Genomic DNA, 123,423 nt, shown 5'->3' with positions numbered 1-123,423 from the left:
AATGTAACCTTCAGGGGCAAACCGTCTCGCCGCTATCTGTGATAGCACTGCTTAACTGAACATCAATTGGCGACAATGCAATAAGCACATTATTGAGCAGGTGGTGGTAAAACATGTTGACTGTGAAAAACAGGAAACATGTACCAAGATGGCTGAGCATGAGACTTGCCATGCCAAAACGCTGTGACATCCAGTGTTTTATATCTGTAGCTGCAGTGTCCATCAACTATCCACTAGGTTACATTCGTGAATACTTGGTTCCCTGCCATTGAGCATCGTCTGGACCATGCAGCAGCACTCTGGTCTGGGGAATTAGAGTGAAATTATTGTGAAATGTGTCCCACAAGGCTGGCATGGGGCTCACAAATGAATAATTCAGCACCCTTTTTTCAAACTTAAATAAAACAAGAATCAGAAGTGTTTGCAGTAATTATTGTTTTATTATTCAGTCTTGTGTCTATAAATCAAACTGTAAAGCACACAGAAAATATAAAAAAATATTGGATTGCACATAGAGCACATGAGCAACAACTTTTAACTGTAGAAAACACACACACTTCAGAAAGTAATTCTCATATTGCCATGCTTAAAGCTAAAACGCTAGACAAATTCATCCAAATCCAATGACTTGGCCCATTGAGATTCAACACTTAGCACACCTAAGTGGCTCAGATGGGCATCACTCATGGTTGTCCTTAAATGATTCTTAATAAGTGCTAGCACTGAAAAACGTCTTTCACAAGAAGCACTGCTTACAGGTGTTAGTTACTACTGCAATCTTTCCCAGCCGGAAAAGATCATGGAACACATCTTTAACAGATTCTAGAAAAATAACAAAGTCTGTGAGGGTAGTCATTTTTCCCATCTTGTGCTTTCTCTCCAGCACTCTCTGAATCTGATAGACCTCATTGGCCAAATCTTCAAGATTTGAATCAAAAATCTTGGCAAAAGCAGTGTGTCTTTCTCTAAAAAGGAAGCACTTTTTGGGCTAAGTGCTTGGATTCCCTCCATAATATAACAATTGGATTCAGAAAAATGTCTCTGCAATCGTCTCACCAATCATTGAATCAAGCACTGGGTAGTACACGTTTCTTAAAGCTGTCCTTGTCATCTTTTCGTACTCTTCGCTCACCTGACAGTGCCATTCATAATATGGCATTCGTCTTTGGTAGCCTTTCCTCAGTTTATTCCAAACTAAGGTCACATTTTACAGCTAATATTCATAGATCTTCAAAACAAACCTCACTTCCGTATTGCTGTAAAATGAGAAGCAGTGATTTCACAAGTGACTGCTGCTACTTGATCCAGTGAAGGAGACTGCAACATGTCTGACAGAAATTTGAACTGTCCAAACACCATATGGAAAGTCACCAAAACACCAATGAATCCAACATCAGGTTGTGCAAATATATCACGAGCATATGTTGCAGGTACCAGGACGCCCCTGGACCAACAGATATATGTATATTTTCCTGTAAACAGGTTACAACAGTTAGAGAAATGGAGACAGCGAAATGCACACTGTTGTTTTCGCCGAATCTCCGGGAATTGTTTATTCACATTGGTTATGAAAAATTCACAATTTTTCAATAAACTTTCAAATACAAGAACCATTTTGTAATCATCACTTATCTGTAACAATATTCCAAAAATCCGCTTTTGGTCTTTACTTGTTTTATATAAAGATGCTAAAAGCATCACAAGGACTCATAAAATGCATTAAATGCACCATGGTGTTAAAACATTTATTTTTTTGTATATGAAATACTTAGATGGGGGTAGCCAGTACGCGAAACATTGCCCAAAGTCGCAAACACGTGACGGAACAGCGGCAGCATATGGAAGACGCCATGTTACCGAGCCCACAGTAAACACAGCTACCCCAACTCTTTCCTTTCTACAAGCTAAATTGACATATGAACTCGACACTAAAATACACACAAACGTTCCCAAATGTGACATAAGGATCAAGTGATTTCCCTGATTGCTGTGTGACAGACTACCCACCAGTAAACAGGTTACAACAGTTAGAGAAATGGAGACAGTGAAATGCACACTGTTGTTTTCGCCGAATCTCCGGGAATTAGAGACCAGCTGCGCATGCGTATACAGCCTCTCACACACCATCAGGATTAGACAGGTAAACATTACTGCCCCCTGGTGCACAAAACATATACTGCTCTTATAGAGAACACAAGAGAAATTTACTGAGACTGGGTCTCAAAAGAAGAACAAAAAAAAAATAGATACACTTTCAAAATACTGAAACCGAATAAAACAATCACACTAATGTGATGACGCTTTAGTGGGCATCACACATAGGTTGCCCGATCACCATGCTTTTCCTGCCCAATCTCTTGAAGAACAAGGTACACAGCAGGAAGTTTGTCAAGCACATTAGGGCAAACTGAGTACCTGCAAGCCCACCGGGTGTCACTTAATGAAGGCGTCTCACGAGGCTGGCCACCATACATCTCCCTTTGAACATCCTGCCATTTTGTGTGCACATAAGATCCTGACAAGAAATTGTGCAGTTTTTGCACGAATGAAAAAAAATCAACCTGCTCAGTCACTTTTTTCACACTATCCACAATCACAACATTTAAGCTGTTAGCCTTACAATGTACATAAAATGCATATTTTGTCACCTCCTTTTTGCTGGTGTATTTCGCATTGCCATGTGCCTTCAGGCGCTTTTCAATCAGTGGGTTGTGTTTTGCAATTCCATTGAGGATGGCTAGGAAGTTGCCTTGATTGACTGAGCCTACAGACTGCCTGTGTCCACGCCGAGAGACATTTTGAACAGCGGTTAGGAGCAGTACCTCAGCAATGGATTTGATATACATCCAGTTCTCACTATTTTTTTTCCTTTCTTTGTTCATTGATGTGTTCATTGATGTTTTCTTTTCAACTTTGTTTTTCTAGTTTGTGCTGTGTCCATGCAAACATAGCACTTCTATGACTCAGATTTACAGTGATCTTTAAAAGCACCATCTGTGGACTGTGGTCTGGGCAGTTCTTGCTGGTTGAAGCAGTCGTGTTCTTCATTACTGGCTTTCATTCGGTGAATCTGCACCATCTGATAGAACTAACAAAGAAATGTCACAAAATAAGTGAGACATTTTCTATTCAAAATGCCATATCACCATACCAATAAATAAAACAAATAAGAACGTTACATCCATACATGGAATCATTACCTACAGAGTTACTATACTATTTCAGCTAAAGTTGAACAACAAACTCAAAGATATAGGCCACTTAATATTTCTACACAGTACAGCTGTAGGCATTTGGCTACTGAAACAAGTTAGAACTTAGGTAGACCCTTAAACTGCATTTATCCTCTATGCAATGTCAATGAACACCATTTCCAGGACAATAAATTGTATTCAGGGCTATAAATTAACTATTTTCATCACTAGCCAAGTTTGACTGGTAGTTTGACTTGCCCGTTGATTGGCAGAACAGGGGCACTTCAGGGGCCAATCAGATTACAGGCGAAGTCTCGGCCCCAGTGGCCCCGTCCCTAGATCCACGTATGGCTGTGCGAGGGATGTCAAAAGATGGAAAAGGGGTAGTGTTCAGTTACTGTATAAGCAGGGCTGGTACTATACATTTTGGTGCCCCAGTGAGACTTTTGGGTGCCCCCCCCCCCCCGCCCCCCCCAACAAACATCACTCAGACATCACAGCGAATTAAAGAACACAAGAATGTTTTATTTATTTATTTTTTAATTTTCTGGCTCACAAATAAAATGACAAAACAATCTTCAGACAAGATTGCATTGGGTGTCTCATTCACATTTATAAAGGTCATATAGTGCCGTTTTAACAAAATGACGACCAAAGTCAGCCAGTCCTTGTGGCAGTGAATGTGTTTGTATGCATAGAAAAGGTGCTATTCAATACTCCTTGACAAAGAGTATGGAATACGGAACAAATCGCGTCCCGTATCAATTCAACACGGGACGGCAAAGAGTTAACTGCCAAATAAAGGACGATGCCGTATTTTATAGTATGGGTGGCAACCCAAGGTGTAGCCACATCATCACTGACATAATGGTGCAGCGTGCTACTAATGCTACTAATTTTGAGACTCAAGGCAAGTTGGACAAGCATGATGACGAGGGTTTGGGTTTTGGAACTCTGCAATGCAGGTGAATAGTAGTAACCTAGTTTTTGGTAATAAAACTACAAAGCCCAAACGTGAGGGTTGAGCATTCATCTCAAATTGTATGCATCCAGCAATAGCTCATAACACTGCATTATCTAGCTAGCTTTGCCTTTATCTTTATTGCTTAGCGTCATTAGTAACGCTAATGTTAGCGCCAATCAGCCTAAAATAACACAGAAACACAAAACAGCGGTTTGGTGATATAGTTTACCTCTTAATTGGGCTTTCCTTTCTTGCTCCTCCTCTTAATTGGGCTTTCCTTTCTTGCTCCTCTTTTCTCCGTTTTCTGCCCTGCGCACACGAGGACTTGGTGCCTTTTCATTTTTATAGGGGGCACCTGAGTGCCCACTTTTTAATTATTTTTTTTTTTAAATTTTATTTATTTATTTATTTTTGTGAGGGCGCCTTAAGCACACATGGCGCCCCAGGCAGGAAACTGCGTTACCTCTAGGACAAATATATGTACTGCTTATATATATATATATATATATATATATATATATATATATATATATATATATATATATATATATATATATATATATATATATATATATATATATATATATATATATATATATATATATATATATATATATATATATATATATATGTATGGCCACCATACATATCAGAAAATAAGACAATTTGTTTTCTTTTTAAGCAAGATATTTCTTTTTCTTTGTCAGCTAGACTAACCATGCCTATGGAAGTTGCATGTCACCTCAATTACAACGTGAACATTTTTCTCAGCCTGTTAACTGAAACAGTGTGTTTAGTCTTCACTTTGGTTTGTCAAATTATATAAAAATTGCTGTGTAGTTCAATTACAGAATTATTTTAAGATGTTGCGTGCATGCCTCTAAGGCAAGTAGCAACACCAGTTCTCAATCATGACGCTTTCACTCTCATTTTCACATTGACATATGTTCACATTATTTATTTAAAAGATGTTAGACTTCGATTAAAAATAACACAATATAAAGAACATTGTTCATAGGTTGGTTTGCAATGCAGTTATGAAAGACTGATCAAGTGTCCGATTGAGCAAGAGACTGATGCAGTACCAACACAGTGCCAACAGAGTATTAACCCCTGGGGGGAAACATTGACCCAACTCAGGCTTTTAGATGTTTTTGACGTGTGATATCAAAGGAAAAGCATACCCCCCCCCCCAAAAAAAAAAAAAAACAAAACAAAAAACAGGAGGCTAAAATATTGCATAGATTGTCAAAACGTCGATTTTTATATGCTGTTCCTTCCAAATGCTTTTAAAAAGGAGGTTGAGAGGTACACCCGGCAAAGGTTAAATTTAGCTCATGTCGGGCTCAATTACTGCTAATTTTCGACATATTGAAAACCCCATGTTTTATCATGCATTTCCCTTGATTTTTGCATTAATCCTTTCAACGGCAACTTCCAAACAGAAAACAATAGAAAATTTTGTGTTGGGACTCCAAAACGCCGGGATCTAGCGAACAATTAATGGCTTTTGCAAACCTTTCAGTGACTTCATTGACTTTGCCATTTCATTGGCTTAGCCAGACTCCCATAATGCAAAGTGTTAGAATAATTCTATTGTTATCCCACATTTGTTTTATACAATAAGTACTATGGTATATTTGTCTTGATGAATGTTTCCTCTTACTGTTGTATGTGAAGAAGAAAAAAATGACACATCTCCAGCAGTTGTAAAAAAAGACACAGGCGTTGCAACACGACCAAAAGGGAAAAACAGCGCTCTTGATGTTCGTGGGAAAGTAGATAGCAGCTTGGACTTGTAAACACCATTCCCCACTATCACAAACTGATTGACTGCCTTGTTGTCAGATCTCTCCCCCTACTCTTTAGGGCAGCAATGACTTTTGTAACAAGGTCCTACCCAAATGAATGAATGAGGAGCGGACTAGATGTGCAGTTAGACTGGAAGGATATATGAGAAGGTCAGGTTCCTGTCTGCTCTCCTCGTGAGAAAGAGAATCTAGTTGTCTTCCTTCTTGTTTGTTGATGAAATGTTCTTGGTTGCCTGAACCAAAGTTCTTACTATGCATTGTGGAACTTCTAGTTGACAATATACTTTGACCCAAGAACTAAATGTTTCAGGAAAGTTTTATTTCATGCAGGCAAAACATTTTATCTACATAATCCCGCCTGAGAAATCTGGAGTTATGGATAGCTGTTAAGAAATTCTTTAAAACGAAACAGCCTTGGAATATGTATATGTATGTAAATACATATATGTATTGATAATGCTGATACCACTGAACATTTTGAGGGGCTGAAAGTAAAAATTAATTTATATTTGATGATATTATGATTTCAATGTCAGCCCAAGTTGGGTGGTAATAAGGCCAAGTTAGTGACAAATCCCTGGACTCCCAGGGGTTAATATAGCTTGGCCAATGTGTTGATACACTTCAGGAGGTCTCATTTATCCATGACAAGAGGTGTGCAGCTACGTAGCTGTCTGGAGGTACTAGTGATTACAAAAACAAGTCACCAGGGAAAACACTCCAACATGTGCATTAGCAGAAACTCAATTTGACATAAGTACCACTCATGGAAGCTAGAATCATTTGGTACCTTCACATAGATCATTCGGAACGTTACACTCTGGAAGAAATTGCTGAACAGCTGCAAGTGTGCAATAATGAATGAGTACACTCCAAAAACAGGCCTGCTCGGCCTGAAAACAATTTGTGCACAGGAAAAAAAACATGAAAAACAAAATAAATTGAGCCAGTGCATTGACCAAAACATGTTTTTGTTTTTTCTCCTTTAAAGACGTATTCCTAATAATGATGCTTACAACAGTGAGACCTCAACTTGCACCTTACCTGCAATAAAATTTTAGGACCAACATTTCAAAACACAAAAACCTTTGGACATTAAACTGACAACATAGCATGCGCCAGCAGAAATAAAGGTACCCCAAAATACAGAAAAAGGTGTCAAGGGGACTCAGTACAATTTAAACAGGCCAGCCTTTTCTTAGCAAATAACCACCGCAGGGTGTGTGACAACAAATCTGCTTACTTAATAGGACCCTGCTAGTATCAACCAGAGTTAGTAAATAATGTTCAGTGGTACTTCTACTTACGAAATTAATTTGTTCTGGTAAGAGTAATTTCGTGAGGTAATCTTTCATAAGTAGAGACACTTTTTACATGTAAAAAAACGAATCTGTTCCAAGCCCCCGAAAATGCTCCAAAACCCTTTAAATGAACATGCTTAAACTACAGAAAAGGCACGAAAAAACAAATACAGAACAAATACAAATACATATTAGATGCATAATTGAACATATGGGTGCATAATTTTCAAAATACGTAATGTAAACGCCCCTAAACCCTTTAAATTAACCATATTAATTGGATCAGTTGACAATAGGAATGCTGTTCACTTTTTTGCCTTGAAATGGAGGATGATGAGTCATGGGTGTAAAGAGAGAGACACCTTTTTAGGATGTTTAATTTGTAGCTTTTTATTTTACATTTCCAGCGATCCATGTATCATTTACAAGTCCATAGGAGGAATAATATCTATTTTTTGGAATATTTTGACCATGTACATTTTTTTGGGAGGGGTCATGCAAAGCTCTTCTTTTGTGATGTAATTCCTAAAGTGTTAACAACACTAACGTCAGATGTAGCAGCCAAAAGTGGTATGTTACCCATTTGTTTTTATGTGAATATGTGCAAAGTTAGCCGTAGCTATGTCCATTTTATGTTTGTTAGTTCTACGGTGTAAATTGTTGGTGGGAAGCATGGATGAAACAAGTAAAGATAAAAAGTGGAATACCACAGGAAACATCATTGCAAAAAATTATTGTCTTGTTTGTGGGCAAGCGGGCATATTAATAAATGATAAATGATAAAAATGCATCCTAAACTGTAACAAACACGGAAGACATCATGTCTACCAGTCTATCAGTCATGTTGGCGGGAGCGCTGGATTCTCGTCTCTCATATTATATGCCGACAATATCACCTTTTTGCATCTTGAATTTTCTCTCCTTACCAGAGACAATATTTTTCCATTGAAGCGTTTCGTAAACTGCATTTTTCATAACAAGAGGCGTTTGTAAGTAGAAGTACCACTGAAGTCTAATTTGAATGCCCGTTGACAATTATTGTGCATTTAGTGACATCTATTTGTAATATTTGACAAAAAGGTGCACTAAGTAAATAAAGCTTAGGACTGCAAACATTCACTGTTATGCTACACATGATCTGGCTAGTTTTATTCTTGTTAAGTTATCAAAACATTGTGTTTTTTCTATTAACGTGATACATCACACTTGATATTTGTGTGAGTTGAAATGTCTTCATTCAAGCAAATAATTAGATTTAAAAAATAGGTGTAAGGTCAATCTGCAACTTTTGCTGTCTTTGGATATGCCCTTTTTTTAACAATTTAAGTGTAGTTAACTACTCCTTGTACATCAGTGATGTAAAATGCTACTTCAAATATTGCCTCCACAGTTAACTTACAGCTCATTGGTCCAGTGATGGAGGGAGTCTCATGCTGGAATGGACTAGGTTTTTTTTTTTTTTTTTCCATTGATTATTCTTGATACATCAAAAAGTAAATATATTTTAAAATGGAAATCTGCCAGCATGGAACGGATTGTGTTCTACATTGTTTTTTTCCACTATAAGATTTTAATATTATGTGATGTACAATGGACATTCGTTTAGGAAAAAAAGTGAATTAAAAAAAAAAAAACAAAGCCACTCACACACCAAAAAACTAAACAGATCAGTCAAATGAATTTGAAAAATCTCGACCCAAACTAACTAACTAACTAACTAACTAACTAACTAACTAACTAACTAACTAACTAACTAACTAACTAACTAACTAACTAACTAACTAACTAACTAACAATTGACACATGATCAAAATCCACATGACTACTGTGTATAAGTTTGATCTTAAAACAAGTCTAGCTATACAGGCTCTGAAGACATTTTTAACTAAAATAATGAAGATATTTGGGTTTTTTTTGTTTTTTTATGTTGAACCATCCACTCTGGCCTACAACATAAAACAAGAAAGTTGTGTGCTGGCAGCAGTACAGGAAGAAAAGAGAAAATATTAACCAGAGTTACTAGTAGTGTAGTGTTGCCAGGCTTCTATACAAGTTGGTACTATTGAAACATGGCTCTCCTATTTATTATTACAGTCTTCCTTTTAAGCGTTGAACACAAAGTCAGACAACAAGTCTACAGTTATTGCTGCAAATAACTATAGACAGACTACCTAGATTCTTCCTTATTTCAATTTCCTTTTTAAAATGATTCCTCATCTTATTTCACTCCTCTTTCACTTCTTCAGTCATTTTTGTGATAAAATCACCAGTATTGTTTATGAATGCATTATTTCAGGTCGATTCCCTGATTTGGGAACTGAGATGTCTTCTTTGCCTGGAACACACATACCATACTTTGGTCAACATTGTGACATATTTGAACAAAAATACAGTAATCCCTTGTTTTCCGTGGTTAATGGGGAGTGGAACCCCTCCGCGATAAGTGAAAAAACATGTCACCCCCTCACACCTTCCTGACGGAATTTTCCTGCATGTGAATGTGGTTACCTGAATTTTTTTTTAAAAGTGAAAAGTATTTATACTTTATATATTTAAGAAAAATATTATTGCAATATACATATTTATTTAAATCTATTATTATTAAACCTTATACTATAACTGTAGGGTTATTCCTTCTCATCCTTTTGGCTGTAGTTTCACGGAGAGCCGCGGTTACATAATAGTAGCATTCGGAAGTCTATTAGAGTGAAGCCTGTAGCTGACCAAACATGTTATAATCATTTAAGAGTTAAGTAAATATGTGTACTGCAGGAGTTAACCATGTTAACCACGTGTTAACTTGTCTGCCTGGCATACAGAAAAACTTCACAGTGCATCTCTCCACAATATAGCTTTTTTTTATGGAAAAAAAAAATGCAGCGATGCACTGAGAACATGATAGGGGAGGCACGAAATAGCGAGGGATTACTGTAATAATTTGTGTGCAGCATTTGAAAAAAACAAACAAAAAAAAAAAAACATAAATACTGTAACTCACCTTGAGTGAGGGCCGGGGAGGTCTTACTGGTCTAAGTGGCTGCACTGGCTCTGGTACAGTGTTAACATGTCTGTTGTAGATAGGTTCTAGATCATCAGCTACATCAGGGCAGCCAATGTATCCACCAGCCCTGAACACAGAACCAAGATCACCCTCTAGCACGTTGTGACTAGCGGGATCAGTAGACATCCTGCACGTCTGACTGGTGGACATGATGCTGCAGCCCATGAGAGTATCTCCAACATTAGGTTCTAATCCTAGCAGGTCATCTGATGCCGCATCACTGTCTGAGCTGTTATTCGTGGAACTGATATTCAAGTCCGGTTTGAGGATGCACTGCTTGTTAGTTCCAGTGTCAATATTGTCTTTTTCCAGGTCCAGCACTTCTTGGTTTTTATGGCCATCCAAATCGAGCAATTTCTCACATTTCTTGTTATCGGAATTCTGTATTCCCTGCTTTTCACAGCCAACTAAAGCTAGCACTTCCTGATTTTCAACTACTTCTTGATTGTCGTAGCTGACTAAATCCAACACTTCCTTATTCTCCGTACCGAAAAAATCAAGTTGTTCCAGATTTCCACGGCTACAAAATTCCAGCACTTCTTGGGTATCATTTTTACGCTGTTCAACTTCTTTGTCACTTACAAAGTAATACTGTTCAACCACTTCTTGGTTTTCAGGACTACAGAAATTCAGGAATTCTTGATTTTCATTGCTCACTAATTTAACATTTTCACTGTTGACCAGAGCTAATAATTCCACCCCTTCTTGGTTTCTGGATTTAAACACATCGATCAGTTCTGGTTGAGTATTGCTACAAGGATCAAGCACTTCTTGGTTTTCAGGGGGAAGAGGTTCTAGTACTTCTTGATTGCTATAGTTAAAAGGTTCTTCCTTGTCCTTACTGTCAAATATACTAAGGGCCATGTTTTCAATATCATCACAACAAGGTTCTGGCACCTCCTGATTCTCTTTTTCAAGGCTAAGCTTAAAGCCATAGGGATCAGAGTCCTGTACCATCTGGGAAGTAGGGATTTCATACTCATAGGAATAAAAGCTCAGTGGGTCTAGTTGAGAAGAGGCGTGTTCTTGGTCAAAAGCTAGATCTTGATCACTTGATACTGGGCTCAGCTCAGCTTCATCAGGGTCTAAGAGGGTGAGACTAGAATGCTCTGGACTGAGCTTGAAGCCGTATGGATCATAGGAAGACTGACTTGTTAGTTCACAGGCAAAGTTCAGGTCGGTCTGTTGTGACAGGGGTTCAATGTAGTGTTCAGGACAGTCTGCAGAGTTTTGAGGAGTTGAGGGATTTTCTGGTTCCTCTTTACTATTGCAATCTGTTATGTCTCCAGGATCCCCGTCAAGAGAGTGTGTGTTGTCTTTCCCGCCTATTCTTTCCAGAACCAAAAATGATTGATCAGCAAGCTCAGGAAAAGTATTCGCTGAAAGGAAATAAAGTGTTCAATCAGTGTTACATTTATAACATAATCAGTGGCAAAACGTGCAAGCACTTCATTCGAAAATGTCCTAATGAGGAACTTTTACCATCGTGACAGCACACATGTGATGAAACTAATTTTGGCATCCAAGGCCCAGATTTTGCAAAACATTAAGCAATTAAGCCTTCTAAGGCTTTTATTCTGAAGTTGGTATGGCATCGATATATTACTTCATAAGCTTTTATTTGACGTTAGCCTTTGCATTTGCCGCAAGATACTTTGTTTTCAGCTTCCTTGCCATGTCTAGACATCACACACGCAAAATAAACTGTTATTGGAGGCAGAAATATATCCTCTGTCATTTAGTTTTTGTTTGACACGGAGGAATGTATCCTCGACTCCACATAGCTAAAGCACATAGTAAATGAAGTACACTAAATGTCATCATAAAGTGGTACTTCTAATTACGAAATTAATTCGTTCCGGAAGAAATTCTGTGACGTGAATCTTTCACAAGTAGAGACACTTTTTGCATGTAAATAGCCTAATTCGGTCCAATCCCCCCAAAATGCTCATAAAATGCATGAACATAACTCCTGAACCGTTAGCAACTTAATTCCAATGGATTTTGAAAGCAGAGAAGTGGAGCTTTGTGTCGATACCACATACATTATGGTAGCTGGCATGTTTTCAAGTGTTGGGGAAGAGGTTCATTGTAGTGGTGAGAGAAGTTAGATCAGACATGGGCAAACTACAGCCTGTGGGCCGAATCTGGCCCATTGGTCATTTTAATCCGAATTAAGGTTTGGTTTGAATTATTCCATTTCCATTTCATTTTCCTTTGGACTTGCGATGACTGACTAGCAACACTAGGTGTCACAGTAGGCGCAATGACATGATTTTGCAGAGCCTCGAGGAAGAATGAGAGACAGCAAGGGAGAGATTGAATGAGCCATTTTTAATTATTGTTCTTCTACTGGTCAGATTAGAACCCATCTGCATCAAATTAAAAAAAAAAGTTGACAGTGAGTGGTGGGTGTTTAAGAAAGAATGGACGCTTAAATATTTGTTTTAGTGTAGTCCGGTCCAAGGCTGTATGTCTTATTTGCCAAGAAACCGTGGCGGTTTTAAAAGAATATAATGGCAGCCATCACTTGTCCACCAAGGCGTTTAATTATGCCAATAACTATTCAACACAAGCAGGTACGGCTACTGTTGACAGGTTGGTAGCTAGCGTCTAGGCTTAGCAAAACACCTTTATTCAAGCAAACACGAAGACTGCCATTCAAACGAACAAAAGCCAGCAAGCCTTTCCCCAAAGAGGAGTTTCTTAAAAAGTGCAAGGTAGAGACCTCAAGTATTTTATCTCCTGAGAGCAAGAACAACATTGAAAAAAATAACTTATCATGCAGCTCAGTGACTTGCTGTACTGAAGTTATTGACCAACACCCAACTAGTAAGCTATACAATAAAGCGGCATCATTTTCATGATATTCTTTGGCACTGGACAAAAGCGATGACTGATATCAAGAACAATGCTCGTTTCGAGATAATGGACAACTTTTTGGATATAAAATCCCCGGAAGGAAAAACATGGGGAGAGGACTTATGTAACAGTGTATCAATGGTGATGCAAAGGCAAAAGTTACCTTGGAGTACGCTCGTCAATGTTATCACAGATGGATCACTAAATCTGACAGGAAAAACGTCGAGATGCTCAAGAGGTAATGCTCTTACACTGCATAATTCACTAGGAAGCAGTGTGTAAAACTGTGTTGCAGGCTGACCACGTTACAAAACGTGTTAACTTTAATTGAGTGAGAGGACTTTGCCATCACCAGTTTATTCTTTTTCTCAAAGAAACTAAAACTGATCACACGAAGTTCCTGTACCATTCTAATCCCCCTGTTAAGTTTAGGAAAAGTATGTCAACATGTCTGGGAGCTCAAACAGGAGATTATTTCATTTTTGAAGCTTTTTTTACAGAGCTGAATGACAAAGATTGGCTTTGAGTGTTATGAGTGCTGAACACCTCAGATGTGTTCTTAAAATGCCTAGACTTCGATGCACTGGCTAAAAAGGATGATCAACAACACCGGGGGTGGCCAAGTTCAGTCCTCAAGAGCCACAATCCAGTCTGTTTTCAATGTATCTCTTCAACCAGCACACCTGACTCAAATTACCGTAAATTCCGGACTATAAGCCGCTACTTTTTTTTCCCAAACTGTCAACCCTGCGGCTTATTCGGTAATGCGGCCAATTTATGTAATTTTTCTAACGGCCGCCAGGGGCGCTCGAGTAGAAAAGGTAAGATTGAGACCGGTGGAATGTATGCGTCGAGGAAGACTGCAACTTCCTGTCTTGTGCATAAATTAAATTAGCGTGAACATACCCTCATCATGGAAAATGCAAAAAGAAAGGCATATGACGCAGGACAAACTCCATTCCAGCTGTGATTCCTGGGGGCACGACGAAGTATTTGCAGCCGCTTGACATTAGTGTGAATCGTGCATTTAAAGTGGCGCTCCGTGTTGAATGGGAGAATTGGATGACTAGCGGCGAGAAATCTTTCACTAAAACTGGCCGTATGCGAAAGGCAACTTTTTCACAAGTCTCCCAGTGGATCCTGACAGCGTGGGGCAGCGTCAAAAAATTCACCATCACCAACCGGTTCCGGTCTGCTGCGTGACGGTGAGGAGGGCACAGTGACAGCGAGAGAGAGGCTGAGGGAGTGTGTGACGACGTCTATATGACACTGTTTCATTCCGACACTGAGGAAGATGACTTCGATGGCTTCAGTTCAAAGGAGGAAGATGAAGACGGCTTACCGTGATTTTTACCAGTATGTTCTTTTACCAGACCTGTTTTACCAGACCTGTTATACTGTGTTGGTAGCGTGTTGCTACCAAGTTGCTAGCGTGTTGCTACCATGTTGCTACCATTTACTGCCCTGTCACAGGCACCATTTGGGAAGAAAGTTATATTATTATTATTATTATTAAGTTATGTTATTAAAACTTTGAAAACTCTCTCTGTGTACCGTCTTTCTCTGTAAATATGTTTACATGTTTTAATGTGGGCACATGCGGCTTATATACAGGTGCGGCTTGTGTATGTACAAAATTGGTTTTCCTCTAAAATGTAGTGGGTTGCGGCTTCTAATTAGGTGCGCTCTATAGTCCGGAAATTACGGTAGCGTCATTATCAGGATTCTGCAAAGCATGCTGATGAGCCAATCATTTGAATCAGGTGTGTTAGTTGAAGGGACACAATGAAAACAGGCTGTACTGTGGCTCTTGAGGACTGGACTTAGCCAACCCTGAACAACACTGTTCTCAATCAAAAGTATACGTTATTACATTAATACTTTAACTGTGTTTATGTTTGCTATGTACTGTTAACAAAAGCATTTTTTTTCAATATATGAATTGTATCTTGTTGCTGTCCTACCCCGGCTGTCAAATTTTAAAAGTCAATGTGGCTCCTGAGCCAAAAGGTTTGCCCATCCCTCGGCTAGATGCATTTAAAATGTGTTTTAAAATATGCATTTTATGAAGGAATGGGGAAAAAATGATAATAGAAAAAGTCCATTAATTTCATGCAATTTAAGGAAAAATGCTATTTGAGATATACACTGTACAGGGGATCAAAAATATATTTTATTATGATTATGTATTCAGCTATTTCTTGCTTTTTATGAATACATTTAAAGTTGGCCCCCACTTTTGCTATGAATTGAGACCACACTGACACGCATAGCCAAAATCTACATATAATTGTTTTTAAGTTACATAGCATGATTTTTAGCTGTTCGGCCTGCCTGAGAATAAATTTCCGTCCATACTGCCCTTGAGCTAAGATGACTTTGACACCCCTAGCTCTAACACATGAAATGCTAATAAAATCCAATTATGCTTGTGGTTTTAATGTGTCAGGGTGAAAAGATTTTAAGAGTTTTAATAAATACTTTTGCAAATAATTGATAAAAATGTACCTTTCTCCGCTTTAGCCGTTGTCTCATCGGTAAATTCTCCAACTAGTGATCCAAGACTGTGCTCTTCAATGTCAGAGGGTGGGGAGACAGCCCTGAGGTCCAGTTCATACCCATTGGGATCCGATTCTATAGAATTCTGACCCTGGGAATGCCAGCCTCTTCTGGGTTCAGGGTCGAGCTCATCAGGCGAACTCTGGATTGGCTTAAATCCATGGTTATCATCTGCCACCGGGATAGTTTCGAGATCTTCTTGACTATAGCTGATCTCAATGTCACTGTCTTCATCTGGAAATTCAGACTCAAAACACTGTGTCCCTGTTGAAGCTTTGTTTTCACCACAGGAGAGGCTTGTGTCTGCCTCATCACAAATAATTACGGCTCCTTCCCCACAACTAAGGTTTGCATCTGGAAACAAAATGTCTGCTGCAAAGGGGTCACTGCCTTTGAAAGGATCTGATGTAAATCCATCTGAAAAATAGATCATTTCAGAATCAAAACATCATTTGAAGCAAACAACAAAATCTCTCTTTCTATAGAGGATATTGATCAGGTTATTTTTTTTCAATCGTGTGAATAAATAATTTTATTAAAGGTGTGTTTTTGCCATCATCACTGATGGAAGAATTTATAAATACAGTGGGCCCCCGGTTTATGAACCCCCTGTTTTACGTATTTTTCATCTTACGACGTGGACCGCGGCGTTTTTTTGTCCCCCACTTACGCACAAACCTTTCGTCTTATGAACCATCCAACATGCCGGTCAGTGTGTCCGCACTTTTTTTTCGCTTTTTGCTGCATCAACAAAAACAACTTTTCTCGCATGTCACGGAAATGCCAATATGCTTTTGGTCGATTAAGGTCACAGTCACGGTCTCAGTCACGGAGATGCCGATATGCTATTGTTTGATTAAGGTCACAGTCATGGTCTCAGTCACGGAGATGCGGATATGCTGTTGGCCGGCGTCACGTCAATCACAGAAATGCCGATATGCTACTGGCCGAACGCCCTCATCTAGCTTGATGGCACAAGCTGGTCGGTGTGTTGTGAAGGCTTTGCAAACTTTATCTGTTAGACATGGCTTCTAAAATTGCAAGTGGCGGTGAAGGAAGAGGTAAGAGAATGATGACAATAGAAACGAAGCAGGAGATAATAAAAAAATACGAAGGAGGCGCACGCATAGTTAACCTTGCTAGTGAGTATGGCCGTAACCGCTCGACAATCAGTACAATTGTCAAGAACAAGGAAGCTATTAAAGCAAGCAAGTCTTCTAAGGGCATGACTTTCCTTGCCAAGGGACAGGCCTCGGTCAACAAAAAAATGGAGAGGCTTCTTCTGTTACAGATTAAAGAGGAGGAAATCGCCGGTGATATGTTCTCGTTTCAGAAAAGTTTTAAGAAAAACGAAAAATAAATTCTGCTCGTTGGTCTCTGCTCCCCTCCGCCTCCAGCCACCACCAGCTCAAGTCACGTCCCCCAAAGGTAAATGTCATTTTTCCTTTGTATATTTATGTTATTTAATTTAACTGTACAGTAGATTATGTTACTAATTTTTAATATGTGTATAAAGTCGTGATGTTTTTACCTAAGGTTTTTGCATGCGTTGCACGCATTCACTAATTAACATAGGTTTGGATTGCCCGTCATACAGCGAATTCGAGTTACGAGTCTAGCCGCTGAACGGATTAAGTAACACACACACACATAAACAGACACTCACGCATAAACACTCACATAACCAATTCCTTAGAAGGAATTATTGGGGAACTTATAACCGCCTTCTTTGTAATATTTGTAATAAAACAAAGAGGAGAGCCCGAAATCTCTAGAAGGCATTAGTGCTCCCTCCCTCTTTTGCAAAAGATGGATTTTTACTCAGAATCTTGCCTTTTCTTTAGTTTCTCATTATTCTCATTATTGATAACTCTCACAGTCACGTCCAGGATATAAATCTGAGTGTTTCTTCTCATGATACAAACTGAGATGGTTGACTTGTGCATGAATCTAAAATTCAAACAAACTAAAGTTGCTTAATTGTCTTTTTGATCTTATTTCATCTGACTCTATGCTTAGAGAAGCAACGTGGAAAGGGAATATTTTGTTAGTTATCCAAGTATTTGGTTACTTATACAGATTTAAAAAAAAAAAAAAAATTCTATTGACAAAGTCCATTTATTCTGACCTGATGAGTCTGTTTTCGGAAATAGTTCTTCATCAAATAAATCATCTGTGAATAGAACAGAAACATTAAACACACTAAGAAATATAAAATGTGACAATTGATGAAAGTGGAGTTGAACCAATGCAAAACACTATTAACTTTCTTTTGTAGCTGTTATATTGTGAAGTAACTGCATTTGGGGTTCAAAACCAATGTAGAAAATGGATATGCACCATGTATGCTTGATGCAGTCTACTAATTTAAAAACATAAAACATGGTAAAAATGTAACATCTCAGCTGAATAATTAAACTGCAAAATGATGAATGCAACATTTTTTGTGAAACATACGGCCTATGTGACAATGCGTAAAAGGGTCAGCTTGATAGAAGTCCAGTTTGTTGAGAATAGACTGTTCCTTTACTCCTCCTTGTTCCTCACTTAAGTCACCCTCTTCTGGATCATCTTCAAGGTTAGACCTATCCATCTACAGAACAAATGAGAGCGTTCCATCTTCGTAACATTGTGATTCACATTTAATGACCACATTTTCATGACACACACTTAAAAGTCTTAATTTCTACCAAAATGGATAGGGCACCTTATGAGTGCAGTAAATTTCAAATCTGTCAATGTTGTTGTGTGACTTTGGTTGTGCAGCATGTGCAGTGCTCCATTTTGTCTGCGTCCACGATGCATATTTTTGCAATGGGACACATACTTTGAAATTAATGTGCGTCCTTCAGGCGCAAGGTTTTTTTTTTTTTTTTTCGTGGGAAGTTGTGAAACACTTAGTTCATACAAGGCAATTTTAACCAGCAGTGGGAGCAACCTCTCGATGTGACTTATACTCTTCGGCTGCCTTCACTAATCACGTTAACTTCCTGGTTTGTCAGCATGAGTTACTATTGTAAGTTACCGCAGTTATTTATGCTACTTTCATGCAGCATTTATGATACTGAGCTAAAGTGTGGGTCAAGAAGGCAAACCAATTGAACTTCCCCCCAGTCCAAACATACAAAGTTGGCTGTCTGGGAGATTTTTGGCTTTCGAAAACGAGACTCTAATTAACATGAAATTACAGAATCCACAGTGTGCTATTTATTAATAGACATAATAGTTGAAAATTGATAGGAAATAAACTACTATCACTCGATGGCAATTAATTTCAAATCAGTCATCTTTCAAAATATTATTGTTCCTTTATACAATAAACAAAATTGTTCATATAATCTACAAACATTGTTTGTTACAAAAAGATTTTGTATTTATACATTTTAGAACAGTCATTTCAATACAAAGATATTTTTGTTCTAGTTTATCATAACCTCAGATTCTGATATTGTCCCATGCCTTCTCACAAACATACAAAATTATTCAACAAACTGTTTATATAATTATAAAAATTGTTATTTACCAAAAGATTTTGTATTTATACATTTTAGAACTGTGATTTCAATACAGAGATATTTTTGTTAAAGGTTAACATAACCTCAAATTCTGATATCGTCCCATGCCTACTCACAAACATTCATAATAATTATATAAGCAAAAAATACATTATAATTATTATATATGCTCAGAGATGAACAAACTAGCACACGTTGAATGCTTTGCACAAACAATTTAGAAGATCACTTGAAAAAGTCTATTTTCATCTTGTTTGTAATAAATGTAAAAGTTATCAAATTTATAACTAACTTCAAAGAGTAGCGGTTGTCCACATATTATATTTAGGGGAAAAGGTGTCTTTCTTACGAATCAAAATGTTTTTTAAAAAAAGACACTTTCTCTTTTTATTCTTTCTTGCAAAGCACACTGAAGTCGTGTGATGATTCTTTGCTCATCAATAGATTGAAGCAGAAATCTTTTTGCTTGAATTGCATCCTTTTGAATTGAAAATTGAGACTGAATTGAATTGAAGACTCCAAAATCGAAATCAAATAGTGAGAGAAAGATTCCCACTCCCAATTTTGTCCTTTTTAATGCGCAAATTTTGGTACTCCATACATTTCTGTGGGGACCCATAGTTTTTTAGTATTGCGGGTCCCAGGGACCCAACACTTTGCTGAGGTAAAGCACTGCATATGGTTTACCATGCGTGTGCCTGATAATACGGTATAGTTTGAGTTAAATACAGAAATAGCACCCATAACTGAGAATGCGAGTTTTACAGTGTGTCTTACAGTGTTTAACAGTGTGCCTTATGGTTATGAACATACAGTTTTGGTATTAACGTCAATAAATATCATGGCATTGTAACATGTATGTATTTTGAAAGAATAATGGAATGCAATTCTGTTGACTTACCTTTGGTGAGCTGCTACTACTGTCATCTACATCTTCTCTGGTATCTGCTAAATTATTGCAGAAGGGTGCGCTGTTGGCTACCTGGTCATACAACATACACGCATAATTTATATCAAGTGTTGTAAAAAAAAAGACTATTTGGCTGCCTTATAAAATTCTTTTTTTTTTTCAGTTTTCCCGATTAAAATCATCAAATAAATCTAAATACAATGATCCCTCACTACTTAACGCCTTTCCTATCGCACCCTCAGTGCATCAATTTTTTTTTTTCATTTCATTTTGGAATTGCAGTAATAAGTAATACATAATGCATTATAGTTTTGAAGTTACACAGCACTGGCCGTAGCAAGGGAATACCGACAAACCCACAACACACCAGACAAAGGGAGATTACGAGAATCCCCATTGATGGTTCTCCTGCAAACCAAAGGGCACAACCCGCATAGAGAGAGGAAGAGCGCGGATGCCAGTTGGGCCTAGATACTAGTCAAAGAAAACAACCTCACTGACTTCCGCTACCGAGCATTTTCTACTCCAATGCCATCTCCATTATCCACAAAGTGGATGAATTGGAGCTACAGATGACAACCACCAGCTTTGTCTAAAACTGCAGTGTCATTCTCATCACAGAGACGTGGATACACCTGCTGAATTCTAATGCATATCTACCAAGAGAGGTGACAGTTGTTATACTGTCCATCATACCAGCAGACTCTAACTTTAGCATGGCACTTAGCTTCCCATTTGCTATCCTGAAGAAGCAGTCGCTCGCCCACCCCAGTGGAAATCTTTATTGTTGCTGGTGGCTTCAATCAAAGTCTGCGTTCCCTAGATGTGTCCAGTATGTGAAAGGTGTCATCAAGCAGGAGAAAATACAAAATCATATTTAGGGGCGTGCTTAGGGGCGTGCTTCATATCATAATCTGAATGTTCATTTTCTATGAAATCAATATTATATCCATCCATCCATTATAGCATTATAGCCGCTTATCCAGTCATGTTCATGTTGACTGGAGCCGTGTCAATGGGAAAAGCGTTGTTGCTTGGTGCTTACTGCTTGGCCTTTGCCGATCCTTGACCTGAAAACGGTGCATTAAGGGCCTGTGTACGCGAGTGGCAGAGGCTGGAGCTTCTGCCACAAAGGCGTGAATTCTCCTGGCCAGTGAACCATTTTTGCTTTACCCTTCCCAGAGCCTGCCTGCCGTATCTCCATTTGGTTTCCCCAACAGGTGACTGATGTGTGGCCCCCGACCAGGAATGATGGCGAAGGACTCTTTGTTGGAACCTTGTGGACTGTCGACTGCATGGCGTGCGTTTTTAGTTTGGACTTTTAATCATTTAAGTAGGACATTTGCATGTGTTTTATGAGTGACTTTTAGTTTTAAGGTTGGTCAAACGGCAACCAACCATAAACTGTTTTAGGTGGACTCAGCTGTGATTTTTCAAGCACTGCTCTCCCTAGCGATTTATAAGGACCAAGGGGTGGTGAGAAGGGTAGGGTTTTGGAGCTTTGGTGCCACCCCACCCCCCATCTGACAGGTACTTTGGATTATTTTTTGTTCCCATTGATCCTGCCTCAGTTTTCATTTAACCTTCTTTGTTTGAGCCACATTCCTATCAGCTCTCTGCACTTTTGGGTCTCCTGCTTTCCAAACCTCCTCACACCATGCCCAGACGTAACACTGACAAGGGTTGCAGGCTTCCTGGTGCCTATCCTGGCTGACTTCGGGCACTAAAACTGGTTGCAGGCCAATTTAGTACGTCCAATACATCTGCCATGCATGTTTATTAAGTGTAGGAGGAAGTCAGAGTGCCCGGAGAGAACCCACGCAGGCTCATGGAGAACATCAAACACTTTGCCTTGTAGCTTGGCGTGATGTCAACTTGCATGTTCAACTCAAATCCAAAGGGTCAGAACCACGAATGCAAAGAATCAGATCCACAAATCCAAAGGAGAGATTCGCGAATCCAAAGGAAAGATTCATGCAAAGACGTGAAGTTGTGTCTCGTAAGAGTCGTACTCTTATGAATACTCATATGAATTGTTAAAACACGCATACGTCGCTTTGACAGCAATCTTACCCCATAGTATTGCATCATAATTGGAATAACAATAATTTCAGAAAAGAATTTCAGAGTGACTTTTATGAGCTGATGAAACAACATTGATTTTTTATGAAGCATTTCTGAAAACAACTTGGCACATGAAAATTTTACAACGATATAATGTATTTCCATAAAGCACTCTATAAACTCTCTATTAATTACTATTTACCATGATTAGGTCAGCATATGCAGGCAGTGATTGGCTTCTTCCCCATGGTCTCAATGGAAGTGGCTCATCCTCAGTTGTGTCGGCAGGAGATGTTGAGCCATCAAGCTGAAACTCTGGAGTGACTGGACCACCTGACACAGAACAAAGAGTGTGCTCCTCCTGCATGGATGACACCAGTGACAGCTTTTTGTGTTGTGTTGTTACTGTATAATCAAGAAAAAACAACCTGAAACAATCACAAGATCAAAAACTACAGGTTACCTTTTGCTGCAATACATCAATGTAAAATATTGTAAAATTCAGAACAAACCAGTCGACTTTGCTCACTGGTGTATTAGTTAGCCCTCACACACACACACACAAATACTGTAGGGGTGGAATGGCCTGTGGAAAGCATTGAAACTTTGGTTCGACTGTTTCTGTATGGGTTCGCAGATAGCTCATTGGTCCATAGGCAAGCACAACTCTTTGGTTGCGTTCAGATAGCAGGCATATTTGATTCCAATCGATTTCTCCCAAAGTCAGATTTTTAGGAATGGCTGTCCACACTGGACTGTCCTGTCCAAATCTGTACTGTGCCTGTTCCAGCTGGGCCACGTTATTTCCCCATCTGATGGGTTGGTACAGCAACAATGTCAACGTATAGGCGCCATCCATAAAATGTAGTACTTGACGTCATACAATTACAATTACAGCGGCAAAAACGAGGGCCGCGATCAAAAAATTTACTCCGATGCCCATGCACCACTGCTGAGAGTGGGTATGTTCGGAAACACTGCCCCCCAAAATTTAATTGTTTGTTCAATCAGCACCATGAACTGCCGGAGCAGCTAGGGTAGCACAGATTCTGTGCGTAAATATTCTTCCTCTGCCCTGCAACCTGAGCTGACGCATGCCTGTTTTATTTTGTTTTTTGTCAAATAAATTAGAGAAAGTTTCCTCACCCTCTGTCAAGTCAAGTTTATTTGTATAGCCCTAATTTATCACAGTCTCAAAGGGTTTCACAGGGAAAAATAAACCATATAGAACATCACCAATACACAACGGTATCCCCTGAACAAAGTGCCCAGAAGAGGAAGGAAAAACCCAAAAATTCCATTTGGGGAAAGTGAGAAACCTTCAGAAGGGACACCTTCCAGGCTCAATAGGTTGCACTAGATGTCAAGTGCTAAAAATAACACACTGGCCATATTAAGCAGTAAGTGTCCAGTGCAAAGATGCCTTGACGGCAGGCGATAGGGTAAGAGCCTCCTCACTGTCTGGCCTTGTGAGTCCATCCTACCAAAACCCGCATCGGTCAACCAGCGCAGGTCCGCATGACAGCATTCAATTTGTCTCTCACTAGCTAGCCCCCTCTCCAAACCAGGAGAAAGGGGGAGGAAGGAGAAGAAGGAAGCTGCAGTCAGACAGACTCTTTAACTAAATGCTTGAGTGTAGAAATGTGTTTTCAGTCAGGATTTAAAGCTTTACTGAGGTTTCTGCGCGAACTTCCTTTGACAGGGCAATCCAGAGCACTGGTGGGCGAATGGAAAAAGCCCAGGATCCAGCGGACTTCTTTTTGGCCAGTGGGGTCATTAATAAACCAGTGTTTTGTGACAAAAGTTGGACAGAACATGCGAGACGAAATAGGAAGGAACTAAGCCGTGTATAATTTTTCAAGTGATTGACAACACCTGAAAGTCACATCCCAGGTTTACTAGAAACCAATGCAGGTTGACTAGTATCGAGGTAATATTCTCTGTAATGTGCTCTCGTAGGACTCATTGAGCTTCATGCTTTGAAGGAGCTGTTGTATGTATGTATTAGCTCTGGTACTGTGAGCGGTCATTAAACACACCTTGAATGCACTATTGAATAAAAGTACTTGCTTTCTTTTGCTTCATGATCGGAAAAAAACATACACATCAGCATGTTCTTCATTTCTTTAATGAAAACATGCGCAGTACTGTTACACTGCTTCCACTCATCAATTGCATCATGTAGAGCACAGGTGTCAAAGTCAAGGCCCGGGGGCCAAATTCGGCCCGCCACCTCACTTTTTGTGGCCCTTGAAATAGGAGTGACTTCAGGTTTCTGACTAAAATACCAAAATTGCGAGTTGTCTTAAACTATTAAAAATTTGGGGGGAGAAAAACTAACATTTTCTTATTCTCCAAATCTCTTTTGAACAGTTTTTGCCGTCTTCTGATATCAAATCTTGGTAAATGTGTGATCAACACACTTAAAATGTATTTGAATTCACAGTCTTTCCGGCCCTCTGACAGAAACTATCACTACAATGCGAACCAAAATAAAAATTTGTCTGACACCACTGATGTAGAGTGATGTCACAGACAATTAAATCTTATCTGAGGGTTTGAAGCTGCTCAAACTGTAACATACAAGACATATCCTATTATGTCTTATGCCATGGACTCAAAGTCGACCACATTATTTGTCGTCCTGCTCCAAAAAAAACTGATATCTGGACTCTCTCCAGGATAGGACATTTCCACAGACTACCCGCGTCCTCCCTCCTCTTACCAAGTGCCCTTGGAGTGATCAACAGACTGCACCTTCTCCAGCTGGGACACTATGCTTGGTATATCAGCTGAAAAACACTCTTACACAAACACATCAATCCTCAAAATTTGACACCTCTGTTGTTCCTGAATTCAACCCGCGTGACGTGACTGCCGCTTGTGGGATTCTGGTAGCACTAATGTTAGACAAGTGGCGTTAATGTTGGCCAGCGCAACTATGCGTGTCAACTAACATCATTCTTCTTCTGTGCTCTTTTTTGTACTATTTCATTGCTTGTTTATGCGCTATCAATTCTGAAAACATTTGCTGCACCAGAAATTTAAAGAGACAGGCGCCTGGCACAAGACACCTTTTTTGAGTGCCAGATTTGACAGCAGGACCAGTGTGAGTCTGTTTCTCTCCAATGCAAAATCTCTGTTCCAGTCATCTTACAATGAAGAGGTTACGGCTTTGCACCAATAATATTGGAGGGTATTGTATACTGTACAGACGTTAAAGTCACACAAAAAACAAGTTAATTTGTGGTTGGCACCGAAGTATATGACTTAAAAAAGTTAACTCATGGAGGCCAGTGAAGGAATTAAGTATTTCTATGTAATTTTAGCAATTGTATGTTTTGAAAGCAGCTATAGTTGTATTTAAAAAAAATCAGGTTCTGCTCCTTTTATTGACATATTTTATATTTATTCAAATGAAACTCAACTCTCCCATCCCCATTTCCTTCCCTGGGACATTACAAAGACAAAAATGCTTGAGGATCCTGGTTTAGATAATCAGAATAAATCGATATTGTAAATTGTTCATACATCCAAAGTGTATTTTCTCTCATACCTGCAGAATTTCCTCATATGACTGCCTAATAGAATCCTGGAGAGGATAGTTCCTCTCTCCAGCCTCCTCCATCTTCTTTTTGGCCAGCTTGACCTCCTCTTTGAGCTTCCTCAATCTCCATCTGGCTCTGGCAAGCTCTCGCTCATACTCCTCAACCTGACTCTCCCGCTTAACCTCTTCAGCCTGCAGAGACAGGATCTAAAAAATACAAGAGATGTTTACACATTAAAACGCTGTTGTACATTTTGTTTCACTTCCACCTCCTTAATAGGGAAATTGGTGACAGTGTAAATGGGGATATTATCAATTGTAGAGAAAAGAAAGACCCAAAGATTGAAACAGTAACAGAAAGAGTTGAAGGAACAATATTAGCAGAGATCAGCAAAATCCTAACAATTATGGGTTCAATCCTGCCTTTATGGCAGAGAAATTCAGAGCTACAAACTGAAATTCATTTTCAGAAGAATTTGTGTGTGTGTGTGTGTTTGCGTGTGTGTTTGTGTGCTTATATATTGTGAAATGATTTGAGACATGTCTGAGGGGACCGTAGTGATGGAATGAATGTGCCTATTTGAAATATAGCAATTGCGTTAAAGAAACCAATCTGAATTGGTTTGGGATGATTTTTATGTTAGAATAATTGTATATAGATTATCCTATATTTGTCTCTGCAACATGTATATTGTAGACATGGATATTTTCTGTTGACGTCCCCCACTATCAGAAACTGATTGTTACCTTGCTGCCATAATGTCTTCTCTAAGCTTTCAGAACAGCCAGACGTTTTATAACTAGGGCCAACAATGAATAAAAGAGGGGCGGACAAAAAGTGTAAACAGACCGGAACGCAATCTGAGACAGTGCAAGTCCCTGTCCGCTTCCCTCGCGAGAAAAAGTTTTTGTCTTCCTTCTGGTTTGTTGTTTATTAATTGTTCGTGGTTGAAACAGACATTCTACACAATAGTAGCTCTGCTCTTTACCATCAGAGTTCACCAGAATTGGTTGCTTTATATGAGCAATAAATACAGTAGTTCTCAAACTCAATGTTAAAAGCAATAGCTTGCTATTTTGGAAAACATATCACATAATGCTGCCACAATATATACTCAGTAATTGCTTTACATGTATTTTATGTCTACTGCCCGCAGCCAGCTGAGATAGGCGCCAGCAAGCCTGCGACCACTGTGGGAATATACGGCTCTAGGAAATGGGTGGATGGTATTTTACACCAACTGTAACATTTGTGGCCTATGTTCATAATTTTGTCACACTTACTCCTTCACTACCTGACCTATTCACGGAGGTGAAGATTGATCACTTACCCCTTTCCTTATTTAAAAAGAAGATGTATGCTTAAAGAGGCTTTGTTACCTTTTTATCGATTAACTAGGAATTTTTGTCCTGGATCTCACACATGAGTATGTAAGATGATTTTCTATTGATCTGTTATTTCTGAAACACTACTACTCATTTTTTACTGGTATTTTAACTACTCAGCTATGTTAGCCTACTATCAAAATGACTAAGTGTACTATAATAATGAGCCTCCAGAGGATACTGCAACGAAATGAAACGCCATCCTCAGACCTGAGCAACAAAACACAATAATATCCCAATGTGTCATTCTAAATATATACTGACAAAATCCAGATATCACTTTAGAAAAACAATGTTACTAAATATGTGCCTATGACAAAATTGTTTTCTTTCCAGTGATGTCTGTTTCCAGACATCAATACACAGCTTCTCTATATCGAATGATGTTTTTGTGATTTGACAACTTCTCATTATAAAGCGAGTATGTAGATCAGTGTTTTTCAACCTTTTTTGAGCCAAGGCACACTTTTTCCTTTGGAAGTATCGAGGCACACCACAAGTCAGTGATTGCCAGTGATAAGCAAGTCTGATGTCTGTCATTCCCGCCAATCACCATCACCAGAAACGTATACATTATTTGTTTCTAACTTAACACATTGAATTGAAAAGAAAATATATGCACTTTGTAAATAAATCAAGTATAACTCTACAGCACAACAATATATATATATATATATATATATATATATATATATATATATATATATATATATATATATATATATATATATATATATATATATATATATATATATATATATATATATATATATATATATATACACAAGCATCACTCCCAAATATTAATCCATCCAATATTGATCATTTAATTGTACATTGAGGATTCTGTCATTTCATATTGACGAGGGTTTATTTTCATAAATTAATAAAAATTAGCAACACGAGATACCCAAGCTGGACCACAGTGGAGTGAAAGCTATCTTACCTTTTTGTGCAAAGTGCTTTCTTTCTGCGCTCTTTGAAACCTCTACATGTCAACCAACATTTAAGATGTTCCACACTTTAAACGTTTGTCCTGAAGTTTGAACCTGATGCATTATTAATGAGCAAATGCGAAGTAATTTACTGATCAACCCGATAAATTATGGAGAACCAAAAGTGCCGATACGTTCCTCCACTTTACGTTGTATAAAATCTTTCTCTACAGGCCCAGCGAGGTCTAAAGTATCTATAGCTAACTCGTTTGAAAGCTCACCAAGGTTCTCCGTCATCGTAGCCGCTACTTCACGCCAACGCATTGGATTGGAAGAGATTTGAGCAAAAACAGGCTTTGGCACCGCCTATTAACTTTGAGAAGCAAGGTTGACAGATAAATTAAATTCATGAAACATCGCGTCGACTGGTGGCGTTTCATCAATTTTATCTGTCAACCTTGCTCGTCAAAGTTTAATGGGGGGGATCCTAACATCTGATTGGTTACCTAGCTTTGTCTTGACTTGAAGAGCAGAGTGACCAATCAGGTGTTAGGGCTTGCCCATCAAACATTGACGACAGGGTTAAACAGCTAAAATAAATTTATGAAACTCCACAAAACTTTGTCATTCATTAAAAGTGTAATTAATTAATTAAATGTTTTATTAAGGATTTAAAGTGTCATTAACTCTATCGGTGGCAAGGGTTATCGGAAAAGGCAACCAGCTGATCACATCTTTCACAGCTATCAAGAAAAATACTCCCATCAAATTCCATCACACTTAATTACGACAATGCTCAATAAGTGTAAAAGTAAGAGAAGCGGTAGCCACCTGTCATCACTCTATTCATAATAGAAAAAAATAGTTACTGGCAGACAAGTATTTTATATGACAATAATTCTTGTCGCTGGCAAGGAAAACGATAATAAAATAAATGTTCCATCACTTAATTAAAACGTCATTAATTATATGTTTCATTAATTAATTAAAAGTGTCATTAATTAAAAATTTTATTGATGGATTCAACGTGTCATTAATTAGTGTTTCATTAATGAATTAAAAGTATCATCAATTAAATCAATGTTTCATGAATTAATAGAACTTTCAAATAATTCGAGAAACATTTCATTAAATACATGTTAATTTAAATATTGAAACATTTAATTAATCACTGACAATTTTATTTGATTATTGAATGGTGGATGTATTTATTGAATCACTTTCGGTCTGCCATAATGAATTAGTACAGTACATGAATGAATTTAAATTTACCTGTTGACTCTCTTCATAACAGAGCTGCCTGGTAGCTTTTATTTGCTGAATAAGCTTCTCTTTGTGTTTCTCTAATTTGACCAGTGTCTCCTCAAGCTCCTTGCGGTCTGATTGCTGCTCCTGCAGCTCCAGATTCTCTACTGCTACGGCATTCTGAAGCTCCTACAAATGCAAAAACACAAGCACATTTACTCATTTTGAGCATATACCTATGACATCACATGAAATGATAAAATGGTGATGTAAAGGTAATCCAAAACAAAAATAAAATGCCAGCATTTATATTGAATGTCAAGGAGTGAGTGAGCATTTGAGATGATGCAATGATATGTTGTTGGACATTTAAACACAAAGATTTACATGTGGTAAAACATTCAGTACAAATTATATATTTGTAATACAATAGCAAGTTGTTGCCAATCATGGACACCACCATGTACTAAAAATATAGATTCATCATTGTCACGCAAGGTAGACTGAAGTTATGGCAGGCGTTTTGGAACAATGTAACAATACAAGAAGGTTACACCACTTGAAAGGTTTGGTTTTACACATGACTTGTTATACTGTATATTTTTAACAGTCGAGAAAACAATCAATGCAGCATATCCCAGCTATATTAAAATCGCAAACTACTAAAAGGCCATGTGTCAATACCAAATAATACAGCACTCTTTATCTCAGTTACACATTAGGCAATACATAAGACTTCATACATAATCATTCATTTACAAATATAAAAAAAAAAAACTGGACTAAGAACCAGTGGTAAAGTGAGCTTTTATAACTAAATTAATATACAACTAATAAACACCTTATAAATATGAATTAACCAACAGGCATTGGTTTTAATGTAATGTTCTGAACAACAAAAATAGTTTGCATTTAAACTCTATTCCACGCTTAACAGCTTGATTTACTGATTCTATCGAGGCCTACAACTATGGCGCTCAGTTTGATTTTCTCCGCTCAAATTTTTTTTCGCGCGCTCGTAATTGTGGCACAAATATAACGCCATATACAAACACGTCATTATTAATGGTGCGTAACACAAGAGCATTCTGGGAAATGAAGTGATTGCAGAATTGAGCATGGAACACATACGCAAACTATTTTGGTCTACATTATTGCGTATCCTATGTATATATGATCGATGACTATGGTGAAACATGCAACAAAACTGGGAGGACATGCACCGTAAAAAATGAAATGGTAATTAACGTGCAAAAACACGCACACACACACACCAGCGCAAGGTGCTGCGGTCTTCTTACTCTGATCTCGGATGACTTGCTGAGGACCCTCTCATCCGTTTCCACGACGTCAGTTTCCCTGGGAGGCGACCAGCAGAGAAGACAAGAGTGTTTTAGGAGCGAGGACAGGGAACATTCATTCTTCCAATTTGCCTTTCCTCCATCATGCCTTCCTTCCCATGAGCTGTCTAATTTATCCTGCTGCAATGCTGGCTCCTCCATTGCTCGCCGTTGCGCCACTGTAGAGGGGGCGGAGCTACATCTGCGAACGTGACAGAATGTATACGACTGTGTCCGTCGTCATCCAAGCAACGAGCCACACTGCACCATTGTGGCACGGGAGGAAAGTGACTCAGACTAAGCATTGGTAAAGTGGGCGTGTCGGTTTCAAAGGAAACTTAGTGATTGAAATTCATTACAATCCTTCTCTTTTCGCACACCAATTGGCTCTCCTCCTGAAGCCCTCGCCCACCTCCATTATTTGCTCTTGCAGTTTTCTGTATCAGGCAATGAGCCATTCATAAAAATGCCACAGAACACAGTTCTCTCTGCCAGCCGACCAAAAATAACAAAATCTTTTTCATTTTCTCATGAAAAGATTCAAGAGTTTTATTGTCGTATGCATAGTAACACTACACAATCAAATTCTTATTCTGTTCCCTGCCCTGGGCAGACATCATTGCTGCACTGTGCAGGAAACGTAATAATTTCGCAAAAAATAAATAATAATGTAAAATATGATGATTTGCATTACCAGGTTGTTAAGAAGTGAAAAGGAACAGGACTGACTGGTCAAGCCAAACTAAAGTGAAGCCTGTAGCTGACCAAACATGAAAACAAACAGAATTTACACTAGAAATTCCCAAAGCTTTCTTTCTTCCTCGCCCGGACTCTCAGCTGCGCTTGTGCATCATCTACAGTCAGAGACTGAGGGACTGATGGTGTACTGTTCTCAACTGACTGGCCAAGCAATTTGTCAATCAGCTCATGGGCACTTCCCCAGCACATGTGATTCGGTCCTGGCGCGACCAATGAGGGCAAGAGTTGTAATCCACTCCCGCACAGGAGTTATAATCCACTCCTCATTGATTGATGGCCATGCCGGGGGACAATCACTTGTCTTGTAAGAGTGTCATGTCTTGTAGGAGTGCCAGTGAGATGGGTTTTTCTTTCTTCAAAAGGCCATCACTTCACAGCAACCCATGATGCACTCCTACACTCACACAAACTCACTCAAATAAAGGCACTTAAAACTAAACCACTGCTCTTCTACATCTGTCTTTATATAGGGGTGTTTTGGCAAAAACTACACGACTTCAGGCTCTGTGCGCTTGAGCTGAAAAGAGAATTATATGTGGGTGAGGGGGTGGGGTGCGGGTACCTAGAAAGGAGCGACGACACAGATTGAGGCTGGCCCTTTAAGAGCAATTGAAATACAGTGTGGGATTGAGCAGGAGAAGGCGGAGGAGTAGCGTTAGCGCTCTGTGCTACGGTCAGACCTTAGTGAGCAGCACTTTCTGCGCCCAAGCACGCTCTGCTTTGTTTTGAAAAAGAAAAAGAAAGTTTGTATCCAAAAAGAGACTGTTTAACCTCCATACTGCAGTTCGGAGATCACTGGGAAAAAAGGTAGGAAGGGTTTTACGAAACACATTTCAGACACTTTATTTATGTAAGTACAATGTCCATGGTACTGGGATTTCACGTTTCCTGGGGCTTTTCCGTTCCCATTCAACGCGACAAACAAGAGAACACTCAGTATAAACAGTATACTGTATATACTGAATATATGGCAGCTCATTGGAATAGTGGTCAGCACGTCCGCCTCACCGTTCAATTTCAGATGGCTCTGGCCCTCTTTCTTGGAGTATGCATGTTCTACCCGAGCCTGTGTGGGTTCTCTCCGGGTCTCTGGGAAGAATCTCTCTGGATTCCTCCCACACTCCAACAACCTCGATGTCAGGTATGTTGGACTCTTGAAATTGTTCTTAGTTGTGATTGGATGCATGACTGGTTGTTCATCCCTGTGTGTCCTGGATTGGCTGGCAACCAGGTCAGGGTGAACATGCTAACCAGTCTTCCCATTTGTAAAACAGCTTGTAATGTATTGAAAACAGGAACAGGAAATACATTGTGAATGAAGCAGAAAAAGGCATTAGTCTTCAGTTGGTGGGGCTTTTCGTGATCAGCTGTGTTATTGCATCAATTGTCTACAGTGGCTGACGGGGGTGAATGCACTGCTGCCAGTATATGTAAGATCGACCAGTAAGATCGCTGACAAAAAGTCGTATGCGTGTTTAACAATTCGTATGAGTGCGATTCTAAATTGTGTTGGGTTTACAAATCAAGACGTGTGAGTGCCAGGTATTATCAATACAACTCTTGTTTGCACAACTATGACCCCATTTCATGTCTTTGCATGAATTCTTTGGATTCATGGATATGATCCTTTGCATTTGTGGATCTGAGACTTTGGATTTGAGTTCATGTGCAAATTGAGATGATGTCACACCAAGCTACCAGGCAAAAGGCAAGCTTTTACCAGGCAAGCTATCAGTCTGTGAGGTCCTCGTGCCGTGCATGCGCCTAAAGCAGAAAAAATGGCTGAATTGAACGTCAACTGAACGCCAAACAAGAACTTTCAACTGCTCATCAAGCTTCAATCTTAAGGATCATGTATGCACATTTTTAGTAATTCACGGATTCCCCCCTTCATTCCCAATGGGAGATTTAACATTTCACATTTTGAGCTTTCCCATTTCACATTCATGAAATCTAACGCTTTCATTTCACCTCATGGATCATTTCCACCATTCAAATATTTCATAAATATTAATATTTTCCCATAATTCCTTATTCTTTACCTATAATAATTCATGTCTCATTCCCAATGGCATATTTAAGATTTCACACTTGAAGCTTCCCCATTTTACTTATACATTATTCAATTCATTCCTTTCACATTTTCATCACTTCTAATATTCACACATTCCTATGTTTCAAAACTATTTTAATATTACGACAAATAATTCCTCATTCGTTCCCACTGTTCTCACCGCTCTCACCAAAACTTTGTAACCTTCTTTCTTCACCATTACTCATTCGATTTACACAATTCCAGCTTTTATCAATTCCCCCTATTCCCGCCATTCCATGAATTCCTATTTCCTCTTCAAAATTTTCCCACAATACCACATTTTTCAGTTTTTCCATTGTATCTTCTACATTATTTGGCCTATTCAAACCGTTCCATCTTTGTAATATTCAGAATACTTCACAACTTCAAGCCATTCAAACATTCAACATCATTCCACTATTCAACGCCTCTCCCTTCAGTGTTTTCGCCTTCACACGCAATTTCTTCAGGAATTGCACATTTTCTAGTCTTATTTATTGTTTAGTTATTTATTGTGGTCAATTGGCAGTTTATTTCTTGAAAAACATTGTGACCGAACAATTTATAATGTATATTAATGATATCACAACTATATATGGATTTGGAGTCACAGGTCATAAGCCTGTCAGTCCAGTTTCTCAAAAAAATTTATGAATAAGTTGGACATTTGACATTAAATTGGACAAAGACGTTGCAAACTAGAAAATGAGGCAAACAACTAATTCCTGAAGAAATTGCGTGTGAAGGCGTAAACCCTGAAGGAAGAGGCGTTGAATGGTGGAATGACATTGAATGTTTGAATGGGTTGTATCTGTGGAGAAATGTGAATAGTTTAAAATTGGATCCGTTTTAATAGGCCAAATAATATAGAAGATACAGGGGAAAAACTAAAAAAAAAAGTGGAAATTGTGTGGGTATTCAAATTGCAAAAACATAAATTAATAGATTAAGGCAGTGGGGATAACATATAAAGTTGAAACACTGTGAATAGGCCAAATAATGTAGAAGACACAAGGGAAAAACTGAAAAAAGTGGATATTTTATGTGTATTCAAATTGCAAAAACATGAATTAAAAGGTAAAAGGAAGTGTAAGGCAGTGGAAAGAACAATCTTTAACATATAAGGTTTGAAAGGTTTGAATAGGCCAAATAATATAAACTGGGTAAAAACTGAAAAAAGTGGAAATTGTGAGGGTATTTGAATGGCAAGAACATCAATTAATAGGTGAAAGGGAGTGTATGCCAGTGGTAAGGAGAATCATTAACATATAATGTTGGAACCATTTGAATAGACTAAAAAATGTAGTATTTAATATGCAATTATGGGAAAATATTCATATGTATGAATGATTATTATTAATATTGAAATGACGGGGAAAATCCCTAAGAAGAAATTAATGAGTTAAATGTGAATGTGAAGCAGGAAGCCTGAAAATGTGAAATGTTAAATCTCTATTGGATATGAATATTGGAATACTGAAGTTAAAAAAAAATATATAAGTATGGGAAAACATATGTATGAATTATTACAATTATCCATAAGGAGAAACTTTGAATGAGTTCAATGTCAATATAAAATGGCGGTCAAAATGTGAAATTTAAATCCCCAATTTTATATGATTATTGGAATATTGATGTAAAAAATATGGAATTATGGGAAAATATCAATATGTATGAATTATTGAAATTATAGGAATGATCCATAAGGCAATATAAATGACTTAAATGTTGTCAATATGAAATCTGAAATGTTAAATCTCCCATTGGAAATGAATTGTAAATTATTAAAAGGGTGAAATATATGGAATTATGGGAAAATATTGGAAATGATGAATTACTGGAATAATGGGAATGATCCCTAAAGTGAGATAAATGATAAAAATATTGAAAATATGACGTGTGATAGCTGTACATATTAAATCTAAAATCACCCAATGTTAAGTCGGTGGGATTTTTGGGGTGGAAAACAGGAAATTGGGGGAAAATGATAAATAATTGGAATGAGAAAAATGGAAGCAGTCGTCGCACGATTAATTGGAATAATATGAAATTGGAACGGTGTGAATCAGATGAACTGGGAATGAGTTGAAATGCGTCAAAAACCGGCGGAATAAAAAACATAACATATGTGTAAAGACTTTCACCTTCACACAACTATCAGCTGTTGATATACGGAGTAAAACCCCTGACAAAAAGACGTAGGTGTGCATGAATAATGACTGCGCGGATGACTCGCAGATACACATTGGCTGACTTTGCCTGGTAGCTAGGTGTGACGTCATCTTCATTTGCATAACCAGATCCACAAATGCAAAGGATCAGAACCATGAATCCAAAGGAGAGATTCATGCAAATATGTGGTGTCTCATATATTCATAGTTGTAAAAAGAGAGTTGTACTCATACAAATTGTTGAACACGCGTATGTCTTTTTGACAGCGATTTTACTCCATACTGGCAGAGCTATGAACGTGAACTGAACGCCAAACAACAAGCAAACAAACAGAAAAAAAACTGCATCCAAAAATGCAAAAAGATTAGAAAATTACAGCAAAAAAATATGCAATCACAAAATTGAAATGAAAAAAACTTACAACAAAAGTGCACAAAAAACTGCAGAAATTAAAACAGCTGTAAACAAAAAAAAAAGCAAACACAATAAAAGAAAAATTTTGTAAAATAGGAAAAGATACATTCACACAAATGATGTGGACGCGAAGTTCTAAAAAAAACAAAAAAAAACAAATGCGACAAAATAATGGAACAGAGATAAAAATAGCTGCAACAACATAATATGCTGATAGTTGATGCGCTTCAATAGAAGTTATGCTTCTATCTCACTAGCCTACCTAGGTATTTTGATGAGGCTAATATATAGATAATTATTGCATGTGCTGTTGTCATTATAAGGCTTGTTTAAGGCTTTTGCTTTTTATTGGTGGCTCCAGGCAGATTTTTTTTTTTTCTCAATATGGTTCTTTCACCATTTTGGGTTGCCAACCCCTTCGGGTTGGACTAAAACGCATTGGCCTGCAAGTCGCACTACAGGATTTCAAAGTACTAATTGTTGATATGATATGGTGACGATATAGTATAAAATGTTATGAGAGACAGACAGAAAAAGAGAAAGAGGTGAGAGATGGCATGGACTTCAACGTGTAGGTTAAAAAAAAAAACAACAACTCAGACTGACATATTCTGAGGAATGGCTCGGTTGTGGTATGTTGGGAAATTTACAACAGAAGAATGCAAGTCATTTAAAACTAATTTACGCTTTCATTCCTTGGTCAGTACATCTATTTCTGTTCATTTTTTAACATCTATACCAGCATGAGCGTTAAATCTTTGAAATTATTGACACCTTGTGACAGAAACAGCGCATAGTACAAAATGACGAGGGTAGAAAAGTATAGTGGTACTATATCACAAGGTGAAATTACTGACATATTTGAGAATTGAAGTAAAGACTTTCAGAAAGCGTTGAAGGGGAAAATCAAACCAAAACCATTCCTCATACTGTCTCTCTGTCTTTCCTAATAACTGCTACTAATACATATGCACTTCTTTGGCGTCACTGGCTGGTCAATGGCTTTCGGCCCCGCCTCCCACTGACGTCCTCCACTCTGCGGCGTCAGTTTGCAGTATATTTTGCAACTGTTATCATTGGAGTTAGTATTTATGTTTTTGCATTTGCGTTTTATTAAGTTGCGTCAATGTTTTTTTATGTGATTATATCAATTTTATTAATTTACTTTTAATGTGCCTGCTCTCTCTCTTTTTTTAATCTTAAATGGGATTTTTTTTGAACCTGTGTTGTTGTAGGTTTGCTTCTAGTTTTTTGTTTTTGTTTATTTGCAGTTATTGCTTTGTTTTTGCCTCATTCCTGTGTTTGTTACATTTTGCCGGTTGCAGCGCGTTCCAGCCACCGTAATTGGCCCAAATGGTTGCTCTCAGTCATAAATCATAATTGGTAATCAAGATTGTCTTTGTATAGAGGTTTGTAAATCAGATCAAGGATTGTATTCTCACGAATGGGTCAAGCAAAAATATGAAACAGACGTTTCAGTACCCTTCATCCTTTGGGTTTCGAGCTCTCGATGTTCTCAGGCAGTCCAGAATAAAACGCATCATTACTGCAGAGCTCGCACTTTCATCCTCCGAACCGCATCCGTCAACGATCCTACGAGGCAGCTTGTAATACCAGCGCGACAGTAAAGATGTTCACTGTCTGGTCTGCTTTCGCTGCCAGCTAAAAAGCCTACCGAATGAAGGCGAACAAAATGTCAAAATCTTCGGACACAACGATGACACAATACAGTGAGAGTCGAAGCGAAAGGACAGCTGAAGAAAAGGCGTACGCATCCTTTCTGAACCTTCAAAATAAAACATATTAGTACAAGTCAACGACGAACATTTCGATCATTTTAACGCACATTTCTGCAGCCAACCCTTGATCTTAGCGTAATTAGAAGTTACTAAAACTCTGTAACATAACTCGTACAACACGGATATTTGAACAATGTTGTTTCACATATTTGATTAAAAAAATCATCACACTATTTAAATATTTGTATAGGTAAATATTTTAGCATTTTTCTCGGAAAAGACACCAATTCTAACTGAAAACAGATATTTACTAATGTTGCAGTGTCATCATCCATCTGGGGAAAGTTTTGTGTCAAAAGAAATATCACTATGAATGCCAACGTCATTTTTTATTTATTACATTGGTCACAATATTATCCATTACATGTACAGGCCAACTCTTTCTGTTGGCCATTAAAACATGAAAATCAGACTTTCTTTTTGAAACCTGAGAAAGACAAAAGAGATTTATAGATGTAGTGAAAGAGGACATGTAGTCATTGTAGAAATTAAACAATATATAATAAAACATGGTACAGCCCACCACACACAGACACAATAATTTAAAGGTGTATTATATTTTATTTTGTTTTTAATAATTTACTGAAGTTGAATGTAAATTGAAATTAGTGGTTATAAATGCTCGTTGTTTATTATCTTCTACACATTTGCATTAACAGAACCCAACAAAATTTGCTGATGCTAAGTGTTTAGCAATGGTAAATGGACTTTCACTTACAGTATATAGCGCTTTTCTACCTTAGGTACTCAAAGCGCTCTACACTAACTCATCATTTACCTACTGATGACGCAGCATCAGGAGCAACTGGGGGTTCAGTGTACACTTAGACATGGTCTTGATGGGCGGGGGATCGAACCCACGGCCTTTCGGCTGGGAGACGACTACTCTACCACCGAGCCATGTCGCCCCGCAATCACAATTCACATTAATATACCCGTGATTATCTTTAAAAGCCAAACACTAACTACCATTACAAAGTTATATGTACTGTACATTACACATGTAAAGGTATCTTTAACCACTGGAGGAAAATTTTGACCCAGCTCTGTCTTGTAGATGTTTTTGATGAGATATCAAAGGAAAAGCATACTAAAAACTAGAAGAAAAAACAAATGCATAGATTGTCAAAAGATTTCAACTTTTAATATGCTGTTCCTTCCCTTCTAAATGCTTGCAAATGTGAGGTCGAGAGGTACACCAAGCAGATGTCAAGTTTAGCCCATGTCGCTCTCATTTACCGCCATTCATAGTTGGAAATATTTTCAATTTTGAAAATACTGAAAGCCCAATGTTTCATCGTGGATTTCCCGTTTTTTTCATGAATCCTTTTAATGGCAGCAAACAGAGTGCAATAGAAATGTTTGTGTTGAGAACCCCAAACCACTGGTTGCTAGCAGACAACTTATGACATTTGCAAACTTAATTGAGTGGCTAAGCTGGACTCCCATAATGCAAAGTTCTTTCTATTCATTGTCGGACTCGTATTTGACAAAAGGCTTTGTTAAATTATTACATGACATTCTAATTCTAGAAAAAATATATACAGTAAAACAATGTAATACATCATAAAGACAGAAATACTCACAGCTCTTAATTCATAGTTTTCTACAGAATGTCAAGTTTCATGCACGATTCATGTATATAAACAACATGGTCTTTTTCAACCTCTCTCTAAAGAAGGGCATGATTCACATTTTTCAGATCTATTCCATATAATTCCTTAAATTTACACCTTTGAGAAACAAACACTTGCAGAATGGAGACCCTGCCCACCACATTTAGCTCTTCTAGGCAAACTCTTTTTCTAATGTATTCTCTAGTATTTACCTACAACTATACAACATACTGTATAATTCACACATAATGACCTAAACCCATAAATTATCTTTGAAAGTATACAGTACATCACAAACATAAATGCACACACAACAAGTATAGACGCAGTAGACAAAGACAGACAGATAGCTAGCTAGCTAGATAGATATATGGCGGGGTTTTTTTTTTTTTGCATATTTATCACTCACAAAGCTTTTATTTCATCCATTCATCCCTCACAAGGGTCGTGGGCACCTATCCCAGCTGGCTTTGGGCAGTAGGTGGGGGACATCCTGAACTGGTTGCTAGCCAATTGCAGGGCATTTGAGACGAACAGCCATTTATGCCCTCATTCACACCTAAGAACAATTTAGTATGTCCAATTCGCCTGCCATGCATGTTTTTAGAGTGGAGGAAGCCGGAGTGCCCGGAGAGAACCCACGCGAGCTTGGGGGAGAACATGCAAACTCCACACAGGAAGGCCGGAGCATGGCGGATTTGAACTCGGGTCCCTTTTAATTGTGAGGCAGATGTGCTATTCCCTGCGCCACCAAGCCACCGATTTTGATTCACGAAACCAATATTATCAGAGACCTCCCAGCGATATAGAAAATGTAGCTCCTAACTGATTATTATTTAAGTGAGTGTATGTGTGAGTGTGTTTTCAACAGTGCCATATTAGGATATTTAATATTAGGTTTTCTAACATACACAGCCCATTTAAAGTCACACCACAGGATCTCAAATGGATTTAAATCCAGACTTTTATTTAGTCACTCCAAAAACCTGATTTAGTTCTTTCTGAGACAGTCTGAGATGCACTTGCTGTTTTGTTTATGTTGTTATTTACAGTAGGTTGTTGTCCTGCTGCATGATCCAAGAGCACTTGAGGCTGAGGGCACAATCTGATGGATGGATATTTCAGTAAATAGCAGAATTCAATTTTCCAAAGATCGCAACAAGTTGTCTAGGTCCTGAGGAAGCAACCCCAGACCATTGCACTGCCTCCACTACGCTATTTGGTATAATGTTCTTTTCATCAAATGCTGTGGGCCATTTTTATTCCTGATTTAACAGCTTTTGACTTATTCATCCACAGAATGTTTCCCATCAAAGTGCTTTTTGGGAATGGGAGACGAGAATTATATTCTTTTGTGACAACAGTGGGTCTGGCTGAGGCCAGAGAGGCCTGTAGGCCTTTGCATGTTTTTCTAGGTTCTTCTGTGACCTCCTGGAAGAGTTGTTGTCACACTCTTTGTGTAATCTCTGTTGGCAGACCGTCTCGATTGGCTCTTCTGGGAAGGTTTGCGAATGTTCCCAGTTTTCTGCATTTATGGATGATGGCTCTAACAGTGGCTGCATAGATTTGGAGACGACATAGTAACCGTTTCCAGACTGAAACTTTTTTACTGATAATTTTTCTGTAATTTCTTATGATTGTGGCAGGATACATTTGTTCTTGGGATTTTAAAACCAAAATCACTTTGTCTAATAGTCTATTTAAGTGATTTTCTTGATTCAAGAAAGGTGGTGGTATTCAGGTCTGGGTGTGAATGGAACTTTCCCAAAATTGTGGTTAGTTACAGATGTTTTAAGATTTAACAAGGTTGGAGGAGAGGATTAGTTTGGCACAAAAGGTGAGAGTTGTATTTTTTACGCCCATGTTAAATCAAATCATCGTGCATTTTGTATATCATTGGGTTGTCTGTGATAAATTGGTTTGATGAAAATAAACATTTGCTTGTGATTCATATGCAAAAAAACTGAATTCAGGAAGGGGACAAATATTTACTGTATTCACAGCACTGAATGACTCGAATGAGTTATTTCATTATTTTCATAGAATTAGTGATTTCATTCATTGGTCTTATTTTTGTTTTATTTTTCAAACTCCTGAGGCAAACAAGAAAAAAAACCTTACAACTGCAACATTAGCAATTGTTCAATCCAAGTACAGTACATCCTCGCTGACAACATTTGTGCTCCAATGAGGCTCCTCTATTCATATGAATAGCAGATGCTTCTGAGTAAATTAATGTCCAGTGCTTTTTTTTTTTTACTTTTTCAGGCTACTGAAGCATGGTTCACTGTGGGCTGTTCGAGTCTGACTGACTGATGGAGCAAAGATGAGGAGTCAGTGCTTGATGCTGAGTTGATTGGTCCTTTGTGGCGTCACCATCCTGTCAACACAAGATCATTTCCGTAAATGGCCTCAACAATACTAGTCAATTCACTAAGTTTTATATGCACTCTAAATACATTTCTACTGTACAGGTAGTCTTGACCAGGGGTTACCAAATTTTAATACTCAGTGCCATTTCTCTCACACAGAAAAAAAAAAAAAACAACCCTCTAATTCAGGAGTCCCCAATCTTTTGATCACAATGAACTGGTCAACGTTTGACATTTTTTTTGAGGACTGTTTTAATTTAGTTTAATAGTTGACAAAATAGTGCTTGAAGCCCTAACTGCGTGAAATCATTATTTCAAGTAGGACTCCTGGTATTGTCTGTTAAAAGCTTTCTTTTTATTTAAAGTTGTAGGCTCGTCATCTCTCTCTTTGTGACGTAGTGCCATTGACAGTCTGTCACATCTTGCCTGGCGTTTGCCTGTTGGCGGAAGGTGGCAGACACAGGTGCCTGATGGGCCACGCTACGCTAGACTGCTTGTCCTAGATGCACCAGCATGCACGTGGTGCATTCGGAAGCATGGACATTCAACTTTGATGCCGGACTGTCTACCTACCATCAGCTTGGGTGTCAGGTGCATACTCCACACCCCGCGACACTTCGACTGCACATGTTTACACCCCAGAGCGCTTACCTGCGTGCTGTCCCTGGGAGTGGGGCTTGGCACTGCAAAATGGAGACATTCCGGGTTGTGCCTGAAGTTGCGCTGAGTAGCTCGCTCTTGGGGGTCACATGATCAAAGACTAATCCTAACCACCGTCACAATATCTGCACACTTTCTTGAATTCATTTGTTTTGTTTTAGTGAAGCTAATTACAGTAAATCTCACAAAGGTTTGTACATAGTAAATATGATTATATATGTCAAGTTACATTTAATATGCTATTATAATAAACTCTAAAGACTGTTAGACGATCACTTAAATGGCTTGCTTAGAAGGAAGAGCTAAGAGGTAATTGAAGGGGTTATGGGATTCATTTGTCAGGGAGGAGTACAAAGCCAGTTGGCATGGTAGAATGCTGGCTTGCTAGAACAAGTGAAATGTTAAGATTTTTTATCTCCTTTTAAATGTTTTTTCGATTCCTGAAAATAAACATTTTTGCATTTGTTTATCACTTTGTTTTCCACTGTTCCACTTTTTTCCACTGTCTTCTTGGGTTGTAGGAACATTAAATACCAATTCACTGCAATCTGCTTAACTGCGCCATCATTTTACTCCTTACTTCTAACAACTCTGTAACACTTTTGACTGAGCCTTTCCTCCTTCTCAAAGACACCTGTTTCTTATCAATTAAACTTATCTGTGAATGAAATTTTGGCACTCAAGTGACTGAAACATATCCAAGAGAATCTGTTCAGTTTTCAAAATAAAAGGTTTTTCAAAAAATAAAATAGTTTTCAAACCTGGATAATTTAAGAAACAGAATTAGTTCATTATTTTGGGTACATTCCATCTGGTACCAATTGATCCATGGACCGGTACCAGGCTGCAAACCAGAGGTTAGGTACCTCTGCCCGAATTGCACCAATATAAGTGTAAGTAGTGGACTTTGATTTTTACTTTGTCATTGTGCTGTGCACATGCACATGGTTTGTTGGGTTCAACACCTGTGCTTAATTGCCAATGGACAGGCACTCTAACAAGCGCCAATCAAGTCTGGCATGCTGGCAAAATGGGCCTATCGCAAACAGGGTTGGAACTACACTTGGGAAGAGGTGAGGTTGGTGCATGCTGCCTGGACTGGACGTGTGCCCTGAAGAAAAGCTACAGTGAGAGCTAGTGGTGGACACATCTGGAGGTGCAAGTGGGCAGGCCTCTGTTGATGCCTGGCCTGGCAGCAATGCTTGGAACGCCTTTTTACGCGAGTGGCAGAGGCTGGAGCTTCTGCCACAAAGCCGTGAGGTTCCCTGGCCAGTGAACTATTTTTGTCCCACCCTTTCCAGTGGGCTGCCTGTTTTTTTCTCCTCTTGCCCCTTGACAGGTGACCCTCGTGTGTGGCCTCCGATCCGGAATGGTGGCAGAGGACTCGCTGGAACCTCGTCGACCGCCGACTGCATGCAGTGTGTTTTTAGCTTGGACTTTTAATCTTTTCAGAGACATTTGCATGTGTTTTTATGTGTGACTTTTAGTTTTTAAGGTTGGATCTAATGGCGACCAACCAATCAACTGTTTTAAGTGAACTCTTTCATGTGCTGTTGTTCGAGCACTGCTCTCTCTCGTGAATAACAAGGACCAAGAGGGTGGTTGTGAGGGAAAGTTTGGCAGCTTTGCTGCCACCCCACCCAACTTTGTGATGTTAGACACACTTTTTTTACCCCAAAAAATTGAAGGCCAAAAGTATGGGTGCATCCTATAAATGTTAACCTGAAGGAAGATTATATCTGTCAGCTACATAAGCCAAGTTTTAACATACAAATGAGTTGATTTAAATACAGATCTACATTTTTATATCATATGTGTTCTTACATACAGTAATTATGGTAATGTGATGAGCTAGAGGGCCTCGGCCCCCAAGTTGTGTTCATACCCAGCGACAATGGGCGAGGTTTATTCAAATTGGACTGATGATGTGAAGCAGGGGGGATAAACGCACTCTCTTTCAGTTTAAAAAGTAGTTTGTAGTACTAACTCCAAACGTTAATGAAAAATAAGCAGGATGATGAACTACAGATGCTGGCACACAGTCCACAAGAATGAAGCCTAATTGCCTTGTTATCTATATGCAACTCTGTTAGCTTGACCCTAATAAATTGACATCGCTATAAACTGTGAAATCTATCGACAAAGCTATGAGTAAACACTTTTGTACTTCCAGTGGGTTTTTTGTGACAGGAAGCCTGCTAAAAGCACAGGGTCAAAAGGACCATTAGCACTGACAACAATCAACGGGTGTGGGCCCACTGGAAGTTGGTGCTTGGTCCATGGGTTCTTTTAGGGGCTTGCATTGTGGAGAGCTTGCCGAAGGATATTGAATTCTCGCCGCAGGTGGGCGTCGGTGAGCTCTTCCGTGTTCCCTGAGATGTGCTTTGAGGTGCAGAACTTTTAGGAGACTGCATGCCACGTACTGGGTGCCAAATGTGGTAGCTTGACAGGACATAAATCTGGTTCCATTGGACCTGGGCCCGCCGAAGTTGGTGCTTTATCCATGTGTCCATTTTGGGGCTTTGCTTTGTGGAGTGCATGCCGGGTGCAACGGAGCACTCAGCTTTTTGTCGACAAAAAAAAAAAAAAAAACAAAGCGTCCGATGGACATATGCTGATTTGAATGTACGTGTCCCTGTCAAAATGTATGCGCCTAGGACGCCGGAAACTAGGCAAACGAAAGCACGAGGGTTGGACTGCCCTTTGTCACAGATTTAGTTCATTACTTTTATGGACAGAATTTCTCAGCACAGTCAAAACATTGAGGGGTTCCGGTTTAGTAACCTTAGTTTTGATTCTCTGCCTTTTGCGGCTAATGTGATACAGTTGGCTTCATCTTAAGATGTGATCTCCAACGCTCATTTGAGCGATCACACAGCTGAGTATGAAGCGGTTGAGAATCTTGGTCAGCCGGGAGGGCTCAGAGTTTAGCCGCTACTCCTTCACGTAGGGAGGAGTCAGTTAAGCATTGTGCATCAGCGTAGGATGCCTCCTGGGCACCTGGTGAGGTGTTTCGTGCATGTGCCTCTGAGAGGAAGCCCCAGGAAAGACCCAGGACACGCTGAAGAGACTATGTCTTTCAGTTTGCCTGGGATTGCCTCGGGATATCCTGAAGGAGGAGGACGAAGTGGTTGGGCAGAAGGAATTATGGGCTTCTCTGCTGAAGCAGCTGCCTCCGTGAACCGAACCCGGATACGCAGTAGAAAATGTATGTATGGATAGACATATTGTCCATCATCATAATGATTATGCATTAATACCTGCGATGCCATCATTTGCGTCCTGACTTGAGGAGCTGGTTGAGCAGTGCTTGGGGCAGCAAGGGGTGACAGTAGGGAGCAAGAATAAGACGGAAACGCAAATAGATTTCCTTGAGTTTGAAAATGTGTAGTAAAGGTCGACTGAATGGAGTTGGAGGGAGTTGGTGAAGAGGCAGTGATATTCTGTTGTATGCAGGGAGAAGTAAATGAATAAGTCTGAATGTGTGAATCAAGAAGCGGAAGGTGATTGGCTAATTGTGGGATAGAGGAATCACATGTTACAATTTGAGATTTTGAAAATTGTTGCTGTAGTTCCTCAGTGGATAGATGTGGTTTAAAAGTAGCTGATGAGGTTTTTGTGATTGTCTTGGGGAGGGACTCAGTAGTAGGGGATTGAATGAGAGAAGAAACACTAGGTGTTAGTGATGTATCGTAGGAAGGAGGGAATGTTGACATCTGTCGCTGAAGCAGTTGCATTATAACCCCAATGTCTGCTGACATGCGTAATTCCAACCTAGAAAACATACATCAAAATTAATTCAATGATTTGGAGATAAAATACCACATACCTGGGACTCTCTGATTGTTTCAATACGCAGTTTTTGTTTTTGTTTTTTGTTTTTTTCTCAAATCAAGCTTCAGTGCAAATATAACTGTGGACAATAGCATCTGCCATAAAAACAGAAAACTATTTCATAGCACCAAAACATTAAACTTACACTGTGAAACATTTGGCAACATCTAGTGGTGAACTCAAACAGGGGTTTTCAAACTTTTTGGAGTCCGGGACCCCTTTTAGAAAGCAAATTGTCCAAGGACCCCCATTGCAAATGTTTACGGAAACAAACAAACAAAAAATCATTCAAGCAAAGCCAAAAACCCATTTTTATTCAGCAACACTCAATTTGACAGCAAGTATATTTGTTACTTTTCAGCTACACTGAAGTTTAGAAAATAAAAATTGCAAACTGAAGTCCTTAAAACTAACCGGGTCAATTTCCCCTAAAAAGGTTGCTGCCGATTTTTACATAACATAACAGCATTATGAAATGAAAGTTTCTTTTGTGTGTTAACAGTTGAAAAAGGTTGGTCATATTGACATTGAGTTATTATGCTATTGAGAGCTTAGAGTTATTATTTGATTTATTATTATTACTTTGAGTATTACTATAATGTGATTGAAAAAGTTTTAAAATATGTCATTAATAGGGGGTGCGCCTTATAGTCCAGTCCGCCTTATAGTCAAGTCCAATACGGTAGTCAAAAAGGGTCAAAGTCAAAAAGGGTAAAATCTGTTCTCACTTCTTTCTGGTTTTGGCTTCAGTAGCTCTTTCTTTCCTGTCTCAAGAGTCTCTTTCTCTGCTGCCCAGTCTTTTCTGTACCCCCAATCAGCCAGGCCTGCTTTTATCCCATTTCTTAAGTGTTGAGGCTGCGATGCATGCTGGGCAATGGAGTCCTCGGCATGTTGGCCATTTTGGGGTGTGGCGTTCGCTTATAGAAGGGGAACTAGCAGCCCTCCTCTACACGTCCCCTCGTGATGCCGCAATTCATATATATTGTGCCGCAGGCGGGAACATTGGATTAATTTTATATATATATATATATATATATATATATATATATATAGATATAGATAGATAGATAGATAGATAGATAGATAGATAGATAGATAGATAGATAGATATAGATATATAGATATATAGATAGATATATCTATAGATATATAGATACAATAGCTTCTATCTAGGTCAGGGCTCTGCAACCAGTGGCTCCAGAGCTGTATGTGGCTCTTTCATCCTTATATCGCGGCTCTCCGTGGTTTGGGAAAATAAAAAAATGCTTGGTTCAGATCAACAATGTGGATGGCGTAAAAAGCGACTCATTTGAATTGCAGGAAATTACTTAGCATACAAAAGGTACAACAAAACGAAATAAAACTTGAAATCGTATGATTCCCAATTGATTAAAACGCAACATGATATTCACTGCTCGTTGATGAGGAGTAGGTAACGGATGTTATTGCGTTTCTCAGGAACGCATACCTGTCAGGAGGCTAGAATTACTATGGATGACTTGAACACTGCAGAAACCCGAAAATACACCAAACATAACTCAGGTGCCCTTGTGCAACAATGTACACAAATTGCGTGGATTAAATCAGTCATGTAACTGAATTACAAATGATATTCTTTTCACTACAAAACTTTTGGATGCCAATGAGTATTATTATCAATGCAAAACATTTTCATATGTTAACATTTGCCAAAAGGAACTACCTAGCACAATTGAAAATGCTAACAAGCTAAACACATACAATGTAACACTATATAACACGCTCAAGATAAAAGCTAACATTAGCTAGCATGTTATCTATAATCACAGGTTGGACCAATAAAAAACTAATTTTGGCCATATTAGCATAAATGACAACATTCCAACAAAAAAAACATCACGCACAGACACTTGTTGGCCAGATCACACAAAGAGAAGGAACAACGCGTGCATGCCAACAGGTCCACCAATTGCTCCCACAAAATACATTATCAACAGTGGCCAGAGGCAGCGCTATAAAACAAATGCTAAGCCAAAGGAGGCCCAAATCGGTTACTGTTCAGAGACAATCTAAATAATTTCCACAACACCCAAATTATTTCTGACGCCCTGCATTCAGACCATGGACCTCTGGGGGTCCGAGGACCCGACTTTGAGAACCACTGAACTAAAGAACAGAGAGATTTTGAAGTGCACACACACACAATGGTGTCACAGGGAGACTACACCTCATAAGCCTTCTACTACTAAACTAAGTTCACATTGTTCTTCTACTTGGGGAATCTGTCAAAGACATATGGTGGCGAAACATGCCAGCTTCCTGTTGACGCAGCACTACCTATGTAATATAGATGCTCCCCTTCATACGAACAAGTTACGTTTTAGCTGATTTTGTTCATTGTCGAAAAAAAGGGCATCAATCTAAAAAAAAAAAAAAAACACTGTGTGATTTACATTGAGAACTTCTCCTGCAGGAAAAGATTGTCACTATACCATGCTGGAAAGAACTTATGAATAAAAGTGCAGCAAGGCTGTTCACGTCAGCCTTGGTCTCTCACAACATTTCCTACCTAATTATAATGGAGTGCACTCTCCCCATTATGGAGTCAAAAAGACATACGCGTAGTTAACAACTGACTAAAAATTGTGTTGAGTTTGAATTGGTTTCTTATGAATGTTGAGTTTACGAATTGAAAACTTGTAGTGCTAGGTGTTTTGAACTCAACTCTCGTTTGCACGACTATGACATCTTCACGACTTCATGTTATTGCATGAGTCTGTCCTTTGGATTTATGCATCTGTGCCACCCTTGCGGACCCATTTCTAATTTATATTAATGACTTTCAAACAATATGTGGATTTTTTCTTTTTTTTTTACAATCAACATTCCTGTATTGACAATGAAATAAAGTGATGACAGAATGCATTAAAGGGACAGATTTAGACCAATTTTCATTAAAAAGGAATAAATGAAATTACTAAAATTTAAAAAACTTGCAAATAAATGTGTTCTTAACGACCAACGGTATGTTTAAAATATAATAGTAGGTCTAGTTATCATTAAATTATCTTACATGAGGGGGTGGAATCTCTCCGGAGGCTGCAATGTATGTTACAGCTACGGACAATGGTAAATGCAACGCCTCCTGCTGTCCTTAATAAAAAAAAAAAGGTAGTCAAAATCTTCTTACTGAGTTTAAACTTGTCTGGCAGAATCATTGTGCTACATGTGCTGCATGAGGAATTAAAAAGACGAATACTCAAGAACAGATTGAATGTCTGAACCTACAGTACAGTAAATAGAACTGTACTAATATTTAAGCTTTTTCTCGGTCCAATACTCTTCAATGTATTAATTTTGATGTTTGTATGTGTCACTTTTGAAAAACCTGGTCGAGAATCTTGGAGCTTACCTGGTAAGTTGCTGCTGCAATGTCTCCAATTTCTTTTCTAATCCTTTCTTTTGTACCTGAACGATGGGAGGGAGAGGAAAAATAGGTGTGCTGGAATAATTGAAGCGTGAAGAGGACGGCTCTGATGCCTGTAAAGAATGACGCTGAGGAGGGGGTGAAGGAAGGCTGCGAATGCAAGGAACCTCCTCATATTTTTGCTCCTCTTGATCTTCTGATCCCCAGAATGTAAACATTTTGGACACTCCTGAAAAAGCATAATAGATATAGTTATGCATACAACATTGGAGAACTTCAGTAACAGCAAAGATAAGACCATGCATCTTCCAAGCCTCTTATCCTCACAACGGTCGTGGTAGTTAGCCTATACCAGCAGTTTTTGGGCAGTAAGCAGGGTACACCTTGAACCTTAAGACCCCGAGGTACTTAAACTCTTCTACTCGGGGCAGGATTACATCCCTGACCCAGACAGTGCATGCCCCAATTTTCCAACTGAGCAACAATATTTCAGATTTGGAGGGGCTGACCTTCATTCCAACTGCTTCACACTCGGCTCTGAACTGCTCCAGTGAGAGTTGGAGATCACAGGCTAAAGAAGCCAACAGCACCTCATTATCTGTAAAAGCTGAGATGCAATGATGGGACCAGCAAACAGGACCCACATCAACGCCTTGGCCACACCTAAATTTTCTGTACGTAGGTAATGAACAGAATCTGTGATAAAGGTCAATCTTGGGCACCTTACCCTCACAAATTGCCAGCTCTAATACAGGTGGTGAAGGAAACAAACAGCCCGTATCAGGGGGGTTGGTACCTTCTACTCCCGAAGCACCCTCTAGATAGTACTGTACATGGACGACTGCCTACTCCAATTATACAAAGTACATATAGACTGGTTGGACAAACTCCCATGCATCCCATACCGAGGGTGTAAAGCTTGTCCACTGTTCCATGGCTGGGACGAAAACAAACTCTCTTTTTGAATTCAATGTTTGACTTCCCGACAGACCATCCTCTCCAGCATGCCTGAATAGACTTTACCCTAAAGCCCCAATCTCTTTATACTTAGTATGCACCCTCTAGTCCCCTTCTTAAAAAGGGAGATCACCACTGCAGTCTGGCAATCCAGGGGTACTATCCTCATTGTCCATGCTATACTGTAGAAGGCATGTCAACTAAGACAGCCCCCAACATCTAAAGCAGGGGTGGGCAAACGTTTTGGTTCAGGGGCCCCATTGACTTTTAAAATTTGACAGCCGGACCGGGACAGCAACAAGATACAATACATTTTAAAATACTGCATTTATTAACAGTACCTACATATCAAACATAGATAAAGTATTAAGGTAATAACATATACTTTTGATTGAGAAAAGTTTTGTTGATCACGCATTCAAGCCAGTGCATCAAAGTCTAGAGATAATCCTGTTGTAGCAATTCTCAGAACAGACCTGAGGTGTTCATCATTCATAACACTCAAAGCTAACTTGTGTCATTCAAATCTGGAAAATTGTCAGTATTTTCAAGTAGCTCCAAAAGTGAAATAATCTCCTGTTTGACCTCCTAAACATGTGGACATACTTTTCTTTAACATTACCAGTGGGCATTAGAATGGTATGGTAACGTTGTGTGACCAGTGTTAGTTTCTTTGAGAAAAAGATAAACTGGTGATAGTGAAGTCCCCTCGCTTGATTAAAGTAAACAGGTTTCACAATGTGGTCACCCTGCAAGACAATTTTACAAAGTGATTCCGAGTGAATTATGCAGTGTAGCAACATTACCTCTAAGAGCTTCCCAACATTTTTCCTGTCAGATTTAGTGATCCATCTGTGGTAATGTTGACAAGCGTACTCCAAGGTAACTTTTGCCTTTGCATGACCATTGATACACTGTTACATAAGTCCTCTCCTCTCTGCCTCTGAATGACCATTGATATGCTGTTAAAAAAAGTCCTCTCCCCATGTTTTTCCTTTCTGGAATTCCATTTTCAAAACGTCTTCCATTATCTCGAAATGATCAGTGTTCTTTATATGTCATTGCTTTTGTCAGTGCCAAAGAATATAATGAAAATTATGCCGCTTTATTGTTTAGCTTGCTATTTAAGTGTTTTTCAACTACTCCAATAAAGCAAGTCAGTGACCTGCATGATGCCCCCCCAAATTTGTTCTTGCTCTCAGCACATATAATACTTGGAAGTCTCTACCTCGCACTCTTTAAGGAACACCACTTCCGGTAAAGGCTTGCTGCCTTTTGCTAGTTTGAATGGCAGTAAATAACTTGTCTTGTTGGCTTCTTGGATAGTAGTTGCTGGAATAAAGGTGTTTTGCTAAGCCTGCATGCTAAGCCAATGTTGGAATGTCTGTCAAAACAAGTCAAAATGAAATGAATGGAATCATTCAAACCAAACCTTAATTCTGTGCCATCATTGGTGGGCCGGACTATAAAACCAACGGTCCTCGGGCTGTAGTTTGCCCATCCTTGATCTAGTGCTTTTGGGAACTCCAGATGGTTCTCATCCATGCCAGGGTCTCTGTCGCTGTAGAGATTTTAACAGAAATAGTAGAGCCCACCTCCAAGTTTCCAAACTCTGCTTCCTCAGAGGAATACATGCCGGTCAAATAAATGAGGTCTTTGTAGTATTCTATTCACTGGCTCACGCCGTCCAAATTTAGGTCAGCAGTGCCACATCACCACCATACCCAGTGGTAATAGTGCACTGATTCACCCTCCTGAGGCGGTGAATGGTGGACCAGAGTTTCCAATAAGCCATCCAGAAATCATTTCCATGGCCTCACTGAACTCCATCCACACACGGGTTTTGGCCCTGACTGTCAGTCACATTCCGTTTCACCAGCCAGAACCCGCCAGCTACCTCTGAAGTTCCAAAGTCCGTAAAGACCTGATACAACTACTTTTTTCAGCTTGGTGGTATCTCTTACTGCTGGTATCCACCAATGGGTATGAAAACAGTCACCACGGCAGGACCACCTGCCAGGTCAGACTGGCATCCCTCCTCTACCATTTGAGTCTTTACTGAAACGGTGTTTGGCGCAAAAGCACAAATAACACTCTGGACCTGACTCCAGCCTCTTACCTGAAGGTGGAGGAAGGCTACCCTCTTGTCAATCGGTGTGAACTCCAATGTACAGCCGAGGGGCAATTAGTATGCACACACCTGCTCTGGACCTCTCACAAATCCAGAGGGGAAGAGTGTTTAACCCTTCTCAAGAGGACTAGTACATGACCCAAGCTGTGTATGGAGGCAAGTACGACTAGGTGACATTCCATGTCCAAAGAACGAGTTACAGCTGGGGATCGGATGGTCAATGTTCCCACCTTTTGCCCACTGCACAGCTCGCACAGAACTCGACCTCTATGGCCCCTCCCACAGGTGGGGAATCTATAGGGAATGGGAGCACCCATGTTACTTGTACTTTAAACATTATACATGCCTCTTGAAGAATTATGGGTCTTCTTTCTCATGTCACTTTCAGGACACCTGGTTGTTGTGGCAGCAGTGTCAACCATTGAGATGTGACTTGAGTTGGCTAACTCAGAATCATCCTCAATTTCACCGGGGAACACTTGACTGTATCTGCAGTGAAATGAATGACAGGACATATACCATGACTGCAAAATTTGAAAACACCAAGAAGTCAGTGTAGCATGTGCTCCACTCTAGAAGGTATGTACCTTCTGGAGTAGGAGATATGCAATACTGGAAATAACACATGAAATACTGGCTGAGCACGTTGAAGTGTGCTATGCTGAGTTTCAAGTGTTGAGTTGTTCATAAAATTAATGATTATTTAAAGAACCTCTAAATGAATGCCTTATCAAGGTCAGGATGTGAATTTCTATCAACTGCTAAAATGCGCTTTGTCTTGTGACTCGGCTCTTTCAAAAAGACAACAGGCAGAAATTGTGACATATATTGCATTACCATATGTGAAATTACAGTAGCTGAGAAAGAATACAAGTCAGAGACTAGAATGAGGTCTGAAATAATGTCACATGCAAAAGTATTTCAAAAAGAAAAAAAAAAGAATTGCTGAGTGGTCTTGCGCATTGGAAAAATTTAATAAATGGTTCACATCTTACAGTGTATGTTTATGATCGTCTTTGTTGTAGCCAGGTTCATAGTAATCCCAATTACTGTGCCTTCGAATGCATGTGTAGGCTGCTTGAGGTCTCCTGGAGTCACCTATCAGTAGGTCACAAGTAGATTATGTGAATTTGCCATGGAAACTAATGAAAGAAAATGAATGAAAAGAAAATTATATTTCAGTTTCTGTTTTGATTAGATACAGTGTACAAAAAAAACAAAATAGAACCCTTTATTAGAACAGCTACCATACCTCAGTTTTTTAAGAGAAAACAATGGAAATTAATTACAATGACAGTTGAAACAAATATACACTAGGGCAGGGGTGCGTTCTACCACTCCACTGCTTAACTACTTCAGTAGCCCCCATGAAAACGAACTGAAAAAACAAATCCCCCAAAAATGAACGTCAATCAAGAAAAAAAAAACGTCAGCCAATGCTTGATTGTTGTTTGAACAGTTTGAACTTCATTTCCAAACAACACCGTGTAACATGGCTGATTTCATAACAGCACCGTAAGCACCGTGTTGATGACACAACTTCCGCACTCTAAGAACCAAAGATTATCAAAATGGTTGAGTCTTGTCGTGACTATGCTTCCACAAGAACTTCAAAATAAAGGTGTATGCAGTGTCATATGTAACTTGTACCATAAGTCCAATTCATTTTTCAGTATTAGCTGACTTCCTCAAAACGTTTGGCTTTGGCTACAATATAGTGGCTTAACAGGCAGGCTAAAAAAAAGAACAAATAAGAAAAAAAAAAAAGGAAAAAAAAATCGATGAAGACCTGAATGAGTCGAACAGAGCCTCTGTTTTTTCCATTGGACTTGGGCCTCACAGTCTGATTCTTCTCCACTTAATAGTCCAGCAGGTTCATTATTTACCTACACATAAAGAAGGACTGTAAAAAGACTTTATATTTGATTGCCCAAACTGGGATGTATTAAACAGCTGATAATACAGTGTACTATGCCTTTTGTTTATGCTATAGTTACAGAAAACAATTTTCCGTTGTATACTTGTTCAAATTTTACAAAAAAAAGTGATGTATTGGTTTTCAAATGACAAACATACGTCTCTGAGGTTGAAGGTGATCTCTAAATTGGACCAGAAATATTCACAAAATTCTGGATACATGTCCAAAACCTACAAACACAATACATTGTGTTAGCTCTGTGTTGTCGACTGCATTATATATATATATATATATATATATATATATATATATATATATATATATATATATATATATATATATATATATATATATATATATATATATATATATATATATATTAAATTCCAAGAGAGAGAAAGAAAACCTCTCCATTCACTTTAGATTGTTCTATTTCATAGGTGTTTGTAAAATAAAAAAGCAGAAATATCTGTAAATGTGGGAACACATCAAACCTCGAGCATATCATCTCTATGTATTTTGTGAAGATCACAGTAGGTGAGAGCCCTGACATCTGCACTGGATTTCCCTGGTAGAGCACAAAGATTGATTGGCTCCCCAAATATATCATTCTTTCCTGAAAAAGGTAGAGAGAAAGTTCATAAGTTAGTGAACCCTCACATACTTGGAGCTTGGCATCCTTGGATTTAGAGAGTAAGGGATTTTGCCAATTGGCCTAGGCCCTATCAACTTGCGACTAGCAGGGTATCCGCTCATTAAATGAATGAATTATGTTGTTGCTATCATATTACACTGCAAAGTGAAAACTACAGACTAGGCTTGTACACTCCAAAAATACATAATGTGTCAGCTAAACAATCACTCACCTAGTATGGCAACCACCACATCACCTCTCAGGATCTCTATAGATCCCCTTGAGATGAAGTACAGAGCTGATATCAAATCTCCAGCATGAACAAGGGTATCACCAGGTGGAGCGTGTGTGGTCTTAAATCTCATGGCCAATGCCCTCAGACAGCCCTGAGTAGAGCCTAACACCCCAAACCACACAATGACATTATGTTCAGCAGCATTTTAAAAGTTTAGAGATAACAATGTGAAATAAACATGGGTTTATTTTTGTGTTACAATGTGCCAAAACATAATACAGTGGGCCCTCGGTTTACGAGATTAACTCGTTACGCGGTTGGGATCGTAATGCGAATTTGTCGTATGGCGGGCAATCCAAACTTATGTTAATTTGCTAATGCATGTAAAACCCCAGGTAAAAACATCAAAATGGTATATACATATTAAAAATTGGTATCAAAATAGTATAGTAAGTGCTACTTATATGTAATATACGTGTATTCAATTAAACATCATAAATAAACTATATTAAAATAATTTATTTAGCTTCATGTGACAAGCTTCTTATGGCCATATTCCCTAGTGAGGGTAGCCTAGCCTGCTTAGCCTTTTCTGTATTTCTTGATTATCTCCAGCTATGTTTCCATATAAATCATCTTCTTACTTTTCTCTTTAACATCACTAGCAATCTTGGGACCCATGGCTAACCCATTCAATGCACAATAAATAGTTATTTTAAGTACTCAAGACGAGATCCAGTCCGTAGCATGCCACCCTTTTGACCGTGATGCCGACCAATAGCAGACCAGTATCTTAGGGAGTCTTGATGCAGACCAATAGTAGACCAGCATCTGAGTGAGCGTTGCAGCGCAGGCAGTATGACAGGGCCAGAAAATAAGAGCAATTACTTATAAATGCCTGAAGATGGAGACAAAACAACACAAATACAGCCAACCCCTAGGGCCATGACAGTTGTTTGTGTTGTAAAGTGGGAAAAAAAAAAGAAAAAAACAGTAAAGAGGGGACGAAAAAACGTCGCAGGGCACATCGTAAGCTGAAAAAAAACAGAAGGCAGGGACATCGTAGACCGGGGCTCCACTGTAATTCAAAAGAAAGAGAAACACCTTTGAATGCTTTGCAATTCTGCAACAGAGATCTGTTCAGGTGGAGACAAATATCTGCCTGAAGACACTCTGGGAACCCCTTTAGAACCTGGAGGACACAGGCAAATAAAAAAAAAAAAGTTTTACTGCCTTGTAGGTTGCTGTGTTTATTGTGTTTATTATAGTGTTTATTATTTCTCCATAAGAGAATTGCAAAATCACTTGGTTCAACTTAAGGGTTATACATAAACACACACACACACATATATACTGTAAATATATATATATATATATATATACATATATATATATATATATATATATATATATATATATATATATATATATATATATATACAGTATATATATACAGTGGTACCTCAGTACTCGACCATAATCCGTTCTGAGGTGGTGGTCGAGCACCGATTTGTTCGAACACCGAAACCAATTTTCCCTTAAGAAATAATGGAAAGTATGTGTGCACAAGTAAATGTGCACAAGCAGTACATGATAAAGATAAATAAAGCATTATAAACCATTTTGTATAATTTACTTACGTTTTGGAGAGTGGTTGATGGCATAAAGGAATGGATGTGGAGAGATCGGGAGGGGGGGTTACTCCTTGGAAGGGGAATCCCCTTCCATGTTTACGCTAGGTAACTGCGACGCGAGGTTGGACACTCGTACACCACTTTCATATTTTGCTATAATTTCCTTCTTCAATTCAATAGTGGTCCTCACTGTTTTCCTCTTTGCCTTCACCTTATCACTGTCTTTCTTTGGAGCCATTATTAAGGGCTACAGCAACACAAAAAAGTTTAAATCCGGGAAGAAATACTCGAACAAACTGCGTACGTCTGACTCCGCTGGCGGTCTGAATTGAACTGGCGCTTACCCGCTGGCCGAGAAGGGCCGAGGAGCGTGTTCGGGTCGGCTCGGCTAGTCGAGAACCGAAAATCTGTTCGAGGTCCGATGCATTTTCTACTTGAATTTTTTGGTCGAGCACAGATTTGGTCGAGTATAGAGACGGTCGAGTACCGAGGTACCACTGTATATATATATATATATATATATATATATATATATATATATATATATATATATATATATACACACATACATACATACAGTACATTCCTCAAACTAGAACAGATCACCGGCGATTTCCTTCTCTTTAATCCATAATAGAAGAAGCCTCTCCATTTTGGTGTTGACCGATGTCCGTCCCCTGGCAAGGAAAGTCTTGCCATTAGAAGATTGCTGAGCGGTTACGGCCATACTCACTAGCAAGGTTAAATATGCGTGTGCCTCCTTCGTATTTTTTTTTATTATCTCCTGCTTCATTTCATATAAATGTATATATATATATATATATATATATATATATATATATATATATATATATATATATATATATATATATATATATATACACATTTTATGGCTCGGTGGTAGAGTAGTCATTTCCCAGCTGAGAGGCTGTAGGTAGGTTTGAACCCCCGACTATTGAAACCATGTCGACGTGTCCTTGAGGGAGACACTGATCCCCAAATTGCTCCTGATGCTGCATCATCAGTAGGTAAATGACTAGTTAGTGTAAAGCGCTTTGAGTACCCAAGGTAGAAAAGCGCCATATAAGTGAAAATCCATTTACCATTTATTTATACACAAACACACACACACAGACACACACACAGTACTCACCGCTGTCATATCTATTCCATTTGTATAGGACCACGCATGTTGGAAGTATTCCTCTAGCCTCTGTCTCAAAGGGTTGGGAATTTGGTGGAACCGGATGAACTCTCGAACTCGCATCATCTGAGCATGGTAACGTGCTGTACCTGAGTACAGCCTTTGAATAATGGCTGACACGTTGCCAAATATACTAGCGTACATCAGAGCTGTTGAGGAGAAAACACACACAGCTTCTTCTTAAACAAGTTGGTGGAAATCAAGACCAAATGCATATTGCAATATGCATATAGCACATTTTAAAATGTGTGGAAATTTTGAAAAGCAATTTAAAGTAATGTGATATGCAACAGATCTAGGAAATTTAGTGGGACTCACCGCCAATAAGCATAACAGATATTGAGAAGATCTTTTCAGAGTTGGTGTTTGGGGACACATTGCCAAAACCTACACTGGTCAGACTACTAAAAGTGAAATATAGAGCTGTGACGTATTTATCCCGTATGGAAGGACCAGATCCCATGAGGGAGTCATTGTATGGTCTTCCCAGCTGGTCTGCCAGAGTGTCCAACCAGCCAATCCCAGCAGAGGTCGACCGCTCCACATTTCCTATCGCATACCTGTGATTAAATGGCACTTAATAAAATAAACACAAATACATTTGATTTAAAAAAAATGCAGAATGAAAACAGAATGAGCTACCAAATGCAGGCGAGCCAGTGTGCAATGAGTGCAAAAGTGCACATGAGAAGGAAGAGAACTGCTGCACCGTACTCTGAGTAACGATCCAACTTCCTGGCTACCCGGACCAAACGCAGTAACCGAGCTGTCTTCAGTAAGCCAATTAGGGTAGTTGTCTGTCAGAAACAGGAGAAAGCGGCTGCTAAAATAGTCATTACAATTTTAAACAGATCCTATTCCATAGTTGCAAAATTGATGTGTGTCTATGAGAACTTGTCACTGTCACAGCTTACTTCTGATCCCATCTTTATTTTAGACATTTTTAATCCCCGACACCAATTCTTCCCTATCCATATCCTTTTCTTACCCTCCCTCCACCCTACCTCTCCCTCTCCCCTAACCACCTCCTCTCCTGAGCGGTAGATAAGGAGGTCAAAGGGAATAGCTGCAACCATGTCGATGAGGAACCAGCCCTTGAAGTAGTGCACTGCTATTCGTGCAGATTGGCTCACCACCTGAAAACATGAAGGATTTATTTTAATTCACTTTGGATGAAAACCAAGTATAACATAGTATATGTTGTTCAATGTTTGCTATGTTAAACAAGTTTGCTTCACGACATAATCAACGAATCATTAATTTATGTATTGAATACTGGCAAGATAAACAGAATACGTGAGTTTGTGTGTGTTTATATAAATGATAAGCTCAAAAGGAATTTTGTCTTAAATTTGAGGCCAAAGAATCATTATCACCCAAATTAATCTGTTGAGATTTCAAATTACAATTCCCACCTCCTGAATTATTGTTCTTACGTCCAGGTGAAAGCAGCAGACATTGAGTTCAACTGGATGATACTCTGAGACGCCTGCATTGTTGGGGCTGCTTATTAAAGCTGTGGCCATTAGGGGGTCGTGCCTCTGCCGATCCCAGAATACAGGCTTTAAAGGAACCTGTCATGTTTAAGGAGTCCTATCAGGCCTTTGCGGCCGGTGGTATGCCAGAGGCAGAAAACTGATACCGACTGACAAGTGGAGTGCATCTTCGGCGGTCACTGAGACAAAAACTCGGGTCTGGGAGGAGTTCGGTGAGGCCATGGAAAGGGTACTAGGTGGCTTTGAGAAAATTCTGGTACGCCAGCCGGCATCTCAGAAGGGGGAAGCAGTGCATATATAACACCGTGTACAGTGGAGATAGGGCACTGTGCCCTCTACTCGGGATGTTGTGAACCGGTGGGCAGAATAATTCGAAGACCTCCTCAATTCCACTGTATCAGTCTTCCTCCAAGAAAGCAGAGTCTTGAAATTCTGAGGTGGTTCCTCCTATCTCTGGGGCTGAAGGTGGTCAAAAAAACTCTTGGTGGCAAGCTCCCGGGGGTGAATGAGATCAGCTCGGTGTTCCGAAAGGCTCTGGATGTTGTAGGGTTGTCTTGGTTGTCACTCCTTTACAACATTGCATGGGCATCTCTGACAGCTCTTGATTATCAGTGAATCTACATTACTGCCCTCACCTATGGTCACGAGGTGTGCGTCGTGACCCAAAATATGAGATCCCGAAACAAGCGATTGAAACAAGTTTCCTCCGCAGGATGTATGAACTCTTCCTTAGAGATAGGGTGAGAAGCTTGGTCATCTCGGCAAGAGGTTTACAACACTCTGGTGCAGCGCTGCTCTTTCCTGCTCTTCCTTCGTGTCTACCTAACAGCGTTTCTGAGTTTTATGAGGGAGACCGACAAGACACGCGATTGGCTCCCGGCGCGACCATCGACCAATGAGGGCAGGAGTTGGGGCAAAAGTAGATTACAACTTCTGCTCTCATTCAGTGATGGTGGCGCTAAACTCACAGATGCTGGTAGGTAGCCGTGAAGGAAGAACAGTGCTGCACCGGAGCATTGTAAATCTCTTACCTAAATTTCTTTTGTAATAAATTGGTATTCCAAGTGTAAACTCTGATTGTTATCATGTTTGGTCAGCCACGGGCTTCACTCTAATTAGACTTACGGGCACCGCTAATACAACTGTGCTCTCCGTGAGACGACAGCCAAAGGGATGGGAAGGGATAACAGTGCAGTTATTGTAAGTTTAATAATTTAGGATTTAGGTAAATATGTGTACTGCTGTAGGTCGACATCCTAGGCATGCTTGTTGCAATTGCATTTATAGTGAACTGATCTGTCTGGCACTTCACAGCGCGTCTCTGCAAAAAAGCTTTTTTTTTTTTAACCGCCCGCAAAAAATCTGCGATGCACTGAGGGTGCGATAGTGGAGGCGCGATGTAGCGAGGGATCACTGTCTCAGGAAGCGTGCCTTATTTTACCGAATGATTTCTCATTCGAAGCAACAGAGGGGCAAGTTTATCATTTTGAATCTTATATAACTTTATACCAAGTCCATCAGGACGACAAGCTTTCCAATTAGAAAGTGTACAGATGGCAGCTTTAAGCTCTTCTAATGTAAAGAGACGCATCCAGCTGTTGTTTAGCAATTTCACTTAGAATTGGCATACACAATTTATCAAACATCTATAGATTTATAAAGCGTTTGAATCTCATATGGTATATAGTCACAAGTGGAGTTTTTATCATTTTATCCTTGGTTAGCTTTTCTGTGCTTTTTGTTAAACTATCCAGTAGTTCATGTGCAGTGAAATATGAATCATAGTCAATGGCTTGATTAAGAACATTTAAATCACAACAAGATCATGCATACGATTGAAGAGACTTTTGAATTTATAGAGGGTCACATCTTTGTCTGCCATCCATCGAACAATTTTCTTAAGTGCTATCATGGCCTTGTCTCATTTTTGATGCCTTTATCTTTCATATGACACCTACCCTCTCTTCTTGCACCAAAAGGCTTTTTTGAAATTTGTGTTTCTAGAGGGTTTATGCAGTCCATTCTTTTTGTGAAGCTGAGTATAAGCATTGCAATACATGTAACATCTGTCATCATGTTCTCATATCGAAACCACTGATTTAACTTTGTCAATTTTCGTATTAAAGTCCGCTTTTTTACTTTGACCTGTGAGATCAAAACAGACATCGCGGAAAGAGTTGTCTAAGATTTTCCTAAGCAGTCAAGTGTTGCTGAATAAAAGAGTAAATGGACAATGATTCATATTTTGATGCAAAAAAAAAATTACGCCTGATGGACGACCATTGGTTCATAAGTACGCGTACCAGTCAAAAATTATGCTTCACAGGCACAGGCAAATGAGAGTAATGATCACCGCAAATCCTCCATTATAAAACCTGGTATAGGTTTGTATTGCAACAATCAATGAGACAGGTGTTGATAAACCTAGCCCAGCTGAATGAATTGTCCAAATTATTGTAAAACTAGCAAAATTGTTACATTGTTATTTCCTTTTGGAATTGAATACTGCATGACTGGATTGGGTAGAGAACACTGTAGAAGGTTTTCATTAAAGCAATGGAGAGAAATGTATTGTATTTACATTCCACATCTAATGGGAGAAAACATTTTTGAAAGACATGTTGAGTGTTGTAAAATAATTTGTTTTGAACTAAGTGCTTGAATATTTTTTATTTCAATGAAATCATAATACAACTTAAATATTTTGTGACTAAGCCTGTTAACCTGGAAATTCATTTTATTAGATGGGTTTTCAATAATTTCAGTTCTCAAAGATTGCATCCAATGTTTGAGATCATATGACAATATTAAAGAGCGGTGGAGAGATGACTGGCAAAAACATTGACAATCAAAATTCTTATTACAATGGGATATAATTTTATGTTACTAATTTCCACAGGAGTAGCAATAGGCATGTTTGTATCTTCAACTGTTGCTTTCCTTTGTTTGTATCTTATGCATGCTATTATGTTCCATTCCTTGCTTTAGGTTTTTTTATGAGTTACCCTTAAGGTCTGGATGGCTAGATTAGGCCGTTTAAGCACATATACTGCATGATTAGATTGGTGACTTGAGCTAGGCGATAATGTTACTGCAGGAAAAGGAAGATCAGGTTCAAAAAGTAAAACCTCTGCCACAGTTTGGCTTTAGCCACATGTGCTTTCACTTAACAGGTAAGTTGTCGAGCTCATTTGACTGCAAGGCGATTAGAAGCACCTGTGGCTAAAACCAAACGGTGGTAGGGTTTTTACTTTCTGGACCTGGATTTCCCATCCGTGTGTTATTGTGACCGTTCCTTGCTCTGCATCTTCCTATTAATATCATCTAGTTGGAACCAGTTAAGCCCCATAAAATCACACATAGTAATATGGATAAGCCAGCGTGGGTGAGCGACAGGGGGCGACATGGCTTTGTGGTAGAGTGGTCGTCTCCCAGCCGAAAGGCCGTGGATTCGAGCCCCCGACCGCCAAGACCATGTCTAAGTGTACTTGAGCAAGTACACAGTAAGTAAATGACTAGTTAGTGTAAAGCGCTTTGAGTACCTTAGGTAGAAAAGCGCTATATAGGTGAAAGTCCATTTATCGTAAGAGTAGGAACCATTTTGTGGAGGACCTTATTCCGGATTCATCAGAATAAGGCTTCACAGCTATGCACGCCATCTTTCTGGCATACGGTAAAAATAAATTGTTCAATAGATATCCTGTAATCTTCTGGTAATTACTAATAGCATAGTGAGGATTTCAGATAAAAGAACCTACCAAAGGTGATTGAGAAACCTTAAATTTTGACTTGGGAAATTAGTTCCATTTAATGGCTTGTCTGTAATTTCAATGCTCAATGGTTGAATGAAATATTTGAGATCATATGACAAAATGGTGAATTCCTACCAGTATAATTACTCACCTCATCGTTGCAGTTAACATAGGTGGTCCTGAAGTTGATTATGATATCAACAATGAACATGATATCTACAATAAGATCCACAACATTGAGCGGAGAGCAAGAGTAACCACATGATTGCATGGCTGCTTCCTCTTGGTCGCTAGGGTGACAGAGAAACATAATTTAAACAGAAATATTATATTTTATTCATTAATTAAAATAATTACATGGTACCTTCAGAAAAATGACTCTGCTTTGGTCAAAATATTATAACACCTCGATGATGAAGAATTTCAGTCTATCTATGTTTAATAACATGTTGAAATCAAAAGTTTGTGAGGGGATGTTTCCCCGTAATGAGTTGCTGCTTACTCCACACAATGTACTTCATCTATAAAATGCAGGTAGGTCTAATCTACTCAACGTTTGACTTTCTGTCCATCAAATTAACCATTGGAATTTGAGATTGAAGAATAACACTTTGAAAATCATAGTTAATACCTCACTTAAGCTATTATTTGAAGTAGTAAAATTATATCCCTTCATCAAATTATTAATTTAAATAACCGTTTTAGCCAAGAGTGGAAAAATGGTTCATATTGTTGAGTCCCAGCAAGAAGGACTTTTCAATCCAGTTCGCACTAAATTCATGATCTGTTCACTTCTCCGTCTTATTAGTGCATTTGTGGTTCTGGCATCAAGCGTTTCCGGCGACAAGTGGTTCAGGCGACAAGTCGTTCTTTTGCTGCGTTCAGATGGAACGCGACAACCCGTGTAGTTTACGCTTGAGGGGAAGCGTTTTGTCGCGAGGTCAAGATGAAGTTCACTTTTGTCACTCGACATTGTCGTGCTAGGGGAGGGGCTTTGCTGACGCAACAATCCAACAATCCTGTTTTGCAAAAAACAGCTATGGAGGATGACGTTGTTGATACCTTTGCGCTGTACTGGCTTTGGTAGAAACGTGCCAAACGCTGTCGTGTGTGGATTCATAAAACCATCCAGATGTGGGAACAACTAGGTGAATACATCGTCTCGTCCTTGAATTGCGTCTGGATGACTACCGTTTCCAGCGCTATATGAGGTTGACTGTTGCCCAATTCGACGACCTGTTGGCTCACATTTGCTCAAGTGTCACTCGCACGGACATCAATTTCAGGCATTCCATTTGCGCTGCGGAACGCCGGTCCATTTGTCTCTGGTGAGTGGCAAGTTGTTTTTTGTGGAGTCGGACCAATCCTGTTTACAGCACTAGTTAAAGTATCTAAACTATGTTGAAACGCATATACGCCATGATGCTATGATGAACAAACAAAAGTCAATGAAACGGGCTAAATAGTTTATCTAACAATGACGTCATGGTGATAAAATAATTAAGTCAACGAACGGTGATAGTTGTCAACTTCAATGTAAGTGGTACATTTACTGTTTTATGTATTGCAGATACCTTGCCACAGGTGACACCTACATGACCATTGCCAACAGTTTCCGTGTAGGGGTTTCTACTGTGTTCATGATTGTTCCTGATGTGGCAACAGCAATTTGGGACTGCCTTGTTGGTGAATTCATGGCTGTTCCCACTACAGAGGAGTGGAGTTCCATTGCAGAAAGATTTGAGGACCGATAGAATTTTCCTCTTTGCTGTGGAGCACTGGATGGGAAACATGTTGTCATCAAAGCCCCTGCCCCTGCCAGGCTTTCCAGTTCTATAATTACATAGGAACCTACTCATTGGTTCTTTTGGTTGTTGTAGATGCTGACAAATGCTTCCAAGTGATTGATGTTGGGGGTTATGGAAGAACCAGCGATGGCGGGATATTGGCCAACTCAGCCTTTGGTCAGGCACTGCGCACTGGAACTCTGCACCTGCCTGAGGGCCGACTATTACCAGGAGCTGTCCAAACTTGGAGTCCAGCCACATGTTTTTGTTGCAGATGAGGCATTTCCACTCCAGCGACATTTAATGAGGCCGTTCCCAGGGCGCATCCTCCCAACACCACGCCGGGTGTTCAATTACCATCTCTCCAGAGCTCGTCTGGTGGTAGAGAATGCCTTTGGCATCCTTTCCGCACAGTGGAGGATGTACAGGCATGCCATGGTGGTGTGTGTAGAAGTTGCAGAGAAGTGTGTAAAGACTACATGTCTTCTGCACAACTTTTTGTGGAAAACTGCCCAGGCATCTGCAGGAGGCATCCAGGCTGAGGAGGAAGAATCACTGCCATCTCTTGGAAGAGGAGCTTCGAACAACCCATCAAAAGAAGCTATGAGGGTTATGGAGGTCTCCACCTCTTTCTTCTCAGCAGAGGGAATGGTCCCATGGCAAGATTCCACCCACATATATCAAGAAGCAATATTTCAGCAATACTATGCACCAGATTTATCTTTGTATATAAACATATGCATACAATTAAATGTTATGTATATAAAACATATAAAAATGCTCAAATTCCATGAGGGAACCCTCACAATGGATTAATAAAGTACTGTATATTAGAATAGAATAAAAAAAATATTGTCTGTGCATGTATGACACCATATTGTTTGTATTAATATTTTCCCCATAAGATTATAGGTTTGAATACGATTACATTGTGAGGTACAATGCATTTAGCAAGTAAATAATAATGATAAATGCTGAAATTAATGACTCCCCTGAGCTTAGAACATGACTAGAATATCAATTGAGGCATAAAGTAAGGCGCACACACATGCATAATGATATTACCTCAAGTGTTTTAATGTAAAGGACAACAAAAAAAACTAATAGCAAAAAAAATATATATAGCATATGTTGTCCTGTCGAAATTAAACCCTGATTCTTGCCCTGAAAAGATTGCCACCCAGAGTATTTACTGTGGAATTTGTTCTAAATGTAAAGTAAAACTTTGTGCATGCACAAAGATGTACGCGCGAAATACAAGGCAGGAACCAGGCTTCTCATGAAGAGCTCGTCTTCATCATTGGTTTGCAGTAGAGATGGAGCTGGAAGAAAATTAACTCTCTGCTTCAAATATTGAAGCATTGTGTCATTGATATCTTGTTCAGTTCTTCCGGTGGATCGTTTCCTTTTCTTTCCTGAATACAAACAACATATAAGGGGTTTGTAAAATATGTATCAAATTACAAACGTATAAGCATAAAATGTGCATTAGTCACAATGACAAGTAAAAAACAATTGTGTACAGTGTACACAAATGCTATTTACAGTAGCTTTACTTTGTGGATGTGTACATATGTTGCACCTGCTTAATAAAATGCATCAAACACATCAGGATATTTGGAGGAAAGAGTGGAAAATATGCCTGTGCATGTCTGTATCTTGTGGAACATAATTACAGTACATACCTCCAGGCATCAACTCTTGAGTACAGGCAAGAGAGTCAGAAGTTCCCTCCTGTTCCAACTGTGGTTGTGGATCATCTGTAATAATTTGAGATACGAATAAATACAGTATGTGTGTGTAAAAACACAGTTGTGTGGGCACAGTGACGTACCTGCCCTCCCACTTGATGCTGGCGATGGTGCAGCAGAATAGAAATCACTAGCGGCAGCTGTACCGCTGTCCTCTGCGGTTCTGTCTTCGTCTCCTTGCTCCATGTTGGTACTAGTATTCCACAGGGACACGTAGGGCTCGAGAAAAGACAGAACCGCAGAGTACTTCCATTGTTTTGTCTGAGTCGCTCCAGGTCCGCTTTTTTTTAATTATCCCTTTCTTTCTTTTTCTTGCGTAAATATGTGTCCCGCAATGACTTCCATTTCCATTGGTCTGCTGATGAGAAAAACAATTTCAACATCGCAATAAAGTTGTCGACACTATCTACTGAACCTGTGCTATCGTAGCTACGATACATGCCTATAAATTTTGCTAAAATGATAATTCAGTACATACCAGGTATACCAGTCTTCTCGTTGACCACACGCCAAGTCTGCTCCCGCTTGCTTCGGTCTCTGCACAGCTGGCTAAATGTATTGTATAGCTCTGGGTGCTCCGAGACGGCTATTATTAGCTTCTCCTCCATGTTGTTTCGTTTTGAGCAGGGAGCTGAATGCGTGAGGTAGGACTGTCGCGAAGCTGATTGCCTGCCGCGACGCGACACGCGCCAAAAGTTCAGATTTTTTAACTTCACGCGACAGGCGAAATTACGTGCCGCACAGCGTCTCGCGTTGCTCCATCGTGTCGCCCTACGTGTCATCGCGCGAACTCCATTGACTACAATACAAAACCGTCCACTTTTTCGCCTCCATTGCGCTCCATCTGAACGCGGCATTTGAGGGTAATGACTCTGGAAGGACCATTTCTCTACAGAATCTGAATGCATTTGTGTGCCATAATGTATTGACTTTCAAGACCAATAGGTTAATTTTTAAGCAAGTTTACAGCTGTCAAATAAAAATTCTATGCAACTACATTTTAAAGTACAACAGTGGAGCATATGAAAAAGGGTATCCACAAAAGAATAAAAAGACAAAAAAAGCATGAGTATGAGTGTGAATCATTTTCGTCCGTATGTGTTCATCAGCTCATCTGTGACCGTTAATAAGAAAAGCAATTGAACATAGATATTGAGTTTACACACTAGAAAAGATCTTGATACAATTTCAAATGATGCAAACACACCATGATCTAAATAAGAAAATAGTCTGGTTGTTCACATACATTACCTCAGTAAAAATGTAGCTGAGTAAGGAGTGAATATTGCAGTGTAAATCACTAGGAGCAGAATGACCCAGTCCCAAACAGCTTTGAATGGACTGTAATGGAGGATGGTCCACTTTTGGATCCGGGGAGTCTGCAACTTGTATTCTGGTAACACATCAGCACCCAGAGATAGTACCTAGAGTAGAGATGGATGGGTGATGTGGCAGTGTGTCAGTACATTATTTCCCACTAAGCCTTTTATTTTCACAATTAAATCATCAGAGGAAATGGTATCCATCAATTGTATTTGTCATGGGGCGGCTCAGTGGAACACTGGTTAACACGTCCGTCTCAGAGTTAAGGGACCTGAGTTAAAATCCAGCTGGCTCAGGTCTTCTTGTGTGGAGTTTGCATGTTCTCCCTGAGCGTGCATGGGTGCCCTCCGGGCACTCCAGCTTCCTGCCACACTCTAAAAACATGCATGGCAGGTGTATTGGACACACTAAATTGTCCTCAAATGTAATTGGATGTGTGGATGGTGGTTTGTCTCTGTGTAGCCTGAAATTGGCTGGCAACCGGTTAAGTGTGTCCCCCGTCTAGTACCCGAAGTCAGCTGGGATAGACACAAGCAAGCCTGTGACCCTTTTGAAGATAAGCGGCTCTAGAAAATGGATGTATGTATTTGTCATCCGGGGTTTTCTGAGGCATGCATTGTCTGGTCCCTAACCTAGGATAACCTAGATTTGTTTCCTCTGAATGAAATTACCAAGTGCATGAAGCCTCAGACAACTTATGCTATATCCACCCTAGAAGACTTTGAGCAGATATGGGGAGGACTGTTGGAGCCCAACCATCCCACACTCACTTATAAAGAAAGCTTTAGGTCTTATCCAGGTCTCAGTCTGAGATTTTACAAATTGAATTTTGCCCTAGTGTGGGATGTCACCTTATCGTGGTGGAAGGGTTTGCTTGTCCCAATCATCCGAGGAGCTAAGTTGTCTGGGGCTTTATGCCCCTGGTATGGTCACCCCTGACAAACAGGTCCTAGGTGAGGGGCCAGACTAAGCACGGTTCATATTCTATGATGAATAAAATTAATGCAGACAGGTTTCCCGTGCCCAGACGCGTGTCACCGGAGGCCCCTTCTGGAGCCAGACCTGGAGGTGCAGCTCACAGACAAGTGCCTAGTGGCCGACACCCATGGGGCTCGGCCGGGCCATTACCAGCGTCAGTGTGTGTCCCCCTTCTCATGGATTCTCTTCCACTCTGGAGTTGTCTGCCGTGGGAGGCGCAGAACAGGTGTGAGCATTCTTATTTCCCCCCAGCTCATCACCTGTACATTGTGGTTTACCCCAGAAGATGAAAGGGTAGTTTCCCTCTGCCTTCAGGTGGGGGGGCAGGTCCTTACTGTGGTTTGTGCTTATGCACCAGCAGTTCAGAGTACCTTGAAAGTACCTGGAGGGTGTGCTGGAAAGCGCTCCCTCCAGGGACTACCTTGTTCTACTTCTAGGTGCAGCCAAAGCGTTGTGGGAGTCCGGTTTGGGAGTCTCAACATTGCATCTCTGCTATTTAATGTGGTGTTGTTGCATTATTCAGGCTGTGACCTCCAATTCTCACTGGAGCAGTTCGCAACCGAGTGTGAAGCGGCTGGAATAAAGATCAGCTCTAAAAGCCACATCATTCTTCTCACTATCTCACTATGTATGTAATATCAACAACAGTAATACTGTGGACGCGGTGGGAGGGGGGGGGGGGGTGCTGAGACAATGCTGCGCTATCGTTAGACTGGCACAGTAACTACGATTCAACTGCTGTTCAGTGAAGCAAACACTGCACATATCAATTGTCCCAAGTTCTCGCTTCCGCCTTTCTACAAGCCAGGTGAGTGCTCTTGCTTGGCTCTGTTTTGTATTGAAAGCTCAGCTGGCTCTGTTGGATCGCTCCCGGTGACCGCAAAGCGGCCTCCATGATTCATTCCTGCCCTCTGTGTGAGCCGTTGAATGTTCCCGACGTTGATTGGCTATCGCGATGCGAAATGCAGAAAACGTTAACTTCACGCGAAAGGCAAAAATTTCGCTTCTCGTGACTGTGCGCAGCCATTCGCGTCCCTCCATTCGCATCCATCGCATCAACCGACATGCATTCTTGTCCAGTCACACGAACTCCTTTGACTACAAGTACAAAATTCTCCGCTTATTCACCTCTTTCGCGTTTGGTGTGCACATACCATTAAACTAAATCATCTCCAAAACATTATTTCGGGTGCAGCCCACGCGGCCCGGTACCAGTTGATCTACGGACCAGTACCGGTCCGCGGACCGGGGGTTGGGGAAAACTGCTCATTCCAATTTTCCAGGGCAAACTCCACCATTCCAGCTTCTCCTCCACATGTTTGTCTACTCTCATTACTGATCACAATATCACCTGCAAACATTGCATGGAGATTCCTCTTTAACCTCATATGTCAGTCTGTCATCACCATAGCATACAAGAAGGGGCTCAGAGCTGATCCCTGACACAGTCCTTCCCCTACCTTGACCTCTTTTGTTACACCTACATTAGTGTTACAGTACATCTTACCACTGTCTTATAGACACTGACACACATACACAAAATACATTAGGAAGGGCGCAAAGGTAGCAAACCACTGTATACTAGTATTACCAAGTAGAAGCAAAACTAGCTGTTCGGTGTTGCATATGAACTCACTTGCCTCCAAACAGCAAATGAATGAAGTATTGTCACCCAAATAGGGACTACATTTAACTTAAGATTTATAGCTTATTGATATGTTAGTTAACCCCCCCCCCCCACACACACACACACACACACACATACACACACACACACGCACACACGCACACACAAGCAAACACACACAATGCTAAAAACAACTGCATGATAATTAAGTTTTGTAATGTATACTTTATCGTATAAAACGATTAAGTGTAAAGTTAGCAATTCTAAATATTCTTCATGTGCAATTAATACGAACACATGTGGCATATAACTTGCACAAGAGTGGCCTGTAATAGACTGCTGCCACTAAAGGGAATTTAATTATACTGTAGGTGAGAGTGCTTTACACAAAGAGGAGCATTAATTCGGTATTACAGATGAACATGTACACATTCACACCAAGAAAACTGGGACATTGTGCTATTGTGGGATTCAAACATACTGTACATAGACCTTAGGGCAGGAGCTGTGAATGGTGCAATTAATCATTAGTGGGTACTAACTCCACTGGGATCTGACACCAGAATCCACAGCAAAGGTGAAGGGCGGGGACAAAAAAAGGTTAGATCCAACTGTACACGAAACAGCATGAATTCAGAATGTACAAAGTAGGGCAAATTGGAAGTATTTCTGAAGGTGATCAAATCGGGTTTCACTTATAACACTTATATTTGTTGAATTGCACAGTCAACCATGTGAACACATTAATGCAGATCACCAATGACCTTGTCATAAGATACCAAATTAAAAACGTATTTTCTATTAATTACTGAATCACGTACTGATGCTTACCTCATGAGCAACTATAGAAGATATACGTACAGCTCTTTTTACCCTGGTGTTTTTGCGCTCAGTTCCCAAAGTTGACATGCCATCCTGAGAAGCATTATTCTCCGTGACACTGACTGATGACATGGTCTCTGCAGCAAGATCGTTTTAATCCGCTTGTTCTGTTGTCAGTCTCAGAAGTCCTCTTCTTTAAAGCGACATGTTCTTGTGCATGTCAAAATGGCTTCATCTTTAAATCATTTTTTAAATACATATTTTGACCTACATCAACCCCAGTGCTGTTCACTTACAACAAGATTCAAGTCCAGGATCTTCCAAGTCCAACATTTAAGAACATTTTTTGTGCATTTTAAAGTACTCCACTCAACTCTTTTGCAAGCTCGGTTATAGTCCCTTGATTATTTTACGGTGACTCCTTGTCAAACTAATTCTGCCTTCAGTACTCCTCCAATAGGTCCAAAACAATGCTACATCACAGATGTCATGTATATAAACCCATGAGTATGCGGTCTTTGGTCCTTAGTTTTGCAGCATGATGAACCAAAAGTAGCCAGGATCCTAATTTGTTATTCCCTTAAAGGTACTTGCAAGATGTAGATAAAAATTTAGACAAATATTGCATCCATTTTTTTTCCAAATGCAGTCAGCAATATTTCTGCAAGCGTGTATTCTCTTTGCCGATTTTAGTGGTTCTCACAAATCCCTCTGTTTACAGATGAATACCAACTCCCTCTCTCACTACTGTTTCCTCCCCCTCCCCTTTTTTGTCTCCTCTGTCATTATTTACTCACATCTTGGAGTTAACCAATCAGCTTGGTTGAGGAGCTATAGTTTTGCATGCAAAAATCAAGATATCGGTGTCAGAATAAGACTAGCACATTAGTATGTTAATATGCACACTTACAGCAGTTATAACCAGAGGCAGATTGTCACAAATAATGTCGAAACAATGAGATGATTGACAAATTAATACAGTGAATTATGTGGAAATTAAGCTCAAACAGCGATTTGCAGTTCTCAATTTTGTTTCCATTGTTTATAGGAATAGCTTGTGAAGAAATAATTGTCAGATATAATGGATAATGAATGGATTGATTATTAGAATTAAAATTAATTTAGTGTGTTTTTAAATTATAGATTGTATGGCTCCCTGTGAAACATTGAAAGATTGTTTCATAGCGTGTTATGCAGATGTATTTTGTCAGGTAAACCTCTAGCAACCACCGTTATTATTTTACCATAACGTTCATCAAAGTGCATTGTTCAATAAATATTTGAGGTAGTGCATCAAGACTAAGAATGAAAAAGCATTTTCCTCTAACCTGAGTTACTTTATCAGTGACATGTTGGGTTCTGCCGATTAGTTTGCATGGAGGTAGGATTTCTCCTGGAGGAAGTGTCATAAAAACATCTCCTTTTGCGTCCAATAAACTGGGGGCCATCTGCGGATCATATAAAAAATGCAATTAAACCACCCCCAAAATAAAAAAAAAAGTGACAACTGAAAGGTGAAAATAACGATATTGTGACCCTTTAGCATGACACTGAACAGAAAACCAGATGAACTGACAGATAGATGTCAGCGGCAAGCGTGCCAACAGGCAGTACATTATGTAAAATGGTTAAACATGTTGTACCTCACCTCTGAACAAGCAAATAATCTAAATATAATTCGTTGTTGGTTCCAGGATGTCTTTCCTGAAAGAGTCTTATTTCTCCTCGTAATGTAACGCTTTTCATTTGAGCATTCAAGAAAGTTATATCAACGTCGCTCAACGTTTTGTTTACCATGAGCGCGCCTCTCTTGCATTATTCCAAGAGAGAATAAAAGTTAAAAAAAAAGTTTAACGCTTTGAAATGCATTTTGATATATATATATATATATATATATATATATATATATATATATATATATATATATATATATATATATATATATATATATATATATATATACAGTATATATATATATATATATATATATATATATATATATATATATATATATATATATATATATATATATATATATATATATACACACACACACACACACATATATATGTACAGAGAGAGCTTGTTATGGCCATATTCCATAGTGAGGGTGGGCTACCTTAGCTTCGCCTTCTTCATATTTCTTGATTATCTCCAGCTTAGTTTCTATAAAAATCATCTTCTTACTTGTTTCTTTGACATCACTAGCAATCTTGGGACCCATGGCTGACCAATTTTGACCCAAGTTTGAATTAAGCACTACACTGTAAATAAGTTTTTGTAAGCACTCACAGATGAACAAAGCTTTAACGTTAAACCGTTTTGGAAACCGCGACACGGACTATCTTAGGGACCGATCTTAGGGAGTTGTGACGCCGACAAATAGCAAACCAGCATTCTAGTGACGTAAGTGGGAGCGTAGCTCGAATTGCTCGTATAGCGGGCAATCCAAACCCATGTTAATTCGTGAATGCGTGCAACGCGCACAGAAGTCTTAGGTAAAAACATCACACTGTATACATATATTAAAATTGAGTGACATAATCTACTGTACACTTGCGTTAAATAACAAATACAATGGAAAAATGACTTTTACCTTTGGAACGACGAGACTTGAGCTGGGTGTAAGCAGAGGGGGGCAGAATCCAACGCTCAGAGTCAACGGTGACTTTGATATGCTATTGGTCTTACAGTGTTACAGTAACTCTTTCAGTCAGGGTGCAAATCACGGAGATACTAAAACATCATCCTCTTATTTCTTCCTTTACCGCTGCTAGTAATTTTAGAAGCTATGTCTAACAGATAAAGTTTGCAAAGTCTTCACAACATCCCGTTTTTCACTCATTTTCTCTACTTCCTTCCATCCTGTGCCATCAAGCTAGATAAAGGCGTTCGGCCAATAGCATATCGGCATTTCTGTGATTGACGTGTGACGCCGGCCAATAGCATCTCCGTGAGTGAGACCGGGTGACCTTAATCGACCAATAGCATATTCGCATCTCCGTAACTGACTGATAATTATTCGCACTTTTTTTTTAAACGGTTGGAATGTATTGACAATAAATTTTAAAAAAAACCACACATTTAAACCAATGACAATTCTTTGTCCTGCAATCGGCACATTTAATTTCATGTCAGCTGTTTTTCCCTTTAGCTGTACAAACACTACACTTAAATGGTAATTATATTTAGACACCGTGAGTGAGACAGTCAGTGTGACGTTGTAAGAGCAATAGCGTTCACGTTGCTGCCACAAGTATCTACTGATGATTTTAGTGACACAACTGCTGAATTTATTGACGCAATTAAGCGAGAGCATTTTTACATACTCGATGGCTGTCATGTCGGATTGCTCGTAAGGCGAAAGGTTGTTCGTAAGTGGGGGACAAAAATCTCCGTGATCCACGCTCGTAAGGCGAATTGTTCGTAAATCAGGGTGTTCGTAAGCCGGGGGCCGACTGTATATATATATATATATATATATATATATATATATATATATATATATATATATATATATATATATATATATATATATTAATACACTGCTCACAAAAATTAAAGGAACACTTTTTTTATTGGGCATTAATTTGGGCAACTAATTGTTTGTCTGATAATTTTCTGGTTGGTTGAGCAGCTGAGGGCCTGGTTAATCAATTTCAGCTGTATTGGTGTTCATGGAATCAACAACAGGTGCAGTTCAGTGGTAACAATTAGAAAACCCTCAAAAACGGACTGGCTTTACAAGTGGAGATCATTTCAAGTGTCTCCCTCTTGATCCTTTTTGTCTGGTTTTCCACTCGTACTGATTTTGGCTTGCGTAATTATCTCTACTGGCAGTATGAGGTGATTCCTTAACCCGACAGAAGTTGCACAGGTTGTCCACTGTAGAAGGGCACATCCACACGTGGTGCAGCAAGAAGGTTTAATGTGTCTCCCAGCCCAATCTCCAGAACACGGAGGAGATTTCAGGAGACTGGTGGTTATTCTCGGAGAGCTGGACAGGGACGTAGAAGGTCCTCAACCCCTCAGCAGGACCGATAACTGCTCCTTTGTGCATGGCGTAACAGACTGAGCACTCGTGCCCTACGGAATGACCTGCAGAGGGCCACTGGTGTGAATGCCTCTACCCAAACAATCAGAAACAGACTTCATGAAGGTGGCATGAGGGCCCGACATCCTGTAGTGGGCCCTGTGCTCACTACCCAGCACCATGGAGCTCGACTGGCATTTGCTCTACAACACCAGAATTGGCAAATCCGCCACTGGCGCCCTGTACTTTTCACAGACGGGAGCAGGTTCACCCTGAGCACCCGTGATAGACGTGAAAAAATCTGGAGATGACAAGCAGAACGTTATGCTGCCTGCAATGTCGTTCAACATGACAGGTTTGGTGGTGGGTCAGTGATGGTCTGGGGAGGCATAACCATGCAGGTACGCACAGACCTCTACTGCCTAGGAAATGGTGCTCTGACTGCCATGAAGTATCGAGATGAAATCCTTGAACCCATTATAAGAACCTACGCTGGTGCAGTAGGTCCTGGTTTCCTCCCAATGCACTACAATGCCCTGCCTCACGTGGCAAGACTATGCAGGCAGTACCTGGAGGATGAAGGAATTGAAGCAATTGAATGGCCTTCACGATCCCGACATAAACCTAATAGAACATCTCTGGGACATTATGTTTCAGTCCATTAGGCACTGCCAGGTTGCTCCTCAGACTGTACAATAGCTCAGGGATGCCCTTACACAGATCTGGGAGGAAATGCCACAATATACGTCCGTCGTTTCTTTAGGAGAATGTTGCAACGTTGTCAAGCATGCATACAAGCTCGTGGGGGCCACTCAAGATACTGAAAAGCATTTTGAGTTGCAGAAATTAAGTTTTCGAATAAATTGACTGCCCTGCCACATCTTCATTTCACTCTGAATTTAAGGTGTCTACACATAAGGCTGTAAACTGAAAACGTTTATTTCCAATACAAGACTTGGCATCTTTTTGTTCCTAAGACACTGACTGCCCTGTCATGATTTGTATAGATATCCAACTTCATACTGAGATCTGATGTATCTAATGTGTTTCTTTAAACCGCTTTGCTGCATCAACAAAAATAATATGCTATTATTATTATTATTATTATTATTGATATGCTATTGGTCTCAGTCACGGGGATGGCGATATGCTATTGGTCGATTAAGGTTACATTCACGGTCTCAGTCACGGAGATGCGGATATGCTATTGGCCGGCGTCACGTCAATCACAGAAATGCCGATATGCTATTGGCCGAATGCCTTCATCTAGCTTGATGGCACAGCTGGTCGGTGTGTTGTGAAGACTTTGCAAACTTTATCTGTTCGACATGGCTTCTAAAATTGCTAGTGGCCGTAAAGGAAGAAGTAAGAGGATGATGACAATAGAAACGAAGCAGGAGATAATAGAAAAATACAAAGGAGGCGCACGCATAGTTAACCTTGCTAGTGAGTATGGCCATAACCGCTCGGCAAGGTCTTCTAAGGGCAAGATTTTCTTTGCCAGGGGACAGACCTCGGTCAACAACAAAATGGAGAGGCTTCTTCTATTATGGATTAAAGAGAAGGAAATCTCCGGTGATATGTTCTCGTTTGAGAAAAGTTCTCGTTTAAGAAAATAAATAAATAAATTCTGAGGGTTCGTCTCTGCTCCCCTTTGCCTCCACCCACCACCAGCTCAGGTCACGTCGCCCCAAACGTAAATGTCATTTTTCCTTTGTATATTTAGGTTATTTAATTTAACTGTACAGTAGATTATGTTACTATTTTTAATATGTGTATAAAGTCGTGATGTTTTTACCTAAGGTTTTTTGCACGCGTTGCACACATTCACTAATTAACATAGGTTTGGATTGCCCGTCATACGAGCAATTCGAGTTACGAGCATAGCCGCTGAACAGATTCAGTTCGTAACACGGGGTATATATATATATATATATATATATATATATATATATATATATATATATATATATATATATATATATATATATATATATATATATATACAGTATAGATACCACGGGAACGGGACGTCCCCAGTGCACATATTTACTAAAATCTTAAATTATTAAACCTTATATAGTAGATGTACTGTTATCCCCTTGGCTGTAATACCTCCAACGAGGTGAAGAACTAGTGCTTTATTATTTTGTATTTTGGATATTTGTGTGCCTTGTTCGCCATTTTGTTTTTGTTAAATTAAATCGCCATTAACACAAGCTTCTTTCCACCCCTGCGCTTTGGTCCACAATCCCCACACCCTCACCAGTTTTTGCTTCTAGGTTTTGTTGATGACACCTGTACAAAATATGTGCACAATTCAAATTTTGAAAGGCTTCAAGTTACAAATGTTATTTATGGGAAAAAATGGTAATTGTCTTTTGTAAACAGTATATAGTCATTTGTGGGAGCATTGATTATTAACCTCATCTGATATTCAGCTTTCAATACCGTTCACATAAGCATTAAATAGTTTTGTGTTTTATTTGTGTATGTCTCATTTCATTACCTGAGTGTTGGTCTTACAACCTATATCAGTGTCTGACGTCCCGGCAGGTGCACTGCTTTTTCTATTGGTGGCTATAAGAAAAAAAAGGAAAATGAAAACAGTAATTTGAGCAGTTAAAACATCCATTGTGTTGTGTTGATCTTTAAACAAACATGTAGACATTAAAAAAAATATACATACTATAAAATGGCATTTTGATTACAAGCGATATATTGCGATACAGCAAAGGCATATTATGATACATTTTGCAATATATTGGCCAATGTTTATTTCTTTTTTTAAATCTACCCCAATGTTGAGAGTAAAGCATTACAAAATGGATGTGATTACTGTAATGCATTACTTTTTGTTGTAACACGGTATAGTAATATATTGAACAAAAATAATAGTAATACAGTATTATACTCTTTAGAAATGAGAGTAACGAAATGAGAGTAACAATGTATTACAATCCAAAAAACGCCAAAAACAGCGAGATTGGAGAAGATAAGTCCGGGGCAAAATATGTACTTGCTGATCTATTACAGCTGAGATGAATGCGGCGGCAGCATATGGCAGGTTAAATAGGGACAATATTTACACGAGATGGACATTCACCCATTACTTTCAGTTCGTCAGAGATGAAGAAAGGAATACAGTGATCCCCCCTACTTCGCTGTCAAACCCCCGCGAAGCCTGAAACCAGCGAAGTAGGGTATCAGTTCCTAGATTTCTATGTACGCCCCAATATAGCCGCAGTAACCATAAACAATCCTTTTTTTTTTTGTATTTTTTGCGTATTTTATTTCCTTTCTCCTATTATTTAACACTACATTATCCTTATTAACATTATTGTATATTAATTAAATAACTAATATTGCTTAGTTTGTTGAGAATTTGTTCTCAGGACTGGTTATCTGCACCGATACTCCAGTGAGAGAGTACACAAGTCATCACGTTGAGCTTCACATTTATTTTGGCTCATGTATGATGTATCATGTAGTATTTGTTGAAAAATAAATTAAAAACAATCTTAAAGTCAGTCAACTAACATATAAACACTTGCCGAACTTTAATCTATGAATTTACTGTATTTTTAGCCGACATTAGCGGGTTAGCAACAACTAACAACTACTAACTAGAAAGTGCATCATCTACACAAACGAACACATAAACAGAATAAACACTCATCGCTTACTAAACATCGGCAGTAGCGTGCGTTATCAACATAAATGATGACAAACTATAAATATGAGCTTACGTTGTCATTCACTACCTCACACTAAGGAGCCAAATGACACAGAGAACGTAAAACAGGAAACGGAAATGTAACGCAACCCGGCAACTTAAAAGCATGCATTTCAAAATAAGATAAAACATGTCACGAACTCTAACACTTGAAGAATTCTTAACATAGTTATTAACTAATATTACTTAGTTATTTGATAAATACTGTACTGCATATTGTACTTTTTTGCTTTTGCCAATTTTTTTCATTTTGTGCATTTTTAAATGATTTTGAAATATTTTTAGTTTTTCCTGGAAAAACCCGCGAAGTACTGCGACCGTGATATCTGAGACCGCGAAGTAGGAGGGATCACTATATATGCGTCAGATGCTCTTTGTGCGCGACACCTAAAAAACCTATCCACAGGACCAGTAATTTGACAAATCATTTTGAGAGGTGCCAAAGTATTGTGAAGTTAGCAAAACAAAACACATGGAGGATTGCTTCTGTACAGGTTTTTGTCTTCATATTATGAAAATTACTCAGACTATTAAAGAAACAAAACTGGAAATCTCAAAATTCCCATTTGAGTGAAACACCACATGAGATTCATTCAACAGCTCATTCATATGGCTGCTCTTTGAGGAAGAGAAGGAGTCGGCTAATACTGTATTGCACTCCTCTGGAAAAAATACAGGAGCTTACCAGAGACAACCTGAACACTGTGTGGGTAAGAAGATATGACAATGGCATACACAAAGTTTCTGATTCACGAGGGCAGCATGGCTCGTTGGGGGCCGCATGGCTCATGGTCGGCTCCCACTCAACCATGCAAAACCGACATTTAAAATAAAAAGTGTGGTACCTGGCACGCTCATCAGTCACTGAGGGTGACATTGGGGAAATGTAACATCTGTTCCTATCTATATGACCCAAACTGTCCATTGGTATGGAATTCTGTCTCTTGTTTTCATTTCACTTTGATTAGAATTTGCATGTATTAAGGCAGCAGTTCTAAAAGTGGGGTCCACGGACCACCGGAGGTCAGTGGCCTGACAGCAGGGGGTCAGTGAAATAATTGGAGCTGGTTTGGAACTGCTGTAGTTTATCTCTTAATTTTTTACAGATTTGTGAGTTGTTTGGCTTGGTCTTTGTTTTTTGAAGCATGGTGTGGCTTCAGTTAGGAGCAGTTACTGTTCGTGCACACACATTGGTTCCTTCTCCTTGTGACATCTGGCCCACGAGTCTTTGGCTTAGCCTTTGTTTTTTGGCGCCGCCTCTGGCCACTGTTGATGTGCATTTTGTGGGAGCCGTTGGTGGAGCTGTTGGCATGCATGCGTTGTTCCTTCTCTTTGTGCGATTTGGCCCACGAGTGTCTGCGCGTCATTTTTTCTTTGTTGGAATGCTGTCATTTATGCTAATATGAACAAAATTAGACGTGTGCTGGTCCAACTTGTGATTGTAGATAACATGCTAGCTAATGTTACTTTTTATCTTTAGAGTATTATATTGTGTTGCCTTGTATGTGTTTAGCTCGTTGGCATTTTTGTTTGTGCTAGGTATTCCCTTTGGGTAAATGTTAGCATATACAAATGTTTTGCATTGATAATCATACTCATTTGCATCTGTTTTAACGTTTTGTATTGAAAGTACGATCATTTGTCGTGCAGTTGTATGACAATTTAATCTACGCATTTTGTGTACATTTAGTAAGATACATGACTTTGCATATGAAATTTACCTGGGTTATGTGTGATGTGTTTTTTTTACAGTTCTAAAATATAAATGCGCTCATTTATATTTGATGTGATGTGTTTTCTTTACAGTTCTAAAATATAAATGAGTGAGAGCTGTACTACTGACACAACAACACACAACACACAAATTAAAGAAGAGTTACAGTCATTTGCTGTTTGCTGTCTGTCTACCTAGACCGAAGCCATTATAACATCAAAAGACAGAACATTGAATTATTAAATCAAAAAATAGATATATTTGTGTTCATTTCATTTTTTCATGTTAAATTGTGAAAGTATCCATGACTCGTCAATAAACAATTAATTCAACTAGTTTCATGTATTTTTAACAATGGTATTAATTTTTAAATTTGTCAAAATTCATGTTATGTTTACAATTGATTGCTAACATTATTTTGTAATGTTGTTTTTGACTAAATAATTGACAGCAACCTTTTAGGGGGAAATTGACCTAGTTAGTTATGAGGCATGGAATTTGCCATTTTTATTTTCAAACTTCAGTATAACAGAAAATTAACAAATATACTTGTCAAATTGAATATGTTGCTGAACATAAAGGGAACTTAATGTTTGGCTTAAATGATTTTTTGTTTTGTTTTGTTTTCGCAAACATTTGCAATGGGGGTCCTTGGAAAATTTGCTTTCGAAAAAGGATCCCTGAATTCAAAAAGTTTGAAAACCCCTGCGTTAGAGGGTGTAGGATTTGTGATACTTAAGAACCACCAGATGATCTAGTCACTTATAGTTTAAATAGCGCTTACCTCCAGTTGTTTCTGATAATATGAACACATTATGATGCTCACTTTGATTTTAAACACTAAACACTGAAAAAAAAAATCAAAAAGATGAAGACTACAATAATCAGAGGTAGAGATGACAAACTTTTGTGGTGTGTACTTGTGGCTTGAAACATACACAAAGTGAAAACATTTTCAAAAGGTTTGCAGTGCCCACTTGTGCTTAGTTTTGCAAATATTATTAACTCAACACACAATCCTGTTCAATAGCTTTTATGTCAGAAGAGCAAAAAATAAAGAAAAGGGTATGTTTCTCACCAGAAAAGCTGTGTCGAAACTGTATCCCCTTTTCCAAGTAACTTTGGCCACTCTTCATATCATCCAGTGAGGATGAAAGTTTTAAACTTCCACAGCTGCTATTTAACCTGCAGAATCAAATAAATGAACATTTATCACTTGTAGCTTAACCTTATATTGTGTGAGCAGTTCAAGGGCTGGGAATTTTCGTTTTTAATTATTAAATATTATCTAAACTGCGACTCAGTTTTGTCCTTGCCAAAATTTCCTTGTTAAAGACATTAAAGCTGTGAAACCCTAAAAATGTACAGTACAAATGTCTTATCAACAACAAAATGTTAAAAGGCTAATCAGTGGTCAACAAAAACTGTTCCATAAATTGCTATAGTAACAACAACGAAAAATTGGAGGTATGGTGAAATGTTTTTGCTGTGTCATCAACATGGTGTCCATGGGCATCATTTGGCCTACATGAATGACCACAAGAATGGCCTGCAAGCCTGGTCAAGTCAAAAATTTGTATAGCCCTGAATCACCGCAGTCTCCAAGGCCTTCACAGGTGAAAAAGAATCATAAATACACAACAGCATCCCCTGAACAAAGCTCCCAGAAGGGGAAGAAAAAACTCAAAAACCTCATCAGAGAAAATATAAAACCTTCAGAAGGGACCGCAGGTTGGAGGAGCCCACGCTCTACAGGTTGCACTAGATGCCGAGTGCCCAAAATAATTTACTGTGCCATATTAGACAGGAAGTGTCCAGTGCAAAGATGCCTTGATGGCAGGTAAGGCCATTGGTTAAGATCCTCACAGTCTGGCCTAATGTGTCCATTCTAACAAAAGCACTGCAGAGGAGGTGGTCTCAACAGAAGTTCTAACAGAAGGGTAGGCAGTTCCGGCCCTCGACGGCCGGTGTACTGCATGTTGTCCAGTTTGCTCTCCCTTCTAAACCATTAGCTCATCAACAAGCTCTGCTGGAGCTTGAAAAAAAATCCTAATCATTTGAATCAGGTGTGTTTCAGAGAGAAAACAAAAAAACATGCAGGACACCGGCCCTCGAGGGCCGGAGTTGCACACCCTTGGTCTAACATCACCAGCAATAGAGCAGTGTGATTTCCTACTACTACCTCTCTGGGGCACTTCCATATCTCTACAGCCATATCATCAAGGCCAAGTGTCTTTCTACTTTTCATCCTCTTCAATGCCTCCTCGCTCATCTTTACTAATCTTTGCTACTTTCCACAGTCACATCTTTTACAATTCATTCTCTCTCATTTTCCTCATTCATCAAAAGTTTGTACTATATATATATATATATATATATATATATATATATATATATATATATATATATATATATATATATATATATATATATATATATATATATATATATATATATATATATATATACTCAACTCGGCACTTCAGTATCAGTGAGAAGTCAAGTAATGCACAACCAGGTAAATATGAGCCAAAAAGTAAAAAGCAAATGTGACGTGTTGAACTCAGTAGACTTTTCTACCAAAATGGACTAAGTTCTATGAGTGGTTGCAATATGAAGATGATGACGGAGGCTACATTTGCGTTAATTCGACAATTTTAATGAATTTTACTGTGACATTTGTTAATATCTGTAGTTGTATTTTAAAAATACAATAAATACAGTTTGAACCTTCAATTTGGTCTTTTTTACAGCGCGATTTGTGGGATCCAATCATATCTGTTGGGTGCCATGGTTTTTTAGTATTGCGGGTCCCGGGCCTCAACACTTTGCAGAGGTAAAATGAGCATTGTACCCCCCTCAAAACAAACAAACATTTTATTACCTTGTCATATCACATGAAGAGGGCAGGGGCAGGTCAGTCAGAATTGGGGGTGCCGAGGCTGCAGTGTAGGCTTCTCCTTCCCCTTTCACTTCCCATTTAAAGCCAAAAACATTGCCCTCTCTTTTCTTTCTGTCCTCCTCGCTTTGTTGCTGACAAATTACAAAAGTGTCCATTTCTCCCCCTCCCCTTTGCCATTTTCTATCATCTTTAACCTCCCCATCGTTCCAGAGCAGTAGCTCAGCTCCGTCTTCCTGAAGCTGTCGTCTCTCAGGGAGGGACAACAGCTTTTCCAAGGCCACTGACTCATGTCCCAGTGGAGGAAGGTCAGCATGTGGTGTTCTAAGTTCAGTCTCCTGCGATAACACACCCAGCCTTGGTCTGAATGAGCGGAGAAGGAGGCCAAGGCGCTGCCGTCGAGCTACATGAACACAAGGAAAACAGATGTTTGGAATGTCTTCCACAATCAAGAGTTGTTCACTTGATTTTTATATTTAACACCAAAATTTCCAACATTTGGCTTTTCTATCTATGATAACCTCGTGAGAGCTGATCGGCAGCAAGGATTTTAGCTCTAAATCACCTGTAAACAGCGAAAGATAAAAGTTGTTTTGCAACTTCAGTTCAACCCTTGGTGTGCCTTATCTGCATAACAAAATTACTGTAATCCCCCAAATATAAGGCACACCTGTGGGGCAGCATGGTTCGGTGGTAGAGTGGTCATCTCCCACCTGAGAGGCTGTGGATTCGATCCCCTGACCATCAAGACTATGTCGAAGTGTCTTTGAGCAAGACACTGAACCCCCAGTTGCTCCTGATGCTTCGTCATCAGTAGTTAAATGACTAGTTAGTGTAAAGTGCTTTGATTGACCAAGGGGAGAAAAGCGCTACATAAGTGAATGTCCATTTACCACCTGTGTCTAAGACGCACCCTTAATTTTGTGGTCAAACTCTGATACTTTCTATGTTACACACCTATATTTTGACAACAATCAAACTATAGCAAAAGAGAATACATCTCATCTTTTGTAAGCTCTTCATATTTTGTTGTGTTCATATTAATAAGTGATATATTTGTTGTACATTAAGTTAAGGGTGTTTCAGAATTTCCACATTGTGGTCAATAAACGCCTTGCCATTGTAATGCTGAATGTGCTCAAAGCTGTTGTTTTCCCTTTTCCTCGCGACTGTCACACCTGGACATGGTGGATAACGCGGAGGACCCAAAAGAGCAGGGAAACTAGGAGGTAGAATGGCTCAAAAATGCAGACCTAAAACTGAACTGAGGCAGGACAAACTGGAACAAAACTGCACAGAGTAAAAAACAAAACTTGAAAAAGAAACCAAACTCCTGGGGTAACAGCGACAATGAGGTAGCGGAACTAGAGAACAGACACATTAGCAACATAGACATAAACAATGACTCGACAACGCGCAAGAACAAAACTGGGCCTTGAATACACTACACACAATTGGGAGAACACAAAAACAGCTGGAGAGGTACACGAGGCAGGGGAATCTGATTGGCGGACACACAGGGCGCAAGCAAACACAGACAGGTGGACAAAATCATATTGTACTAATGAGGACATCGACAAGGAGGGCAGACTCGAGGGAAACCTAAACATTAACTACAAAACCCCACAACAAGTAAAACCCCAAAACCCACAACAAATCCCAGCTGAACATGACAGTGACACAGTTTGAGTTCATTTTACCATAAATACCCGCAGTCGAGTAGTATCCATCTTTCACCAAGTTTAAGAGAGTGTGTATATGCCAAAAGACCGCAATTAATAAACAAGTCAAATGGATTACCTCTCCGTGTTCTCTCACTGGTGAATTCTGAATCAGCTGGAGACATCATAACTTTTTCCTCTCTATTTTGCTAAAATTCCTGTAAGTGAGCGAGGATGGACTCGGACGTTGGTTCATTCTGCCTGCTTCTTTCATGGAAAATAATGCTATCTCAACCTCAAGCTAACACAAGCTGCTGATAGCTGCAACAAGCACTTTTCGCTAACAGCCGACTGATGTCCCCCTCCTCTAGCATGTCCCATGACAGTAATTATTTTAAGAAAGAATACGGCCGATGTAAAAATACACATCTGTGCGTCAAAACTTGGCTTATGTGACTGACGGATCAATCTTCCTTGAATGGTGTGAAATAAAATAAAAAATATATACATAAAAAAATCTATTTTTTAAGTTACCGGTGATAGGAGGCACCCATACTTTCCGCCTTAATTTTTGTAAAAAAAAAAGTCTTATATTTGGGGAATTATGGTAGCCGTTCACAGACGATTCAAGATGCACGCTAAAATCCTTCCTGCCGATCGGCTCTCCAGTGGTGTTCATAGTTATCAAAGACAAATGGCTCTGGGAATTTCAGTGTTAAAGGAGAAGTCAATCTGAAAATTCTCTTGACAATGATGTTGTTCTATTGCTGCCACAAGTCTTAACACAGCATTCTGCATAATATTGTGGTTGTGGAACCAGAATTGAATGGCAAAATCCACCCACTGTTATATACTTTTTGGAAATAAACCATGAAAATAATGAGTAAAGTCTCAATTTTTATGGAGTTTTTGTTGTTGTTTGGGGGGAGCTTTTTTGAGTGATTATAAATTTCCTATCCAAGGGTGCATCAACATCATCATCAGTCATCACAAAATGATTTTCCTATAGGCCCCACCTTGTGCTCTTGAGAACGAGCCCCACAAGTTCTGTCAGACAAACTCTCACAACATCAGAATATAACAATATATATCAAATATAATAAGATTTGGCCAATTGTAGTAAATTATAATTGTGTAAGCAAGCACAATTAATGATGCATTTAATTATTAAGAAGTAAACCACACTGTCATTAATATATTAAATGTGTTGCAATATATTAAAGAGTAAGGTTAATTTTTATTACCCAAAGTCAGCCAGGGTATTCGCAGTACTCTGCTAAGCTCTCTGGCCGGAGGGTTGTTGGTGGGTTGGATGTCTGATGGAAGTTCAAAATTAAGAATGAACATGATGACCCGACCATCTTCATTCTTTACAGGGACCACATCTATCAAGCAGTGAAAACACACTCCTGCGGAAACACAGGCGTACACAAATGTCACAGTTCATTTAAACGTCAGCAAGGTTTTATTTGTATTGCACCAAGGCAAATCAAGATTCCACTTAAAAAACTTGGTCCAATGTACATTTTGTATTTTCTCCCATTCTGACTCAAGATCTTGGGAAGCACAGCTGAAATAAAACTTACATTATAAGCCACCTAGAACTCGATCAACCAGTGTTCTCGGTGGCTTATAATGCACCGTTGTTGGTGCAGAACCTTATAAAACACTGAATGTGTGCCTCAATATGAAATGGGAGTGATTCTGGGAACAGAGGTTACAGAGTATGAGCTCACAGCCACGCAATATCAAATTTTTCCCCATTAACCGTGTGAAATGAGGGATTTCAGTATAGTATATATTCTTTACTGGGTGGCAGGGCGTAAGATTGTGCAGAACGCCCGCCCGCCTGACAGTGCAGAGGCCGTGGGTTCACTTACGCCTCTGGCCTTCTTGTGTGGACTTTGTATCTTTTCCCCATGCCTGCATTAGTTTTGTCCAGGTACTCCGGTTTCTCCCCACATTCCCAAAAACATGCAGGGTAGGCACATTGAAGAATCCAAATGACCCTTAGGTTTGTTTGTTGTGTGAATGTTTGTTTGTCGACTGTATGTGTGGCCTGAATTTGGCTGGCAACCAGTTCAGAGTGTACCCTTTTTACTGCCTGAAGACAGCTGGGGTCGTCTCCAGCACCCTATTTACCTTAATTGGAGTTACGCTGTTAATTGGAATCCATTCAGTCTGATTGTCAGAACCAGCTTGAATAAGCATTGTGCTCACCATCACACTATCAGAGACGAATGGCCCTGTTTTCACATGTAGCGCTAAACACAGTCTAACTGTGGGGCATGGATGTATTTTTTTGTTTTTTTCCTTTTTGCTATTTTTCTTGAGTGGGCGTAACAGGGCACTTGCTTTCGCTGGATGGAACGAGCCAACTCCTGGCCAATTAAAGAATTTGTATTTTCCTAACAAAGCAAGTAAATTAAAAAAAAAAAAAAAAAAAAAGCAAACATGGCTCATTCATGGACAGCAAAGTGTGGCCAGTAAAAAAAACAAAAAACAAAAAACAAAAAACAAAAAACAAACATGCTTTACATTAGATTGGGAAATGCCCATGGTAAAAATAAATACAGATTAAAAAAAGAATTAATTTCGCAAGAACAGCTATGCAATAATAGAATTAAAAAAGAGTGTAAATAGTTCAAATGTAAATTATTTCAAACTGGTACATTTCTAGACAAAACGAATATAGCAAAAGTTATGAGACTTTTGCTCTGTATAAACCTGGTAGTATACACCACTTCATAGGAACATAGGTTTGCGAGAAAATATGCGTTCACTTAAAAAAAAAAAGTGTTCCATGCAATAAACCATATAGTAGTGGTCAATCAATTAGCATTTCTTAGAAGCAGGTGTTTTGCACTGAATTCAGTTAGAAGCTATTTGAGTAACAGGATACGTATTTGTCAAATTGGGTGGTTATTACTTTGCATGTTTGGTCATTACTTAAGACATCCACAGAGGGTCAGTGTTTAACCATAAATTTTTCACCACATACTGTGCCTTCGTGCTATAGCAAAAGCACTAGAGCTGGTGATTTTTGTTGATGACTCAAACATTTTGAGCTCTGACAAAGTACAGGCGTTCTCATTGATCTGAATCAAACAAAATGTCTACTTTTGGGGAACTGCCATTTGAAATATTTATTGAAACAGGACATTGGACAGTTAGCCTTTTTGCTCCTAAATATAAAACTTCTTCAAAATAACCACATTGTATTTAGTGTGTGTGTGTGTGTGTGTGTGTGTGTGTGTGTGTGTGTGTGTGTGTGTGCGTGTGTGTGTGTGTGTGTATGCATGTTAGTCTTTATGTTAGAATTTGTCAGGACCGGAGAATATTCAGAGTTTTATGCAAGATCGGTGATCGCCAGTGATGGGCAAGTTACATCAAAACCATATTAATTATTTATTATTTATTACTGTCATTCCAATGTAATTAGTTATATTACAATATTACTGTATTTGAAATGTAAGGTATTACGGTAAAATTCAGTCATAAATTTGAAATGTATTTTTGTAATGTAACAAATTACTTTGGAATAAATAATGCATTACAGTTTTGAAGTAACTTGCGCAACACTGGTCACAAATGTGAAGCGAGAATTCAGAAATGTGTAATGAGAGTCACAAATGTGTGACGAGAATCCACAAATGCTTAATAAAAGTCTCAAATGTGTGACGTAAATATGCAAATTGTCACATCTACTGCTTCATTCCTTGTGCTTTGTTTTTTTTCAAGGCGAAGTTCTCTCTCCATCCATGAAGTCGCTGACTCACCGGCCGCACACCTGCCTCTAATCCGTCATCAGGGGCCTTCTTAAGTGCGGCCGGAGCAGAATGACGCTTGGTGATTCCTCGCCATCTTACCATTGCTTTTCCGAGCTTTCCAGACAGTGGTTTTCCCTCGTTGCATTCTGCTTCATTGATCTTGGTTTGTACTTTGGTATTATACGTTATATACATCACAGTTTGAGTATTTCTGTTGTTACTTTGTTTAGTTGGTCGTTCTCTCGTTTGTCCCCTCTTTGCCATGTTAGAGCGTCTCTTTTTGTTCTCGACCACAGGTGTCAAGCTCGAGTAGTGATGGATTGATGAGGCGTTAATGAGTGTGTCAGCACAATGACACATTGTGTTGATACTGTATTGATATTGTGTCATCAAATACTGACACCTGCTGAACGTTAAAAAAAACCCACTTGACAAACTGAACTGACACAGATTCGATGACCTAGTGTGCAATTTCATTCTAGTCGTTGCATTCATAACGTATTATTCCATATCTTTAAATATAAACACGTATCAATGCGAAAATCTGAGAGCTCAATTTATTGCATTCATACTATTATTAATACATATTATTATTACATATCTTTAATTTAGCATGAATACATTTGGACATCTAAGAGAATATGATGTGACTGAGGATGCTTCAGCTATTTGTCTTTACACATTTTTATTCCAAAAATTAGTTTTCGCCAGTCTTTTAAAATTAAGTCTTTTGTGATTGCTAGCTATTTCTCCTGTCATGGAGAACATACTCACAAGGCAATGATGCTGCTGGCGTATACGGGACCTCTCTGGCTAGCAGGAAGACGTTAACCACAGGTGGGGGATGGGCATGAGAGGACGCTGGCGTGTATGTCGCCACTTCTCATGTCCAGCTGTTTTCTTATTTATTAACTAACTAACAGATACCTTTAGCGAGATTGATCTAACACTGTTGGATACTTAATAAGTACTACTTTAATTATGCTTCACGGCTTATAGTGATCCAGCTTCCATCAATGCTACCAGGACTAACTCTGTTGGCTGAAGAACAAACAGTTGTCTTACCACTGGATAGTCTATCCTGTCTACACCCCGCAGCTGATCCCAGGTTCTCCAACCAACACCGCTGTGGCTCTCAGGATTGTCTATCGCCAGTGCCATTGTTGTCGCTGTATTCCAGGTGAGCTCTCCACTCAAAATCGCTGAAGTTAAACCAGTTGCTTAGCGGCTAGCAGTGCTTCAAGCATGGCTCTCCACCAATATTCTGCCACAGAACTGTTGATACTCTGATCTTCCATTCCTATGAGCAGCTTTTCACATCTTGTGTCGTCCCAAATATGTGCACAGGGCCTCCTGACACAAGTTTGTGCATATGAATACAACAGTGACTATTCCTCATGTCAACTGCCAAACTCCATTGTCAACTTGCAACCTCTGGCTCATGCTGACATGTCTGCCCCACCAAACTCATCCTCCTGAACACCTGTTCACTTAACAACAAAGCAGAATTAATTCACGACGTAATTACTGAAAGAAAACTTCACTTTGTGTTTGACAGAGACATGGCGAAACCAGCAGAATTGCCTAGCTCTCAATCTGGCCACTCCCGCAGGCTATGTGTACATTCCCCACTGAATTTTTATCCCTACTGGACTGCTTAAACATAACACAGCAGGTACATGGCCCCACACATGTCAAAGGCCACACCTTGGACTTAGTGTGTTCCACGGGCACAAGCCCCCTCCATCTCCAGTGTCTGGACCTTGCTGTATCTGATCACCATGCCATCTTTTTTCTGTACCTGAGACTGCATTTGAAACATACCATCACTTTCAGAAACATTAAGCATGTGTCTAACCCTGCACTGTCTAGCATACTGTCTTTACCTCTTGCCGCCCATCCCTTCGGCCAACTCTGTGGATGCGCGCACTGAGCACTACAATAAAGCCTCTTAGCCTGGGTGCTGTAGCCCCTCAGATGACCCGGTCCATCTCTTCTAGCCAGCCTGCTCCCTGGTTTACACCGGAGCTCTGCCTCATGAAGGCAGCTGGGCGCCGGCTTGAAAGACTCTGCAAAAAATCTGTCCTTGTTGTCCACCAACAGGCCAACAAAGACCCCGTTTGGACCTACAAAGAGGCCCTCTCCAGGGCAAAAACATTATATTACTCCACCCTTATCAATAACCAAAAGAACCACCCAAAACAGCTCTTCTCCACTGTAAACCACCTACTCTACCCTCCAGATGCACTCTTACCAGCCAATGCTGCCAAACTCTGCTCTAGGTTCCAAACTTTCTTTCAGCAGAAAGTCAAAGCCATCCACCTGCATCTCCGTCAGTCTGGGGCTCCATGTCCATCTGCCACAAACCCAAAGGACTGTGACTCACCTCAGCTGCCCACGCACAAGACTTACTGCTCATTATCATTCTCACCACTCAGCAATAACCAGGTCATGGACTTAGTGTCTAAAGCCAAAGCCAGCTGCAGCAAACTGGACGCTCTGCCAGGTAATGGACTGGTAAAGGCATGTTTGCACACACTATGTCCTACTATGACAGCCATCATTAACACCTCCCTGACATCTGGTGTAATGCCCACCAGCTTTAAGATTGCTGTGGTGATTCCCACCTTCAAGAAACCCAGCCTGGATCCCGACGACCCTGGCAGCTACCGTCTGATGTACAACGTACCCTTCCTAGGCAAAATTCTCTTCACTTCGAGCCACGCCATTCTGGTTTTTGACCCTACCACAGCACGGACACTACGCTCATCAAAATAATGAAGCACTTGCTCACAGCTGCAGACAAGGGCCACATTAGCCTTCTCATCCTCTTGACCTATCAGCAGCTTTTGACACTGTCTCCCACACCATCCTGCTCCACTGTCTCCATAAACGCTTAGGCCTCACTAGTTTTGCTCTCTCCTAGTTTCATTCCTACCTTTCTGGTAGGACACAATATATCATCATTAAGGACTCGATTTCAACCCCCTCTCCAGTCAACCACGGCATGCCGCAAGGTTCAGTGCTTGGCCCCCTGCTGTTCACCATTTAAATGCTTCCTCTTGGTCAGATCATTCTTCAACATGGTCTCAGTTTCCACTGCTATGTTGGCAATACTCAAATCTACATCAGTACCAAACCATCTGCACTTCTCCCTCCTCTATCACTTGTCCACTGCCTGGATGACATAGTCATGGATGGCCGCTAACTTTCTCAAACGCAACAACAATAAAACAGGTTCTTAAACCATTCTCTCTTCCCCTCTCCCCTGTTTCCTTAGCCCCATCTATCTTTTGTAAAGTGACCTTGGGTTCTGTGAAAGGCGCTATATAAATTTAAGTTATTATTATTATTATAATAACTATTTAAATAGGTAATCTGCTGGCTCTTCCAATATACTAGAGCAGCGGTCCCCAACCACCGGTCCACAGATCGGTATCGGTCTGTGGATCAACTGGTACCGGGCCGCGTGAGCTGCACACGAAATAACATTTTGGAAATTATTTAGTTTAACAGTTCATACATTTGTGCTTGATCTTTTTTTTTTTTTTTTTTGCGCTGCTTCTGGCCGCTGTTAATATTACATCCATAGCGAGAAGGATGATGTGATGACACAATATAAATCTAAAGTGTTGACCGGTCCGTGGTGATAAAAAGGTTGGGGACCGCCGTACTAGAGGATCTTGAGTCCATTATTCCCCTTTACTAAGTATCGCCGTACATCAAGTAACGCATCTGCAAGTTGCACTTCGCCACTTCATCATCCAAGTGCTGCCACAGGTCATCTAAAAAATTTGCTCAAATTGGTCCCACCTGGCAGACAGCTTTCCTCCAGGACTGGAGTTCGACACCTGAGATGTAGAATGACGAGCAGTGCCTTCATTTGCAACTGAACAAAATCGAGTATTAACAGGCTGTTAGACTGCTTCAGATTCCACGTTAGGATTCGACCTTGGAGTGTCATTGCAGTACATCGTGTCAGTGCTGCGCATCCTGCATGTTTTCCAGTTTTCGCTCACCAACACACCTGTTATGTATCTTATGTGTGTAATGAAGAGCCAGAACAATAGCATGTTGCTTACTTTCACTTTTAGTCCATTCAACCGTATTCACTCAATGCGCAAGCGGGCTACAACACTTTTGCTTGAGTCCAAAAAGAAATGGATGATACATATTCCAACGTCTAAATACTTTACAATTTGTATGCGGTTATTCATCAATGCACCATATTATCCCCCTTTTTAACTGAGAATAACAATAACTAAATAGATCCCCAAAACAATGTTACCCATTACCAGGAGTGACCTCTGAAAATAACATACATTTAAATTTTCCTTTGTTTATGTTAGTTAACCACAACTGCCACCATTAACATTTCTAACATAACATAAACACAAATATTTTAACCTTAGGTGCTTCAACATCATATGAAATTAACATTCTGTAGTATGAAAACAATGAACATTCTCAGATATACTGTTTAGATTTACAGACTCAAGGCCTGTATCCCTTGGGTGGTTTACTAACTTGAGTTGAGCGTCTCAGAGCGATAGGTTCCGGCTCTGGTGACAGTATAGTCGAGTCAACAGTGTCCTGCAAGCCCTCAGAGTCCTTACCCTCAAACTGAGAGTCCATAAGCACTCTGCCAGACAACTGTGGCTCCAGCTCGCAACTGGTCCCCGTGGCGACAGTGTACTGTGTCAGAATCCCTCTCTCTGACCACGTATGACACTGGGCCAGTCTGTCTCACCACTGAGCCTGGAATCCACCTTTGATCTCCCCCCACAGTGCTACGCAGATACACAGCGTCATCCACACTGACGGATCGGTCTACAGCACTGCTACCATGGTGTTCTTTTTGGAGATACTGTTTTTTGTGCACTGCCGCCGTGGTGCAAGGCTTCACAAAATCCAGCCTTGTGCGGACGTGCCTATGTAAAAACAGATCAGCAGAGGACTATCCAGTTGTACAGTTGGGCGTTGTCCGGTATTGCAACAGGAACAAAGACAGCCTGTCATCAATATTCAGGGTTGTGTTTGTCAGTTTTTTTTTTATACTAATCTTAAATGTCTGGACATATCTCTCAGCCAGACCATTTGTTGCCGGGTGTCCTGGAGCACTCGTTGTGTGAAGAATCCTATTCTGCTTGAAAAAAGTCAGGAACTCCTCCGAAGTGAAAGTGGTGGCAATATCTGTCATAATTTTTTCAGGAAGACCATAGGAAGCAACCAGTCTCCTCAGCCTGGAAACTGCGGCCTGCGATGTGATCTGTGACATTCGAAACACTTCCGACCATTTAGTGTAAGAATCCACCACAATCGTGAACATGTTGTTGAGGAAAGTTCCAGCAAAATCGATGTGAATCCTTTTCCAGGAGTCACCTGGAAACTCCCAGGGATGTAGTGGGACATGCTGTGGCTTCTTCTGCTTCAGCTGGCACGTTTCACATTCCCTGCACATTTGCTCAACATCTAAGTGAAGTCCTGCCCACCACTTGCGAGCAAGACCCTTGGATTTCACAATGCCTTGGTGTCCAGAATGGATTTTCTTTAACACTGCTTTTTTCAGGTTTTAGGGTACAATGACTCTAGTTCCCCATAGGACATAGCCTTGTTCTGTGGTTAATTCATTTCTTTTAGTGAAGAACGTTGTTAAATGGCCACCCTTCCATCACATACTTGTAGACACAAGCAAGCTCACCGTCAGTGTGGGTTATCCGGGCAACTTGTGTTTCATTGAGCGGTGCCTCTTGCAGATGCTCTGCCATCAATGAGTGAACTGTTGCTGATGCTGCAGCAGTTCCAGTGTCGCTGGTTTCAGGCAAAGGACAACGGGAAAGTCCATCAGCGTTGCTGTGTTTCTCTGACCTCCGGTAGACAATGTTTGTTGGGTTTGTAATGGGCTCGATACCCCACAAATGACCCGAGGAGAGATGTAAATAACACAGGAGTCAGAGATTAAGTTTTACCACTGCAGTGGGGAGAGCTCGAAGGAAAGCGTGACCATGTTAGCCTCGTTGCAAAGTCTCTCTCTCTCTCTCTCTCTCTCTCTCTCTTTCTCTTCGAGCTTTCGGACTGCAGTCTTTTTATTAAAAAACTTACTGAGGTGTGGGGGTCTCACATTCCAACCGTCACACAACATGAGCATTGTGCACCGTGGCAGAACTTGCAGATAACTTGCGATTCAGGCCATGACCTTGACATTGTTTTTAACACACACACACATATGAGATAAGGAGGCGCTGTGGTGTCTGAAAAAGTAACATTTAGAGTACATGAAGCAAAGCTGTTGTACTAATGAATCAGCCGGAAAAGTAGCAATTAGAATACATAAAGCAAAGCTGTTGCACTATTAAATCAGCCAGTTTATCTTACAATGTTGTAGTCAAAAGCTGACAATATAATTGCCCAGCGCTGAATGCGTGCAGCAGCCAATGCAGGTTAACACTTGTGCTCACCAAAAAGTGTCAACAGAGGATGATGGTCAGTCACTCATGTAAAGTGTCTGCCCCACAAATACTGATGAAATTTTTTAACACCGTAAATCAGTCTGAGTGCGTCCTTATCTATTTGAGAATATTTTTTCTTCGCTGGAGACAATGTGCGAGAAGCATATGCGATTGGCCTTTCCTCGCCATTGGGCATGGTGTGTTGAATTACTGCTCCAATGCCGTATGCAGAAGCATCACAGGCTAAGGTAAGTGACAAGGTGGGGTCATAGTGTGGTAAAACTTGGTCACTTGTCAGGTTTTTACGTTTCACAAAAGCAGACTGTTCTGCCTCAGTCCACCTCCACGTCACATTTTCTCTGAGCAGTTTATACAGTGGTGCCAAAACTGTGCTTTGTTGTGGCACAAATCTTCCATAATAGTTAAAAAGTCCCAAAAAAGCTTGGAGCTCTTTAATGTTGGTTGGAGAAGGAGCCTCTTGAATGGCTCTTACTTTATCCTCAGCAGGATGAATGTGCTGGATGAGTGTGTCTGTGTTGACAACACTGTTTGACTCACAGTCCATTCTCCTTCAAGAGTTGAAGGACTCCTTGAAGGTTGAGGAGGTGATCTGCCTCTGAGCGTCCCATGATCAGTAGGACATCCAGGAACACTACCACTGGTAAATCGTTCATAAGGTTTTCCATTACCCTTTGGAAAATGGAAGGTGCGGAGCTGATACCAAATGGGAGTCTGTGCGTGCAGTAAATAAGGAAGTGTAGTAAATGAATTATAGCTTTATTTATTAAAATTTGGAATAGAAAAAGTGTTTTTCTGAATACAAGCTGTGATTTTTTTTTTTCCCTCAGTTTCAATCTCCATATTGGGTAGGTTAATTTATCACCGCATGACTCGAAACAGGCCAATTTTCTTGATGTCTGTGTTTGAATAACATTAATTCAAATTGGAAATTCTAATGTTTTTTTACAAGGCTTACAATGATTAAATACCTATAATTTGATATAATGTGCAGCTGTTTTAGAATGTTTGCACATGAACATTGCGAAAATGGGCTTTCATCAAACGCCTTCTAATTGCCTATTTTTTGTCAACAATGAGGATGTGTGGACAATTTCTTCGGCGGACTTTGATGCATAAAATAAAGAAGAGGCGTGACTTGTCTCTAGCCCTTTGACATGTGCTTAAACAAGCCATTGAAGACAAAAATAAGATGTGATTTCAAGGTGTTAATTACTTGTACAATTTTACAAGGCTTAGTTGCTTCTTATCTCGTACACTTAGTATCACCATATGTTCCATCCAGATAACTACTGTCACAAAAGGTTGGTTTGTTAATGATACCACGGGCTAAAAATATCCGCTGGATGATTCGTGCGCCAGTGCTATGGAAAGCCCTACCTATGAAAGTTCGCGCAGCCACCTCAGTAGAAATCATTAAACTGCAACTCAAACAAATTTCTACACTCAGTCATTTAGTTCATGGATCTGTCTGAATGTAGCTTTCTTCTCCTTCCTAGCCCCTTTGGAGAGGAGGCTACATGGTGAGAAATGAATAGAATAATGTCATGCGGACTGGTAATGATCGACCGATGCCGGTTTTGTTAGAATGGACCCACTTGGCCAGACTGTAAGGAGGATCCTACCCAATCCTGTAGTCAAAGCATTTTTGCACTGAATGCCTCCTGCTTAGTATGACAGAGTGTTATTTTGAGCCCTCGGCATCAAGTGCACCCTGTTGAACCTGGAAGGGTACTCCTCCCACCTGTGGTTCCTTCTGAAGGTTTCATTTTCCTCAGATGGGGTTTTTGAGTTTTTCTTTCCCCTGCTGGGAGCTTTGTTCAGGGGATGCTGTTGTGTTTTTATGATATTCTTATGACTTCGTTTTCACCCGTGAAGCTCTTTGAGACTGCGGTGATTCAGGGCTATACAAATAAACTTGACTCGATGACCCGTGGAGGAATAATGAGCATGTTTGAAGAGATGATGAGGAGAAAAAAGAGAACGTCCAAGATAGCCATAAATGAAATGGGAGGAGCGATCGAGGATGACTTTTAGGGATTTGCATTTGCGTCTACATGGACACATACATTGCCTCTATGTGCCCACCTGCCCCAATAACCGCAACAGTATAATACTGTATATAATACTCTAAGTACAGTAATTTTGTTATTACACACACTATGTGTATTATTTGGACAGCCATAATCTTCATAACCACTAACATCTGGGGTAGACCTGTAATCGTGTATTTGAAAAATTCACCAAAATTGCAGTAAAAAACCGGGGGTTGACCTATAAGCAAGGTTGAATTGTACTTTGAGAAATACAGTAACTTGGATTGCCTGGTCTTCTTGACTTTCACCCCGACTTTTTTTCCCATACTTTTAATAGACAAGAAAGGATGCCCGTAAGCCCACCCTATAGATGATTGTATTATATATGCTTTATCAATATGAAAACACCATGTATGCAGTGCATGGGGCTCAAAAGAAGGAGAAATAGGAATTTCTTCTGCTACCTTAATTAGAGAAGTGAGTTCACAGAGAATTTGAGAGGATTAGTTTCATACAAAAGGTCATTGCTGCTTCATGCAATTAGCCAATAAAATATGTAATGGGTTATAATGGTAGATTATTTTCCACCCATCCTATCTATTTTCAGGTTTTCTTTTATCTTTCGTGCAGTTTATAAAACTGCCATCTACTACAGAGGCCATGAAGTGCAAATCACACACACAAAAAAAACCTAAGTAAACAAAATGGTAATCGAAAACAAAAACACCTTACAAGAGAAAGTACACAGGAAAAAAGAAGCAAACGAGAAAAAAGAGGCTAAAAGAAAAAAGACGCAAACAAGAAAAATATATGCCTTACTTCTTTTGTAGTGTTTACAAACAGTCTTTGTCATAACTGTCAATATTTTATAATCATTTTCTTCATCTGGAAAACCAATATCGCCACAGGTGATTTGAAAGTAATTTGAGACTCTTGCATTATTTCAATTGCATAAAAAAGATACAACACAAATTGACCCAATAACAAATTTCCACTTAATCATGGATGACCAACTTTTATATACTGTATTTTGGATCACTTTTTTTAAACCATTTTCCCCAAATTTTGATTGACAAAATTATGTCAGAACCACAGAAAACATATTTGAGTCAGACTAGTTTGTTCAAGAGTGCAAACAGAAACTTTTGGACGCTGTAGATGTAGACGTGTTTTTAGTGAGTGCTCCTCCCCGTGACTTAAATAATCATCTTAAAACGGTGTTTTCCCTGCTCAAATTGCATGTCTACACTTGACTAAACTTGTTAGAATACTATTAACCGACAATTCATCATGGCGAAGCCAAATGTTTTAAGCAAGATCAAGACCTCAGGTGGCCAAGCAACCAGTGCTAAGGCTAGCATCACAGGTTGTCACGAGCCCGCGGGCGATGCCTCGACTACGTTGGACATGCTTCCGGACAAAACATTTGAGATGTGAAAAGTTCTTTGCAAAGAGTCCCCAAGTCAGTCCTGCGCTGCATTAATGAATGTTCGATACATTCGAAACCAAGTTTCAGGCATTCGCAGCATCACAGTCCGAGCTCCAAGCCTGTGTGGCTAACCAAGAGCTAGCAGCTAATGATTCTGAGGCGTGTATGCTAATGCTTGAGACTAAATGTACGGAGCTAGCGGAAAGCAACGGCAAAATAATCATATTAATGAAAAAAAAAATCAATATAATACATTTGAGACTTATAAAACTGAAAAGTAAATTTTGAGAAGCAAGCTAAAATATTATGAATTTTCCACTTCTTATGGATATGGTACATGGATAATCTGGTTTAAGTACGTGCTCAGATTATTTTGTATGTAAATTAATGCTAATTAATGCCGATTTCCTCACTTGTGTGCTACCACTAGAACAGCCCAATCATACAAAAATAATTTGTTAGAGCAGGAAGTTATTGCAACTGACTCTGTTTGTGGCATCAAGTTTAACTCATTTATCAGCTTTCACATTTCAATGTTTGCCAGCCTGGCCTACCACAATGGCCATTACTTATTTGATTGTGCTATATCTTATGACCTTCCTTTATTCAGCATTTAGTGCAGGAGAGTCATTTTACATACCTGCAGTTAAAGTGAAAGAATCAGTGCAAGTATGAAGTTAATGATGGTAAAGACAAATCAGCAGACCTCTCTACCGGCAGCAACTAACTAAGTGGGGCATGCAGATCAAAACTGGTGTTTTCTTAGACTTTTCTCATTCATTATGGTGGCAAACTCCACAGCAGACCAGAGACTTTACCAAACCAGCAAAAGAGATCAGTTCATAGTATGGGTTTGAGGCCCATTAGCCATCAAACAGGGTGACAGTCTTTATCAGCTCAACAGCTGAATTCAATTAGTAATCAACAAAGCCCTCAGCCCTGAAGCAATCACCAGTTGTGTTAATTGTTTATTCCTTGTTTTTGTTTTTTTTTTACATTTATCTTGAATTTGTTTGATAGCCAATTGTTAGTTAAAGTTAAAATGGCAGTACATAATGCAGTACATATAATTTTTCAAACATAGTTACTTACCAAATGATTTATTGTATTGTTTCTTAACTTATTTTTGTGTTTCTACATTACCAAGGTTTTTCCACCTGACTGTTTACTGATCACATGACGGGACATTTCAAGTACAAAAATAAAAGGAGAAACTAAAATCAGTCTTGTCATTGAATTGAAAGGAGTGAAGTCCAAGTGAAACCCTGGTCAAACTGTAAATAAAATTTTCAAGTTAGGGGGAACACTCGGAAAACAAACACATTGTTATGACCTGTGGGTCATATGTAGTTTTTGTATGTTCTGCTGTGTTCTCCTTTGTTTGTGTGTGTGCGTGTGCATGAGTGCCTTTTGGTTGGAGTGTGTCAATTGTGTGCAGGTGGTGTCATCCCATTGGCTGGCTCTCCTGATTTGCCGCCCTATTTAAACAGTCCACGGCCCAAGCTCTCTCTCTCTCTCCGGTCATCCCACTGCCGAAAACGCCTCGTCAGGAACTGTTCAGAATAGTGTGCTTGAGTGTTTGCTAGGTGTGTTTGTTAGCTGTGTTTGTTAGCTGTGTTTGTAAAAATCTGTAGATCCAGCAGTAGTAGGAGGGACACGTCGTTTTTATTTAACCCTTTTTCTCTTGTTTTTGTGTTAGATAGTGAGCCAATTGTCATTCGTTTCCTTTTTGTTTGGCTAGTTAGTTAGGGATTGAGAAGATCTTTTGTTTATTATTTTGTTTATTTGCTCTCCCTCTGAAGACAATAAAAGCTGCTGTTTTTTGTTTAACACGTTTAGTTTCACGGGCCTTTTCTGGTGGTGAGGGTACGGAGGGGGGAGCACACACATGTTATATGCCAGTTCCCCTAGGCTGGGTGTAACACACATAACTTGACAAAGAGAGTGGTGGGGCACGTTGATACAGCACCTCATAGTGAAAAATCAATAGATGATCCAGAAATTTTGCCTAAGGCAACCTAATCAGAGGCACCCTTGTTTAAATGTCTCAAAATCATTTTACGGGATATGAGATTAAACAAGTCTGCCTGCAATATGCAAGTTTATTGAGAACTGAAACTATGTTTTATCAACAGGTACTTCTTAGGCATCAATCCCGAGAAAGGTTTAAAGGCCAAGAAGTGTAAAGGAATAAACCCTCGTAAAGAAAAATTACAGACTTTGAGTGGGTGGCATATGTTATTGCAGCAGCATGTAGTTCATTCTCCATATTAATTCCATTCATCCATTTTCTTTAGCCGCTTCGGGGGGGGGGGGTCTCATGGCTTGACATTTGATTTGTAACATGGTCAAATGATACATATTACTTCATAGTGTGCAGCACGTGTCAGTCCACAACGCACCAAATTGGAAAAAAAAGGAAGAAAACAAAGTGATTGCATGCCTGTACCTGTGAGAGGGAGGATGTGTGAAATAGAGATAATCTTTTGGGTCCATTTATTAATCTTTAATCCTTTCATACGTGTATTGCTTGATACGGTACTCATACAGTATTATAATGAAAACTATTATCCTTTTGTCCTTCCAGAGTGACAATCACCTTTATTTTACGTAACAGACACAATCTGACCAACATATGAGTTATTTATAATAGAAATCTAGGTAAGGGATTTCCAACAGTCTGGTGAACGTCTGTGCTCCTTAGTTTGCCTCTGCCAACAATGTGTGTGCATCTGCCTACTGCCTCGACAATGTGTGTACCTTTGCTGGGGTTGCGTTTGATGACTGACACGGCATCTCCCTGTCAGTTAAGTAACGAACCCCGGCACACGTTGTTGCCAATGGGCAGAAGGCGGAGGGGCAAAGATGACATTCAAATGTTCTGTTTCCTTGGAGGGATGCTGATACTTATAAGCATTTATAGGACCAAATATCTGGGTTATTAGAAAGGGAACAACCCGGAGGTCTTTTTGTGGGTGTATACATGGCATTGTGTAACCAGATTACTGCTAATATTCTGATTTTGAAAGTTATTGAATGCATGTTAATATAGTCAATGTCAGTTATTTATCTATGTGTATGTGTGTGTGTCTGTGTTGGATGCCTGAGGATTGCGGGAGCGGATTAACGGTCGGACAAGACGCCGACCTTGACTTTGAGTAATTGTGATATCATTATGAGGGAAATAAGAGTGAATGTACCTACTCTAATCCATTAGGAAGAGACAATGCAACCGACCCTTTCTTAATGTCCTTCACACATTTGCTGACACACACACACATCACTATATACACATGCACATACATTCACTCTCTTGCACATACAGCTCAACAAATGCACAAAATGCCTTTTCGAAAAAGCCATATACATGGATGAAGGGCTGGTGGGTGTAGAGTTTTAATAAAGTTAGTGGGCAGAAGTTTTTCAGTCTGCGGGAGCACATTTTTATTGCATAATACATTTTACAGGAAGGAGGCAAGAGTAGAGGTCACCAACACACAACGGTAGATGTGGCGCGAGATAATATGGCTCTCCTTTGGCACAGTGATCTAGAGAGTGGATGGGGGGCAGACCTGTGTTTACCAACAGGCTGCCTGGCTGAAGCCCAGAGGCCAGCATTCGTTGGGGGCCTATTGTAAAATAAAAAAAGTCCCTATTTGTTCATTTTTCTGTCAATCACTTTACTTTTTGAGTGTATTAAACGTTTCCACTCTAAAGGGTGCATGACACCGATAATCTGATAAACAGATTGTTAATATCTTGTGATTTTAAAAGTCATGGATATTTAAAATGGCTAAATCTGTTAAAAGTGTTTTTCCCATCTAAATTGTCTAACTTAACAGGCAACTCTGATTCTTTATCATATGTGAGTCGTCCTCTGCTGTTCATTTCCTGCTCTGTGAGCTTTATTCTCAATATAATTTTGATCCTGGCTAACGGGTTATGTGGCTAACAGGTTATTATATGTTACTTCCATGGAGCGTTTTATGTGATATCATTCGAATTCTCATTGGATTATTAAATGATACACAATAGTAGTTGAATGCCATCCATCCATCCATTTTCTTACGCTTATCCGGGGTCGGGTCGTGGGCTCAGCAACCTCATCAGGGAAGCCCAGACCTCTCTCCCCGGCCACTTCATCCAGCTCTGCCGGGAGAATCCCAGGGCGTTCCCAGGCCAGCCAAAAGACATAGTCCCTCCAGCATGTCCTGGGTCATTCCCGGTGCCGCCTCCCATGCCCGTAAAACCTCACCAGGGAGGCGTCTGGGAGGCATCCTACCCAGATGCCCGAACCATCTCAACTGGCTCCTCTCAATGCGGAGGAGCAGCGGCTCGACACTGAGTCCCTCCCGGATGACCGGGCTCCTCACCCTATCTCTAAGGGAGAACCCAGACACCCTGCAGAGGAAACTCATTTCGGCCACTTGTATCCGGGATCTCATTCTTTCGGTCACGACCCACAGTTCGTGACCATTGATGAAGGCAGGAACGTAGATCGACCAGTAAATGAAGAGCTCTGCCCTTCGGCTCAGCTCTCTCTTCACCACGAAAGACCGATACAGAGTCCGCATTACCGCAGATGCTGCACCGATTCGCCTGTCGACCTCACATTCCATCCTACCCTCACTCGTGAACAAGACCCCAAAGATTCTTGAACTACTCCACTTGGGGCAGGACCTATTCCCTGACCCGGAGAGGGCAGTCCACACTTTTCTGACTGAGGACCATGGTCTCAGATTTGGAGGTGCTGATCTTCATCCCAGCCGCTTCACACGCTGCGAACTGCTCCAGCGAGAGTTCACGGTCTGAAGAACCCAACAGCACCACATTGTCTGCAAATAGCAGAGATGCAATGCTGAGACTCCCAAACAAGACTCCCTCAACGCTTCGACTGCGCCTAGAAATTCTGTCCATGAAAGTAATGAAAAGAATCGGTGATAAAGGGCAGCCTTGGCTGAGTCCAACCCCCACTGGAAACGGATTCAACCTACTGCCGGCAATGCAGACCAAACTCTGACGTCGGTGGTACAGGGACAGAACAGCCCATATTAGAGCGTTCCGTACTCCGTACTCCCAAAGCACCCCCCACAGAACTCCCCGAGGGACAAGGTCGAACGCCTTCTCCAAGTCCACAAAATACATGCAGGCCGGATGGGCAAACACCCATGCACCCTCGAGGATCCTGCCGAGGGTGTAGAGCTGGTCTACTGTTCCACGGCAGGGACAAAAACCACATTGCTCTTCCTGAATCCAAGGTTCGACTTCCAGACGGATCCTCCTCTCCAGCACCCATCCGGGCGGATATCATCCATCCCTGGGGCCTTGCCACCAAGGAGTTTTTTGACCACCCTGGTGACTTCAGCCCCAGAGATGGGAGATTCCACCTTGGAGCCTCTAGACTCTGCTTCCTCAGGGAAAGATGTGTTGGTCGATGATGTGTTTGAAATAAATTACCATCACTTGATGGTTTATTTCAAATCGATATTTTTTTAATATTGTAGTGGTGTACTGTGATCCCTCGCCACTTCGCAACTCCCCTACCGCGCTCTTTGTGCATCGCAGATCTTTGTTTGGATTAAAAAGAATGGTTATAATAAAGAGAGATGTGCTGTTAAGGTTTCCTGCATGCCAGACAGACAAGATAACAACAAATGCACTTGCCATGAGAACTTCTCAGACGTCGAACTATTGCATTAAACATATTTTTTGAAATTATTAAACCATATACAATAACTGTACTGTTGTCCCATCACTTTGACTGTAGTCTCACGCGGTTATATTAGTGGCGCTCAAAAATCTAATTAGAGTGAAGTTTGGAGCTGACCAAACATGATAATAATCAGATTTTATACTTGGAATTACAAAAGCTCTGTTGCAGCACTGTTCCACTCTCTCCCTTCACTCCTAGCAGAGTGACTAGTTTCATGAGGGAGATTGGTGCTCCTTTCCTGCTTTCACTTCGCATCCACCTAACAAGTGTGTGTGTGTGTGTGTGTGTGTGTGTGTGTGTGTGTGTGTGTGTGTGTGTGAGTTTCAAGAGGGAAACCGGCACCCCTGCAAGACATGTGATTAGCTCCCGGCGTGACCATTGACCAAAGAGGGCAGGAGTTGGGGCAGGAGTAGATTACAAAATTCTGTTCCAGTTTTTCAATTATCACTACAATGCTGGTTTGCTATTGGTCGGCGTCTCGACTCCCTAAGATATTGGTCTAATTTTGGTTAGCGTGATGGGGTCACGAAGATGCTGGTCTGCTATAGGTCAGCGCACAGGGTCACAAAGAGGCTGCCTAAAGACTTGATCTCGTGTGAGAGTGCTTTCAATATCATATTTATTATGCATTTTAGGGCTTAATTCTAACTTAAATTGGTTATCCATGAATCCCAAGATTGCTGGTGATGTTAAAGAGAGAAGTAAGAAAATGATTTATATGGAAACGAAGCTAATGGAAACGGAGATAATCAAGAAATACTAAGAAATCTAAGATAGCCTAACCAAGGCTATCCTAAGTAGGGAATATGGCCATAACAAGCGTCGCTCAAAGGTAAATAAATCCTTCATATGTTTTTTTTTTAATGATTTTTATTTAATTGTATGCATGTATATTATATAAAAAGTAGCACTTACTATACTATGTTGACACCAATTTTTAATATTTATATACATTTTTTATGTATTTACCTGGAGTTTTACACGCATTAGCTAATTAACATACAGTAGGTTTGGATTGCACGCCATACGGTGAATTCGCATTACGATCTCAAACGCGGAACGGATTAATTGCGTAAACCGGGGCTCTACTATATTTTAGAGTTCTGCAATTGGCTGGCCACCAGTTCAGGATGCCCCCAGCATACTGCCCGAAGCCAGCTGGGATGAGCACCAGCAAGCCTGCGATCCTTGTGAGACTAAGCAGCTTCAGAAAATGTATGGATGGATTTTAGAGTTGTGATTTCAATATTGCTGTTATAGTTATATTTTTGCTCAAGGTTATCGTACCGTCAGATTGTAATATCATCCCATGTCTATTTGAAACCGTCAGAATTGACATAATTGAAGATTAGAATCGAGCAGGGCTCACTAACGTGGTGCTTGGGGACACCAGGTAGCCCCTAAAGAGCCCATGAGTAGCCTGCAGGCTTGTTCTGCAAATAACTTACAAGGAATAGAACATTGGTGATTTTCTATGAATTTTACAACAAAAATATACATTACATATCACACTTTATTTACGAATTTACTAAAGGTGTTCCTTAATTATTGTGAAAAATTATTAATATGATCGGTGTCTTCACATAAACTGGTAGCCCTTCGTTTTACTTTGTAGCAAAGAAGTAGCTCTCACTTTCAAAAAGGTTGGTGACACCTGGAATAGAGGATTATACATGCAAATGCACTGTACCTCCTTTGGTATAAAGAGTAATCTCCACTTTTCTCTCCTCAGCTCCCAGGAGAGCTTTAGCCATCTGGGCCACTGCTGGTCTTTTGGTAAGGGGTCCATACAAGAAACTGCAGGTGCAGGCTTTTTGCATCACCTCTGCCCGGGTGTATCCACACAACCCACAGAAGGCATCATTACAAAAGATGATGGCACAGTTTTCTACCTGGGCGTTGGCGATGATGAATTTTCGGTCTGGAGGGCAGGAGTAAAGATAAGGAAAAAAATTCAACTTTTACATGCTCAAAGATTGAAAAAAATAAAAGTAAATGTCTTGTCTGGTCCCCTCTTTGCGTGAACAAAACAAAAAATTAATTCAAGCCAAACATTAAGGACCTTTTTATTCAGCAACATATTCAATTCGACAAGTATATCTGTTACTTTTCATTCTGAAGTTTAGAAAATTAAATTGCAAATTGCGCGCCTTCGTATAACAAACTGGGTCAATTTCATCCAAAAAGGTTGCTGCCAATTATTTAGTCAAAAACAGCATTACAACAGAAAATGTCGGTTTAGCTTTGCTGGCTTCATCGCCACGTTAGCAAGAAATTGTAGAAAAATAAATAAATAAATGAAACACATCTTTACACATTTCAAAATTATTTTTGAAAATATATGAAACTGGTTGAATTGATTGCTTTATTGAAGAGTCATGAATACTTTCACAACACATAGATAGATAGATAGATAGATAGATAGATAGATAGATAGATAGATAGATAGATAGATAGATAGATAGATAGATAGATAGATAGATAGATAGATAGATAGATAGATAGATAGACATTTAATATTTAGTAACTGTGGTTAAACAAACTATTTCAGAATTTATGCAAAAAAATGATAAAATATTAGAGTGCAGTGTGCATGATAATTCATGTGGGATAGGAAGAACACTATCATTATTAATGATTAAAGTTACAAATGTGACCATTTCAAATTTAGTCAAATAAGACCCAGTTTAAAAGGAAATACAGTACAACCAAATATTTGAGGAAATACAACCAAATCATGTTTGAAAAACAATAAAATACACAAATAGGAAGCTTGGCAAGGAAGCAAATGTAGAATACATTTATGTTGAAAAGATACAATATTATGAATCTATGATGTATGCATGAATGTAATGTTCATGAAATGCTCACCTTTCATGGTAAAATATTGTTGCCATGTCAATAACTATCAATTGAGGCATTTTGTGCTTAGTGATTCACTAGGTGATTTTAGTTATTTTTTGGTTTATCAAAAAAATTTACAATTTAACACAATCGTTGAAAGTGGGGTATGCGGACCCCCTGGGAATCAGTGGCCTGACTGCAGATACTATAGATAGTACACAATTAACTTAGTAATCAATTACTTCAGGTATTTACCAACTTTATAAGTTGAACTTTATTCATTTAGTACAAGCCCTTTGTATGCCCCCCCTCTTTAAAAAGAAAAAAAATTAAAAATACATCTTTGGCATTGAATGAGCAAATAAAAATATGACTATTTGTATTTATTTCATTTTATTTTATATTAAATTTTGAAAGTATCCAAGACTCTTCAATAAAGCAATCAATTCAACCAGTTCTAAAAATGCTGAAATTTGTCAATTATACCCATGTCATCCACTTCACGCCAAAAATTATGATGATATATTTATTTATTTATTTGCTTTTGTTTTATTCATTTATTTATTTTTGCTTTTGTTTTTTCGACAAACATTCGCAATGGGGTCCTTGTTAAAATGTGTTTTCTATTAGGGGTCCCTTACTCCAAAAAGTTTGAGAACCCCTGACTGAACATATTAGCAGTAATAAATACATTTATTACAAATGAAAACGTGAGAGTTTTCGCCATGCTGAATGTCGGACATTGCAGGACTTAGAAAGAAAGAAAGAAACACAGACAGACAGACAGAAAGAAAACTTTTCTACTCACTCTGGCCCTCGAACTTTCGAATTATGGTGTCCAAAAAAGTATTCGGGGGCGCCATGTGTCCCCTTCTCACAGGCATGTTTACAACTTCTTCGTCCTTATTGAGTCCTTGAAGTATTAAATAGTTTGAATGAAATTGTTTGTAAAATGTACGAGCTAGTGAAGTCGTTTTATTTGCCTGATGGTTCGGCGTGTTTTGTTGTTGTTTTAATATACTCTCCATTGAAACACCAAGGACACGCCCAAATCTGAGTCCTCGTCTTTGATTGGTCTTTTTACCGGTAGGGTTGGCTTTAGTCGATGAATACGTCAACTCGTCCTTCCTCAAATGTCAAAGTGGCAGATGTGTCTACAAATACAGTTTACATAGCACTGGGATGATTAAAATCCTGGCGTAAATGTTCGATCACACAGTAAAGAGTCATGCTTAATGACGTTATAGTGTTGTGTAATGACCCATTTCCATCCTAAATACCATAAACTTAACAGAATTGGAGAAAATTGTTGAAACATTTTGTTGAAAGAGAAACGTATTAAAAATATGAAAAGCAAACCACGAATAATAAAAGACGTAATAAATTGAACTTTAATTAAAATTAACAAATGTAAATCAGACATTACTTTTGAGTTTTGGTTCCACGGCTTCATTTAAAAACAAACAAATCAAACAAAACTTACTAAACAGTCTTGGAAGGTACTACTTGTAAAATCATTCAAAATAATTTGACCAATGGACATGTTCAAATGATTATTACTGTCGTACTATGGTCAATCCGTTTTATGTCTTTTCTAAGGGCACCATAATTTCACGGGTTCATTTTTCTAAATAAAGAGGTAGAAGCACAACTATAAATCAGTGTTTGATTTACAATAATTGGCATTCACTAACAACCTACTGTATTTCTTTTCTTTTCTTTTTTTGACTCTATAACTTAATCAACAATTTTCTCTAAACGTGTTCACTTGTAGTGTTTAGGTTCAAGATGGATCGTTACTGACCAAAATGTACTGTAGTCTTCAAGCGCAACTCTGTTGCCATCTCCTGGTCAGCGTTACAAACTATTTCGGTGATAACCTCTGGGAATAAAAAATAAATAAATAAAAAAGTAAAACAATGAAAATAGGGACTGTTTTTCGAATTGTATCTCATGAGAGAGACGTACATATATTTTGTCAGTGCTGACAGTGCAGCGCACTTGGGCCCAGAGGTTCCATTGGACCAGTGGTTCTTAACCTTGTTGGAGGCACCGAAACCCACCAGTTTCATATGCTCATTCAACGAACCCTTCTTTAGTAAAAAAAAAAATAATATATATATATATATATATATATATATATAATTTTTATATATTATATATATTTTTTTTTACTGGTGCACAAAATGAATTGTGCATCAATATCACCTTGTTCAAATATCAAAACCAACACAGTGGGTAAAAGTACCAGTTCCCCGCCGCCACGTCGTGAGTCCGTACGGCGATCGACCTATGGCGTTATATTTGTGCCACAATTACGCACGCGCGGAAAAAAAAATTGAGTGGAGAAAATCAAACTGAGCGAACGAAAACAGATTTTGAGAGCAAGAAAAAAACTATTGAGCTCGTAATGATAAGAGTTTGAGCGCGCGCCGATGGAGTTTGAACACGGAAAAAGAAATTGCTCGCTCAAAATTCCTTTTTGCTCTGATTGGCTGGTTTTGTGGCACAAACGTAACGCGTGAGCAGAACTGAGCGAGCGCAGAGGACGACTCGAGCGAGCGAGAGCTCAATGTTGAGCAAACGCGATGTTGAGCGAGGGAGAGAGGAGTATCGCGAGCGAGAGCGAGATGTTGAGCGAGAGAGGGCTATCCCGAGCGAGCAAAGAGGAATTTTGAGCGAGCAATTTCTTTTTCTGTTTTCGCTCGCTCAGTTTGATTTTCTCCGCTCAATTTTTTTTTCCGCGCGTGCGTAATTGTGGCACAAATATAACGCCATAGGACCAGCAGGAAATCTCCGAGCAGGACGCTTTCAATGACTGTGCCCACTAACTGCAGACAAGACTGAGAGGTGGACCTCTGCGGCGGAGGGCTCCACCGAACCCCTGAGACCTACTCACCGAACCCCTAGCGTTCGCTCGAATCCAGGTTAAGAACCAGGATTCATTAATAATAATGATAAAAATTAATAATAATAATAATACTAATAATAAAAGATTCAAGAGATTTATTGTCATATGTATAGTTGTACCATACAATGAAATTCTGTTCGCTTCCCCGATCAGCAGACTACATTCCATAATTGGAGCAATAAACAAATAGCAATAAACAACAAACAGAGACAATGGTGCTTATACTGTTATGCAGAACATCATGTAGTGCAAAAAAAAATAGTGCAAGATACTGTTTATGCGTGCAGAAGGAGGCAGATTAGTTTGTGAGGGATTTGTTGAGAATCCGGGCGGCTTGTGGGTTGAAGGTGTTCGCCAGTCTGGCAGTCCTGGCGTTCAGACTCATGTAGCGTCTGCCTGATGACAGTATTTCAATCAGGCTCTTTTGTGGGTGTGTCCTGTCCTTGATGATGTTGCGTGTTCTCCGCATGTGGTAAATGTCCTGCAGTGAGGGTAAGGCTGCTCCACAAATACACTGTGAGGTCTTGATCACACGCTGGAGAGCCTTCCTGTCTTGTGCCATGCAGTTGCTGTACCACAGTGTGATGGAGGTGGAGAGGACACTTTGGATTGTGTACCTGTAGAAGTTGTCAAGAGTCTTCGCAGACATACCAAATTTCTTCAGTCTCCGCAGAAAGTATAGTCTCTGTTGGGACTTGATGATCTGTCGAGTGTGGTGAGACCAGGTGAGATCCTCGCTGAAGTAGGTGCTGAGAAATTTGAAGGCTTTCACCCTCTCCACCTCTGTCCCATTGATGAATAAAGGTGGTTTGTGCCGCCTTGGGTCTATGATCAGTTCTTTGGTTTCATCCGTGTTGAGGTGGAAAGTGTAGCTTCGACACCAGGGCAAAAGGTCTGCTACCTCTTTCCTGTATGCTGTCTCAGCCTCACCAGTGATCAGCCCGTTGACTGTAATGTCGTCCATATACTTAATTATGCTGATGTTGTTTTGGGAGGCAACACAGTCATTGGTGAAGAGTGTGTAAAGCAGGGGACTCAGCACACAGCCCTGGGATGTCCCTCTGCTAAAAGTCCTGGTGCTGGATGTGCATTTGTGGACTGATTGGGGTCTACCGGTAAGGAAGTTCAGCACCCAGTTTAGAGGCGGGGTACCAGACCAAGTGCAAGGAGCTTGTCCGTCAGTTTGTCAAGGATGACTGTGTTAAATGCTGAGCTGCAATCAATGAAGAGGATTCTTGCAAATGTGTCCTTGCACTCCAAGTGCGTGAGCGCTGTGAATGTTGACTGCATCATCCAAGGGCCATTTAACACACCAAATCTGGCCCACTTTGCAAAAAGTTTGGACACCCCTGCCCTAGTGAGAGTGCCATCGGCAGCTGTGTTGTTGGGAAGGAATGAGCAGCAGTGCTCTCCAAATGGTTTGTTGTTAGAATCATTGTAGATATAGTGATTATACATCAGCTACAACATATTAATGCTTGCAATGAAGAAATGCTTTGCTTGTGGTTAGGATTATAATTATTATAATGATTATGAATTTACTATAAAATATAAACTGCTGTGGTACGTTGGTAGTATGCTGTGAAAATGAGTGCACTGCTTGTGGGAAAAATAATTGCCTTTTGATTGTTTTGTCTCAAGCAGAAGGAAGGTTGCTCAAGCCTGACAGTTGGAGCGGTCCTGCAGCTGTGACTCTTATCGATGTCTCGCGAAGCATATTCCATCAGAATTTCTCACTACGTGAAATATTTTACCTGAATGACTTGCTACGTATAATATTTTATCATACATGCATTAGTTTCTCACCCACATGCTCACACATAGGACATAAACTTGCATTTTTACCTGCCTCTTGAGGGCCGGCACCTTCATGTAGTTAGGGATCTCTGTATCAAATAAAAGTGAGAGGGGTCGGAGAGACTGGCAGAGCGCAGGAGAATTGTCCTTGGCCAGTTCCTCTTCGCTCCCCTCATGCATGAGTTGGGCGGCAGGCTGATGTGGCCCAAGCTCCCTTTCCTACACCCCTGCTTGAGGCACCTGTTCCTTCGCTTTGGTAGCTGGAAGCTCCTGTCCCTGTTCCAGCACCTTGGTGGCTGAGTGCCCCTGTCTCTGTTTTACACCTCACCAGCTGGAGGTCCCTGTTACTGTGCCTCACTGACTGAGGGCCTCTGTCCCTGCGACCGCCCAAGATACAAAATGAGAGATTCTTTTTTTTTTTTTTTTTTTGCATTTTAATCCCTTTATTACTTAGCTTCACAGGATAGCAATACATGGTTATGCTTTTGGCATAAACAGTGCATTCCACAATTTCAATGTTAATATTCAAATTGAAGTTCAGTCGGCTAGGTTAGGAACAGACATTTTAAACAATGTTATTGTGTTTAATGTACTCTTTAACATGTGTTTTTGTATGCTTTATCTTGATACACATTGACCACAACTAATTATAGACTACAATTAACAGCAATTGTACAATGAAAATGAGTGTTAGCTTACCTCATTAGAAGTGGCATCCCTGAGCGAAAGAACAATCATTTTGCCTGCGTTGTGTTATCCCCAATCTAAATCCTCCGCATGTCTTCTTTTCGCTAACTTCAGGTTACGATGGCTCTAAGTGGTTTGTCAAATTACTGGTGCTGTTTGGCAAAGTGGACAGCTCTTTAAATGTTCCACCTAACTATTATATTCTTTTTGTCTATATCTTTGACGAACTGAAAGTAATGGGTTTATGTCCATCTTGTGTGTGTAATGTCCATATTCAACCTTTTGTCTGCTGCTGGTACACTCATCTCTGCAGAAGAAGATATTAATAACAGAAAGTAAACATTTTGCCCTGGACTTTTCTTCTCTGATCTCTAAAGGAATATAAGAGTTTGAGCTTAAAGTAGTTCATTAGATGTTTCTACATTCTGTGTATGAGAGTGTGAGACTGTAAAGTGAACAAAACAATATGGGGTGCAAGGGGGTGTAAGAATGGAATGTTTCAGAGCAAACGGTGCTAGTCGCGGGGACGAGATGACCTTGGCACCTGGTGAAAAACAACTTTGAGGAAAACTACAACCAGGAGGAGTAAGCAAGCAATTCTGCAGGGGAAGAAAGACCAATGAGAGCAAGCTAAAGTTAACAACAGTATACACATAGCCAATAAAATAATGCCAGGATGCCTTTGTTGATGTGCCATTTGCATATTGTGTGGTATAACTCATTGCTGGGCAACTCGGATGAGAGTACGTCTGCTGGTGGCAACAGCGGCGTACAGGGCTGTATTGAGAGGGACCCGAGACCCAGGCGCTTGTATTAGATCTGCGTGTTAGGAATAAATCCACTCGTGTGTGAAAATGCCGGCTTCCTGATACCTTTCTATTGCAGAACGAGCGCGCAAATTGTTGGATGAGTGGCAGTTGGGTAAGGTCACAAATTGGAGTCAGATTACTAACTTGACTTTATGTTGAATTAGAAATAAAATTCCAACATCTCGCAGTGTTTTTTGGCAATGTTTGGCATATTTAACCACATTCAGGTTAAATATGCATTATAATGCATCTTGTTACTCCCATTTGTGTGAGTAAAACATTATTTTTGGTGTGCAATGCATTACACAACCGCATTACTTTTGTAATGCATCACATTACAGTAATCGCATTACTTTTGTAATGCATTACTAAAACAAGCCTTACATTACTGATGTGTTTATGATTTTTTTAGTGATTTTGTGCATTTTTGTTTTCAATTTTTAAACATCAGATATGCAACTACAATATACTGTATGCCATATGGCATTTTAGAATCGGAGCTGTCAATCGGGACTTGCTGAACAGAGCAGCCACTTAAACGGACAGTGTGTAAGATTTAGACTGTTTTTCATTAAAAAGGAATACATTAAATAATTGTACATTAAAAAAAAAAACCTTGCAAATTACTGGGTTCTAAATTACCAACAGTATGTTGTAAATATAATCATAAGTCCAGTTATCATTATATTGTTGATTGTAGAGAATTATTGTCACATGCATAGCATGTACATGGGTGGTAGCACTTCTCCGAAGGCGGCCATGTTTGCTATAGCTACAGACAGAGGTAAATGCAGCACCTCCTGCTGTCCGTAATGAAAAACGGTCTAAATCTTACACACTATCCCTTTAAAGGGAAAGAGCACAGTATTTAATTCTATGTGGTCGATTACCGTTTGAAATGTATGTTAAAAGTGTCTATTCATGCAACTATCAAGTAACATTTTAATAGTTCATGTAGCCTGGCTTCAAATGTTGCTTTGTTGACATTTTGAACCGACAAGCGGGAAGAAAAAAGCCCTAGATTCAAAACACCATAAATTTATGCTAGGCAGGCTGGCTAGACAATGAGAAAGGACTCATGCTGAGGCAGAATCATCGTTTAGCGGGCATATGCATGTCATAAGTTTCATCAGAAAAGATTTTAGACTGTCGGCGGGCTACTAATGCTTAGTGAGGCTATGTTGGAGCTCTAAACCTTTTCACCAAGTGCTGGTTTATTGCACGGAGTCTCAAAGACACAGTTTAAGGAGGACATCTAGCGGTCAAGAAATGAAGCGTAACAAAGTCACATTGAAGTCAAATGATGTATTTCGTAGCATTCTTATTTCAATGCACAACTCGTTTAAAGTGTTCATTGTTTGGGATTCGATTTTCTACGTACATTCCTGTTCGACTACACCAAATAATTGCATGGTTTGTAGTCGACACAATGACTAGCAATAATATAATTACTGAAAACGTGATCATCTTGTGTCATTTCTGTATGTAAACCAAAATAGAACTTCACTTGCTACTGTAAGGGACATGTAAATGTTGCAAACCAATCCGTTGATTCAAAGCACTTGCTTGTCACTAATGTGCAATCGACGTCATATGTCACATGACCAAATCACACTTTGTCGAAGTGATTGATGCAACTGCTTTCCTGTCTGAGCTACGGTGCATGCGTCGGAGTTTTGCGCGTCAGCAGCCCATCGCTACATGCTCAGTCTAGAAATGACATGTTTAGAGAAGGCACCGAGTCCAAAATTTATATTGCAAACAGCAATGCAGGCCTGTTTATATCTAGCCTTGCACTCTCAGTTTTAGTTTACTGGATGAAAGTTGTGAACAACTTTTCAGCACGTCTTTGCAAAATTACATTATCTGTGGCAGGAGCTTGTATGTTGAGAGCTGTGCAATACTTGAGAGCTGTGCAATACCGAGAAATATCTCCAAATGCTTTGAAGGTTCATAAGCAGCATAAGGAATATGGAGCGGCAGATATGGAGATTGGAATCAAAGCAAGACAACTCAAGTATTTCAGAATTAAATACATGCAAAAATGAATAATCTGTGCTCCAAAGTAGTATTAAACAATACTGAAAATACAAATGGGACATACTAAATTGTCTTAAGGTGTGATTGAGTGCGTGTATGATTGTTCGACTGTGTGGCCTGCGATTGGCTGTCAACCAGTTCAGGGTGTCCCCCGCCTCCTGGGAAGGACACCTGCAAGCCTGCAATCCTTTGTGATGAAAATGGATATAATAAATGTATGGATGGATGATATTTGATTATTATTAGTAATAACAACAGTACTTATTCAATGGGCAGATTTAAGTGTTTTTGAGCACAGTTGAAACAAATGAATACAATAAAGTAGCAAGAATGCAAATCATATATCTTGTGCATAACATTTCATTATATAGCAAGTCACACACATGCACTGTCATGACTTCATAGCTTTGATTTTCACATTTGCATCAGACAGACAAATGTATTACTCATTGAAGAAAAGTTCCATCTTTTTTGAGGCAGAGACAATGACTGGATTCATCGTGACCGGGAGGATTTTCCCAGAATCCTGTGCAACCCTGGTGACATGAGGAAAGGTTTTTCTGGGCTGCCATCATTTCTCTCCAAGTCATCACCTAATTAAGTTAATGGAAGGGAAAACAGGGATAATATGAACATAGGTCTCGCAACTGCTTATAATAAAATAACGCATTTTGTCTACAGAAAGCCAAAGGGGGAAAACGGTTCAAATGCAATACATTGGCTTCAGAGCTAGCCACTCGACACACAATTGGCTCAATGTAACTGCTTAGAGTAAAGAAATGCTTTGCCCTGAGAATGGATGCATAACAGGTGAACCTGAAGTGATGTACTTACAGAAGCAGAGAAAAAATGTGTCAACACACATTGCATAAACACTGAAGAAACCATGAGCGATCAGATAGGCCCCCACCACCGTTGTCTGACAATAAAAGAAAAATCCCATACTATTTATCATCATTGAAAAAGGCATAGGCATACTCTGACATGTTAAAACATTTTTCATCATAATTCACAAAAATATACTGATTATTAGTGATACAATTAAACCCCAAAGTAATGCTACTTTAAAACAAAAGCTTCAAACTTACTTCAAACTGACTTGAAACAAGATTTTTTTTGTGAGGTGGCCAGTGTCCTAATACTTCACCGAGAGATGGCTAAAATCAATAATTTCACAATTTTGCTATAAAAATCAGAACAATGGAATAAATGAGAAAAACTGGATGACGTGAATAGGCCTATCTGTGTTAGAAATATGTGTTTGCGTCTGCTTTTAAGTACAGAAAGTACCATGAGAGGAACTTCGTAGTAGTGGAGATCAGGCGCTTCTTGTTGGAGAAGAGCAATCTTCTTTGTGAAAAAAAGTAATGTTATTATACCTGAAACAGAAAGGAGGATACATTGGGTGTTCGTATTGGGCTATCATTAAAAATGGACTGCTGCAATTACCCTTCAAAATTCAGTTACTTACCAACTCCTCCAGCTATCATGACTTTTCCCAAAAATAACAGAAAATCTGTCACTCTGTCCACAACTGCAACCCTGTAGACAGACAGAAAGAATGCTCCTGAATACGTTGGTTAATTTTACCATATACATGAAACAGTTGAAGTACAATTGGAGCACAAAATTGGTTCAGATGCACGAACACAAGCACGCACACACGCACACACACACACACGCACGCACACGCGCGTCCTTTGGGACGAGATTCAAAATTCCACGAGACAAGATACCTCACAAGATTAAGTCCACGAGAACAAGATATGAGATTTTTGCAAAATTTTCAAAATAAAATAGTAATTGCTGATATAAACGTTACTATTTCAAAATGATATTTTTATTGAGCAGGCTGCAATTAACTATCAAAGGTTTTTCAATATGCTGCTGCAATAACAAATGATGCAGCTGAGTTGAACAAAATAAAACACTTCCTTTCACGCTGCTTCAAGAAAAGTTGCAACTGTGGTCTTTCATGCTTGAACATGAAAAAAATAATACATTATGTTTAAAGTGCCAAACATTAAAATAAAAATGATCATATTTAATCACAAATCATTAATGCAAATACTGTAGTAACTACAATAGTCAGTAGTGAGTAAATACAATAGGGATTTTACTTCAGGGCACCACAACAAGCCATTCGGGGTGACAGAGAAATAAGGTACAATTAAACAGACACATCCAAACCAACCAAACTTAACATGTACCAATGAGCTCCCTAGCTTAGTGTAGCACTTTTTTCATAAATGGTCAGAATTGTTGCAAAAGTACAGTAATCCCTCGTTTATCGTGAAGTAGCCAGCTTATTATTATTTTACAATGCAATAATAAACTATAGAATAAAACCAAAAATCAAAACCTGTTTTAAAGCCCAAAATTTGTTTAAAACAATAATTTTAATATAGGAATACAAAGTTGGAAACATTGTCACACGTATTTCACAGTCCCTACTATGCCTCTTCGTCCTGAACCCGCACATTGTGATGAGTAAAAGTGAAGCATTTGTGATTTTCTGTTGCACATTTGTGAATTTCTGTTGCGCATTTGTGAATCGTGTGACGCATGTGTGACTTCAGTCATGCATTTCTGGATCCCGTTGCACATTTGCGGTTCTCGCTTACACATTTGTGGATCGAAATACGCATTTTTGACTTTGGTCACGCATTTGTGGATTGAAATACGCATTTGTGAATACTTTTGCTAAAATTCTGACCCAATACACTGGCATGGGTGATAACTCACCTCTCATGGAGTGCGCACACACACACACAGCTTCAACTTCAATCAAAGAAACGGGTAGTAAATCTTAAGTGACACGTAGCTGCGTAAATCTGTCTCTTTCTGCACTCAGCCCCTGCCTACAGAGAACACAAGACAAGCTGGCCGAACATTGGCTGTTGCAAATATCAACATGAGTCTTTCTCCTTTTGAATTGATGGCGGATTGCAAGCAATGGTTAGGTGCATACCTACTGTACAAGAGTGTCGCACTCAAGAGTATCAGCCTAGGTGCCCTCCATTGCACGTCTGCCTCAATAAGGAAAAGCAATGAATGTCGTGACCCGCCTGAGCAAGAAATCTGTGGCTTTCGATCTCGCGAGATCTCGTTGGGCGAGATCTCATCCCATCCCTAGTTGTTATACATTGAGCCTCATTGAGACATTGAGATTTTGGGGTTTGGAAAACAGTGGACATTGATTGCCTCTCATATTGTTTGGCATAACCTGATAGGCTCCTGTTCCCTGCATGGACAGGAACAAATAGAATTCAATTCGGGGGCAAAAGGAAGTATGTGAGAGTTGTAAGTACCATGAATGGTGAAGAAACTTCAGGCACTTTGTTAATTCCTATTATGTGTTTTTAAAAAAAAGAAAAAAAAGCAGGATTGGAGCTAAACATCCTAAGCAGCCATGTCTAGGAGAGGAATCTGTTATAGTCTGACAAAGATTTCTATGCAATAAGGATGAGACTCGGCAAAAATTGCATCCATGGCAGTTACCAGGCCAAAACCTGACCAAAAGGAATATAATCACTTATTCTACTTTGTGATGAAAAAAAACAACAAAAAAAGAATGATTTACCCCCATTTTTTGCGATTAATGGGGACCTGAAAACCCTTGCGAGAAGTGAAATCAGTGATAGAGGACACGTCAACTCTGCCCACACCCCCCACTCCATGTTTTCTTGGTTTCGTTCCCCGACACACCAGATTCAAATGATCAGGTCATCAGCAAGCTCAATAGAAGCATAGATTATTTGAATCAGGTGTTTCAGGGAAAGAAACCTGGAAAACATGCAGGACAGCAGCCTTTGAGGACAGAGTTTGGACACCCCTGCCTTATATAGTGCCAGATGTAGAAAATCAGTGGTTTAGTTTTAAGCAAAAGTGCCTTCATCCGAACTAGAGTGTGTAGTAGAACTATTAGATTGCTTCAGACTCCACATCAGGAAGTTAAGAGTCGGAATGTTGCAGTGGACAATATCCTATGGAACATTGATACACAAGTTAAACTTTCCGGAATCTGTGTCTTTTTATATCCGGCATACAGTTAACATAACACAGCATTTAAGAAAAAGAACAATGTGTGAGGGTCTGAGGCTGCCTTTTAACTTCAGGCCCGGGATGACTTGAGCTTGATGGAACTATCAATTCTACATTTGGCTAGATAATTCCGAGATGAAATGTTATACCATCAGATTTTGACTTCAAATTGAAATGTATTTGGGTTTTGCAACAGACCAATGGTCAAAAGCACACCAACAAGTCAACCGGAAGGCCTCAAACAAAACAAGCGACTTGTATCTGATTTAAATAATTTGGCATGGCCTTACAAAGGCCTGCATGTTTGAAAAGCTATCAGCATTGCTGAAATAGAAAAATTCTGCAATGTACCAAAATACCTTCACAAAGATGTATATATGTCACTGCTAGTTATAGAAAATGCCTGAGTTCATTTGAGGATGCAGAGGGTGGCCCATCAAGTTCTTACATTCAGGGCTAGTACTTTATCCACATAGGGCTTTGATGATTTTTTTCCTTCAATAAAATCTACATTTAAAAACAAAAATTAAATTTACTTGGATCATCTTGATATCATCAATAATTGTTCGATGATATGAAAAATAATAAAAAATGTATATGCATATAGATAAAAGGTTATGCATAAAAGCACCCCCTCCCCCCAAATTAAATGAGAAATGAAAATTTGAGAAGAGGTAAATACTTTTTCATAACTGTAACATGTTGAGTATATCTAAGACCAAAACAAGCCTGACCTGACCATGTTCCTCATGAGAAGAAAGAATGCCTCTTGAGCTGATCTAAAGAAGTTTTTGCCATAGATTGCCACCTAATGGAAAAGATAAAAAAAAAACATTGTCTGAAATCACAGCATTAATATTAATGCCAGAAAACTAAGAATCAACCAATGAAATTCACCATTATGTAAGCATTTCTGTTCATGTAGCGAATGAATTTTTCCAAACACCAGAAACAGCAAGTAAGACAGCACAGTATAAATCTGGACAGGCTGTTGTCAACTCCTAAAAAGACAAACACAATCATTGGGGTTCTAACAAAAGAAACATTTTACGAGCTACAATAGTTGGCAAGTATTACACGTGTGTTTATTATGGAAACCTTTCAATTTCTTCTCCAAGTATTTCAGTGTAATCCGAAAAAGCTGAACAACAGAGAGAATGAGTGCTCCAAATGCCAAAGAACCTGTGTGATACCTGGGGAAAAGGCAGTCAAAAGTAAGCTATTACAACATTTGCCAGTACACCATGGATCTCCAGGTCCGGTCCTCGAGAGCCCCTACCCAGGCTGCTTTCAATGTAACGCTTCACCAATACTCCTGATTAAAATCAGTGTTGGGAGTAATGCATTACAAATGTAATGTAATTACTGTAATGCAGTAAAAGTAATATAATTACTGGAATGCATGACTTTTTGCTGTAATGTAATAATGTAAGATATTATACACACAAAAATAGTAATACTGTACTCACTACAAATGAGACATGCATCAAGATACATTTTTAGCTTGAAAGTAGAGTTGGGTTTTTTTTCCCCCTCTCCCCCAAATTCGCCAAAATGACCGCGACATCGGAAGAGTAATGTATGGCGCAATAGTTAGGAACACTTTGTGTGTGACTAAAGAGCTGTATGTTAAATAGGACCAGTAATCTGATGAACCATTTATAACAGTGCCAGAGTAACATGAAGAGAAAAAACACGACGTTTAGGAGATTCATGGCAGAGTATTTTGTACGTAGAAGATGTGCTTCCGCTTCCCTCAGTGGATTAAGCAGCATTTGGAAACCTTGTCAGCAAGATCCCTGTCGCAACTAACAATAATGTATGACGAGGTAAGCTAACACTAATTTTCACTATACAATTGCTATTGATAATAGTCTATAAATAGTTCTGGTCAATATGTACTGTATCAAGCTGAAGCACACAATAACAATGATGTACTGCCAGAGGCGGAGCAATAGGGAGGGCCGGGATAGCACTGGACTCCCTGAAATCTGATTGGACCCCCCAGGTACCACCCCAAATAATTGACATATCAAGGCACCGCACGTCTTGTCGGAAGGAGGCGGTTGCATTTTTAAAACAGTGAAGCCTATTGACTGCTAAGTCCTTCCTATACACTAGATCCCGCTATGTGCCACAAAGCGTTGCAACCGCCTTCATTAGGTGAAGAATCGCCACTGAAGAAGAGGAAGATTAGAATCTCTTAGACGATAAAGTTGTTTTGAATTCTTATTGTTACTGGAGATCACCAAAGAGACGGAGGATACCCTTTATGGGCAGTGAAATCCTCGTCGTAAACTAAGTTGGTATCCTAATGAGTTGTTGCTGCATGCAGAGCACCACAAACGTTTAACTTATACATTTCATGGCGTCTAGTTTCCAACAGCCGCTCATTATTGACGTCTACATTTAATTCATTTGGGTCGGTATTTATATATGTGTTTCTCCAATGATTCTTGAGGTATGAAACTTGAGAATTAGCCAGCTAGCTGTTTCATGCTCTGTTTGCCCTAAATGAAATGTAGCCAAAGAGAACACGGTAGTTAGCTTGCTGTTAACTAGGTGAAAAGTCTGAATATTAAACTTCTACAGTGGTTTATTTGCCCTGACATTTTTTTAGGCTTTAAGTGGGGATTTAATAACATTGTGTGATTCTAAGTGATACTTGTATCGTTAACACTACTAGCTTATTCTTTCAAAGGGTCAGTTGAGAATGAAAAGGCAGGGGCAGAAGATTTATGACCTCTTTTTAAAGAGAACCAAGTCAGGAAAAGACGAGGCAGC

General features: G+C 39.6%; 3 protein-coding genes across 12 annotated transcripts in view; all 3 read right to left on the bottom strand.

The window, feature by feature from the left end:
- Positions 1–5,087: 5,087 nt before the first annotated feature.
- On the bottom strand, positions 5,088–37,807 carry LOC148415209 (uncharacterized). 2 transcript variants are annotated; one of them, XM_088430117.1, is made up of 11 exons: positions 37,596–37,807; positions 30,656–30,713; positions 29,382–29,543; positions 25,798–25,995; positions 22,444–22,602; positions 20,169–20,249; positions 18,210–18,345; positions 17,881–17,925; positions 15,702–16,169; positions 10,269–11,710; positions 5,088–9,605 (listed from the first exon to the last, which is right to left on the bottom strand). In XM_088430117.1, the coding sequence occupies exons 1-11, from the start codon at positions 37,655–37,657 to the stop codon at positions 9,558–9,560; spliced, it is 2,859 nt and encodes a 952-aa protein (XP_088286243.1). In that variant the 5' UTR covers positions 37,658–37,807; the 3' UTR covers positions 5,088–9,557. The 2 variants fall into 2 exon arrangements, with proteins under 2 accessions (XP_088286243.1, XP_088286242.1); XM_088430116.1 differs by lacking the exon at positions 37,596–37,807 and having other exon boundaries at positions 30,656–30,856.
- A 419-nt stretch (positions 37,808–38,226) lies between these two features.
- On the bottom strand, positions 38,227–109,319 carry LOC148415208 (voltage-gated inwardly rectifying potassium channel KCNH6-like). Of its 7 annotated transcripts, none has more exons than XM_088429037.1 (23): positions 109,160–109,319; positions 107,198–107,428; positions 87,337–87,501; positions 84,417–84,834; positions 82,611–82,717; positions 78,592–78,662; positions 73,378–73,497; positions 68,551–68,723; positions 63,913–64,051; positions 59,518–59,649; positions 59,156–59,310; positions 58,832–59,073; positions 58,463–58,662; positions 56,780–56,867; positions 55,673–55,837; positions 55,301–55,422; positions 54,965–55,036; positions 54,678–54,774; positions 53,884–53,986; positions 53,235–53,377; positions 49,786–50,029; positions 45,821–46,334; positions 38,227–41,908 (listed from the first exon to the last, which is right to left on the bottom strand). In XM_088429037.1, the coding sequence occupies exons 1-23, from the start codon at positions 109,233–109,235 to the stop codon at positions 41,813–41,815; spliced, it is 3,873 nt and encodes a 1,290-aa protein (XP_088285163.1). In that variant the 5' UTR covers positions 109,236–109,319; the 3' UTR covers positions 38,227–41,812. The 7 variants fall into 7 exon arrangements, 6 of the variants coding, with proteins under 6 accessions (XP_088285163.1, XP_088285167.1, XP_088285165.1 ...); XM_088429041.1 differs by lacking the exon at positions 45,821–46,334 and having other exon boundaries at positions 49,786–49,841; positions 49,968–50,029; XM_088429039.1 differs by having other exon boundaries at positions 59,228–59,310.
- A 6,526-nt stretch (positions 109,320–115,845) lies between these two features.
- Positions 115,846–123,423, bottom strand: part of LOC148415207 (choline transporter-like protein 5-A) — a 36,382-nt gene continuing 28,804 nt past the window's right edge. For all 3 annotated transcript variants that reach the window (XM_088428968.1, XM_088428969.1, XM_088428970.1), the window contains 7 exons: positions 121,738–121,832; positions 121,537–121,640; positions 121,374–121,447; positions 118,067–118,137; positions 117,886–117,974; positions 117,430–117,514; positions 115,846–117,188 (listed from right to left, as the gene is read on the bottom strand). In XM_088428968.1, the coding sequence (XP_088285094.1) occupies positions 117,091–117,188; positions 117,430–117,514; positions 117,886–117,974; positions 118,067–118,137; positions 121,374–121,447; positions 121,537–121,640; positions 121,738–121,832 (616 nt within the window). In that variant the 3' untranslated portion in view covers positions 115,846–117,090. The remainder of the gene's footprint in view (positions 117,189–117,429; positions 117,515–117,885; positions 117,975–118,066; positions 118,138–121,373; positions 121,448–121,536; positions 121,641–121,737; positions 121,833–123,423) is intronic.

Source organism: Hippichthys cyanospilos, chromosome 12 (genome assembly GCF_059441005.1).
Source record: "Hippichthys cyanospilos isolate Australia breed blue-spotted pipefish chromosome 12, RoL_Hcya_1.0, whole genome shotgun sequence".
In the NCBI taxonomy this organism is placed as follows: Eukaryota; Metazoa; Chordata; class Actinopteri; order Syngnathiformes; family Syngnathidae; genus Hippichthys; species Hippichthys cyanospilos.
Note: the sequence above shows the minus strand (reverse complement) of the source record. Positions and strands in the feature narration are given on the sequence as shown.

Coding starts and splice junctions, on each gene's coding strand:
- LOC148415209 (XM_088430116.1), bottom strand. CDS start 30,856: ATGGAGGAGCCAGCATTGCAGCAGGATAAATTAGACAGCTCATGGGAA. Junction 29,544..30,655: donor GCAAGTCATCCGAGATCAGA/GTAAGAAGACCG, acceptor TTGCATTTGTAG/GAGCTTCAGAATGCCGTAGC. Junction 18,346..20,168: donor GTAGTAGCAGCTCACCAAAG/GTAAGTCAACAG, acceptor TTTGTTCTGTAG/ATGGATAGGTCTAACCTTGA.
- LOC148415208 (XM_088429037.1), bottom strand. CDS start 109,235: ATGCCTGTGAGAAGGGGACACATGGCGCCCCCGAATACTTTTTTGGAC. Junction 107,429..109,159: donor TCGAAAGTTCGAGGGCCAGA/GTGAGTAGAAAA, acceptor CCTGCCCTCCAG/ACCGAAAATTCATCATCGCC. Junction 54,775..54,964: donor TCACCTTCAACCTCAGAGAC/GTATGTTTGTCA, acceptor CTTTATGTGTAG/GTAAATAATGAACCTGCTGG.